Below are 144,179 nucleotides of genomic sequence, written 5' to 3'. Positions count from 1 at the left end.
TGATCTTCCAGGTCACTCTAGGTGCAAGAAGAGAGCATACTCAAGAAACTATTAAACCAATAGCTTTCTCTTTTCTGATCCTCCAGATCACACTAAGTGCAAGAGGAGAGCATACTTTGAGAGGTTATCAATTTTCCTTCCTTGAATTTTTTTTTTTTTTTTTTTTTAAGAAATTGGCTACCTAGTTTCACTTCCCCGGCAACGGCGCCAAAATGTTTGGTCAATTTAGTGTGTCCTAAATTGCTATTTAAAATGTCAATTCGGAATTCGTAAACTGATGAAGTGAAGTGCACTATATGTACAAGATAACCGTTTTCTTAGTCTTTTGTCGTTTTTGAGCGTTTTTAGTTTCTTTTTGGGTTTATCTTCTATGGATTCCCTAGTGTGTGATGGCGAAATTGAAAGTTAAGTATGGATGGTAATGGTGATTTCTATAGTGATTTTCAAAAAAAGTTTTCAAAAAGAAAGTTTCAAACTGACTTTAATGAAATCAATTCTCAAAAGGAAGTAAATGTACCAAAATAGTGAACTAGTGACAATGGCCCAGTATCCTTACTGCTGTATGAAAAAGAAAGTAAAAACTGAACTTAAAGAAACTCAAGGACTAAAAGCAAAGCAAACTAAATCACACTACTTCAACCCCCGTTCTGACCCTTCAACCTTCGACTCACTCCGTCTATAGGAAGTAATCATAAACAAGCTGAGTAATATGATATCTAAATTGCAGGAAATTAAATTGCATAAAAGGAAACTAAGATTTAACTACTCATCCATATTTAAACTCTTGAAAATGACATAAGTAATCCAATCTCTAACTTGCAGGAAAGCTAACTAAATCATACTACAACAAGTAATATTCTGATTCCTTACTAATTGAGTCGCTTGACTATAGAAAGGAAATCATAAACAGATGAGTAATATGATGTCTAAGTAGTAGAAAAGTAAATAAGCAAAACAAAACTTAAAAAATGACAGTGCTGGAATTAAACTCAGGAAATGAAAATCAGCAGAAAGGACAAGATGATCTCATGTCAGTAGTTATCAAAAATATGTAAATTTTCCCGGGCTACCTACAAAAACCTATAAAAGAAGCACTGATCATCTAACAGTTATAAAGGAAAACATAAAGGAAATATGGACAACAATGAACATCAGAACAACGCAATATATATACAAGCAATGATTATAAAAAACAGTAAATGAAAGCAAGAAACTATACAAAGCTTTGGTGTACAGGGTCCCTCTGCAACCTCGGCCAGTCAATCACTTAGTCACAAATCAAATTCAGGAATGCTGTCTTCTCATGTATTTAAAGTGCAGTAATAAAACAAAGTGAAGCACAGTATAGTGGGCTGATAACAACAGTCAAAATTACATTTCAAAAACTAACTATCCAGCATATATCAACGCGTTATTTATAAGTAAAGGTGCTGCAACTAATTCCTAGATTTTATGCTGCCAAGAGACACGTAAATCTCCTTGACCTGAGATCTAGCATGATGGTCATTATGATAGTTGAATCCATGGAGTGGTGGCTGCTAGATCCAGTTCACGGGCTGCTCTATAGGTGTTCCAGTACCTCCGGAAACTGAGGATCGTGCCACGCAAACCTTCACGTGGGCAAAACAGAGGCATGCCACCACAAAACTCCTCATTTGGCCCTTCCTTTGACCGTCGTTGAACACGACCGTTTATGAGTGATTTGGCTGAACTGAGGAGACACACTCCATGTACACGTCACTTGCAGCTTATCCATGTGGCTGGTTTCTCCATTGGACACCTGTAGCATAGCCTTTAACAAAATGGCTGCGGAAACTTGGGCTGGCTGCGGAAAGTGACAAGTTTCCGCAGCTGCTTGAACAAAAATCTAAATCAAACAACAGTCATAAACATAGTTAGGAAACCATTTCATAAGCTCTTTTTAGACTAATATGCAATGATTTGACAGCTTGGTGGATGAAGTAAATGGAAAAAGAAGGCTGAAAGGGTATATAGGGAAGTGCAGGTTTGGGACTCAACAGCTTCCTTTTGTAGAAAGATTCATTCCTAGAAACTGTTCAAGAGAGGGAGATAACCATAAACTTCTATCATCATTTCTATGATCCAATAGATGAATATATGGCATCTTTCTTTGTTCAGCATAATTTTCAAGAAAATGAGGCAGCTGCAATTTTCTATTGTTGATTCTATGACCTTGTAGCTGACTACATGACAACATTCTTAGGTCAGCAACAAATGTTGTTTCTGGGGAATGTATCAAGTTTTTTGATTGAATATTTTTCATGGTGCATGGTTGTTTCGATTTTTAAATTTGAGCAACATGGATGCATTAGGTCCAAAAACCAAATGCTGACCTTGTACCATTGGAAGGTTGACCTCACTAGGGTGAATTGAGCCCTATGCCTAAAAAAAGGTTGTATATAAATAAGCTCACTAGTAAAGCATTTAATTTCCAATTGTTAGAGTATATATATTTTCATTTCAGTATTGTGAGGAAAGGACTCCCAACATATAAAGTTGCATGGATATTTTCTAGTTTTATAGGTTCAATATATTTTTGACTCCATTCCCAATGGTGAAGGCTACTATTCTACAGGTTCTCAGCACCTTTCTAGCAAGGAAGTGTCCCCAGTTGGAGCCAATGTTGTCACTTACTGCAAAATGTGTTTTCAGCTGTCTAAAGAGTAAATGGCCAGAGAAGTTTGCAGTCATGTTACAACCCTCAAAAGGACTAAAAGTCTAAATCAAACCCTCTCCATTAGAAAGTTCTCTGAAAAATCTTTCGAATGATATGTAGAAGTCAAAAAATGGACTCTTGGATCAAAATATATGGTCTTTTGAAGTTTCAAGGATTCGAGCCGTAGGAAAGAAGGAATATCAGAGGTCCGATATCTGAGATTGCATACTAGAGGTCCAATGACATTTGAGATTGACAATCACACATCAGAACATCATGACATATCAACGCATCACATATCAGAGGTCTGATATATCGAAAATAGGATATCGGTGATCACATATCGGAGCTTAGAGGAGATCAGTGCATCACAATATCACAACATCAAAAAATTTGAAGGTCACAACCTTTTAAGATTTGCAACATGGGTAATGTGTCGATAGTGTAAAAACTACCGAGTGACTCAAATAAATATTAACAAAGGATTCCATCGCAAAGCCAAAGGTGCATGGGCTCTTTTCTCTCTCCTCTAGGAGGACATGCGGTAGCATAGGATTGCCTCTGATAATGACACATGGAAATATAGGATTTCTTTCGATAATGAAGTGTGGTGACATATGATTGGTTTCAATAATCTACGATGGCATCTAACATCAGCATAGCATGGCAGTACTGAAGGACACATGGCAGTCCGTTATGGCATTTTGAGGGGGCGTAAGGGGGCAATTCTAGGTGACACATGTCAACAATCATGAGGTGCCACGTGGAAGTGATGACACCATATCGACAATCGGGGAATTGAAATATCCCAACTCCCATGTTATTTCCCTAAGGGATCCGATATTGGGCTAGCGCATGGTCTAGAAGAACTTAAAGGAGGAGGGGTGCAAAGCACTTTACAAAGGAAAAATTACCCCTGATAGGAACATAATTCCCTAGCGCCTTAAGGCTAAGCCTCCGGTCACAACCTTCAGTCCTATGGAGGAAACTTGGAAAGGATAAAAAAAAGGGGATAAGGGCATCATAACTCATTGTTTCGTAATGTATTTTAATAATAAGGTTATGATAAGGAAAATCTCTTATATAACACTCTGATAGTATAATAAAGAGAGGAATGAGATGGATGAGTCAGTAACTATGATTCCTGAAGACCACTAAGGCCATCCCAAGTGATCACTTCCAACTTCAGAGAGTGGGAAATTCAAGCAGTTAAGGGGAAAGCAACAGGTGACCTGACTGATTAGCTAAATAAGGGCATCATGACAGGGACGTGGCTTGATCATAGGCCATCACAGAAATGGCAAGGAGATATTTTCCTCTATCATCATTTAGTTCTCCTTTTGTCTTTTATTCTGTAATTTCTGCATTTTCAAGAAAGGAATCGTATCCTTTGTAATCATTTAGGCAGTCCAGACATTACATGCCAAGACATCTAGTCAATCATACAAATAGAGCTCGGCTAATATATTTTGTAATTTTTTTTTAAGCTTCCCCTCTCCTTATAAATAGAGGGAAGAAAGACTTAACAATGGTTCCATAATTCTGCACCCAAGAGGCCATAATTTTGTGGTTCCAATTTGGTTCAATTTTCTTGTTCATGAGGGACTTGAGCTATACAATTGCTAAATGTAATGGACTAGTGATTTGGACTCCATCTTGAAGGTTAATGAAACTATTTTGTTGATTCCTATCAGACCAATGTGCAGTATGTTTTCTCCTCTGTATATCATTTCGTGTATGTCTTTCCTCTTAAATTGTGTATTGAAGTTGCTGGTTTCACTGTGATTTATGGATGCATCTATGATACTAAGTAGTGAACAATACCTGTGAAAATGACAAATTTACTTGTCTTAGTTTATAGCTTGTAGTACTTGTGTGTAAATAGATTTATTAATTGTTGTTTGGTGATAAATGTGTCCATGAGGCATAGAGCATGAGACCTTAATTTGTGCTCCACTATTTCTGAGTTTTCACCTCCTCATTCTTCTATACGTTTGCTGGAACTTGTTGCTTAGGATTCTGTGTTGTATCCAGCCCTCTACATCAAATTCCCTACTTTCTTTACTCTTCATTTTTAATACAACGACAATACTAAGCTACCTATTGTTGTGTTTCGGTTACCACAACCAAGACATTTATCTTTGAGATTATTCATATTCACCCCATGAGTATTTATATCTATCTGTTTTCTTGAGTTTACCTTGATGAAGGACTATTGAACCAAGCCCCTGAATTATCTCTTTTCAAACTACGTGACATATGGAGTGCAACATAAATTCCTCAGATAATCTTCAAAAGAACTCCTCTCAGATGACCTAGGAACTGGTTTCCTATCAACCCAAAGGTTGTCTCTAGGAGGTTTCTATATCTTTTGAAGAAATGTTGTGACAGGAGATAGAAAAAGCTACAACACCAGGAACATTGAAGTTCATCAAATCCCATCCAGACTATTTTCCCACCTTTACAATCACTCCATTTTATCAAGCATAGGGATTTGAGTTGAAAAGTGCTTGGATTGGTTTAATAGATGTTCTTATTTATTTATGGCTATCCATTCCTCTGGTTTTGGAATGTACATTGCTATTTGGCACTTGCAAAAGTGATTGTTGTTTCGATCTCAAAAATTCACTGCAAAAGGACTTGTACATTGTTAAAATTACTCCACTTTTTGAGATCGTCTTTGTTAAAATTACTCCACTTTCAAAGATTGTTTCGTACAATATCCATTTTAATGTGAATTTGAGTCTTAAATAATAGATGTGTCCTTTTACTATGCTTGCAACTATGAAGCATCACAAAGACAACAATCTAGAATGGGACCCATATAGAACATAGGCCTAATTTTGCACCATGTGAATTTCTGTTTGGATATGTTGATTTGAATTATTCATTTCCATTTTGATTATATGTTTTTTTCTATAATAATTTCTTCAATTTCAAGAAAAACATAACTTCAGGAGTATTTTGATGTAGTTTCGCTCGATTTATGTTGATATTGACTAGTTTTAACTTTTGAACCATAGTTTCATGTTGGCCATGTTTACATTTTGATTTGGTTCTGATTCAGAAATGGACTACGGTGCTCCAAGGCCAAAGAAAAATATAACACTGAAAGTTGTAACAATAGTATCTCTAACTGTACTATTCATGATTATGCTACAATATTTCTCCCACATGATTTCTACCACCCAACATGAGGTAAGGGATATCCACCTCTCTTGATTTTAGTTTATCTCCATACATGGTCATTTACTTCTAAGCTGATCATAGCATCAAATTGTATCATGAATGTTCATAATAACACAGCTGAACTAGTCCGTGATGTATGATGATATGGACATGCCTAGAGGGGATTGGAACCTTGGTAGCATGCTTGGCATGCTAGTGTCCTTGCATTTTCTCCACAATCCCATTGGATAAATCTCTATATTATGTGAAACCTGCACAAATTTTCAAAATCCAGGGCTTGTATATGTTTGATTTTCCAGAATCTCTGTCTTATTGTTTGCAACATACACAAACTTGTATTAAGTGAGATTTTTGTTGTTTGTGAATAGTGTGGATGAGAATACATTGTATCCATATGTTTTTTGTTCATTTCATAATAAGTTCTTACATGAGTCGAATGCGTACTAATATGTCACATCCACTGTTCAACATAAAGTGACGGATCCTCAATTAGTTTATTGTGGTTTGTTTTGATCAGTTGGGGACATTCTAACATATTTTAGCATGTATTTGAAAAGGGTTGAGACAAAATTCGTGTTAATGGAATGATTCCTCGGATTCTCGACGATAATAAATCTAGAGCTGATAGTTATATGGAAGGTATTCTTAGGCATTCTCATTGCAAGTGGTGAATAATTAAGATATAATGCCTAGATTTTTTCTTTTTAAAACATAAATGGCTATCTTGTCTATTAAAAATGGGTTGTAGTTCAACTGTATGGAAAGAGTTTACATAGAAACTTTAGCAAGCTCTAGAAGCTTGTCGACGAAGTGTTTCTAGAGCACTTTCGATTCCTAACTTCATAAAATACACACCCAAATATTCTTATTATATAGTTCCATCAAAAACCACAAGAAAGTTTTTCCTTGAAGTATTGCATAAGGAAATATTAGTTCTCTATTGTTGTTCAAATTTCAGTATTTTAGGACTATTATTCAACCATAATTAGTGTTGTTCATGATATGTACCTCTACCCAACAAATATTAGTGCTCTATTAGTGTTCAAATTTGAGTATTTTATGAATGCCATCATGACCAGATCATTTCTTCACAATCCTACACAATCCTTCCAGGAAGGTTCAAGCAATGATAGCATCATGTCAAGTTGGCTAGAGCATTCATAAGACAATGGCTTTCTATGCACCTTCAAAAAAGACCAAAACAAGATTATATTCTTATATCCAAATATTTACTTTGGTTTACTTTTACTTGCAAATAATTGCAAATCATAATTAGTGCTATTTTTTTCCCTACCTTCAAAGTTTTTAATATAATTTTAAGTTGTTCTATATTTAAAGAAAGGGTATGATTTGAGCGAGGAGCTTCGAACAAATGCTTCATAGCAAGACCCTCTTACAACATTGATATTCACTAGGGTAGGGACTCTCACAACTGCGTCATAGCAAGACTCTCTCACAAAATTTACATTCACTAGGGTAGGGACTCTCATAGACATTCACTAGGGCAGGGACTTGTTTCTTGGGAAGACTTCGTGTTTCAATTGTTAACTTTTTTTGGATACATGTTTAGTTCTTTTTTTTCTTGTTGAGTAATGTTATTTCATGTGTGAGTTTATTTTTATATTAATACTTAGTGAGAGTTTTTATTGTTATTTTTATTTTTTATTCTAATATGCAGTTTAATTATTTAATATATATATATATATATATATATATATATATATATATATATATATATATATATATATATATATATAGATATATATATATATATATATATATATATATATATATATATATATATATATATAGATGTTAGAATTAATGGAGATTAGGTAATTATTGTTACGTAGTTATGATTGTGCTTTACTTGGACATTCAGTTCCTATAGTTCAGGTATTTGATTTACTATCCCTAACTAAGTGTATCTATTTATTATGGGAGTTTAATGTGAAGCCTAAGCGGCGTATTTGCTTGTAGGAGCTCCTGGTGATCCACACCTGTGAGCTCCTCCTGTGTTGTTTTCCAATTCATGTATTCCATATGCAACTGTTGACATGGCATCAAAGATGCAAGAAGAAGAGGCCTGTATGCTGAGTTGAGGAACACGACATCGTCGCGTGTGGAGCTGAAGAGTAATCGTGCCATCATCGCAGGGGGACTGAAGAGTAATCGTGCCTATACTCTTGGAGACTACGCTCATTTTTATTTTCTACATCGTTGCAGGATTTTGGTGTACCTCGGCGACTAGTCGCGACTGCATTGTCCCAAGATTTTGGTGAACCTAGCGACTAGTCGTGGATCTTAGGAAAATAGCTACGAAGATTGTGTTGGCTACGTTTTGTCTAGCTGCGTGTGCGTGGAAGCTACGTGGAAAATGTTGACTACATTTTCTTGTTAAGGAAAGAGTCTGTCAGAGCTACGTGGTGGATGACTTTTGGTTGATCTCTGAAGAGGAGAGTGATAAACACAAAAAAATTGCGTGTTGTGTAGTATTCCTGGGTGAAAGGAGCTCACACCAGGAGGCCTACGTCAAGAAGAAGGAAGGAGTCTGTGTAGCAGCGTGGCTACGTAGTTGCGTGGAGGCCGAATCTCCCAATTGCAGCGTGAGAGGATTGTGTGGTGGTGAAGCCAAGGAGGTTGCGTGGAGGTCAATACAATGCCAACAGAGATGCAAGGAATATTAAGCTACAGTAGCATTCGGAAGGCCGCGAGGTAGAGAGGAGTTCACCAAGCATCGCTGCGTGGGATGGACCAATCATTCAGACAGTTGCTATGTTGAAAGGGCTATGGGTGGAGACTGCGGGTGCTCTACCGTTTGCACAGAGGAAGTGTATTGACTGAGAAAAGCTCGGTGACTGTGGTAGCGTCGAGTGAGAGGTTTTATGTTCCTCCTCCTCCCCATGGTGGTGCAGAAATAATCATCCCTCAGACAACTAATTTTTTTTTAATTGAATTTTTTTTTTCAAATCTTTAATTAAAAAAAAAAAATTGTGGATTACTTTTTAATTGGAGGGCTCCTTAATTTTAATAAAATGAAGGGGGGTGCATATTTCTTATGATAATTTGGAGTGATCTTTGAAAAAAAAAAATGGAATTGAAATTTGAGGAATTAGTATTAATCAAGGCTACTTTTTTGTGAAGGAAATTCTCACTGATCAGGGTATTTTTTAACATTCAAGGGCTTTTAAACTGTTGAATATTTTTATTCATTCAAGATGAATAATGAAATCGCTGAAGCTTATCTCAATGAGAGTAATAAGCTTGATGGTTCAAATTACAAAAATTGGAAATTTAAGCTCCAGACTCTACTTGAGGGACAGAATGCCTATGGCATTGCCATTGGTGATGAAGTCAAGCCGACTACTGCAACTGGTGGATCAAATACAAGAATTCAAGACTGGGAAAAAAGGGAGATGAAGGCAAAGGTGCTACTCAAGTTATCAGTCAAATATTGCATCATCCCTCACATTCGGGATTGCAAGACAATGAATGACATCTGGACAATTCTCAAAGAGATGTATGAGTTCAAGAACTCTAGTCGAACCTTTTACCTTGGGAAGAAGATTCTCTCAATCAAGATGGAGGAGAATGAGTTTGTTTCTTTATTCATATACCGGATAAAGGAAGTTAAAGATAAACTAACTGATATTAGTAAGACCATGGCAAATGATGATCTCGTGACAATTACCATGAACGGCATGATGGATGATTATCAGATGTTTATAACCAGATTGAATGCAAGAGAAAATCCTCTAGGATTTGAATAGCTCACTAGGATTTTTCTACAAGAAGAGGAAAGGAGGTTGTCTCTCAAACCTCAAAATCCAGATCTTGCATTGATGACAAAGTTCAATCCAAAGGGGAAAGGAGTGGTTGATCACAAGAGAGGCATCGCGTCAAGAAAAAGGACACCACAAGGTATGACCTCGCATAAACATGACTCTGCTCCTAAATGCTTTTATTGTTGTAAGATAGGCCATATTGCTAAATTTGCCATAAGAGAAAGGCAGATGGGGAGAGGTACAAGCAGAGAAGGCATGAAGGTCATTTGGTTGATGTAGATGCAGATCAGAATCAGGATTTGAGATTGTTTATGGCTAAGGCTGAGACTGCTTTAGCTACTGAGGAGGATGAATAAGATATTTGGTTCGTAGATTTTGGAGCCTCCTCACATATGATAGGTAAAAAGAAATGGTTCAGAAATTTTAGAGAATCCAACACTGGAGTAAAAGTATACCTTGGAGATAATAGATGGTATGAGATCAAGGGATTTGGAGATGTCCTTGTTACTCTACCTGATGGAAAAATCATGAATATATCTGATGTTTGCTATGTTCCTGGTATTAAGAAGAATCTGATTTCTGTATCAAAGATTACAGATCAAGATCTCAAGGTAGAATTATTTAAATCTCATTGTATTATTAAAGACTTGTTGGACCAAATGAATCCTATTGCTACAGGTATTCGCATAGAAGGACTCTAAAAATTGGATGTGAAAGGTATGCCACAACAAGTCCTGCTGTCATCGAATAAGTCTGCTAAAAATTTGTGGCATCTGCAACTTGGGCACATCAATTTCAGCGACCTTCTCCTGTTGCAGAACAAAGGTATAGTAGATGGTCTTCCTGTTTTGAAAAAGTTGCATATTGATTGTGGAGCATGTGCATTCGGTAAACAACATAGAGATGAATTTCTTTCTATTAAAGATAGGAAATAGAGGGATATACTCGAACTTGTACACACTGATCTATGTGGCCCTATGTAGACAAGATTGTTAGGTGGGGCCTACTATTTTTTAATCTTTGTTGATTATTGCACAAGATTCACGTGGGTATATTTCCTTAAACAGAAGAGTCATTCTTTTGAGTATTTCAAGCAATTCAGAAACATGATTGAGAAGCAGATAGGAAAGTTCATCAAGATTCTTCGATCAGATCAAGGTAGAGAATTCAAGAAAGGGGTTTTCATCAAATACTAGAAAGAGAATGTGATACAACAGTAGTTTACAACACCTTACACTCCTCAGCAGAATGGAGTAGCTGAGAGGAAAAACAGAACACTGTGGAGTGTGCTTGTAGTATGTTGAAAGGTAAGAATCTAACTAATGGTTTTGGGTAGAAGCTGTTAATACTGCAGTGTATTTGAAGAATAGGAGTCCCACTAAAAGTCTTGAGTATAGAAGTCCATTTGAAGAATTGTTTGGCTTCAAGCTTGCAATAAGTCATCTTAGAGTATTTGGTTGTAAATATTTTGTGCATGTTCCCAAAGAGAATAGGAAGAAGTTAGATTCAAAGGCCATTAAATGTACCTTCATTGGGTACTACAATGAGTATAAGGCTTATAAAATGTTTGATCCTTCTACTGACAAGGTGTTTGTTAGTAGAGATATAGTATTCCATGAACAGGTTGATAATGGAAATCCTGTTCAAAACAATGAAGAATGGCATGTACCCTTACTTTTAGATGAGGATATTGAAATAGGGATCAGTCAACAACAACAACACTAACAGCAATAGCGACAGCAACGGGAATAGCAATAGCAGCAAGATAAAGAGGAAGAAATCGATTTTAGTTCACAAAGAGAAGAACACAACAGAATAGTTGAACCCCCACCGCTCAAGAGATCTAGCAGGTTGAAACAGTTACCATCTCGATATAGGGATTGTGCGCTCATGACTGGTATGTTAAACATTGCAGAACCTTCTAATTTTTATGAAGCTAGTAAGAGTTTTGAATGGAAGGAAGCAATGAAAGAGGAATATGAATCTATTATTAAGAACAATACTTGGGTTATAGTAAAGCTTCCTAATGGTAAAAATCCCACAGGTTGCAGATGGTTATTTAAGTTGAACTTTAAAGTAGATGGGTCTATTGATAAGCATAAAGCAAGGTTGGTTGCAAAGGGGTGTTCCCAGAAAGAAGGTATTGACTTTGAGAAAACATTTGCTCTTGTTGCAAAACTAAATACCATTAGACTAATTATTACTTTAGCCACTAAGCATCATTGGAAAATGCATCAATTAGATGTTAAATATGATTTCTTAAATGGATATTTAAAAGAAGAAGTATACTTAGTGGAACCTGAGGGGTTTGTTAAGAAGGGAGAAGAGCACTTAGTATGTAGATTAAAGAAAGCTTTATATGGTTTAAAGCAGGCTCCTAGATCCTGGTACGAAAAAATTGACTCAATTTTTTCTTAGGCATGGTTATAAACGGAGCAAAAATGATCCCAACTTGTATACTGTGTTTAATGATGAGGGATAGATAGTGTTGATTTCTTTATATGTAGATGATCTTATCATAACAAGGACTGTAGAAAATCTCATTGAAGAAATCAAGCAGCAGTTATCACAGAAATTTGAGATGAAGGACCTTGGAGAAATGCATTACTATTTGGGTGTAGAAGTTTAGAGAGATTCAAACCAAACTTTCTTGTCCCAAGGTAAGTATGCTAAGAGTTTGTTGACTAAATTTAAAATGGATGAGTGCAAGGCTGCATTTGTGCCTTTATAGCTTAACAACAAACTTCAGGTGGATGATGGCTTGAAATATGCAGCTGCAACATTGTACAGACAGTTGGTTGATTGTATTATCTATTTGACTACAACGAGACCATATCTAGCCTATGCCATGAGTGTTTTGAGTCAGTTCATGACTCGACCTCATGAGAACCATTGGATTGCAATGAAAGGAGTGCTGAGGTATATGCAAGGAACTTCTGACTCACATCCATTGGGGATTATAAGGCATAGTCGTTTGATGTTTGATCCCATGTTGGCAAAGATAGTTTTCAAATTCATTTGAAGTGTATTCTTTTCCCTTATCAGTGTGAATAGAGCGAATATGAGATTGTGCATCATTTTCAATCCATGTATGAAGGTTCTTGAATGTTTGAAAAGCATCAGATTTGTTCTTCAATAAATAAACCCAACACATTCTGATGTAGTCATAAATAAATGTGCTCGCATATTTATTTCCATTTGCAGAAGAAACAGGCATTGGACCACATAAATCTGAATGAATGAGTTCAAGTTTTATATGTTCTCTTGAATGTGAATCATGAAAAGACTGTTTTCTATGCTTTCCTAGAATGCAAGCATCACATTGCTTAAGTTTCCTAGGAATTGTAGGCAGACCAGTAACACCATTTTTTTTCAAGACCAGGAAATTTAAGCCTGATTGTGCCAAGCCCTGATGGCTTGAGTTTTGATTGTTCTGTAAAGTACACTGCTCCATCAACATTGTTAGTAAATTCTTCAAAAAAATATTTTCTATGAGTCATGTGACAAGTTGCTCCTAAATCAAGCAATCAATCATTTTTCTAAGAAGCAAGTGAAGCATTAAATAAGTTTTCATTTACTCCAATATTACATTGTGCCACAACATAATGAGCACATTCAGGTGCTGTACCTTTGTCTGTGTCATTAGTTTTACCTTTGGGTTGGTTTCTTTGCTGCTCAATTTTGTCCCAAGGTAACTTGCATCTGGAGGCATCATGTGATCCATTTATTTTGCAGTGTACGGAGTGCAAATCTGACTTTTTTCCTTGAGAGTGTCTGCCCCCCTGCCTCTGAAATATCTTCCTCTTCCTCTTCGACCACCTCTTCCTCTAGAAGAATCTTGGGCAAGATTCTTTTCTTTATAAGCAAGGCACAAAACCTCTTTAGAAGATTCGGGGGCTTTCTTCTTTCCAATAGCTTTCTCTCTTTCAGCAGATTTTTTCACAAGAGAGTCAAAGGTAATGTCTTTGAGATTTCCATTTGCTTACAATGACTCAAGATAATTAGAGTAATTAGGATAAAGTTCCTTGAGAAAAACGATAAGAGGAATATCCAATTCAACCTTAGTGGCTTTGATATCATGCATTATAGATTTTACTTCAGATGCAAGAGCAAGAGGATCATTATTTTGTAATTCAAGAGTGAAGAGTTTAATCATGAGTTGAATAACTTCAAGTGCAGAGTGTGAGTCATAGAGTTCTTTCAGCTTTTTTGAGGCTTCGTAAGCATTTGAAAATGGAAAAATATGGTGACTCACCTCTTCACTTACAGATGTTGCAGTTAATGCATAGGCTTTGCTGTTCTTATTTTCCCAAACGACGAACTCTTTGTCTGAGGTAGGTTGTTCTGGCTCTTTGTCTCCGTCTGCAACACACACTCCTTTCCACAACTCATTGAAAATGAGGGTGTGTTTTATCTTCTGGGACCACTCAGGATACTTCTCCTTGCCAGTGAGAACTACTCGCACAATAGATATGATTGAATGCATTGTAAAATCTGAGTGTTGTAAAAATACTTCTTCTAGAAAAAAAAATGTGCTTTTGTGGAGAAAAAAAAACTTCTGCTGCTAAAAAATTGATTCTGATATATGGAGACAGAGGTATTATGTGGGGGAGGTGGTATATGGGGAGGGGTCAACGATTGACTAGGAGTCAACAATATGAAATAGCACGAAAACAATGAAACAAGGTAATGTATATCAACAGTGTTTATGTATATGAAACACTGTATATGAAAACAACGAAACAATATGTGCTAGACAACGTTCAACGTAATACAAAACTGTGTATTAACTAGACAATGGTGGCAACCAATGGCGAGTGCCCATATATATAACCTCCTCTCCCGAACCTTGCACAATTTTCATCACTCTCAGTGCTTGTACTTCTCAGCAGTCTTCTGTTCTCCTCCCCTTAGGCTCTCGCAACAGCGTTAGAGATCATCGCACTCCACTTCCTTTCATTTCAACTTTGTTCTTGCTCTCCGATTTTGGAACCACACTTCCACTTGATGGGGTTGCAGGTTTAACTTGCATTCCTATGCAGACTTATGGTGAGTGTTCTCTGTCATTTGTTCGATGACAAATGATATGAGCGCAAGAAGGAACCAAATATCGGCAGTGAATTCCCCAATTCCTTATCTAATGGCTGGAGTGGGTGTCATGCTCAATCTCATAGCCTTTGCTTTGATTGTTCTCCCGTGGTCTTCCTTTAATGAGTGCACTACAAAAGGACGAGAAAACAATAGTTTGGAGCATCATAATTTAGAGCTTGGCAATGGCAGAAAGAGTGAAATGTGAAAAATTGAGAGTGGGAGCGGGAGAGGATTCATATGCTGTGGATGGAGCTGAAAGTTCTAAACGCCATCTTCAAGCTCAGCGTCAACTTCAATTGTAGCACCGGGTTCTCCATTTCATGATGGGGTTATAATCCAGAAAATGCACTTAACAGCAGTGCAGGTGGCAGTCCAGATGAAGCAAACAATGAGGGTGTTAGGTTTGTATGGGTATGGCAACCGGTGGGGAGAGATGAGCATTTTGTATGCAAATGGAGTAGCGAAAGGAGCAATGTAGCAGAGAATAATGATGCGTTTGGGCCAGTGGAAGTGTCAGAGTTGCCAGGATAGCCAGTTTGCATAGGATTCAGAATACCATAGGCAAAATATGGAGCTACAAAGAAAATTGAAGCGAAAAATGGCACTGGATCTGATACCATGTCAGACGAAGAGGTAACTCCTTAAATGAATTCATTGATATTCATTTAGATTGGTCATTATTATATACATGAGGGAGAGACTGTTCTTTCATTTCCCAGTGACTATTCATATTTTCTATTATTTATTTACATAAATTTTAGTTATTCACCCAATCCTGATGATTAGGTGTCAATAGATTACTTGAGAGAATGCTCAATTCATTTTTGTCTGAATAGGTTTACTCTCCCCGTTTAAGAAATTCTTATCAAAGTTTATTGTTTTTATATATGTTTAATTATATTGATTACTTGATAGAATACTCAATTCATTTTTGTCTATGTAGTTTTACTCTGCCCGTTTAAAAAATTCTTATCAAAATGTCTGTGGAAGCAGCAGTGGAGAAAAAACTATAATGGGCAAACTAAGGTAAAATTGTCAGCTATGTGAATAAAACATAAAATACCAACTCTACGTGATAAAAACCAATAATCCTAAAATTAAGTACCATCACATATAAAACAAATAAAACATACCTACTTGTTATAGACATTTTTGGGCCCTACAACCCCAAGCATGAAATGTCCATAAATCAAGGGCTCCTAAGTCCCTAAAAGTGTTGTTCTAACACCTAAAAGAACAAGGTCAACAGATTACAGCTTCTCCCAGAATTTCTCCATGAGAAACTACTCAGAATTTGTCAAAACAGGATCATTTCAGTTGCTCCACTAGTTAGGTGCATTGCATTGCACCTAAATACACTTTGAGGGTGCATTGCATTTCAAAAGTCCATTCTGTGGGGTGCGATGGGAGAGAAATGACAAATGGTAGTGTCATTCCGCGAGGTGGAGAGACAATGGAAGCTTCCAGAATCTTCTCGTGTGACACTTGCCTCACTGAATTCGACCAAGGATGAGTAAGAGGCCTTTAGTCTCCAATTGGAAGCAAGAACTATTAGAGAGAAGACACTAATCAAATCACAAGCTGACTCATCCTCCTTATAGATATCTATATATGGATCCCTCATCCCAGAGATCCAGAGGCTGGAATTTTACATATTGTAAGGAATTGCTATTGGTTTTTTGAGACAAACATCAGAGTGTTGGGTGATCTATGCTTTGTTTGAGGTGAAGAGGGGCTTCTTTGCTGGGAGGTTGATGCTGGGTCAGGAACCACTGGTTGTAACTCCTCCTGGATCTTTTCTTGTTTATCAATAAAAGCTATTTGAGTTTTCCTCCATGCTTTTGTATCATTGATGCTTGTTACATTTGTATGGTTAACTTAAATCTGATCCTAAGTTGTTTATGAATATAGATCCATGTCTTTGTATAGTGTTCTTCTTCTATGATCTTACAGGTACTTTGTGAAGCTGGGAAAGTAAGGGAGTATTTGTATAGTGTTCTCCTTCTGTGGTCTTACAGGTACTTTGTGAAGCTGGGCAAGTAAGGGAGCAGGTAGCTGGAGACTATCAAAGAAGAGAGGGATTGGATCAAAGGATTAGCGCAAGACACAGGTTGGTTCTTTCTATTCCTCTCTATCTATAGTTCATAAAGGAAATACAAAAGTAGTTTTTCTCTGTTTGTTTCTAAGGCAGCTGTCACACCTTAGTGGGATAGAGCAGTTCTAAATAGACACTTTTCCCTGTAACAAAATGGCGACTCCACTGGGGACCTAATTAGTTTGTTTGTTTATCATTCTTTGTTTGTTTGTTTCATAAACTTATAAGTGGCATTCGAACTGCATTTGCCATAACAAATGCAAAGTAGACAATTACTGCTTCAATCCATTCACTGGATCTGTTTATGATTTAAACAACTGATTCACAAACTATCTGATTGCCCTTGTGATAGCTCTTAGATCCTCCTTAGATCTACCCTTGATTGTTGAATTACATATTGCTTTTTACTCGGCCAAAAACCAAGAACTGAACTGAAAACTGTGACCTGGAACCCGAACAGAGTCTCATTTCTGGCCCAGCGCAGGTACTGTTAAGAGATTCTGAATTTCAGTGCACTTCCCGAGTGGACAACCTGCGTTGCATTTCAGATTCTCTGTGTTACAGGTGCGCTGATCAGACTAACTCTGTGCAGTTGTGGCTTCTGTGGTTCATTCTTTCCAGTTCTATTCTTGAATTTTGCTGCCTGTGATCAATATATGTCTGTTTGAAACCCCTTTTCCTTGTTGTTATTCCGCCTCCTTTGTACAAAAGAACTGTAGATGTTTTTGTGTGTTTTTTGAGTCGTTTACAGTTTTCCTTTACAAAAGTAGCATAGTCGTACTGTCGTCCTTTGATTTGAATCTGTCGCAAGTGTCGATTTCGATCATAGGAGAAAGTTTGATTGCTGTTGATGGTCGATTATCTTGTTACTATTGCCTTTGGTCTAAATTTGTAATTTTCTAGTGTCAAGAACAAGTGTTCATTTCAAAATCGTAAGGTGTCGTAATCATCTCTGTTTTTTGATTTCGAAAAAGAGCTTGTTTATATTTGTCGCTTGAAAAGAAATTCAGATTTGTACGTCAACTTTATTTTTAGCATCAATACTAAGAAAGTCGAAAACAAATACATGCATGTCCATTTGCATATAGACAGTCTATTTGGCTTGATTTAGGAAAGTGCATTTACAGTGTGCTCTTTGCTCTTTGTGAAAAGATTCTGTCTTTCTTTTCCCGTAGTAGCTAGGATTTTCATTGCACAAAAGAGATAAAAGTTTGTTTATCATCTTTAGATTGCATTTTAGGAATTACATCTACATCTCGTGGTGAACCCGAAAGGCAAACTTCATAAACAAGATCAACTTAAAATAAATTCAATGAATCTAACAACGCTTTGGAACTTAACGCACAACATTTAGAGGTCTAGGCTAGAGACGTATTCCGGCGTTGTAAAGCCTGGTAACTGTTGTTCTCACTGATGGTTGGGTGATTCCTCCACTTTGAGACGATAAGTGCCAGTACGGACTTGTGCTCCCACGTACCGTCGAGTATATTTTGGGAGACCCCTATAGGCTTAAATCCCTTATCCATAGGAAGCCGTGTCTACCACCCTATCGATCGCAATGCACTGAACACAGCATTCGGGAAGATTGACTGTCGTACCATAAAAATTATTCTGCAGTTTTGCGATTGGTTTGGTACTCCCTCTACCTAGACTTCCAGAGCAGTCCCTTTCGTTCCTTTTCAGACTCCTTAACAGAAAAGGTCCATCTGAGCACTTGTCACTTCAGGCTCATTAAAAATCGAAGGAGACTAGAGTCATCTTTTGTTTTTTCTCGACTCTTAAAAACTGAAAAAACAAGTTGTGTCGAAGCGTCTAAAATTCATTTAATTCGGAAACATACTTCCCCTTTATTTTAGTTGATCGAGTAATACGCAATCATGGAAGAAAGTCAATTGAAACCCCGTCAGTCGCGGAGGCTTACGAGTCAACCGTCTTTGTCTCCGGAATCAAAGCCAGTACGGACAAAGCGAACTCATTTAATCGGTTCCAAATCTCCTATTAAAGTTAGAACAAGTGTTCCAACGACATCAGAGACTCCGGTTACTCCAAACATTTCTGGAATCCCTGCCTCTACAGAAGAAGTTCAACAGCCACAGAAGGACACTGATACTGATCCCAGTTTGAGAGTAAACACTTGTGTTACCGAACCAGTTCCATCTACAACCGGTTCGGAGAGTCTTGCTCTTCAAACATCTGTCGCTACCGATTCCATACCTGCTTCGGCACCAGAAATATTCTACAGACCTGACGGTCTTCCCCTTCCACCTGGTCTGATTGCCATAGACGAAATTGTAGAAGATCCTCCAACAACTACTCCAACGCAATTTGGAGTCGGGATCACTCTTTATCCTTCTTCATCAGAAGTTAGTCTACTACCAGCGGAAGCTCTTGTAGAATCGCTAGGTAATCTTTTGGATAGACTACAAATGTCTGAACAACCGTCAACATCTACGACCGTGTCGTTTGACACAGCGACGGCAGAACTCCCTGCTATCACTCCGAAAATGTTCGCCGGTATACCATCTGTCCCGACTAGCTCTCAACCGCTAGAATGAGCCCACTGACGGGTTACTTCGATAGTGTGGTCTGTTCCTGTTTGTTCATCCGGAATAATATCCGGAAACTCTTATGTTGAGTCTCAACAAATTGATCCATTTGGAGGTCAATTTGGGCAGTCCAGCCCCCAAGGGAAAATCATTCCCTTGAGTTCTGGATTACCACCATATGGGGGGCAGTATACCCTTTCACTATCCCCTCTGGGAGGATATCCATACGGGAGTTCACAACAACATTCAGGTTATACTGGAATTACCTCAAGCGGCTGGGTACCAATACTACCTCAACAACTAAGAGTTGTATATTCGATGCAACAATGCTTACCTATGTCAAACATACCGACTACGCCAGCTATTGTGACAGTGTCGCAGGTTCAAGCGCTGCCTATTGTATGCCAACCTTAGGTTTCTCAAGTTGTAATGCAACAGCCCCTTGACCCTATGACTCAACCACAGTCACCGACTGGTGGAATGACACAGGTTCAGACGGGTACAATTACCCCTCATCTTGGTCAAACTGTTAGTATCGGTCAACAACACATGGCTTCACAACCATGGATAGTACAATACCAACAACCGCAATTCCAACAAGTATACCAAGGTTTTGAGCAACAAATCTTTGCTAATAGTGGGAAACCGTACATTCAAAACGGTCAAAATCAACCATTTTACAATGGTCATGTCCATCAACCTTACCAAACATACCAGCATCAGATGCATTATGCCGGTATGCAAAGACCAACTGCTCAGGCAATCCCATCTTATCCTGGGTATGCTTCACCTGACCTGAATCAACAGTTACCCTTTGTGGCAACTTTAGAGTTACCTGATTTAAATCGGTTAACAAACGATCCAATCGCTTACGCCCCTTGGTGGCCAGCGATTCCGCATAAACTTCCATCAGATATTGCTAAATTTAATGGAAATCCGGGTGAAGACCCGTCGAATCATGTGATGACATTTCACCTGTGGTGTTCATCAAACACCCTAAACGATGATTCGATTAGGCTTCGCCTTTTTTAGAGGACGTTAACTGGTCTGGCGGAAAAATGGTATATCGAATTTCCCAGAGCTTCATTTGACAACTTCAGTACCCTAGCCACAACCTTTTTAACCCATTTTCAGTTACCAATAAGGTACGAAACAGGAACAGAGCTTCTTACCAATTTCAAATAGGCAACGGCCACTCACATATCTGATCATATACATGAGTGGCAACGTCGTCGTAGAATGGTGAAAACGTATGTTCCCGATCAGCTTTTAGTTGAATGGTTTATTAAGTCAATATTGCCTTCCATCACGAAAGATGTGGCAAAAGGGGGAGTCGTCACCGAAGAGCAGGTTATCGCTCGTGCGCAATATTTGGACTTGATTTACACTCAGTCCAGCACGCTCTATGATAAAATACCTGACACCCCTAGACCGGAATTCTCAGTTCCTCCTCCTCCTAAATCAAACAATGACTCTCATGCCGGCGATGGCGTGATTGGTGCAACAGACATGAAATCGACAAAGGCTACATCCAAAAAGGCCCGTAAGATTTCTAGTCAAAATGCAAATGAGGAACTTCTTGCCTTGGAAGTAAATGCCGTGTCGACCGACAAGGGCAAACAACTGAAGCAACCAGGGGGCAAGAAGAAAAACAAAGGGAGAAAAAAGAAGCAGGATGAGTCATCTCCTGAAAAACCTTCTACAAACCCTTCTGGGCAAAGGAAACCCCCTGCAGGGTGTCATATATGCGATGAGGATCATTGGACGAGATATTTTCCACATAAAGCTGAAGTTAAGAAACTCTTTAAGAGTTCAAAAACCTCAGCAGTATTGACTGATCCGTTTCCAAACCCAAGAACCAAACTGGTTGCTAATCAAAATTCTTCCCGATCCCAAGTGCTTATGTTGTCTATCTCAAAGCAGCAAATTGATGCTTTGACAAGGAATAAAGATTATGGGAGTCCACAGCTGTCGAATAACAAGGCTAATGAACAACCTAGTAGTTCGACAACGACTTTGACCGAAGTTGCGCCATCCATCATTCCTGAACAAATGATAAAGTCGCCAAAGGGAGTAGTACACAAATCGACATTTAATCCTCGTGCAAAAATAGCAGAGAATTATAATATAATAGAGGACCTGGCCCAATCGTCGTCCGCTATGTCGACACTTGAGGTACCGCAAAATTGCCTCTCCCAAGAGTAAGCTTTATTATCAACAATAGGTGGGATTGACCCAATGGATTCCAATCTTGTGGCCTTTGATCATAAAGGATATGACCCTCAGTTACCAGCTCAACTAGCTTTCCTTATTCAAGTGAAAGCCCTCAACAAAACTGTTCATCGAACAATTATTGATGAGGGGGCATCTGCATGTATTATGTCGATGAGTTGCTGGAAAAATTTAGGCTCACCACCATTGTTGAGATCGTCAACGACATTAAAAGAATTTGATGGACGATCATACACTCCATACGGGATTTTAAGTAACTTGCAAGTTGAACTGTGGGGAAAAACAGTAGAAATTGATGTTGAGGTTATCCATGAAAACCTCGATTACAACATCCTACTGGGAAGGCCCTGGATATATCCCATGGTCGCAGTTGTGTCGACCTACTTCAGGAAGATTGCATTTCCCTTTCAAGGAAGAATTACAATCATCGACCAACAAACATTTCTCCCCAACAGTTCACAAGTTATGGGAAGCATACCAATGATCCATGGAAGCAATCATTCGCTTCAAAATATTGGAGTAGGCCTCCTAAAAGACCCTGCCTTAATGGGTACTTTTGCTCTACCGCCTTCAAACAATTTGGCGGAAGTGGCCACAGTGGAAACCTGCAATATGAAATCTTCTATATCTAATGGATTCGGAAGATTCCTAAACATTTTGTCAGCATGGATCATCGCCATTTTATAAACATTGTAGCAATTAATTTTCTTGGCTTGGGGGGAAAACCCAAATCAATGCTCATCGAGTGTTTGGATAAATAGGTCTACGGAATATGGCACCTCTTCAGATCCTTGGTCGCATGTACATTCTAAAGACGAAGGAATCAGTCAATCATTGATGATAGGAGAGGCACCATGGGAAGATTACCACCATCGCTCCCATCTTCCGGATTACCACGAAGATTATTCCAGCAACCTTAATCATCCATCAGTTTTTGATTTTCTATCAAATACTATAAATACGGTGGACTTCGAGAATGGTTCTTATCTCATGTCGACCTCGTTAAAAATTGAAACAAGGAGTCACGAGGATAGTTCTTTTACTATGTCAACCTCATTAAAAAATGAAGCAAATCCCCTTTTCAAATCTCAAAGGTAAACCTTCATTCCAACCACCAAGTTGAATGCAATGAAGCTTGAGGGGGCATGCACCTCGATTTGCGTTATTATGCTGGGGGCATGAAAACTTATCATGAGCAGTTTTACTGCAGGGTTCAAGCTCGTAAAAAATAAACCCGCCACGAGCAGTGTTACAGCGGGGTTCAAGCTCGTTAAAAAATAAACCCGCATCGAGCAGTTTTAGCACATAGTTCAAGCTCGTTAAAAAATAAACATAAGACATGAGAAAATGTTTCCACTCGTGTTTAAGCTCATTAAAAAATGAACTATTCCCCGGTAAATAGCCATCGTGAATGTAGTACTTCAGCCATTAAAGCCTTGGTCGTGTTTGCACCGTCACCTCCACTTTTTCATTGGCCGATCATTCACCTCCATTTGATTGTTTACCCATTTTGAGGAACAGCTGCGAAGACTGATCTCACTAGCCATCCTTGTGACACTGCCGTGATTGGAAAATTCCAAACCTTACCTAGAATCAGTTGCTACCCATGTTATCACTTGTTCCTCAAAAGAAGAGTCTCCTTTAAGCTCTTTTCAATTGACTCGTAAAATATGAAAAGATTGCCGAGTCCTTGGCCTTTCCAGCTCGTTAAAGGGACAGGAAGTGCTATCCCTCCTCTAGATTTTAATCTTTTTGGACCTGAGGGATTATTACACAAAAAGATCGAGCGCTTGTTTTGTTCGGCTCGTTAAAAGTATCGAAAATTCATCCCTTCTGTATTGTTTTATACTTTTTCGGACTTAAGGGATTAGATGACGAAAAGGGAATTTTGGAGTTTCCTTTACGTTCTTTTTCAGACTCTCTAAAATTGAAAAGGACCGAGTTATCTTTGTCATTAAACTCGTTAAAAAGATTAATAGCGACAAACTTGTCTATAGACGAGAACGAGTTTCACTATCGCTAGGCTCGTTAAAACATAGCGATGGGTTTGCCCGAAGGGAAAATTATAGAACAAGCATATGTTATCCTCCTCAAGCTTGACAATGTTGGAAATAATACTGAGAGGGGGGGTGAATCAGTATTATCAGATCAATCAAACTTTTTCAATGCTCAGAAACATATATGCTACTTCAGTTAGGTGAACCGGCGTGTACACGCTACTGTGACTAAATAAAACAGCGTATAAGAAGAAAACTCATAATTTAGTTAGCTTATTCTTCAATTCAGTTCATCAGGACATTATTCACCACATTAACAGTAAACAGGTGCAGTATAATAGAACAGATCAAAATCCACACACATGAACACCAAGATGTAAGGTGGAAACCCAATGTGGGTGAAAACCACCTGCTGCAAGTTGTTTCTATCTTTCTTTAATATGAAACTTCAGTTTACAATCTTTTGTACTGGTGCAGCCTTATACCAGTACGCAGGCTACAACCTGCAGAAGGCTACAACCTTCTCTCGTTCTCCAAACTTCCTTGGAAGGGAGCTCCAACCCCCTTTGCTCCTGTACTAGCCAAGATACTAGTACGTAGGTGCTGACCTACAATCTTCTTTCCTTCAGGTACCACCTTTCATACATTTTCAGACTGGATATTCCTGAAGCACAACATTACAATCTGTAGACCCCAATTCATTCAACTTTCACAACAGATCATTGAAGCATAAAACAACCAATACTAGTATTATCAAACTTTGAATCACTGAACCACTGAACCCTGTCAATCACCAGATACCAGAACACAGAGCAGTCTACAGAACTCTGTAATAACAGACAGATCCAACTGCAAACCCAAAAAATCAAGCTTTAAGAGATATACGCTACTTCAATGAGTGAAACCCGCGTATACACGCGTTTTTACCTAAGCCAACCTGCGTACAGATCTAAAAATAGATTCTCTCAACTTGCAGCTGTACCAGACATCAGTTAGATCCAGAACATAATATTGCGACAGTATGCAGATCTAGAAATACGCATAATCAACCATATCATAATAGTGCATTTCAAACCATTAGATCCCGAGTTATCCCTAGATCTAGTCTTCCATCCACCGATGTGATTTCTCCTTAGCTCATATCAAGCAACCCAGACCCTGCATATCAGATCTCTTTCTCTCTTAGATATTCAAGCCTTATCGAAAGATGATTTTGCCTAATGATCTTCTTCTCCTTATATAGCCTTAGGCCTTGCTCAATACCAAGAGCCAAAACCATAGTAACACAATACCATCAACTTCAAAACTAGGGATCGACACGCCCGTCGAGACACAATGGTCCGAAATCATAGGCACAACTTCCAAGGACTAACCACCATGGACCAAAGGTACTTTTCCACATACACGCGCTTTTTCTGAATCCAACTAGCGTGTACACGCGACTTGTGCTAAACGAACCTGCGTATATGAACTTCCTTGGCATGCTGTACTAAGATCTGTCTTCTGATTAAGTTGCCATCACCTGTACCAACCTCTGAGCACCTGTACCAACCTCTGAGTGAGTTGCCATCAAGGACAACACTTGAATCATAATGCCAACAATCTCCCCCTTTGGACTTGATGGCAACCACCACACCAAGTCACTCTCCCCCTTTGACATCAAGGGCAAAGGGCTGTGCTCCCCCTGAGGACATGCTGATACCTCTGCTTGGCTGTGCTGACTCATGCTCCCCCAGATCTGCAAAAGATGTTTTTCAACAAGAACCAAGACTTATACACCATAAGGGACCTTCCTATCACCAAAAGACTCAATACATACATCCATACTCCCTACCAAGAGGGGACATATCAGAAACAACCAATTATATTACAGCATTCATCCCAGGCATAGTGGGGAAACCAACATAGGCCGTTACATGACCTTGACACCATAAAAGAGATATGACAAGAGAGATACATGACATAGAGACAACAGATCTAGACCAAGACTTATGAAAGTCACCAGCAGCAAATGATAAACATCTTTTTAGATCAGCAACCAGGATTTCTTTCCGAGCTCCTTTTCCTGAAATTAACAACCAAAACATCTGAATGCCAACAATACTTTATGAGACTTTTAAGCTGCTCCCCCTGAACCTGTGCCTGCTGCACCCCCTGAAACCGTGCCTGAAGAATTCTGACATACCCATTGCTGTTCAGAACTCCAGAGTTTTCCCTTGCTATTCAGAACTTCATATACGCGATTTCTCCTGCATGAAACGACGTATGGACGCGGATATAATTTCTGCAACATGCGTACACCATACACGCGACTTTCCCAGCATAAACCCGCGTGTATACGCGTATATACCTTTCGTAACTTGCGTATACCAACTTTTCTGTAGAACAGACAAGCTTCAACAGCAGGATGAAGCATCAACTACTCCCAGCTTTTGTCTGAGATATTCAAAAGTTTCCCTGGGCAGTGGTTTTGTGAGAATATCAGCAACTTGTTCCTTAGAAGGAACATACTCCAACTTGACCTTCTGCTCAAGCACTTGTTCCCGAAGAAAATGGTACTTGATTGGTATGTGCTTGGTCTTTGAGTGCATGACTGGATTCTTTGAAATGCTGATTGCACTTGTATTATCACATAAGATAGAGACGGGTGGAGTGCAAGTGATTTGAAAGTCCTGCAAGGTCTGCATCATCCAAAGAAGTTGTGTGCAACAAGATGCTGCAGCCACATATTCTGCTTCAGCTGTAGATAAGGCAATCGAACTCTGTTTCTTGCTGAACCAAGATACTAATCTGGAACCCATGAAGAAAGCACCACCACTTGTGCTTTTCCTATCATCCACACTTCCAGCCCAATCTGCATCTGTGTAAGCATGAAGAGTGAGATCTGTATTTCTAGGATACCATAAGCCATAGTTTTGGGTCCCTTGAAGATATTTGAAGATTCTTTTGACTGCCTGAAGATGAGTTTCCTTTGGGTTGGCTTGAAATCTTCCAACCATTCCTACTGCATGTGTAATATCTGGTCGAGTACCTGTCAAATAAAGCAAACTCCCAATCATGGATCTATAAGTGGGTTGGTGAACTGCTGCTGATTCATCATTTGCACTGAGGCTGCATCCTGTAACCATGGGTGTACATACTGGCTTTGACTCTTCCATGCCATACTTCTTCAAGATCTGCTTGAGGTATTTGGTTTGAGACAAGAAGATACCTCCTTCATTTTGTTGGATTTGCAATCCAAGAAAATATGTCAATTCTCCAAGAAGTGACATTTCGAATTCTTTCTGCATAACCAAGGCAAAGTTTTGACTCATAGTCTCTTCATTGCTGCCAAAAATAATATCATCTACATAAACAACAAGAATTAGCAATTTGTTATTTTCAACTTTTATATAGAGATTGCTATCTGCTGATCCTTTTGAAAAGCCTTGTTGGTGAAGATATTTGTCCAACCGATAGTACCAAGCCCTTGGAGCTTGTTTGAGTCCATAGAGTGCCTTTTTCAATCTGCATACAAGGTTTGGATCATTCCCAAGAATGAAACCATCTGGCTGCTCAATATATACTTCTTCTTCTAAGTCTCCATTCAGGAAGGCTGATTTCACGTCCATTTGAAATACCTTGAAGTTTTGAAAGCTTGAGAGAGCAAGGAACATTCGGATGGCCTCAAGTCTTGCCACAGGAGCAAAGGTCTCTTCAAAATCTATTCCTTCTTGCTGTGCATACCCTTTACAAACAAGTCTGGCCTTGTTTCTAATTACTTCTCCATTTTCATTTAATTTATTCTTGAAGACCCATTTTGTTCCTATTACATTCTTATCTTTTGGTCTAGGAACTAATTCCCAAGTGTTGTTCTTTTCGATTTGCTCAAGTTCTTCATCCATTGCTTTGACCCAACATTCATCTTTGCATGCCTCTTTCACATTTTGTGGTTCAGTGGAGGAGAGTAGTGCCAAGTAGCTTGAAGCTTCTGCAAGTGTCCTTCTTGTTTGTACTCCTGCTTCTTTCTGCCCCACAATCTGAGTTTCTGGATGATTCTTTTGAACATATCTGGATGGAGTCTTCTCTTCTATTCTTGTCTGCTCCTCTGGTTCTTCTTGAGATTCTTCTTCTTCTTGAGGTTCTTCTTCTTCATCATTTCGCCTTTGAGAGTAACCTTCATCTTCTTCAATGTCTTCATGATGAACTTGCCTAGGAATATATCCCTTCTCATCAACCACTATATCAATACTGTCAACAATTCTGCCAAGTCTTTTATTGTAGCACTTGTATGCTTTGCTATGTGGAGAATAACCAAGAAGAATGCCCTCATCTGCTCTAGGTTCAAGTTTGCCAAGTTGCTCATCAGTATTCTTAATATAACATTTGCTCCCAAAGATTTTGAAATGCTTCACGGAAGGAGTTTTACCACTCCAAAGCTCATGAGGTGTTTGAGTGCTGTTTACTCGGACATTTGTTTTGTTAAGAATAATAACAGCAGCATGTGCAGCTTCACCCCAGAAGGTTGCAGGAGTACCTGATTCATCGAGCATAGCACGAGCCATTTGTTGGATAGTTCTGTTCATTCTTTCCACAACCCCATTTTGCTGAGGAGTTCTAGCTGTAGAGAATTCTCTTCTTATCCCATGTTCATCGCAGAAATCGAAAAATTCATTTGATGTGAACTCCCCACCTCTGTCAGATCTGAGGCACTTAATTTTGTGTCCTGATTCATTTTCAGCCAATGCTTTGAAGGATTTGAATTTTTCGAATGCTTCATCTTTGTGCTTCATAAGCCCTAACCAAACAAACCTTGAGAAATCATCAATGAATAATATCAGATATTCTTCTCCTCGAGGTGTCCTTTTCCTAAATGGACCACATACATCTGTATGGACTAGCTCAAGAGGCAAGCTAGCTGATCCTTCCTTCTCTGGAAAGTTAGTTCTGGTTTGCTTTCCAAACTGACAAGATTTGCATATGGTGTTGTCTGGAATTTTGATATCTGGAAGATCGCGAACTGCCTGATATTTGCATGCTTTCCTTATTTGTGAGAAGCTTAGATGTCCCAACCTTCGATGCCATAACCAGTGCTCTTCATCCTTGCTAAGATAGCATTGTTGTTGTCCTTCTTCAAATATGTACAGATTATTTGGAGTTCTTTTGCCTTTGAGAACTGTTTTACCTGTATCAAGATCACGAACAAGACATCCATTCGATCTGAAAATAACCTCGGTTTTTTGATCACACATCTGGCTGACACTTAGTAGATTATGCTTCAATCCATCAACATACAAAACATTTCCAGCCTTGACCTTTTCTTTCAAAGGAGCAATACCTTTTCCTTTTATAGTTGCAGGAGTATCATTTCCAAAAGAAACTTTCTTTCCCTTTTCTAAAGTAGAATAAGATTCAAGTTTTTCTTTATCACCTGTCATATGTTTCGAACATCCACTGTCAATGTACCATAGATTTTCCTGTCCTTCTGCATAAAAAGCTATCCCACATCTTTCTGTTTGAGGTTCCTTTATTCTCCATTTTTTGGTGCTCGTGGCTTGTTCCTTTTTCTCCTGAAACCTGCTCCTGCATTCAGAGTCTTTATGACCAAAATTATTGCAAATAGAACATTCAACTTCATTTTCAAGAACCGAAAAGTTGTTATAGGTCCTCTTTGTAATCCCTGTCATACTTCTTTGTTTTTGAGCTTCCCTAGTCATGATTGTTTTATATGCAACACACTGAGCTGCTTTGTGACCAAAGTTATGGCAAGAAAAGCATTGTCCATTGAAGAAGCTTCTGCGGTTATTGAATCTACCAGCCAACTGATTGTAATTTCTATTTTCATCTATTCTTGAGCCAAACTGAGAAGATTTTACCTGTGGTTGGTTGTAGCTTTTGTTCACCCTTAAGAAGGATTGTCCCTGATAGTTTCTGTTTGTAATTCGTCCCTGCTTTACCTGATTATCTTCATTGTTCTTCTTCTCATTTCTTCTTGCTGCATCAAGATAACTTTTTGAGGTGGATGCTTGAGAGGTTTCTCCATTATAGCCCAAACCTGTCTTGTTTAGAGGAGACCGCTGCACATTGATAATCTCATCCAAAGTTTCAGATCCTTTGACAAACTTAAGATTAATAGCTTTTGTTTTCTCAATTTCTTTTCTGAGACCAACAATTTCACCTTCTAGTTTTTCAAGATGTTTTTCCTTTTCATCAATTTGAAATTGCAAAGTATCAATGATCACACTCTTTTCTTCTATGCATCTCTTGAGTCTAGTAATTTCATTATAGAGATTATCCACATCTACAGCATCCTCATAATCATCATCTTCAAATGCCATTAACAGCTTATATTTATTACCTTGTTCATCTTCATCACTGTTTGATAAGCCATCACTATCTTCATGGGTGTAGTAGCTTTTCTTATTTGCACTTTGTTTCTTGTTCCATCTAGCAGGTTCTTTTCCTTTATCCTTATAAGGACATTTTGCAGCATAATGACCTACTCTTCCACAAGCAAAGCATTTGAAAGGTAGCTTACCTCTGAACCTTCCAGAACCCCTTTGAAGATTTCTGACAAAATTTGATTCTTCTTCCTCTTCTTCTGGAACATGGCTTGCTTCATAGTAATCTTCTTTTCCTGATGCCTTAAAAGCAGCTTCCCTTCTGTCAGATGGACCTCCCTTTCTCATTTCATAAGCAGTTAGAATTCCATGTAGCTGAGACATAGTGAGAACACGGAGATTTTCTTTTTCTTCTATTGCAGATACTTTAGATTCAAACTTGGGGGATAATGATCTTAGAATCTTTTGAACTACTATAGTCTCTTTTATTTCTTCACCCAAATTTTTCATGCAATTAACAATCTCATCTACCCGAAGAAAATAATTAGCCACACTTTCATCATTATACATCTTGAGAGTCTCATATTGAATCCTGAGAGTTTGAAGTTTAGCTTGCTTTACCTGTTCATCTCCTTCATAGCTAGTGATCATTTTGTCCCATATCTCTTTTGCTGATTTGAAGTGCATGACCTTCATGAATTCTGTTTGGGATATACTTCCTAATAGAGTACTGACTGCTTTTGCATTTGTTTCATACTGCTTTTTCTCAGCTGGATCTGTAGGAGTAGCTGAAGGAAAAGCATAGCCTGTTTCTACAATGTTCCAAACTTCTGTACCAAGAGATTGAAGATATGCAGTAACTCTTACCTTCCAATAATTGAAATTTGTCCCATCAAAAATCGGTGGCCTGATTGATGCTTCTTTCTCGTAGTTGCTCATGATGAATGATCTACCTTCAAGCGATCAAGCTTCTCTGAAGGACCTGCTCTGATACCAATTGTTGGAAATAATACTGAGAGGGGGGGTGAATCAGTATTATCAGATCAATCAAACTTTTTCAATGCTCAGAAACATATACGCTACTTCAGTTAGGTGAACCAGCGTGTACACGCTACTGTGACTAAATAAAACAGCGTATAAGAAGAAAACTCATAACTTAGTTAGCTTATTCTTCAGTTCAGTTCATCAGGACATTATTCACCACATTAATAGTAAACAGGTGCAGTATAATAGAACAGATCAAAAGCCACACACATGAACACCAAGATGTAAGGTGGAAACCCAATGTGGGTGAAAACCACCTGCTGCAAGTTGTCTCCATCTTTCTTTAATATGAAACTTCAGTTTACAATCTTTTGTACTGGTGCAGCCTTATACCAGTACGCAGGCTACAACTTGCAGAAGGCTACAACCTTCTCTCGTTCTCCAAACTTCCTTGGAAGGGAGCTCCAACCCCCTTTGCTCTTGTACTAGCCAAGATACTAGTACGTAGGTGCAGACGTACAATCTTCTTTCCTTCAGGTACCACCTCTCATACATTTTCAGACTGGATATTCCTGAAGCACAACATTACAATCTGTAGACCCCAATTCATTCAACTTTCACAACAGATCATTGAAGCATAAAACAACCAATACTAGTATTATCAAACTTTGAATCACTGAACCACTGAACCCTGTCAATCACCAGATACCAGAACACAGAGCAGTCTACAGAACTCTGTAATAACAGACAGATCCAACTGCAAACCCAAAAAATCAAGCTTTAAGAGATATACGCTACTTCAATGAGCGAAACCCGCGTATACACGCGCTTTTACCTAAGCCAACCTGCGTACAGATCTAAAAATAGATTCTCTCAACTTGCAGCTGTACCAGACATCAGTTAGATCCAGAACATAATATTGCGACAGTATGCAGATCTAGAAATACGCATAATCAACCATATCATAATAGTGCATTTCAAACCATTAGATCCCGAGTTATCCTTAGATCTAGTCTTCCATCCACCGATGTGATTTCTCCTTAGCTCATATCAAGCAACCCAGACCCTGCATATCAGATCTCTTTCTCTCTTAGATATTCAAGCCTTATCGAAAGATGATTTTGCCTAATGATCTTCTTCTCCTTATATAGCCTTAGGCCTTGCTCAATACCAAGAGCCAAAACCATAGTAACACAATACCATCAACTTCAAAACTAGGGATCGACACGCCCGTCGAGACACAATGGTCCGAAATCATAGGCACAACTTCCAAGGACTAACCACCATGGACCAAAGGTACTTTTCCACATACACGCGCTTTTTCTGAATCCAACTAGCGTGTACACGCGACTTGGGCTTAACGAACCTGCGTATATGAACTTCCTTGGCATGCTGTACTAAGATCTGTCTTCTGATTAAGTTGCCATCACCTGTACCAACCTCTGAGCACCTGTACCAACCTCTGAGTGAGTTGCCATCAAGGACAACACTTGAATCATAATGCCAACAGACAAAAATAAAGAGGTACTGGTCAGCAATGACTGGGGAAAATTGGGAAGAAAACTTAAAGAAACTTTGTTGGTAGCAAGTCGCTCTTGAACATGACACTTCCACTCCATGTCCGAGTCGGGTTGGGTTGTTTCATTCACCGGTCACATCACCATGGTCACGCCATACCATCCACATTTGGGGTTAATGCTACCAATCCATCACAGTAGTGTGGCCGATATGTTCAAGAGAAGTCATTCAGAGAATTCACCTGTGTCTCACCCACTACCACACATTATACTCCATTCTTTCATGACCGCCACCCTGAACCTTACATCACCAGATCGTTTTCACCTCCATTAAAATCATTTGCTCTGTTCCATGTCATTGATGTGGGATTCATTAAGGCCCTCCTGTGACGAATCACTTGTCGACATCAGCTCATTATCCAAGAAGTTGATTTAGGAACAACCCATTCAGTACTTTGAAGCTTGCATGCCTTAATGGCAAGTTTCTCACTTCTGGCGACAGGTTTACATCAATGGCCTTTGATCGAAAGATTTTGCGTGGTGTTCGATGCCATGTCCTTTATTCACACCACGTGAATTGTATTGCAGTACCTTGAGGGTCAGTATCATTATCGGTGATTCCTCTCGCGCTTTTTAACAGTTTAAATCATTGACTGGTAATCAAGTGATGTCTTTCCATGTTCGACTTCAAAACATTTCTCACATGGATCGACTTGTACTTCGAGTGAAGATCAGACGAGATTGAAGACCCCGGATCTAGTTTCATCCATCCGGGCTGCGATATATATTCAGTGAAATAAAGACATTAAATGTACATAATTGCTGCACAGATAATCGTCCACTCAAAAGGATGATGGCTCTACCAGAATCATTAATCTACACTCAGACGATTGTCTGTCCTATGTACATGAAAATGAATTCATAAAGCTAAGCATGGGAATGCCCGCCTCAGCTAGATCATGAAAATAGTATGAAGATAATGTATTGTATTGTATCTTATTACAGGTCTCCTCCCAGCATTGAAAGAACTTCGGATCCTCATAATAAAGCATTTCACCCGACACCAAAAGGTTAGCGGCCTCATACTTTAGGGGGCAACTGTTATAGACATTTTTGGGCCCTACAACCCAAAGGATGAAATGTCCATAAATCAAGAGCTCCTAAGTCCCTAAAAGTGTTGTTCTAACCCCTAAAATAACAAGGTCAACAGATTACAACTTCTCCCAGAAGTTCTCCATGAGAAACTGCTCAGAATTGGTCAAAACAGGATCATTTCAGCTGCTCCACTGGCTAGGTGCGTTGCATTGCACCTAAATACACTGTGAGGGTGTGTTGCATTTCAAAAGTCCCTTCTGTGGGGTGCGATGGGCGAGAAATGACAAATGGCAGTGTCATTCCGCGAGGTGGAGAGACAATGGAAGCTTCCAGAATCTTCTCCTGTGACACTTGCCTCACTGAATTCGACCAAGGATGAGTAAGAGGCCTTCAGTCTCCAAGTGGAAGCAAGAACTATAAGAGAGAAGACACTAATCAAATCACAAGCTGACTCATCCCCCTTACAGATATCTATATATGGATCCCTCATCCCAGAGATCCAGAGGCTGGAATTTTACATATTGTAAGGAATTGTTGTTGGTTTTTTGAGACAAACATCAGAGTGTTGGGTGATCTATGCTTTGCTTGAGGTGAAGAGGGGCTTCTTTGCTGGGAGGTTGATGCTAGGTCAGGAACCACTGGTTGTAACTCCTCCTGGATCTTTTCTTGTTTATCAATAAAAGCTATTTGAGTTTTCCTCCGTGCTTTTGTATCATTGATGCTTGTTACATTTGTATGGTTAACTTAAATCTGATCCTAAGTTGTTTATGAATGTAGATCCATGTCTTTATATAGTGTTCTTCTTCTGTGATCTTACAGGTACTTTGTGAAGCTGGGCAAGTAAGGGAGTCTTTGTATAGTGTTCTCCTTCTCTGATCTTACAGGTACTTTGTGAAGCTGGGCAAGTAAGGGAGCAGGTAGCTGGAGACTATCAAAGAGGAGAGGGATTGGTCAAAGGATTAGCGCAAGACACAGGTTGGTTCTTTCTATTCCTCTCTATCTATAGTTCATAAAGGAAATACAAAAGTAGTTTTTCTCTGTTTGTTTCTAAGGCAGCTGTCACACCTTAGTGGGATAGAGCAGTTCTAAATAGACACTTTTCCCTGTAACACTACTCCAACAATTCAGAGAAATTATTAAGTGTCTGCAAGCCAAAACATATTATTAAATAAACTCATTCTTAAAGTACATAAAAAATTATTATATTAAAATTCAATTATGCATACAAAATTCCATATGTAGCTTGTCTTCTGAGTTATAAATTCAGCCATAATATTAATTCTTGCATTGATGAGTAGATACATCTAAATAAAAGAATTTTTCTCATAACCTGTGGCACCAACAAGAGCATCTAATACAAAAATATCAAGCTGCATATGTATTGCCAAGCGTTAGCAATAGCTACAAGAATATGTAGCACACTCGAGATGATATTGCTCCTAACAAGAAAACAAGTAAAATCTATTCCTTGTATTCCTAACCATTGTTCTTTTTCCTGAAAGTTTAGAGATGGTTGATTTCAAGCCCGCAGAAGTGCTTATAAGCATAGTTACCAAATTCGGCCGTAATGCCGAAAAAAATTCGTAAATTCGATGGTTCGATTCTATTTGCGAATTAAAACGGTGATTCAAGTTCGGCTTATGTAAAATGCACTCGATATTCGAGTTCACGATACTAGGTTCTTCGCAGATTTTTAATCATAGTTACAAATGAGCATCCCATTTACTGTGAATGGCATACGGTTAACGTTAATAAATGATAATAGTGGATTTAGTTTTATGCAATAAGAAATTTACAGGAAATGATTTACTTAAAAATCTATGATAATTATGGTTTTTTAAACTAAAGTAAAAAAATATAATTTATAATTTGTAGATTTATCAAATTTCATTTATAATTTGTAGTTTTACCAAATTTAAATTGAGGAGAAAAATTTATAAATTCTCAGTAAATAGAAAATTTTGTTTTTTCAAAATAGATTTTTTTATTAAGATTTAGAAATTAATAACCTAAGTATCTATTTTTAAAGAATTTTTATAAATACTTAATATACCATTTTATTATGAATCTAAAATATTTGATAATGTGGAATTTAAATGGTTTATCGTAATGTGGAATATTTTGGGAATTCACTTTATATTAAGTATCATATAATTTATGTTGTAGGTGGGTGAATGGATCAATACAAAAAAAATTAAAACCTATTATCATATTTGCTATTTTAAATGTAAAACTAAGCTAATTGGTCCAATATATAATTTTATGTGCAATATTTATAATTCAAGTAATTTTAAAACATTTTTTTATCATTTTCAATATTATAAATTATACATTTCAATGATTTAAGATATTGGGAAAATGATATATTTGAATATATGTAAGAGGTATATTGCCTAATTTTTTTCCCTATTGAATTTTAAGCGATCGCATTTTTCCCGTACCAAATCGAATTGGAAAATACGAATTTAAACTCGAATTGGTAACTATGATTCAAACACTATCTGTATAAAAAATTTTGAAAAATTTTTCGACCGATTTCAACAATGCTGACAATTCCTCCACAGATAAACAACTCTGAATTTAATTTCCCCACTCGACTTGGTTCATCTAGACGCAACTAAAAGTTTAATGCGTCATTGATATCGTCTGAGCTCTGAATCTATGTCGGAAGCCAACTTAGAGTCAGCGTATGGACTTGATAGGGTTTGAATTTGGAAACCCATGCACACGGCCTAATACGTTCCAGGGGGTTGGAATTTGGAAATCCCATTTTCTTGCTAATTTGATGGCGTTAACGGTATTTGAAAAGCCACCGCATATACCTTTGATGGTTTTTGTTTCTATGATGGCTTTAACGCTTTCTGAAAAGCCATTCCTATGTCAAGTGGAGGACTTTTGTCAATTTGACACTGCTTTTGAGCCATCCTCACACTGCAATTTGATGTTCTGTTGCAATGGTACCGGTGCCAGCTTACACTACTCTATTCTAAACTTTTCTAACATGACTTTGACATGCTTTTTTTGGGACATAAATGTTTGACCTGAATCTCTCCAGATTTGAAGACCTAAATAGTATCAGAGTTCACCAAGGTGCTTCATCTCAAACATCTGTGACATCTGTTGCTTGATTTCATCAATTAGATGTGTAGCATCACCTGTAATTATCAAATCATCTACATATAATGAAATCAACACTATGCACCCTTGTTCATCTTTCATGGTGTAAAGATTAGGGTCATTCTTACTTCTATTATAGCCAGCTTGTAGAAAAAATGAATCAATTTTCTCATACCATGATGTGGGAGCTTGTTTTAGTCCATAAAGTGCCTTATTCAATCTACAGACTAAATGTTCTTTTCCTTTCTCGACAAACCCTTCCGGTTGCTCTAGATAAACCTCTTCTTTTAGTTCTCCATTAAAAAATGCAGACTTTACATCTAGTTGGTGCATCATCCAATGTTTCTTAGTAGCTAAAGTAATTAACATTCTGATAGTGTTCAATTTAGCTACAGGGATGAAGGTTTCTTAATAGTTTATCCCTTCTTTTTGTGAGTACCCCTTTACAACCAACCTAGATTTTAGTTTTTCTATAGTTCCATCTGCATTAATTTTTGGCTTATATAACCATTTACAACCTATTGTATGTTTTCCTCTAGGAAGTTCAACCAATTCCCAAGTGTTATTTCTGATTATTGAATCATATTCCTATTCCATGGTTGTTTTCCATTCATTACATTCATTTTTTTCTTTATAGCTAGACAGTTCAACCACATTCATCATACTAGTTATAAAAGCATTTTCCCTATATCTTGTAGACATTTGAGCTTTCCTACCTGATCTTCTGAGTGGTGGGGTGGTGGTTTCAAACCTTATTCGATCATCATTTATTTCTTCCTACTACTGTTGTTGTTGTTTTTGCTATTGCTGTTGTTGTTGTTGTTATTGTTGTTGCTGCTATTGTTGTTGTTGTTGTTGTTCATCCTCTGCCTCTGTCTGCTGTTGACCCTGATTGTTCTCTGCTTCTTCTTCCACAATGTATGGAATGTCCCATTCCTCATAGTGCTCATCAGGTTCTTCATGATCCTGCTCATGGAATTTAACATCTCTACTAACAAAAATCTTGTGAGTAAAAGGATTAAATAATCTGTATGCTTTATATGACAAATAATACCCTATAAAAGTACATCTGATGGCTTTTAAATCTAATTTTCTTCTACCATCCTTTGGAATGTGGGAAAATGCTTTAGATCCAAATATTCTTAAGTGTTTTACTGCAAGCTTATATCCATATAATGCTTCAAAAGGAGTTTTAGACTCAAGACTTCTTGTAGGACTCCTATTTTTCAAATAAACTACAGTATTCACTACTTTAGCCCAAAAACCATTGGAAAGATTCTTACCTTTCAGCATACTTCTAGCACATTCCACCAGTGTTCTGTTCTTTCTCTCTGTTACTCCATTTTGCTGTGGAGTATGGGGTACTGTAAACTACTGCAAAATTCCATGATCTTCACAATATCTGATGAGCTCATCCTTCCTGTATTCTCCCCCTTGATTAGAGCGTAGAATTTTTATCTGTTTCCTTGTTTGTCTTTCAATCATATTTTTAATCTGCTTAAAGTATTCGAATGTATGGCTCTCCTTACTTAAGAAATAAACCCAAGAAAACTTCATACAGTCATTAATAAACAGTAGAAAATACAGTGCACCTCCTAATGATTTTGTCTGCATGGGTCCACATAGATCTATGTGCACTAATTCAAGTACATCCCTCCGTTTCTTTTCTATACGAACAGGGAATTCTTCTCTATGCATTTTTCCTAATGTGCAGGCATCACAATCATTATGTACTTGCTTTAGCATAGGAAGATCTCTTACCATTTCTTTCTTTTGTAGTAACAACAAATCATTGTAGTTGATGTGGCTGAATCTTTGATGCCAAAGCTCTTCTGTAGTCAGGCTCGTTGCTGTCAATGCTCGAACTGATGTAGGTCTCACATCCAACTTGTACAGACCTCCAGTTTGGATTCGTGTAGCAATTATCTTCATGCCATCTAGCAGATATTTAATGTAGCAGTTAGATTTTAAAAAATAAACTTTCAAATATTGACCTATAATCATAGATACAAAAATCAAGTTCTTTGTTATATCGGGCACATACATTACATTATAAATTTGTCTGATATTACCATTAGGTAGAATGACAGAAACTTTCCCACACCCTTTGATTTGATGACTTCTATCATCACCTAGGTAAATCTGTGCGCCTTCATTGATTTCTTTAAAATCTTCAAGCGAGTGCTTATTCCCTGTCATATGTGTTGACGCTCCCGAATCTACATACCAGATGTCTGCATCAACATTTTCATCACGATATGCCATGAACAATCTGAAATTTTGCACCTGATCACCATTCGCGAGATGACCTACATGTCTTTTCAGCTTCTACTATTCTTCATAATATTTCTTTTTCCTACACTCCTTGGCAATATGAACCAATTTTCTGCAATAAAAACATTTAGTTTCAGAGTAGTTTTTATTGGGATCCATACCTTGAGTCTGATTTTCCCGTTTCTATGAACTTGCTCTGTTTTGTCATTGTGGACTCCCTTTCCCTTTGTAGAAGTTCTTCTTCACCATCAATGCAAGATCGACACTCTGGGGCTTTAGAGACGATCTCCTCTCTTCTCCCTGCATCAACATACCTGTCAGCTCTTCAAAATGCAGGATCTTCTCTCTGGCATTTATCCCAGTGATGAACATTTGATAATCATCAATGACACCATTCATTGTAATGGTTACAAGATCTGTATCGTCAACTGTATGACCAATGCCTGATAAATTGTTTTTTAGATCCTTGAGCCTTGCTACAAATGAAGCAATTGTTTCATTCCCCTCCATCTTCAGGGATAAGATCTTACTCTTGAGGAACATAAGACGATTTGAATTCCTGATCTTGTACAATTCCTTCAGAATTCTCCAGATCTCGTTCACTGACTTACCTTCTCTGATGTGCAGTATAATGCAGTCTTTCACTGACATCTTTAACATTGTTCTTGCTCTACTTTCTCATTTTTCCCAATCTGGGATTGATGCTGATCCAGCCGCGGGCTTCATCTCATCCCCATTCACAATCATCTAAGCACTCTGCGCTTCTAGTAGATTCTACATATTGAACTTCAAATTTGCATAATTTGAACCATCGAGATTGTTATGCTCGTTCATGCATGCTTCAAATATATTATTATTCATCTTGGCAATTTAGAAAAAAAAAATCAACAGGTAAAAGATTTTAAATTTACCCCAGATCTGTGACAGAGACAGATCATTGTTCTTCAATGTTGTTTGATCTCGTAGCACACCCGCTGATCACTGTGGCTTCCTTCTCAGCCTGCAGACAGCCTTCTGTTGTCAGCTAAAACCTTGTTCTTAGCTTCCACATGCAACCGCAACCTTGTTGTTGGCTTCCACGATCGTCGCAGATATGCCTGTCTTTTCTGCGACGTCGTCGCAGCTATGCACATCTTTCCTATGACGAAAAAGATTAAAAATATGCGCAAATGAGCTATAGTGCACTCATCGCAGAGGTACAATCATAACCAGCGATGATTTTGGATTCGTCGTAGTTATCCTCCTCACAAATGTGATGATCTCGGTTCAAAAAAACCACCCACCAGCCAGGTTCCTTAGCCCTAATGCTCTCATACCATGATAAAAATGGCAATGTTTGTATTAAAATAAAACCCACTGGTTAGCGCTACAAAAGAGAGTCTGAACCAAGAGAGTCTGGCTCTGCAGAATGCTCTACATTGTTCATGCACATAACACATTAAATAGAAAACATGGTTTTAGGGAAGTTAGAACATCATCCTAAGAAATAGAAACTAATTCCTATCCTGAGGTTACGTGAACCAACTCTACCTATTCTAGGATATTCTCCATTATCTTCAACAGTTACCTGCACCTCTTTCTTGATAGAATGCTTTCTTTTCTGAACAATACTTCTTTCAAGATTTAGTCACAATGAAGTCCTTACTTGATTCACCTATGACTAAACTTTTCTTAGATTCCACTGATGGTCAGTGCTAACAAAGTGCTCAAAACAATGGTGAGGATTCCAGCCATTGCGAGCGAGTTTCTTGGAGTCTCTAAGCAGAACAAATGTAAGAACTATGGCCGAGAATGAATGATGTGGATACGTTTGGTGGGGAGGTATCGAACTCCTGGGCTTTCAATTGTTTGGATCTCCAAACAGAACAAATGGAAGAACTATGTTGAAGAATGAACAATGGGGCTATGTTTAGTTGGGAGCCTTGGAATCTTTACGTTCTCTTTATATAATGGCAGAATGTAGAGGTTTCCATATTCCATGAACCATGTGAGATTGTTGGTAAATTTATTAAACAATTTAAAAAAAATGTGGAGCAGAAAATAAGGCCGAACCCGTTCCATGAATTACTTCATTTATTCGAAACAAATAATGTACATACAAAAATAATGCAGTATTTCTTGATTTGAACATGATGAGGCTTTGAAATAAATTAAAATCATGTGCTCCACAACATTTAAATAACATTTATTCATTTAATGATAAAATTATTATTAGCTAAAATTTTGAGGGATTGTAGAGAGGACCAATAGAATTGACATTATCTCATGCAAATGTGTGGATGAATAACTAATGTCATAAATATATAAGTTAAAAGTTTGATAATGTTAATATGGTTATTTGTTTTTTGTTAACATTTATTTATAAAATAACAATATATTATAAAATACATTTACTTATATATTTTCTTATAAAACATAATTAATCATATATCTCTTTAAATATCTTTGTGTTTTAGGGAAAATTCATTATATAATTTAACTAATCTTAAAATTGATCATGTAACATTTTTTTTTAACAAACAGTTTGAAACAAACATATTTTTATTACCTACAAAATTTTATTACTAAAATAACATTTCTATTGCTAAAATTTTATCATTTATCATTTATATTTTTTTCAAAAAAACATATTTTTTATTAACAATAAAGTTGGTAAAACTACATTTATACTTTTAAATTGTTAAACATAATAAATTTTTTCATATTTCTTGCACCGTAATCGAATCAATAAAAATTAAAAAGAAAAAACATAACACCCTCACCTTGTTGATTTGCTCGATTAACTTTTAAATATCTTCAAATTATTTCTATATTATAGAAAATGATAACCAAAACAACTATACTACATTGTTTAGTAAATTAAATTTTTAATTTTCTATATTCACAATTTTGACCCCAATTTCTAAATATATAATCAAATTATTATCTTTTATAAAAAACCTTGACAAATACATTTATCTTACACCCACATTTATCTCACACCCTCTTTTTTCATTTATCTCACACCCTCTTTTTTCATATATCCATTCACAACCTTATTCCTTCTTCCTTCAGTATACTCGTTCACACTCTATTCTTTCAATATACCCTATTCCTTCAATATCTCTTTACACCTTTAAAAATAATTAAAATTACAATATCCATTTTAAACAAGAAACATCTGCACATCATCAGCCCTCCACATACAACGCTTTTCAATTATCCTTTTTTAAATAGACAAATTGAAATAAGTATTTTAATTATTTTATATATGTTTTTATCGATATAATAGAGTTTAATTAAACAATGTTAAATGAGTAAGAATATGAAAAACATAATATAATAAAGTTTATAGAAGAAAGGAAAATTTTAATGTGTTTTTAAATATTAATATAATTAAAATGATAATTAAAATTTTTAATATATATGAATAAATTTTTAATTATTTATAAAATTAAAATATAAAAATAATTATTATAATTTTATATAATTATAAAATATAAAATATAAAATAAATCTATATTAATAAAAAAATCTATATTAATTTATATTTTATATTATTATAAATATATATAATTTTATAAATAATAAAAAATTATTAATTCCAAATTTTACTTCTCATTAAAATGTAAAGAAGTATACAAATCAATACATATAATAACCTATTACTATTATCTTTAACTATTTCTAAAGAATCTTGTCAAAAAACAAGAATGTTGTCAAAACATTAAAGTGACATGTTTTCTATTCAATGCTTTGTACATTTACAATGTTACGTAGTGAATAAATCTATTATCATTTGTGGGAGTGAAATTTATTATTATAAGGTAATTATGGTATCTCTAATTTTTAAGGAATTATGTCAAAATATTAAAATACTATTTTTTTTATTTAAAATTTTATATATTAATGCAAAATCATATTGGGAGTTATGGGTTGTTGATTAAAACATTTATTAAAGAACATTATTGGCCCTAAGAAAATATGGTTTGTGGAAGGAAGGCAAAGCATGGTTGACATCATGATCTATGAAATTTCTCATTCATTGCAAACTTCTCAGAAGCCAGGTATGATCATCAAACTAGATATATTTGAAGCTTATGATTGTCTTAACTGGAATTATTTTCTCAATGTATTGGACGCTTTTGTATTTTCAGCCAAATGGGTTAAATGGATTCGATCCTTAATCAAAACCTATTTTACTCCATTTTGGTGAATGGCTCCCCCACCCGCACCTTTCGAGGTTCCAAGGGCCTTAGACAAGGTGACCCAATCATGATGACATCATCACAACCCATGAAATTGCTCATTCATTGCAAAATTCCCACAAGTCAGGTATGATCATCAAACTAGACCTATCTAAAGCTTATGATCGTCTTAACTGGAATTATTTGCTCAATGTATTTGATGCTTTTGGATTTTTGGCTAAATGGGTTAAATGGATTCAATCCTTGATCAAAACCCATTTTACTCCATTTTGGTGAATGGCTCCCCCACCCACACCTTTCGAGGTTCCAGGGGCCTTAGACAAGGTGACCCAATCTCTCCTTTCCTTTTCATCATTTCTACGGAGGGGCTAAGTCAATATATAAAAGATGCGACAAGCACAAGGGAACTCAGAGGCATCAAATTGGGAACCCATGCCCCCCTCCTGACTAATCAACAATTTTTTGGTGACAATATGTTGTTTGGGAAACCCACTCTTATGGGGGCTCAGAAATTTCATAGTATCCTCGAAGACTTCCAAGATGCGTTAGGAACTAACATCAACCAGGATAAATCAGACATTTACTTCTTCAAAACCAATGTTTGTGTCCAAGCTCATCTGACTTGCACTCTAGGATTTTGGATTAGCTCCCTCCCAAGTTAATGTCTTGGAGTTCCTCTCACCAATAAATCTCTCTGAGTGGTTTGATGGAGGGATTTACTAGATAGGATAGATCAGAGGCTTGCTAACTAGACATTCAAGGAATTACACTTGGCAGGAAAAGTTATTCTATTAAATTATGTCTTACAAGCTCTTCCAGTGTAGCAGTTGTCAGTACTCCTAGCCCCCTAGAGCATTCTTAAAGATCTAGCCTCAAAATTTCTAAACATTCTTTGGGAAGGACTTCAAACACGGAATAAATGATCTTTGGTTGCATGGGATAATGTTTTCTTCCCCAAACTACAAGGAGGCGTGGGGTTATGACATCCAACAATCTTAAATTAGGCCATGGGCGAAAAATTGTGGTGGAGGTTGTTGCAAGGTGGTTCGAAAGTATGGAAACATATATGGTCTCACAAGTATGCCTCGAATATTAATGCAACAACGTTTCTAAGGGGGAAACACCTTCCAAATGGGTCCTCTATATGGAATATGGCACAAAGAAACAATTACCTCATCCAAGACCACAAATTGTGGGAAGTTAGGAATGACCAAACGACTCTCTTCTGGGAGGAATATTGGATGCAAATTCCACAGTTGCATAAAAAATAGGAGCTTAGGAAAATCTAGGCATTCATGATGGATAGTAGGGCCTCTACAGTAGAAAAATTATGTACAGACCAAAATCCCACGTTAGAATGGTGTGCATGGAAATAACTCGAGCATTGGTTGGTGTACCAGTAGTCACTCCCATGGGATTCATTGCTTTAGCTGATCCAGATCTCTTCAGCTACCGGAATTAACCAAGATCTTTTAATTTTGTGATGTTCACAGAATTTCATGTGAAAGAGTATAAAACAACCACATATGCATATTGTAAAAAGATGAAACATAATGACAACCATAAAATCCAAGAACAAACACACATTGATAATGGAGTTCACCCAGTGTGGGTTACTACTCCAGGCCCGATGTCGAGAGTGGAGAGGCTGCTTCATTAATGTTGTAAATGATTATGATGATGTACATGGTATATTCTTTGTCATTACAAGGATAAATATCCTCAACCAGAGTGGCATGTCTCTCCACAAGATGTTCTCCCTATTAGAACTTTCACTCCAATGGGCCTTCCTTCAGCATGACAAACTAATAAATTCTGACATGACGTGGCATGCAAGCATCCTTAAACATAATGGTATCAAGGATCTCAATAGTAAAAACGTCGTCTCAACAAATCAAAATAAAGACATGGCATCGCTGCATCATTTACCTCAACTTTTGGGGATGACTTAAAAATGTGAAGCTCAACTCGTGAAATGGACCGCACAGTTAGATTACTAGCACAAAAACTTGCAAAATCAAATATAAACTTGTCAAATTTTGATACTCACACCTCTGGCCCTTTAAGGGAATCATTTTAGCATCTCAAAAAATCCCTCGCTCATGGTTCCAACACCCCTAGGCAATCAGGGTTTCGCTCTCCGTCGGTCCCCATTGAAATGAGCAGTGAAAGATTTAAGTAGTTCTAGGAGGCAAAACGACCAACATCTGACCCATTGGCCCGTTGGTTGGCAACGTTGTGCTAAGGTAGTCGAGTTCTGGAAGTCCTGGGATCCAAACCCCATGTGACCCAGTTATAGCACACGAGATGTTAATTTTTAACAGCGGTTCTGCGGATAATACAAATCCGGCGGTCAATGTATGTGGTTCCACTAGGTTGGTTATATTTTGTATATTAATGTGGTTCGTGGTTGGGCAGATCTATCGGGGGTGGCCCGCCCACCCCATTTTAAATACATATTATATCAAACTTGTAATTTTTTTTTCTTCTTTTAGCCACAATAATTAATATTTTTCTGAGAAAATAAGGGATATTATAAAAATTAAAGAGGCAACAAATTCGCCTGTTTCAGTGGTTGGATTCTATGTGCAGGGAGTCTACCAAATTGTTGCCTCATTAGTGCCTACCACTTGGCTTAGTTTGACCCGAACTTTTACCAGCTATAACTTTAGCATATGAACATCGATTTGAGTTTAGTTTGCACTGTTGGAATCATGAATAGGAGCATTACGATCTAGTCCTAGTTGGGGTGAAATCTGGGAACTTTTATTTTTGATCTTTTCCATAGCCATTGCTGAATTCTAAGCGTATCTAGAGCCACCTGGATCACACACCCTCATCACATAGTACTTTGATGGAATCTATTATAGGGAATTTTATGCTTAATACCTCATTAGGGCTCTTGTTGTAAATATAGGACTTGATATGGTCAAGATCCAGTGAAGCAGATGTGGGTTGCTCTGAATCAGGTTCCCTATTTAGTACAATTACTCCATTTTCCACCAACCTTACAAAACTCTACTCAAACCAGAAAAATTCATACTCCAAAACAATTCAATTCTTTATTATAGCCATCAACAAATACAATGTGGGTCTTCATCTTAATATATGTCAAGAGAGTGCTTGGAACTAATTGAAATAAAAAATGGTTCTCTAAGAGTATTTACTAGATGAGTATTTGGTCATATATTCATAGCTCATGAAGCATCGAAATATAAATTTCCATGGCCAAAGGATTCAATCAAATTTTTCCAAATGTATGGATTTGCTTCATGTGAATAAAATATGTAAATTCAAACATGGGAGAAACTATCCAATCATTATTAATGAATGTATACAATTGGGAACATGAGGTAACCCATTTATGATGATAATGGGCACCAAGATACATAAACAAATCTAACAAGTGTGAATAGATGTACTGACATCAAACACATGTATAAATCTATCAATTAGAATTCATTAATCTATACCCATGATCAATAGTGAGGGAATTTTCCACTAATCATTGCAAGCCCCAATGTAATATAAATATATCTAAATCTCATTCATAGAGTAAATGAGTCAATGTTTATAGGAAGAGATTCTTAAAGTAATTCATCATGGCATCTCTCATAAATCAACATGTGCATGTATCAAGAAAATGATATGAGTTGAAGTTATTGGACAATGAATGACAAAAAAACACCACCAAATACACCTTCAAAATGCATCAAACTTAAATAGAACATGAGAAAGACCCATTATGTAGTTATCAATAATTAAAAATCATATTTATAGGTGAGGCACTCCAGCAATAAGGAAAATGGAATCTAAGTTATACTGTGAAACCTGCTACATGAATATAGGTTTTTTCATCGAACACAAAATATTCAACCATCGAATCATAGGTTTTTCTTCTTTTATCTTATCCTTGGTAGTTTTACTTTGTAACCATCTACTTTTAGGTTTAAGTTTCTTATGTTCCCTTCTCTTTGTCATTTATATACCTTAAGTCATTATGTATTTATATGTATCTTATTGGCTATTTATATCTAATTAATTACCCTCTTCCCCTATGTGAATATTTCACCTTCATTTATAACATGCTCGTGAATTTTCCTTATGAAACTCATGGGTTTCCCATGGCTTGTCTTAAGAAAACATGAAATTTTTCAATTAACAAAAATAAATTCAAACTCTTGAGTGGAAGACGTAACTTTTTCCCATAGCATCTTCACCAAATTTTATTGATACAAATAAGGTTTAAATTGGTTAGAAGAATAGGTAAGAGTCCATTGAAAATAATGTCATGTTGGACTAATTCATAAAGGAATAATTTTAGATTTTTGTTGTTTTCCCGTATTCAAATCCCGTTGGTTTTAAGTTTAATTTGACCTGGAGTATTATTGAAATATCTCAAATGTTTTCATAACCATAATAACATTGAAGAATATAAGTGAAGTACATTATGCAGATATGTAGCATACCTAGGGGGAATAGTATGGGCTACAGAGGGAGGTACCCAAGGGAATAATGTAATAATGGGATGGACCATAGTCAATAAATAAAGTGTTTAACTCGCATCATGTAAGGAACCACAAGTAGTTAGCAATAATGTGATAAGCCCATTTTATTAGATATATGGTATTGAGAGACCCATGGTATTATATATATGAATAATATATAGAGAGGCTAGAGACTCCCCATTGAGAGGTCAAGGCTTATTGTATTGGCAGGCATATGGCTTGTGGAGTGCTCTCCTTTCTTAAGGAGTGATTGTATGGTGTTACCCTACCTTAAGGGTTTTAACTAATAAAGAGAAGAAATCCTATATTTAGATCTATTACAAGTGCACTTATAATAGATCTGACCAGCAAATATATGAAAATAGAAATTAAATTCAAGAGCCAATATAAGAGAAGAATAGATAAACTTCAGATATTTATTAATATCAAAACCCTTAAGGTAGGGTAACACCATACAATCACTCCTTAAGGAAGGAGAACACTCCACAAGCCATATGCTTGCCAATACAATAATCCTTGACATCTCTCCATGGGGAGTCTCTAGCCTCTATATATATTCTTCATACATACAATACCATTGGTCATTACCATGGGTCTCTCAATACCATATATCTAATACAATGGGCTTATCACATTATTGCTAACTACTTGTGGTCCCTTACATGATGCGGGTTAACCACTCTATTTATTAACTATGGCCCATCCCATTATTACATTATTCCCTTGGGTACCTCCCTCTGTACCTGATATTATCCCCCCTAGGTATAATACAGTCTCAGAGAATCCTCTTTATATATTCTTGCCCAACAAACAAGTTGTAATTGTCTACCTACTTGTCATGCAGTACCATGTGTAGGAGGTTTGTCATCTTCCTGTGAGTTGCAATTGAGTGAATGAAATAGAGTCGTCTCTTGCTCCATTTCCCTAGATCAGGAAACCAATTTTTATTTCCCTTGCATACAACTTCTAAATCCGAATGGTACTAGCGTTCCCCAAATTCTTATGCTTCAAGAGTGCGAATTTCCTTTTGGACTTCAAAAGGCACTGAGTTGAATAAATTTGATGTTGATTGCCAACCAAAGAGACGAAACTAAATGCAAGTAGATGCCCTTGGCATGCCACCTCGCCAATTGATCATTCGTTGATGTGGAGCCATATACAAGGCAAACTGGCAAAGAGCATTAACGTAAACAAACTTTGACAATCGATTGACCTTACTGAATGGAACTATAGGCCGAACTCGAGATAATTTGACTTGAAGAACCCCGTTATGAGTGGTGTGCAGGTGGGTAAGGTGAAATTGAAATGAAAATTGATATCGTCATTGCACCTGCTCCCAACTAAGCCCAAGATGCAATAGGAGACACAATGACCATAGACCAGAGTAACTAAAAGAAAAAATGTTTGGCAGCCAAATTGTCACTTGATTGATAGAGATTGGAAGCTTTTTAAAACCAAACCAAAAAGGTGCTAGTATACCAGACTCCTACAAGCAACATGGGATAGTTGAAGAAAATACTAGATGGCTCGGAAGTTTGAAGGTCTTCAAAGGGTAAAATAACCACCAACTTAAAATATGGACTAGAGCGGGAGGTATGTAAGAATCATGCAAAGTACATTTGTGACCAACACTAATACCTTGCAAACTGTTGAAGCAATAACCACTAATTGTATAATATTGTAGGGACCAATAATTATAAAACCCACCACCTTCACATTTTCCTAAATGTTCACTTAGAAACAGTAAGTACCAAAACCAAAATAAACAATGATACAATCCAGAGATGACCATCACATATGCAGAAAGATGTTGTAGCTTAAAGAACCCTTGTGTACAGAGATATAGTAAGGAGGGGACGCAAATGTAGGTAGAGAATGATCCAGGGATGACCAACACAGACCTAGAACAAGATTGAAACTTAGAATGCCACCTCAAATCTTTAAGGTGGGTCCACCACCCTGACCTTACAGAGAACCAAAATGTTAAAATAACTAACTAGCAATTAAGTAAATGGAGCATGAATTCATGTTGAGGTTCAATGCCCTGATAAAAATAATGATTTTCTCACTTCCGAGGATCCTCCATCCCAATGCAGGGAATGATGGAGTCAATAATACTTATTTTAATTTATATATTTGAAAAAGGATAATTAAAAGTGGTTGTATTTGGAGACCCGACGTGCAGATATTTGTTATCTAAAATTGGAAAATTCACACAACTAAATAAATTTATATTTTTTTTAAATATAAGTGTTCCAAAATATTGTACAAGTGTGTAACTGAAGAAATAGAATTTTTTCAAAGCATGAAATTTTTTTATCACTCGCCCAAATATTTTACATATTAATCATTATTTTACACATTAAAAGTTTTTTAATTAATTAATAAATATATATTTTTTATTTATATAAATTTTATTTTAAATATTATATATTAATTTTTTATATTCATATTAGTTGTAGAATAGAATAAAGTCATAAAATAGTTTCGTGATTTGATGATTATAGGATGAGATAACTATATTTAGTAATAATTTATTTAAAAATGTAATTTTGTAAAAAAAAAAACCATAAAATGGGACTTAAATATCTTTATAGTAAAGAAATTAATCTAATATTAATGTAGAAAAAGATTCATATTAATATCATTTTCAATTTCAATATATTAAAAAATATTTAAATTCATACAAATTTATTTGCTAAAAACTATGTTTGAAGTTCTTTTCAAAATTTTAACATACATTCAAATAAATTTCTCAAATTTTTTATCTTCATATATTACAATAAATTCCATGTTATATAACGTATCCATGTTTGTCTTCGATATGAAGTAAATGTTCTATTGAACATTTGAAGGTGATCACATTTGTTTTTGATACTATGAAAAAAGGGGAATATCACTGGAATAGTTTCTTTTCGCATTCTCTATAAGCTTTTTATCAAGATATGATTTGATTGATTCTTATGAATTGAATATACTTCACTGTTCATCCACTAATAATGCATTTTATCCATCATAATTATCTCAATATCATGACCACATATCACTTAATCGTTTCTCATAAAGTTGTGTTGTAGGTCTTCCACTTAGATTGTTGTTTGCAAGCATAGTGGCCCATGATCCATGTGAATTGAATTTCCCCTATATGAATAACAGATTTTGCAAGTACGTTTTAACAGCACTTATTAAAATCTATAATATCTCTATCAAAACATCAAATTTTTAAGAAATTTTTTAATATTCCCAATTGAAAATGCTTAAAAAAATATGACTTATCAGCAAACTCCCAAACCATTTTTCTTCAAACATTATAATATGGATAGTTTTCGTTGTATGATGACAAGAAGATTCATTCATTTACAATTTGTTTTTAATATATATATATATATATATATATAGTGTGATGATCTGTCTAGTGGAATAACTATGATAGTTTATGGATTAATTTCTCAATAGTACACTAAAAGTGAGATTTTTCAAGGAAAGAAGAAAATTATCTCTAAGGCCCTTATAAAAAGGTTAGTCCCTTTTTTTAATGAAAAATTTCCAATGACAAGGTGAATCACTAATAAAGAGACAAGGAGATAACAAAATTCAATCCAAAATTAGTTACTTACACAACATAGCTACCTACGATAAGAGGAAAGATGAAAAACATGTGATCGGGTAGTTGGTTGCTTTATGTTCTTTATATGTAATTACATTCCTCTTTTCATATTTGCATGTGATAAAAACAACCAACCTTCCTCAAATACAAATACATACTTAATTGTAAATCATGATAAGTGGTTTAAATGAGGGCATGAATCCATAGAAAAATGATTCTAGTTACTAGGCAAATATTTTAGCCTCAAATAAAGAATTAAAAACAAATCATTGTAATTATCTGCAATATGATTTGGAGGGGGAAAGAAGAGAGATCTTCATAATTTTTTAAACCATGGATCAAAAATACACAATACACCTAATAATTTTTGTCAATTCCCTCATCACTTGAGTCTAGGTTTCTCTCGCCTCGACAACTTATATTGTAGTATACCTAGCGGGATGGTATGGACTATAGAGGGAGGTACCCAAGGGAATAATGTAATAATGGGATAGACCATAGTTAATAAATAAAGTGGTTAAGCTGCATCATGTAAGGGACCACAAGTAGTTAGCAATAATGTGCTAATCTCATAATATTAGATATATGGTATTGGGAGACCCATGGTAATGACCCTTGGTATTGTATGTATGAAGAATATATAGAGAGGCTAGAGACTCCCCATTGAGAGGTCAAGGATTATTGTATTGGAAAGAATATGACTTATGGAGTGTTCTTCTTCCTTAAGGAATGATTGTATGGTGTTACCCTACCTTAAGGGTTTTGACTAATAAAGAGAAGCAATCCTATATTTTGGGTTTGTCATTCTCTTGAGATTATTTACAGTTATTGACATACTAGTATCATTTCACATATTTACAGGTCATATCCATTACAAGTGGTATTAGAGCACTTTCTTGGGCAAAGCAAAAATATTTGTATTATTTTTTTTTTAGGAATTTTTTTGGGCGGCGAGTTGGCAGATCAGATCTAAAACTTCTGGTGCAAAATTTACAAAAACAAATTGCATATTTGAATTCTTTGCTAAAAAATATCCAAATTCAAAAAGAAATAGTCCAGATGAGGGAGATATCGCTGATTTAAAAATTAGCTATGTGCAGAATTTTTTCTAACGAAAATTCATGGACGTAGAATCTACAATATTTTTTTGCAGTTTTTGGTGGGGAATTTTGAGAAAGTAATTACAGATCTAGGATCCTCTTGAAAAATTTCTCAATTTGAAAAAAATAAATCGGTTGAATCAGAGTTCAGATGAGGGAGATAACGCTGATTTAAAATCAACTCCTTTTTTTCAAATTTTTTTGTGACGGCGGGATAGTTGGAATGCAAATCTGAAATTCCAGAGTGCCTGGATCAGGATTTATATCACATGGGAAGATGCAAAATGGTTGTTCCATTTCCAAAAATAGGATATAATAAGGATCATGAGAAATATTGATCGAGTTGTGTCCATTTTAAATTTTTGCCAAAGTGATTTTTTTCAAAACCCTCTTCATGGCTTCTAGCAATAATTTTTTTACAGGGAACGATAAGGGCCCTACTATTGAAGAATTCATAAAAATACAAAAGTCATTATGGCCAAAACATTGGAAATGTGTATGGCATATTTTTGAAGACGAGACTGCCATATGGTGGTGCTCAATTAACAATAAGAAGTTGTTAAACCTTACTGATGAAGAATTTGAAAATTCCTTTTAGAAAAATGGTCTCATGCTGGAAAACAAGATAATGAGAAACATGTGGGGTTATTTTCTACTGGTATCTCCTTATTACAGGTTCATGGATGTATTCAGAAGGAGAAGATCATTGTGTCTATAAATTCTAGTTGCAAGCAAAATCTTATAGATGTTAATTTGGAAAAAAAATTGCAAGTTCTAGAAAAACACATTGAAAACACACAGATTGATAATGAGGATGTTCAAGTTTATAAATATTTGAATATTGTTATGGACAAGTATGTATTGCATTCAGATTTTTATCCTTCAGATATGGCTAATGTGTATATTTCTTTGGGATACCCTTGGATGGACTCTGTTGGTACTATTAATATTAATGTGCAGAAGAAATTCCTAAAGCTCCGGGATTAAAAAAAAAGAAAAAAAAATTACATTATAGGATATTTCTATTAATAAATAGGTAGAGTCTAAGGAGGCTGAAGCAGAAGATGTTCCAGGGACTGACACATCAGATGAGGAATCCATGGTTGAAGTAATACTGGAAGATAAGAAACAACAGCAGGTGACACAACATGTACCAGATACCAATCAGGCTCAATTAGGTGGTGAATTAAAGAAAGATACACATTAGTTAAAACTTCAGCATATCACCACCCACATCACCCAGCAAGAAAACAATGAACAAGATGGCAACGAATTAGCAACAAGGACAACAACCCCTGCATGACAGATAAAGAAGTGCGACAATCCACCCACAGCACATCAACACAGAGAAACTGCCAAGATCAACTCCCATCTCAAGCAAGCGAGGCATCAAATAGATCGAGTAATCACCTGTCTCTCGAATGGCTAGATGCACGTGCATGATACCAATGGATTACTCTTTTGAGTAGATCTTATTATTTGTGTTATTCTTATGTTTCAGGGATGAAACATGTTTAACGGGGGTGGAATGTAGTATACCTGGGGGGATAGTATGGAGTACAGAGGGAGGTACCCAAGGGAATAATGTAATAATGGGATGAGCCATAGTTAATAAATAAAGTGGTTAATCCGCATCATGTAAGGGACCACAAGTAGTTAGCAATAATGTGATAAGCCCATTGTATTAGATATATGGTATTGAGAGACCCATGGTATTGTATGTATGAAGAATATATAGAGAGGCTAGAGACTCCCCATTTAGAGGTCAAGGATTATTGTGTTGGCAAGAATATGGCTTGTGGAGTGTTCTCCTTCCTTAAGGAGTGATTGTATGGTGTTACCCTACCTTAAGGGTTTTGACTAATAAAGAGAAGAAATCCTATATTTTGTGTTTGTAATTCTCTTGAGATTATTTACAGTTATTGGTATACTGGCATCATTTCATATATTTACAGGTCAAATCCAATAGAGAGACATTCGTTATGATATGACTGAAATTGTAGTGAGGCTCAACAAAATGGAACGCTACATTGTTTCAGATTCCAATACTAATACGAAGGAACCCCATAATGGTGAAGCAGTCATCAATGCAGCACCACTCTATGTGGTTCATGAACCTCCTTCCTTAGTTCCTTTAGTGATTATATTGGATGACTAAATTTACCTATGTTTTCTAGTTTTGGTTTGGTTAATTGTCTATCAAGCATTCTCACCACTCCCTATATAACTATGATTGTTTTACTACATCGCTATTATGTCCTTTTCTGTGTTACTGTTACGTCCTCTTTCTAATTGTCTACTAGTAGAGTTTCAACTTACATGTTAAAAATGAATTAATGATTTTTTCAACCTAACTAATTTTGGAAAATATCAAACATCTATGTTATTATTCACTTTTTAAACTTTAATTCTAATTATGGTCAGTGAAATATTGGTTATGGTCTCATTGTATAACCCAAAAAAATCATAACTTTCAAGAAAGATCATATATAAATTACTCTTCTTTTTAGTATATAAATAGAAATCCTAACAATTACGCAACAAAAAACAAACCTATTACTATGTTCTTTAACCATTTCTAAGGAACATTAAAGTAACATGTTATGTATTCAAAACTTAGTACATTTATAATGTTACATAGTGAATAAATCTATTATCTCTCGATGGGAGTGAAACCTATAATCTACATTGTTATCTTTAACGATTTTCAAGTAACCATGTCAAAATATTAAAATGATATGTTTTTTTATTCAAAACTTTGCATATTTAGAATAATACACCATCAATAAATTTACTTATTTACTTTTTGGATGGAAGAAAATTTATTACTATTTCAAAATAAGTTAATTTTTTTATTTTTAAATAAGGAAAAAATTATTTTTTACTTTATTTTGTAAAATATCATTTATAAAAAAATTCAATCCAAACTTTTCTTTCTAAAAAATATTTTTATAATACACTTATTCATCATTAATCCAAAATAAACATATTACTTAATATTATAAAAAATGAAAATAAACAAACATCTATCACTCTAACATCCCAACAAAATTTCTTAACTAATTACTATTCACTTATATTAAATTGTATATATATTACTCATTATATTATTATACAACTACCATTGTCATGAAAGATGTCTCATAATTCTCTATTAGATCTTTCTAAGAATTAACTTGTGTTAAAAACAAAACTAAAAACTTTTCACTATTACATCATATCCTCTTTATATATTTATATATAAATAAATGAATGAATGTACAATAATAACTCCATTGATTGTGATTATAAAGTTCATCCTTCTATGAGTGAGGATCCTCACTCAGTGTATTGTGTGGGCAAGAGCTAACGAGCTTGCCATAGGGGTCATAGGGCATTAAATGTCGGCTTAGCTGCATGCTTTATAACGCGATAACACACGCGTGTGGTGAGTAGATAAATAAAAAATAATAACGGTGTGTTATCGCATTATGGAGCATGCAGCTAAGCTGACATTTAATGCCCTATAACAAGCTCATTAGCTCTTGCGGTATTGTGTGGTATACATATTGTCGCTATAATCGTACAAACACTAAAATAATATTTTTTTCTTGCATATAGTGATCAGTGATCAAATTTGAACACATCAGAGCCCTTCAAAGGGCCTCTGGCACGTCACAGAAGTAGGGAGAAAATTTTACTAGTCAAAAAAAAATTAAAATTTGAATTTTTCCATTTTAAAAAGAAATTGGAATAATATTATAAATTTTTTTAAGAAGGGCTGTTAAGTTGTCAACTCGTCTATTTTTTTTTTAAATTTCATTTTTTCTGAAATCCAGACTTTGAGAATTTCAATTTCCAACTGATGTGCCTCTATCACAAATTACAATAGTTAAACTTGTAAATTTCCTTACAATAGTTAAACTTCTAAATTTCCTTTCTCAACTGATGTTAAATCCCATTTCAGAAACAACAGTTTCCAAGTTGCTCCCATTTCAAAAACAGCAGTTTCCTTTTGAATTGCATTTTCTAATTTGGGCCTAAAGCTTTCCATGCTAGCTTCAAATGAAATAAAGCTAGATTCAAATGGAATAAAGCTTTCCATGCTAGCTTTTATAGAAAGTCAGTGACGATCGAGATTAGGGCCAACCAGTGCAGAACGAAGAGGAAAACATTTCGGAAACAAAAGTATTTCAATGAAACACATTAGGTTGTTCCTATGTTGAATGGATGGATGAATTAGCTCGTTTCTCTGTTGAATGGATGCATAAGGTACGAGAGATCTGAACTTTCTTCATATTAATATGAACAGCAATTGGAATCTCTAATTTTTCTGGTTTCTGTTTCAGTAATTCATTTGTTATTTGTAGGTGTTTCTGGATTAACATTTCTTTGTCAATTTGTTTTTAATTTCTTTATTCCAGCGTCGAGGGCAGAGCATTGGGTGAAAAGCACCTAGTGAATAGTAACAATACTACTGTAATTTCTTGATTCCAGCGTCTAGGGCAGAGAATTGGGTGCAAAGCGCCTAGTGAATAGTAAGAATACTACTACAGAGTCATACTTTTTTAAGGTATTATATAGTGTGGTGTTTATGGATTTGATTTCTTTGTGAACAATAATTCATCTAATTATTTTCAAAATTGGTAAGGTGATTTGTTTGTTCATTTATTGTTTTCAGTGACTTTGTTAAGTGTGTAGGGTGGAGAGTTTCCTGTACAAAGGTTCCGGTGAGCACTGTTTCTCTCAAGCAATATCATTCTAAGGTACCTTCCCAACTTGTCTAGACTTTTCTCTAGACTTCTGCTCCTATTCTTCGTGATTCTGCTAGTGTTGGTGCAGTCTGTTCAATTAGAAATTATCTCACGAGAGAGCTGCATTTTTTTCAAATTCTGTCATTATTATTTTTTATCTATTACTGATAAAAACCATTAAGGCTTAATAGCTTTCTATTTCATAATGGTAAAAATCACCGCGGCTTAATAGCTTTTCATTTATAAGTCTATGTGCTCAGCAATAGCAAGGTGTGGTTATACTATGTTTTAGAGTTTTTAATTGAGATTTGGTAAAACAATTTTTGTTGGATTATGTTATTTCAATGATCCATGTTGTTATATCATGTTTTGGAATTTTTAGTTAGAATTTAGCAAAATCATTTTTATTAGATTATATTATATATATATATATATATATTCAATGAAAAATCAAACTATGATTCTAATAAATTTCTGCCAAACAAATTTGATAGAAAATATCATAAAAACCCTGATAACATAGAATAGTTACACCAGCGCTTCACAATCAATAGTTGCAAGTGTGAGATGTTACAACAGATTCGATTTTGACAATTTTACTTGTATGGAATTGGAAGAACTGAGGTATTGAATTAAACATTGTACTAAATACTGATATAGTGAAGTTATAAAAGAAACTTTGGTATGCACAGGAGAAACAATCTATCATAAACATCTTACAAGCCAGAATGAAAGTTTTCCATACAACATTGTTGGAATTGGAGGTATTGTATTGAACAATGTACTACATACACACACACACAAATATATATATATACACACGGTGTGCTCAGTGGAAAGATTCTATCATTAAGTAAAACTGTTAATCTCGCAAAGTCTCAAACAAAAAATCCATAAACAATACACATTAACCTCACAAATTCTCAAACAACATATAAGAAACGACATGCTAAGCATTGGAGAATTATTACATTCGAACTTGGAACTGTTGTATAAAAGAAAAGTACAATATATAAAAAATTGAAGCCTTTCAAATGCTGGCAATTGAATATTTATAGAAGATCAAAAAGCATGCCTTGAGTTTAGATTAATTACCATATGCAACAATTATATATTCTATTGTAAATGCAGATCAATAGGTCTTCAAGCTATTCTTGTTGGAAGGGAAGTCTAGTGAGAGGAAACACCAATTCCTACTCCAAATAGATTAGTACAAGTTCCTTCTCTAGGTGAATTAGTACAAAGACCAGGAAGTAATGATACAACAAGATAAATGTCAAACCACAAAAGCAAAGGCAGCAAGACATTACAAAATATGAATGATAGAAATTAGTTGTGGTAAGGGAATTCCTGGCCCGCAAGAGTGGAATTGTAAGTTGTTGAAATGAAACAGATAAAGAAGGGCAGAACTGCTGTTTGCATGAAGTCCAAACAACAGAGAATGCAACAAACATGTTAAAAAGGGGCCATTCTTGATGTTGTAAGGCAAGGGAGAAGAGTTTCTTTTATCAAAGAAAAAAATGCTTTGATGTGGTAAGCATGTTTTTCTTAACTTTGTGAGTATTATCATAAAGTTTAGTTTAGTTGGGTAACATTTAAGGAATAACTCTTCAGCTAAGGTGCTGAGTGTGGGTGAAGGTATTTATTCCACCCAAGATACTCAGTTAATCCCAGAAACCATTGGAAACCTCTATATATGAGCAAAATGGCCCTGTTACTCTTAGAAACTTGAAGAAATCTGGCTATCTGAGCAAAATGGCCCATAGATGGCAAACATGTCCTATTGGGGAAGTTGAATTGATGTAAAATATAACCATTCCTTAGAGCAACAAGGAGTTCCATCTCCTTAGATACTTTATTCAAATGCCACATTTGTTTTACTCATAGCTCAAAAACTACCAAAAGCACTCTTTTTGTCTAATGTAGCATGTTTGTAATTACAAATCCCATTAACCATAGTTTGATCATGCATCGAAAGAATTTCCTTTTACTGTTTGGATAACATTGTATTTCTTACACATATTTTCTTCACTACTCATATCAATTTAATATGGCAATTTCCCATACCACATCAAATGACTCTTGGCATAGTGGAATTTGTACTGTGAAATCATCTTATTGAGGCTCTTCTGCCCCATGTTTTCTTCAACTGCATGTTGAGATGTAAAGTTTTTCTTTCATCTCAAACTAATTCTTTTTTGGATGTTCTTACACCAATCTCTGCGTAATATAACAGTAATTCAAAGACAGAAAACATAACATTTGGTGAACATAAATGTTATGAACACAGTTGCCCTATCACTTGTTAGTTACAATGCGTATGAATTGTATGATGAATATTAGACTTGCAGATGTGTTGGAAGGGGTTATTGTTCTTGATAAACTGAGGAATATCTTGTAGCTTGCAACATTGTCAAGGCATCGGAAACCAATAGTATGTTGTCTTCGAACTCAATATTAGTTCCAAACTATTACCGATTCACCATGTGTTAAAAAAAGAAATTTGAAGATAATTTACTGTTGTCAATTGAATTGTTTCTTTCTTTTATGCTTTTCATTATGGAAAGGCTACCTGAATGTGCACCCTTCTAAATAAAATTAAGACTTGCCCTTCAAATTTGATCACTGATAGCGATATCATCATTTACCATGTTCCAATTGTGGTTAGCTTTCCCGGTAACGATATGTATCCTTTTCCATAAGTTAACTCTACTTTGGAAGGTTTGCATCGGTCGACAGCATTCAATTGTTTAAAGAGATCCCAAAAAAACACACAACACTCGAATCATGGCCGCGGTATTCCTTGATTTTTGATCGAATGAAAATAGAGTATATGAAAGTATTTGTATCTTCAAAGAGTTGCAATATGAATGAGGATATTGCAGAGCTGCTCAGGCTGTGAGAAAAAGGGAGAATGGTCGCTGGCATGCATTTTGAATACCTTCTCTGGAGGATTCTGTTCTATGGTGTACTCCTGGTGCTCTGGAGGGAACAATCTGTCCTTCATTAACATGATGTAAAATCTTCTGATACTCCCATACTTCTCCTCTGATAGCTTCACGATTTCCACCGAAATCGGGAATGGCGTTGAACTTAGAAGAGATTGTGCCAGGCTTGCGTCCTATGGTGTCAAGTAACACGGACAAGAAACAAAAAAATTCCTCGGTTAAAATTAGTCAACAGCAACTTTTAATGTCGCAGAAACAAATACACACACCATGGACATATTGCAATTTTTACTCTCACACACCCACATCACACAGCGCTGCGCTGGAATCCAATAGAGGGAAAATCAATGCCTAAATACCTCATCAGGGCTCTTGTTGTAAAGATAGGACTTGACATGGTGAAGTGCCAGTGAAGCAGATGTGGTTTGCTCTGAAACAGCTTCCCTATGTAGTACAATTACTCCATTTTCCACCAGCCTTGCAAAGCTCTGCACAAACCAGAGAAATCCATACTCCAAAAATAATTCAGTTCTTCATTCAAAGGGGCTGAGCGCCCCAAGTAATCTGCAGCATAATTGCATCCAACTTTTACTAATATAGTATCAGGTTTGAATGAAAGGAAATCCGCAACACACCTTTGGGTTAGTAGAGGTAATTGTTACGAGGCGTAAATGCAGATACGAAGATTGCCTCGGAGATCTTTGTTGGATACATCTCCATCGCATATGATAATGGGCATCCACCCAAGCTGTGACCCACAAGAGTCAGCTGCCATACATTTTATTCAAAGATTGTCAGTGCCCTTCAGAAGCCATAATAAAATCAAGAATGAGAGCATGATGAAGGTCAGTGATCTCCAAAAGTTAATTTATGTGTAGTAGAGGGTTTCAAACTATTCTTGCAATCTCATGAAGCATGTCTAAAAGGTTTTATCTATGGTCATCTATCCCAAACCTTCTAAGAGGTAAGCATCAACCCTTTTAGCCCATGTCTAGTAGTTATAAAATTATTGTTCTTGATCCTACAAATGATAGGTTATGTTACAGAGAATCCAACTACCTTCTCATCATTCTTGAGGTTACTGATATAATCGAGCAGTGGCTTTGCATAGTGTGCAATTGAATTGACTTTATTTGTGGGGGCTAACCTGTTTATCCCATTGGAGGTGAGATCCAGGGCAGCCACTCTGTGCCCCTTTTGCTTAAGCAGAGTAACAATTTTATACCAACACCATGCTCCATGCCCAAGTCCGTGAATCAACACAAAGTGCTGTTGGCTTCCTTCGCCTTCTTGACCAATTTCACCAAAAGCGTTTACACTCAGATCAACTCATCACGGGGCTCCAGTATTGTTTTCCTGCAAATGGGAAACCCTAAAACAAAACAAAAAAGACGAAGCCGATAAAGTTTAGAGATTCGAATACCTGTAAATGAAAAGCAAGGAGAAGAATAACACCAAAAGCACCAACAGTCCTACTCAATTGCAGCAACATCTTAACTGTAAAGTTGGTAGCTCCTTTCTGAAAATCTACGAGAATTAGATGGGTATGCTCAACAAGGGAGTATTAGATTCTCTAATATAGGTGGTAAAGGAAAGAAGGGCCAAGAGTGCTGTACATGGAATATCTCAAAACGAGTAGGGAAAAGTAAGTCAAAGTCGGTGGGGTAGAAAGTCATGGGAGGATGTGAGAAGCAATATGACGCGTGAGTAAATTGTAACAGTCCATTGGCCAACTTCATTAAAGGAACCAAAGATGCCCTTAATGAGATCAGAAAACCCCAATGGTCGGAGTCGGACGAATCGACAAAAGCGTTTCTACACCTTCCCAATATAGTTGGATTTACATTTTATTCATAATTTAAACTTCTTAATAAGAGAGATACAAGTAGGGAGATTTCAATTGGGAATGCTTTGGTGTATAATATTTCATTTTCATTTTTCACTGTGCTGTCCAAGGACTAAATTTTTTTTTATATCAAAAATAAGAATTTGAATCATTGAAAATTATATAGTTGATAAATATGTATTATAAAAAATATTTTATATATAATTGAAATAGAAATTTGTATTCAATAGAAATAATGTTAAAACTATGTATATTTTTAAAGTGGTAATAATGACCCGGAACAACTCTTTTAAATATGCGTTTTATATATTTATATTTTTATTAGTGATTTAACATTTTAAAATAAAATACAACAATAAGAAAGAACATTCAAACTTAGTGAAAAATGGACATTACCTTGTTCTTTCTACCCATAACTTGAATGAGGGAGCTTGGAATTTTAATTTGCATAAGGTCTTGATTTTTGATAAATTATTTCATCTTCTATTAATGTTGCCTAAGTAACTTCTTGGTGTTGTGGTTATTAAAGGCAAAAGAGAATGATTCTATATGCTAAGAGAGAACCAAAGAATGAAATTTTTGGCACTCAACCTCTAATGAACCAATCCATTCGTTTTTATAAACAAGGAGAGTCATAATATTAGGATTGTGTCTGGTGTTGGCATACTCAAACTCAATGATTTTGGAGGACAGCAACATTACTACAGGATTGTTGGCCTAGTTTATATATTCATGTTTGTAGAAACGTTATTTAGCTTCTTTAATGTCATTAGTGTCCACAACTAACATAAATCTTCATGTTTGTAGAAACCTTATTTAACTTCTTTAATGTCATTATTGTCCACAACTAACTTTGTTAGTGCTTCCACGTTCCCACCCAACCCCTTGGACATTCTAAGTTGAATGGGAGGTGTTACTTTTAATTAATATTCGCACCCACCCCCTTGGACTTTCTAAGTTGAATGGGAGGTGTTAACTTTATTTAAATCGACATCAATCGTATCATTATGAAGATGGGGTTATAAAAATCGTTCTTTCCAAAAGTTAGTGAAATTAACTTTGGACAACGCCATCACTTTTAGCTTGTCAAGAGCTTTCCAATGATATAAATTTTATCCCAAGCTTATGTCCAAATCAAAAGTTATGCACATTTAAAGTTTGATCATTTAATTGTTGCTACATAGGCAAGGACCTATCACATAGCACCCATTTCCCAACCCAACCTCACCCAGGTGGATCCATGTCATTGGTCATCGATGTGGTCATCACTAAATCCACATGGCACCTTCAAAATCACCTAAACCGTGGGCCCCACGAGTCCATCCATTTGCTTGTAATTCCATTGTTCCCTTTATATCCAATTTTGGTGCAATCTGAGTCTACCGAAAATTATCATATAACAAAACGTTTGAATCTCTGCATTCCCTGATCCATTCAAATCATTGTCAATCCACTCATCCAAGCGTGGCCGACATGTTGAATTTTTGTAACTATGTTTGGTCTTCATAATGTATATTGATTTTTGTAAAGCATCTTCTTCATGCTAGAGTCAAAAGAAAATTATATTTTTGAGTCATGCCCATTTGGAATTTTAGAAGAGAAAATTTTGAATTTATGAAAGTTAATATTTTTTTTGCTTCAAAGAATGAATTCAACCTCCTCCTAGTCAAGCTGACCCAACCTCTAAGAGGCACCTATTCGACCCATTGGATCACTATAAATAAAAGGGACTCGTCTCCCTCAAAAGGCAATTCACATATCTTTTGTCTAAGAGAAATTTTAGATCTATTATCTTCTGTGGTTCTTCCTATTATGAGGTAACAAGGAAACTCATTTCCGAGCTTGGTGAATGGCATATTTTGAGGCTCGGGAAGGGCCTATTATGAAGCTAGTACAGTGCCACTTCTCAGGCATATTATTATGTTTGGGCATGCCAATAAGCGAAGAAACAAGGAAATCCTAAGGAAATATTATGAGACAAATAGGCTAAATTTCTAAGGTGCAATGGAATTGCAGGGAAGAAATTGTGAATGAGGAAGAAGGACAAAATTCTTGGGCAAAACAAATAATATTTCCTGGGCTAGTTGACTTGACTAGGAAGATGGACCAGCTTTGACCTAGTTGTTAACTAAGATGTATCTTTGTTTGAATTGAAGAATTTATTTATTAATTTTTTTTTTGATTTTCTTCCCCATGTGGGTTTCCCCAGGGTAAAATAATGTATTCTTGTGTGGTTGTCTTTGTATGATATTCAGGCATATTTTTATTGTTGAAGTTCTCTGTGTAATAATTTTATGATACATAATGAATGTAGGATAGTATTTATCTAAGAAAGAATAATAAGAAATATTTATCACACTAGATAACTCCTTAAAAGTGAACTTTTATTAGAGCGTTGGGTGAAAGAGCGGTCCTAATCTGGGAACCCATTATGGAAAGTTCCCTTGTTTCACTGCTAGAAATAAAATCATGTTTTGCTAAAAGGATCAAATTTTTCATCTTGCATAAAAGACCTCGGGATTTGAATAAGCCTCATAACTTGTAGAACCTTATCATGAACGATATTTGTGTTGTTTGCACAACTTGATACAGTTGGGCAATGGAACATGAAAGGAGAAATTTTACATTTCAATGGATTTCTACAAGTATAGAGTTTTGGAAGACTAAAAGTCTTGGATATGAAATATTATAGGGTTTTAAACATTTGGATATCTAGGGTTTGTAAACCCTAATAGGAAAAAATGACTTGAATAAGAAATTTCCAGGGTCTATGATCAAAACCCTAGGATTGAACCTAGACAAATGTTTTCACTTAAAGAAGAAACCCTAACCCTAGCAAGGAAGGAATGTCGTCATGATGATGATTTGGATGAAGTTGTCAAAGTTGTAGATGCATGCAAGAAGACTAAAGATCAAGAGGGAGATGAAATTATTATCAAAGATAAGTATTATTATTACTTTTGTTTTACTATTAGTTAGTCTCTTGTCTTTGAACTTTTGCTTGGTTGTAATTGTTCTTCCTTGGCCTCCTAGTGAGGATTAGAGGTATATATTGAAGGCTGTGAAATCTTTGGTAGTAGGTGGAAGAACAAAGAAAATTTGTAACAAGAGGAATCTCCCATAAATAGGGATTTGTGATGAGAGATATGGTAATGGATGAGATTTGGACTCAAAGGCAGTAGAAAAATCAATAAGATTAAAGTATACCTCGATATATAATAGAAATAAGTGAATGTTAACTTCCAAGACAAAATATGATTTATGGAAAGAAGTAAAACATGAAGGTTTACCTTAGTGAGAGGGAAGAAGACTATGGGGTTAAGTACATGTCTATTAAAATGTTATTATATTTATGATTTATGTTTAAAACTACATCATATGGATGTAGAGATCGTCTTCCTCAATAAAATAAGAAGTGTGCATAAGATCTACCTCAATCCAGTGAGGTCCATGAAGAAGTCTTATACTTGTAGGAAGAAAGAAGGCTTTGTATATGCTCCTCATATTTGATACAATTGGTTCGAGGTTGATCATATATATATATATATATATATATGTGATGTATTTTCTAATGATAGTAGAAGAATCCATGTGTCAGAGACAACAACATTAATTGAAAAGAGGAAGCAATGAAGGCTTTCTCAAGAACCCTTGCCTAAGCTTTAGAGGGATTTTATATTTGGATTGAAAGTGAAGGATTTTGACCACCTAACCAATGCACTTTATTAAGCATTGTTGAGCCTCAAAATTACTCTTTCCTTAGCAACTCTTCTCATTCCTTTTCTTTGTTTTTCCATAAGAAAGATGCATTCTCATCACTAATAACTGGTATATACTGTCTTGAGGAGGACATTTAGTGATTTACATGTTATGCTTTTTATGTTTTTCTATTTGAATAAATTTTTGTATATTAGCTGTAGAACGCAACCTATTTTGTAGCTAACCAACTCTTCCGCAGCTACCTCCATGCTCTAACAGGTTCCATGTGTCAGAAGGAGAAACTAGCCACATGGTCAGCTTTGAAATCATCATGAAATGGACCCTATCTTATTCATTCAACCCAGTTCAACAAAGAAGATGGCATAAGACTACGGTCAATGGATAAGTCAAACATAAAGAGACCGAGGGTAACAGGACTCTATTTCGTGGTTAATTAATGTGTTTCACAGTGATGGGAAGCGTTATCCAGAGCAACTACTTGTACCTACGAACTCCAACAGCCACCTGTACAAACGAATCCAACAACCACCATGTCTTGGATTTATTTCTCCAGCAGCCGATGTTGTAGGGAAAAGTATCCGACTCGGATGACCCTATCCCAATCTAAGGGTGACAGTTCCTTAGCAACAACTGTAAAACAAACTACTTAAGGTTTACTTCTTTATGAAAACAAAAGAGAATGGAGAAAGCACTAACCGTTGCCTTGCGCTTAATGTCGAATCCAAACTCTTCTCTTTGGCCACTTGCTCCTAGCTCTTTGTTCTTCTGCTCGCCCAGCTACGATGAGATCCTGCAAAATAACAAAGAAGGAAACTACAAGAGGCATGCAATCATAACTGGTTCATGGATTAGTGTAAACCAAACATGCAATCATCGCAATATATAATTGAAACAAGAGCACATAGAAGAACCTCAATAGCTTTTATTAATGAAGAAATAAAGGTTCTGAGAGTATTACAACCATTGAAGGCTCCAACCCAGCAACACCTCCCAGCAGAAAGAATTGCTCTTCTTCACCTCTCTCAAACAATCACCCAATAACTCAATAGTGAAACCAACAGCATATCATTACTTTGCACAAAATTCCAGCCTCCTGAGCTCATAGGAGAGAGCTCAATATATAGATGAATTGAGAAAGGATGAGTCAGCTTGCAACTGATGTGTAGCTGCCTTGTGTCCTCTCTCTCTTCAGTTAATCTTTAGTTGATCTTCAGTTCTTGAGTCCACTTGGAGAACTTTGCTTCCACTTGGAGAAACAGAGCCTCTGACTCATCACAAGGCAAAATACCTGATCCAAGTGTCATTTTTGGAAGATTCCAAAGCAATGACTAACTGTGCCACTTGTCCCTTCTCGCTCAGCGCAGGTGGCCTTTGTCCCACTTGCTTTGCAACGCAGGTACACCATGGAGCAACTGAGTTTCAGCGCAGAAACCTAGTGGAGCACCTGCTTCGATTTCAGGATTGCTTGTTTTGAGTGTTTTCAGGTGGAGAACTGATCTGAGAGCTGTTGGTTTGCTGACCTTCTTCCTCTAGGGGTAGGAACATCATGTTTAGGGAACTTTGGATCCCTTGGATTATTGACAATTCATGCTTGTTGCTGTAAGGCACAAAATTGTCTATAACAGATGCCCCCTAAAGTATGAGGTCGTTTATTGGGTGAAATGCTTTATTGAGAGGATCCGAAGTTCATTCAATCTGCTGAGAAGTGTCCTGTAATAAGATACAATACAATACATTATTTTTCATACATTTTTCATGATCTAGCTGAGGTGGGCATTCCCATGCTCAGCTTTATAAATACATTTTGGTACATAGAACAGACGATCGTCTGATTGTAGACTGATAATTCTCTGCTGAAATTATCATCCTTTGAGAAGGATGATCATCTGCTGTAATGGTGTACATATCAAATGTCTTTATGTTCTGAATATATATCGCAGCCCGGATGGATGAAACTAGATCCGGGGTCTTCAATCTCTTCCGATCTTCACTCGATGTACAAGTCGATCCATGTGAGAATTTCTTGAAGTCGAACATGGAAAGACATCGCTTGATTACCGGTCAATGATGTAAACTGTTAACAAGCGCGAGAGGAGTCACCGATAAGGATGATGACTCTCAAGGTACGGCAGTACAATCCACATGGTGGAAATAAAGGACTTGGCGTCGACCACCATGCAAAATCTTCTGGTCGAAGGTCATTGATGTATACCTGTCGCCGGAAGTGAGAAACTTGCCATTGAGGCATGCAAGCTTCAAAGTACTGAGGGGGGTGTTCCTAGATCAACTCCTTGGATAATGAGCTGATGTCGACAAGGAGCGATCCGTCAAAGGAGGGCCTTAATGAATCCCACATCAGTGACACGGAACGGAGCTAGTGATTGTGATGAGGTGAAAACAAACTGTGATGTATGATTCAGGGTGGCGGTCATGAAGTGGATGAAGGATAATGTATGGCAGTGGGTGGAACACGGTTGACTCTTTACAGAACCACATCTCTTGAACATATAACGACACTGATGTGATGGATTGGTAGCATTACCCCAATTGTGGATGGTGTGGCGAAGACCATGGTTATGAGACCGGTGAATGAAACAACCCAACCCGATGTGATACGGAGGAAAAAGTGTCATGTTCAAGAGCGACTTGCTACCATTAATGCTGTGAGGTTCTCCCAATTTTTCCCCAGTCATTGCTGACCAGTACCTCTTTATTTTTGTCAAGCTTGAGGAGGATAACATATGCTTGTTCTATAACCTGCCCTTCGGGCAAGCCCATCGCTATGTTTTAACGAGCCTAGCGATAGGGAAACTCGTTCTCGTCTAAAGACAAGTTTGTCGCTATTTAATCATTTTAACGAGTCTAACGACAAAGAAAACTCGGTCCTTTTCATTTTTAGAGAGTCTGAAAAGGTACGAAAAGTTAACTCCAAAATTCCTTTTTCGTCTTCTAATCCCTTAAGTCCGAAAAAGTATAAAACAATACAGAAGGGATGAATTTTCGATTGCTTTAACGAGCCGAACAAAACAAGCGCTCGATCTTTTTGTGCAATAATCCCTCAGGTCCAAAAAGATTAAAATCTAGAGGAGGGATAGCTCTTCCAATCGTTTAACGAGCTGGAAGGCCAAAACTCGGCAAACTTTTCATATTTTACGAGTCAAGAGAAAAGAGCTCAAAGAAGACTCGTCTTTTGAGGAACGAGTGATAAACGGGGATAGCAGCAGATTCCAGGTACAGGTTGGAATTTTCCAATCACGGCAGTGTCACAAGGATGGCTAAGTGAAATCACTCTTCGCAGCTGTTCCTCAAAATGGGTAAACAAACATATGGAGATGAATGATTGGCCAAATGAACGGATGGAGGTGAGATTGCAAGAACACGACCAAGGGCTTTAATATGGCTGTCAAAGGTTACATTTACCAAGGTTATTTACCGGTTCATTTTTTCTGGGTGAGCTTGAACTCTAGGGAAAGATTGCTCACAACTTATGTTTATTTTTTAACGAGCATGAACTATGTGCTAAAACTGCTCGGATCTTCCGTTTATTTTTTAACGAGCATGAACTGTGTGCTAAAACTGCTCGATTATGGGTGCCCCCAGCATAATGATGCAGCCGAGGCATATGCCCCCCTAAACTTTAAGGGGCAGTTCATTTTTTAACGAGGTTGACATCGTAAAGAACTATCCTCTTAACTTCTTATTTCATTTTTTAACGAGGTTGACATGATATAAGAACTATCCTCGTCTCTTTAGATCCATTAAAAATAGAAGGCTTCATATTCCACTGCACCCATTTCCGCTAGATTACTCGGCGGTGGTGGGGCAAAAGTACCCATTGAAGTAGGGCCTTTTAAGAAAATTACTCCGATGTTTCGGAGAGAATGATTGCCTTCATGGATCATTGGAATGCTTCCCGTGGTGAATAGCGGCCTAACTTCTGTCGAAGTTGTCATCGAACTGCCTGATCGATCTTTTTCTTGGCTATTCAGCAATTGCGGATTCCCGTAATTTTTGTTCATTGTTGAAGTTAAAGCATTGTTTGGTTGCTTAGCACTTGACAACATTAGAACTTGGCACCCGGAAGTGTTTCCACTATCAACCAGATTTTGACTTGGATCGGGAAATGGATCAGTTAACACAGCTGGAGTATGCGAATTCTTCAAGAATCTTTTAAACTCAGCTTTGTACGGACAATCTGTTGTCCAGTGATCCTCGTCACATATGTGACACCCAGAAGGGGTTTCCCTTCTCCGAAGGGAGTTCTTCGGGGAGATGACTCTCCTCGTTCTTTCTTCTTCCCTTTGTTTTGTTTCTTCTTGCTTCCTGGTTGATTGGTTTCTTTGCCCTTATCTGTCGATATGGCATTTACTTCCGAAGCAAGAACTTCTTCATGCGAATTTTGGTTCGAATCCTTACGGGCCTTCTTTTGATGGGTCCTTTTCGGATTCGTGTTTGCCGTGCCAATCACGCCATCGCCGGCATGAGAGTCACTATTTGATTTAGGAGGAGGAGGGATTGAAAATTCTGGTCTAGGGGCGTCTGGTATTTTGTCATAGAGCGTGCCGGACTGAGTATATACTAAGTCCAAATATTGTGCACGAGCAATAACCTGCTCTTCTGTTACGACTCCCCCCTTCGCCACATCTTCCGTTATGGCCGGAAGTAACGACTTTATAAACCACTCAGCTAAAAGCTGATCAGGAACGTATGTTTTAACCATTCTTCGTCGACGTCGCCACTCATGTATATGATCTGATATATGAGTTGCGGTTGTCTGTTTGAAGTTAGTCAATATTTCTGTTCCCGTTTCATACCTTATTGGTAATTGAAAGTGGGTTAAGAATGTCGTGGCAAGGGAGCTAAAATTGTCGAACGAAGCTCTTGGCAATTCTATATACCATTTTGCCGCTGGACCTGTCAATGTCCTCTGAAAGAGGCGAAGCCTTATCGAATCATCATTTAGAGTGTTCGACGAACACCACAGATGAAATGTCATCACATGATTTGACGGGTCTTCACCTGGATTTCCATTGAATTTAGGAATGTCGGATGGAAGTTTGTGTGGGATCACTGGCCACCATGGGGCGTAAGCAATTGGATCATTGGTTAACCGATGTAAATCAGGTAACTCTAAAGTCGCCACAAATGGTAACTGTTGATTCAAGTTAGGTGAAGCGTAACCAGGGTACGATGGAATCGCCTGAACAGTTGGTCTTTGCATACCAGCATAATGGAGTTGATGTTGGTATGACAGATACGGTTGATGGACTTGACCACTATAAAGTGGTTGATTTTGACCATTTTGGATATATGGTTGTCCAGTATTCGCAAAGATTTGCTGTTCAGAACCTTGGTACACTTGCTGGAATTGTGGCTGTTGGTATTGCACTATCCATGGTTGCGATACCATGGGTTGTTGTGCTACACTAACCATTGGACCAAGATGTGGGGTACTTGTACCCGATTGTACTTGTGTTGCCCCACCAGTAGGCGATTGTGGTTGGGTCGCAGGGTCAAGGGGTTGTTGCATGAGAACCTGAGAAATCTGAGGTTGACATACAACAGGCATCGTTTGAACTTGCGACACGGTTACAATAGCCGGTGTAGTTGGGATGTTCGTCACAGGTACACACTGTTGCATAGAATATACAACTCTTGGTGGCTGGGATAGCATAGGTACCCAACTACTCGTTGCAATTCCACCATAACTTGAGTAAGGTTGAGAACTCCCGTATGGGTACCCTCCCAGAGGGGGTAATGAAAAGGCATACTGCCCCCCATACGGTGGTAATCCAGAACTCAAGGCAATTGATTGTCCTGGAGGACTGGATGGCCTAAATTGATTTCCAAAAGGGTTAATTTGATGAGTCTCACCATAAGAGTTACCAGACATTACTCCGGAACAGACAGGAACAGACCATACTGTCGAGATAGTCCCTTGGTGGACTCCTTCTAGCGATTGAGAGCTAGTTGGGACAGATGGTATGCCAGCGAACATTGTTGGATTCGCAGCAGGTAATTCTGCTGTCGCCGTGTCATTTGACACAGTCCTAGATGTCGACGGTTGTTCAGACATTTTGAGTCTATCCAATTGATTGCCTAGTGATTCTACAGGAACTTCCACTGGTGATGGACAAACTTCTGTTGTAGCAGGAAATAGAGTGACCTCTACTCCAAAATGAATTGGAGTGGATACTTGCGGTTCCTCTATAATTTCCTCTATCGCAATCAGACCAGGTGGAAGAGGAAGACCGTCAGGTCCGTAAAAGATTTCCGGTGCCGAAGAAGGGGTTGTATCAACAGCGACAGATGTTTGAGGAACAAAACTCTCTGGACCAGTTACAGATGGAACTGGTTCAGTTATACAAGTATTTGCCCCCAGACTAGGATCAGTACTACTGTCCTTCTGTGGCGGTTGAACTTCTTCTATAGAGGCAGGATTTCCGGAAATGTTTGGAGTAACCAGAATCTCAGATGTTGTCGGAACACTTGTTCTAACTTTTAAAGGAGATTTTGAACTGGTTCGACGAGCTCGCTTTGTCCGGATTGTTTTCGATTCCGGAGACAAAGATGGTTGACTCGCAAGCCTCCGAGAACGACGGATATTCAATTGACTTTCTTCCACGATTGCAGATTACTCGATCAACTAAAATATAAAGGGGGAAATTTGTGTTTCCGATTTGAATAAATTTTATTAGACGCTTTTAAACATAACTTTGCTTTTTCATGTTTTAAGAGTCGAGAAAAAGCTAAAGATGACTCTAGTCTCCTTCGATGTATTAACGAGCCCGAAGTGACAAATGCTCGGTTGGACCTTTTCAGTTATAGAGTTTGAAAAGGGCCAAAAGAAACTGCTCTGAAGATCTAGGCAGAGGGTGTGCCAAACCTTTCGCGAAACCACAGAATACGTTTTACGGTACGGGTGGTCGATCTTCGTGAATGCTGTGTTCACTGCATCGCGATCAGTAGGGCGGCCGACACGGCTTCCTAAGGATAAAGGATAAATGCCTATAGGGGTCTCCCAATATATACGCGACGGTACGTGGGAGCACAAGTCCGTATTAGTGCCACCGACTCTCAGGAGGAATCACCCACCTTCGTAGAGATCGACAGTCACTATGTTTAACGACGCCGGAACACGTCTCTACCTAGACCTCTATGTGTTTGCGTTATGTTTCAAATGCGTTGTTAGGTTCATTCAGTATATTTTAAGTTGATCTTTTTTAAAGTTTGCCTTTTGAGGTTCACCACGAGATGTATATGAACAATTCCTAAATGCAGCCTAAGATGAGAAGCAAGCTTTTTCAAATCTTTTTGACTGATGAAAATCTTAACTACTGAGGGAGAAGAAAGGCAAATCCTTTGACACAGTTCATACAGCACAAACTAATGCACTTTCTCCTAAATCATCATGCAAACTTTTTCAAATGCAAAATGCACAATGCATGTATTTTCTTTTCCCTTTCTTAATGTTGATGTATTACAAAAAGAAAGTTGTTATATAACTTTGATTTCGATTTAAAGCGAAAACAAACAAGCTTGTCCAAAATCAAAAGACACCTTAAGATTCACTTGCTTAATCACTGGAAATGCATGAAATCAAACCATAATGACGAAAGTAAAATGACTAATCAGCTATGGACAGCAAACAAGCTAACTCTTTAGACCAGCAAAATGCCTAACACAGGTTCAGATCTAAGAGGCCAAAAGCAAGACTAGTTTACTCTTCGTTATGGGAGATTGTAAATGAGTAAGAAATACAAAAGAACAAGTACAATTTCGTTATATAACAGAGACGGAATGATGGCAAGTAATATTGGTTTCAGAACAGGTGCAAGACTGGTAACTGGCAGCCAAATCAATAGTGAAAACAGGCAAGAGAAAGGGAGGAAACCCCAAATGCACTAGGAAAATTTGGGCCAACGCAGGTGCTGCACAGCCAATCTGGCCCTCAGCGCAGGTAGCCCCTTCGGGACCTGCGTTGCAAAGCAGGTAGCCTGTGTACTACCTGCTTTGGAAAACGAAAGTTGCGTTTTCTCAGTTTCCGGGTCACAATTTTCTCAAAAATGCACAGTTTTTGCTCAAATCAGAAACAATCAGTCAAGCACACTCAAAGGGATGATTAGGAAGGTGAAAAGCTATCACTAAGAGCTTACAAGGATCCTTGTAGATCAGCTCTTCAAATCATGAATTTGCTCAGAAAATGAGCAAGAGTAGCTGCCCTCTACTTCGCTTTTGATATAGTCAAAAGCTTTTCGATTTGGTACTCTTTTGTTCAGGAAATGAATAGCAAAATACTACAAACACAATCAAACGGATACGTTCCCCAGCGGAGTCGCCAATTTGTTGTAGGGAAAAGTATCCGACTCGGATGACCCTATCCCACTCTAAGGGTGACAGTTCCTTAGCAACAACTGTAAAACAAACTACTTAAGGTTTACTTCTTTATGAAAACAAAAGAGAATGGAGAAAGCACTAACCATTGCCTTGCGCTTAATGTCGAATCCAAACTCTTCTCTTTGGCCGCTTGCTCCTAGCTCTTTGTTCTTCTGCTCGCCCAGCTACGATGAGATCCTGCAAAATAACAAAGAAGGAAACTACAAGAGGCATGCAATCATAACTGGTTCATGGATTAGTGTAAACCAAACATGCAATCATCACAATATATAATTGAAACAAGAGCACATAGAAGAACCTCAATAGCTTTTATTAATGAAGAAATAAAGGTTCTGAGAGTATTACAACCATTAAAGGCTCCAACCCAGCAACACCTCCCAGCAGAAAGAATTGCTCTTCTTCACCTCTCTCAAACAATCACCCAATAACTCAATAGTGAAACCAACAACATATCATTACTTTGCACAAAATTCCAGCCTCCTGAGCTCATAGGAGAGAGCTCAATATATAGATGAATTGAGAAAGGATGAGTCAGCTTGCAACTAATGTGTAGCTGCCTTGTGTCCTCTCTCTCTTCAGTTAATCTTTAGTTGATCTTCAGTTCTTGAGTCCACTTGGAGAACTTTGCTTCCACTTGGAGAAACAGAGCCTCTGACTCATCACAAGGCGAAATACCTGATCCAAGTGTCATTTTTGGAAGATTCCAAAGCAATGACTCACTGTGCCACTTGTCCCTTCTCGCTCAGCGCAGGTGGCCTTTGTCCCACTTTCTTTGCAACGCAGGTACACCATGGAGCAACTGAGTTTCAGCGCAGAAACCTAGTGGAGCACCTGCTTTGATTTCAGGATTGCTTGTTTTGAGTGTTTTCAGGTGGAGAACTGATCTGAGAGCTATTGGTTTGCTGACCTTGTTCCTCTAGGGGTAGGAACATCATGTTTAGGGAACTTTGGATCCCTTGGATTATTGACAATTCATGCTTGTTGCTGTAAGGCACAAAATTGTCTATAACAGCCGAGGAAGAAATTCCGCATATATGTCTTCTATGTGTTTGGCTATAGCATGCTTTTCTCCACAAATAGTTATATGATTTTTCTTATAAATAACAATGTAAGGAACCGAAGAAGTTAGTAATAGTAATAGTTTTAATGTGGAAACAAAATTTTAGACTCTATAATTTTTGGGTGTTTTGTGTCCCTGTTTTAATATGAGAAGACTACATGTTTTTATGAACTTGTGAAGGAGTTTTCTTGGAGTTGATTGAGCAAGCGTAGCCTAATCAGTTGCAGAGTGCCCCTGCACTGAAGGAGGTTTCATTTTATTTATTTTTCTTCTTCTTGTTAACTGTAAATTCATCATTTTCTTTCTAAAACAATGTTTATAATCATTTTCTTACTAACAATGTTTATAATTTAGAGCAGTTTCCATTAGCTTGATTTCTTTTCAGTTCTTATCAGTAGTTTAGAAGATAGAACTCAATTGTGTAATCTTGTTTCTTCAATTAAAAACTAACCTTGTTTCAGGATGAGAGTAGGATTGAAGAATGATAAGGATACATTGTTGGATAGTTTACTTCATTCACTATTTTGCTAGTTTAAATTCTCAATTAAACTGATCAGTGTCATTTATTGTCTTTGCCATTTCATTTTTAGTTTAAAATACTAACTCATGGTGTTAATGAATGTTTATGGAAAACCATTCAAGTTGATAATTCATCCTTAAATAAGTGGTTGAACATTTCATCTATGCAATGAGTTATTTCTGCATCTTTGTATTTGGCTTCTCTTAGATTAATGAAGTACATAATTACTTAAATGTCATCCCGAGGACACTTTCTCCCAAAATTGAGAGGCAGAGTAACCAAGTACTTCATTTAGTTTTCTTTCCGTAATTAGTTAGACATCAATTGTAAATTTCACTTTCAGTTTTAATTCATGATTTGGAAATAATGTTAAAATAAGAATAGAAACTTTGTTTTCATTTAGTTCTTAGCTTTGTTTCCATATCTTTCTTAGCTCTGTTTTCATTTCTTTCTTAGCTCTATTTTCATTTTTAGATTTTGAGCAGTCTTGAAGAAAGTTGGGTTTAGTTTTGATAATTTACATTGTAAATCATTAGGAATTAAAAGACCAAAAACCCCCAAAACAACATAAAACGTAAAAACAATGAATTAAGAAGGGTTAGCTAGCACAAACAATGCACTACACTTCATCAGTTTACGATACCCGGATTGATAATTTATGTAGAGCAATTTAGGACACTAAATTGACCAAAAATTTTGGTGTCGTTTCCAGGGAAGTGTAACTATGTAACTTTATCTCTTACATTCAAAAATAAATAAAAAGTGATATGCACAGAGAAAGAGACTCTAGGGGTAGATTTATAGCTAGAGGCAGTAGTTCAATTCCTACAACACCACCTACTACACCGAGAACAAGAAAAGATATACCTCCATCCTGAACTCATACTCCTAGCCATAGAACTCCTAAAATTCCAGGGGCAGAAATCCAATCAAAAGAATCTCCTACTTCATCTATCAAGTCAATCCCAGGGGAGAAAAATCTTGAATCTCCAACAACAGGAGTATCTTTTTTCACCTCCACAAGGGAACATATTGTAGTTGAAGAATTAGGAATACCTGGTGAGGAAGAAGAAGTAGAAACTCTCTGCCATATCCCATTAATAGAAGAACGAGAGGAGGAGAAAGTAACATTACAGGTTGAACCCTATACTGACTCTGAAGAAACTATAATGGCAGAAGAAGAACAGGATGGAGAATTCTCACTGTTTAGAAGAGGGGGTAGAGAAAGAGGTAGAGGAAATAATGGAGGAGGTAGAGGAAATAATGGAGGAGGTAGAGGAAATAATGGAGAAGGCAGAAGAAATAGGGAAATAGATAATTCTTTTGGATTCCCTATAGTGGATGAAGAAACAAATGCCACAATGAAAAATATCTCACCTTCTGTCCTCCCAAACTTCCATGGGTTAAAAGGTGAGGATCCTAAAACATTTTTATTTAAGTTTGAAGTCTTGTGCAGAACCTATGATTATCTAGAAGACTCTTAAAAACTTAAGTTGTTCCCTTCAACAATGAAAGGAGCTGCTTTGAAGTGGTTCATGGGGTTAGTCACTCAGTCCATTAGAACATGGAATGACATGAAGAAAGTATTTTTGGATAGATATTTGGATTATTGCATGCCTACCAATCATAAAGATGAAGTGTTCAAAATGATGCAAAAAGAGGATGAAAACTTAGAGGATTTGATTGAGAGATTCAACTATAATTTGAAAAGAGCAAAGATGGACAATTTAGATGAAGATACCTTAAAAGCTCTTTTACTAAAAGCCATTAGGGATGAATGGATAGATATCCTTAACATGATGGGGAAGGGAGATATCTCTCAACTTCCATTAAATGATATAGGAGAATTATGTGTTCATCTCTCAATAGGGAAATCCAAAACTGGGAAAGATCCAAGAGATCCTTCTCTTGTTAGAGTAAATAAGTTTGCAACTGGATCAGTGAGTAGGGAAGGAATTGCTAATATGCTTGATGAATTCAAAATAGATATCCTAGGGAGTCTTACTGATCAAATAGACACCCTTAAGTTGCAAAACAAGCAGAAAACTGAGGTTGATTCTTTGGCTATTTTCTGTCCAAAATGTAGAAAAAAACATGCTCTAAGAGAATGCCCTTTAGATGCAAAAATTATAGAAACTTGTATGATTTGCTCAAAGAATCATGAAACCAAGGGTTGTCCTTTGATTCCAGACCTTAAGGCTGTTTTTCAAGAAGAAATAGTTCCAAATTCAGCAGAACCTCTTTGCTTTATCTCTAGAAAACCTTGGTAGGGGCCACAAAATCAGGGATTTAACAATCAAATGTAATTTCAGCCCCCACCAAATTGGAATTCTTGGCAGCAACCTTGGCCTCAACCTCAATCTTAATCTCAACCATGGGCACAAGGAGTACAAAATCCTTATGGGAGAATTTCTCAATATTACCAATATCCTCCATCATATCAGAATTATCCTCGCCCATCAATTCCACAACAAAATCAGTAGCCACAACTTCAAAATCAGAACCCTCAACTTTCATTACCATTTCCACAACAAAATCCACAACCAAACCAAAGTCTTCAACTCTTATTTCCATTTCAGCAGAGACCAAATCAACTACGTGCCCAACCATTACCAAACCCCAACAATAAAAATCCTCAGAATGCTTACATGGTAGAAGGACAACAATTTCCAACTTATATGATCACTCCTCTAGATCTTAATGATGTTCAACTGACATCTGGTAGGATATTGGAAAAGGAAAGACCTTTTGTAGTTATTCAAGAACAAGATAATTCTGAGGAAGATTCTCTAAAGGTCAATAAAAGTTTTGAGGGAACATCTCTCCAAAACCAAAATACTGAAAATGAAAAGCAGAAGGAACAAGTGAACACAACTCCTATCATTGAACAACCAACATCTACTTCTACACATCCTTTTCCCGAAAGACTACAAGTTGATAGAGGAGTAGAAAAGCAGATCATGTTGCCCAATTATGATTTCTAGATGAATTGTATCAAAATTCCCTTGTTACAAGCCATTAAATAGATTCCAATTGTAGCTAAAACAATAAAGGAGTTGAGCATAAAGAAACTAGGAAGAAAAACAAAGGAAACAAAAAGTATTCACCTAGTAGGAAAAATAACAGACATAATGATGGGAAAAATTGCCATACAAAAATATGTGGATCCAGGAAGTCCAATTGTGAAAACAAACATCAATGGAGTTGAAATTCCAAATACATTGATTGACTTAGGGGCAACAATAAACATCATAAGCAAACAAACTATGGATCAGCTCAAGCTTCCTAATCTTCTTTACACACCTACCTTACTGCAACTAGCAGATAGATCAGTAATCAAACCAGATGGAGTGTTAGCAGATATTTCAGTATCCTTAGATTCTTGGGAATATGTTGTTGATTTCATGATCTTAACTCCCAAGAACAATCTAGGAGGACATCCACTCATATTAGGAAGACCTTGGCTAGCCACAGCTAATGCTTTTATTAGTTGTAGATCTGGTGACATGTATATTTCTGATGGTAATTCAACAAAAAAACTTACTCTATATCCTCTAGCAAAAGAAATCACAGAAATAGATGAGAAAGAATGGATTGATGATGAAAATGATATTCATCCTTTCTTTACTATTTCAGATATTAGTGAAGACAGTCAAATTTTAAATACACTGGAAAATTTTGAATCATCTGCAGAATATGACCATGAGAAATTACAAAAAAAAATCTAATGTTTAATATTTGTCATCTAGGCAGACGTCTCTCTATTCTATGGAAGAGTTTGGTAGCTCTACAATTGAAATTATTTTAGGTAGGACAGTGAACATAAATAAAAACTTGGAGAAACTACAACAAGAAGAGCTAGTCAAAACATTACAAAAACATTCTGTTGCATTTGCATGGGAATACACCGACATGAAAGGCATTAATCCTAATACTAGTATCCATCACATCTACATTGAGGAAAATTGTAGACCTATCAGACAACCTCAGAGAAGGATGAATCCAAATCTTAGAGAGATTGTGAAAGAAGAGCTCCAAAAATTACTGAATGTAAACTTCATTTACCCAATTTTAGATAGCCAATGGGTTTCTCCTTTGGTAGTTGTGCCTAAAGAAAATGGTAAATGGAGGGTGTGCCTTGATTATCGAGAACTGAATAAATCTACCCTTAAAGATTATTTTCCTTTTCCCTTTATATATCAAGTGTTAGATACATTAGCAGGTAAGAAGTATTTCTCATTCTTGGATGGTTTTAGTGGTTATAATCAGATTTAGGTGGCACTTGAAGATCAAGATAAAACCACATTTACTTGTCCATGGGGAACTTATGCCTACCAAGTACTTCGTTTTGGGTTATTTAATGCACCTGCAACATTCCAAAGAGCAGTACTATGGATGTTTATTGTGTAGAGGTATATATGGATGATTTTACAGTCTATGGGAATACATTTGAAGAAGCTTTCCAATATTTGGAAAGAGTTCTTGAAATATGTAAGGAAGCAAACCTTTCACTAAGCCATGAAAAATGTTTTATGATGTTTACAAAAGGTATTGTTTTAGGACATCACATTTCAAGAGATGGGATGAAAGTTGACAAATCTTAAGTTGAAGTCATATCTAAATTATCAATTCCAAATTGACAAAAGGATGTTAGAAGTTTTCTAGGATTTACAGGATACTATAGAAGGTTTATAGAAAATTTCACTAAAATAGCATCCCCATTCTTCAAATTTCTTACCAAATATTGTGAATTCAATTGGAGTTTTGATTTCTAGTTGGCGTTTGAAACCTTAAAAGCAAAAATTTCTAAAGCACCCATCTTAAGAGGTCCAAATTGGAAACTCCCTTTCCATATTTCAACATATGCTTCAAATACAGCTCTAGGAGTTGTATTGGGACAAAAAGATTTGATTCCTTATGCCATTTACTATAGAAGTAAGAGTTTGACTCCCACTGAGTTAAATTATACTGTGATTGAAAAGGAATTTTTAGCTTCATGCAGTTAAAAAGTTCAGACACTATATAAAAGGCTATGAAACCTTTGTTCATACATATCACTCTACAATTAGATATTTAATGAATAAACCTATTACTAATGGCAGAGTTACAAGATAGCTTTTACTTTTGCAAGAATTCAACATTATTATGCTAGATAGACCTAGAAAAAAAACACAGTTGCTGATTTCTTATCCAAGATTCAAAATATCAAAGAAGATTCTCTGGTTGAAGATACATTTCTTGATGAATATCTTTTCGCAGTAACTACTCAAACTCCTTGGTTTGCAGATATTACTAACTATTTAGTCATAGGAAAGTTACCTTCACATTTTTTTCCTAGAGAGAAAAGAAAAATTATTTAGGTAAGTGCAAGATATTCATGGATCACTAACGAATTGTATAAAAAAAGGCATAGCTCTTATGATCAAAAGGTTTGTTAGGGAAGATGAAAGGCCTGAGATTGTTAAGGCATGTCATGATGAGCCATGTGGTGGACACTTTGCTGACAAGAGGACAACCTATAAAATCCTTTCTTTAGGATATTATTGGCCATCCATCTTCAAAGATGCTAAATAATATGTCAGGAGGTGTGATAGCTGCTAAAGGGTATGGAAACCTACTCCCTCAAATGAAATGCCATTACAAATTCAGGTACTCATCGAACCTTTTGAAAAGTGGGCCTTAGATTTTGTTGGGCCAATTAATCCTCCATCTAAGCAGAAGAAGTATATATTGGTATGCACTGATTATGTCACTAAATGGGTAGAGGCCAAAGCATTACCTTTTGCAAACAAAAAATCTATAGCTAATTTTCTTTTTGAGGACATCTTTACTTGTTTTGGTGTTCCAAGAGAAATTGTGTCAGATCAGGGATCTCAATTTACATCTAACATGGTGGAAGGGCTTGTGGAAGAATACAAAATCAAGCATAGGAAATCTACTCCTTATCATCCTCAAGTAAATGGTTAGGTGGAATCTACAAATAAAGTGATTGAAGGAATCCTCACCAAGACTGTGCATCTACATAGAAAAGATTGGGCGAAAAGGCTTCCTAAAGCCTTATGGGCCTATAGAATTGCATGGAGGAACACAACTGAACATACACCCTATGAACTTGTTTATGGGAAACAAGCCTTGTTCCCTATAGAGTTCCAAATCAGAACTTTCAAGATGGTAGTCCAACAGGGACTAGATTTATCAGAGGCACAAAAGCATAGGTTGGAGCAATTAAATGAACTTGATGAAATCAGGCAAGAGGCAGCTCAAAGGACTAGTATAGTCCAACAATAGAGGGCTAAATGGAATGAAAAATATATCAAAGACAATAGGTTTCAAGTGGGAGATTGGGTGCTATCGTTTGATTCAAAGTTTAAAGATTTTCGAGGGAAGTTTCAAACTCATTGGCTTGGGCCATATGATATTGAAAAAGTTTTTAGTAATGGAGCAGTGAGGATAAGAACAATAGATGACAGTAAAAATCCTCTTCTTGTGAATGGTCATAGATTAAAGATATATCAGAAACCAATTTCAAAAGAGGAGTTCATTAAGATTTTCCAAGACAATTCTGAAATGAAGCTAGTGAAGAAGAATTATTCTTCTCCACTAACTTAGTCTTTATTTTTCCTTAAAAAAAACCAAATAAAATAAATAAATAAATTGTATAAGGTTGAAAACCAATAATTAATTGACATACTTATATAGAAAATATAGGGTGAAAATTAGAGGTTTCTGACACCCGATATTTTCCATTTTCTTTCTTCAATAAGTAGTGAAAAAAAGCTACAGTAACTTTGCAGTTTATATTCTGAAAATTCATCATCTCATCTCACCTCACTCCATTTTATTTTTGCAGTTTGACTTCATCTCATTGTCATATTTCATCAATATTTTTTTCAATTTTTCCTTTTACAGCTTTCATTCTATTTTCATTTCATTTATCATCTTGTCTTACATCTCATTTCATTTCACTTACATAGCCAATTCCATTTCATTCATGTTCCATAAGCCATATTTCACTTTCCTTTTCACGTTTTGCAGTTGATTCTGTTCTGCAGCTACAATTTGTTTATCAGTTTAGGCACAAGTGTACAACTCATAATAAAATCATGTATGCAGGGAATTGAAAAAAAAAATCAATTTTTGAAGACCAACCATGCTCAAGGTACCTGGGGATCAACGTCAAAAAAATTAGCAAGCGAAAGGTAAAGGTTCCAAAGGTAAATGCAAAGATTTATTTCAAAAAGTAATTTGAAAACATAAGTTTGTATAGTAGGTATAATCACATGTCTCCTTAATCGACAATCATTTGATTTAACTGCCACTATATCTCCGCCATATCTTCCATCTTTAGTGACAATCGGTCTCAACGATTCTTTCATAACAAATCTCCGCTTCAAACTCCATAACCTGCACTCAAACAGTTCTCCACAACTCCACCTGTTAACGTTCAAGATGATGATGTGACCTACCCATTTACGACTCTCTAAACCCTTACTGTCTATTTATTACATGCAAACCCTTAAGTTTATCTCTCCTATAACATGCATTCATTTCATATACACAGTCTTTCCATTCTCTATATACACATTAATTCCATTTCCATACACAAAGTCATTCCATTTCTTAAATAGCACTCATTTTATAGACAGTAAAAGTAATTTCGAAGGTTAACCGAAAATAGGGGATATGGGGCTTATTGTCAAGACAGAGCCTGTAGGGTTAAAGTATATGGAGGGGTATCCACAGCTTAAAGGGATGCTACAGAAGGTCGGATGGTTAAATTTTATTGAGAAATTTGACGACTACCACAAGGAAATTACCAAGTCTTTTGCAAGGTCATTTGATGGCACATAAGTGGAGATAGGAGATATTAAATTTGCAGTCACAGAATCCTTCATAGAAGAAGCAACAAGGCCGCCGAGATAAGGAGAAAGACGGTGCAGAAACAAGGAATTTCATGGTGAATCTTGGAAAGTGATCCTTAGAAACCCAGGTATGGATGTTACAGTATTTAGGAAGGGAATTCCTATTTCAGCACTCAAGAACAAATGGGGTAATATGATGTTGATATTGCAAAAATTCATTACATGTGACAGAAGATTTGGGTTTATGTATGTTTACCATATACGCTTATTAATGAATTTCTTAGAAAATGGAACCATCAACCTTCCCTTATTCCTTATAAAATGTCTAAGAAGGATGGCTACAAATGTCCAAAAGAAAATTGAATCCATAGAAACAACTATGTATCATCATGGATTAGTGAAAATACTAGTTGAATTCCATTTGAAAAGTATAGGGGATACCTGGGAAGATTTCTTGGTAAGAAATTTTTTTCTAGGATGCTCCAGAGACACTTGAGGAGAGCCATGTTAAGAAAAGTAGGAGGAGAAAGATCAATATTAACATTCAAAACAAATCTGGAACCTCCTCAGAAAAGAATGATGCAGAGACAACTTCTAAACCAGAGGTTAGAAAGCAGACTAAACAGAAAGGAAAAATGAAAGAGAGAGCTGAAGAAATCAATGAAGACATTCCTGAACCTTCATCACCACAAGAAGATGAATAGTTACTCTCCGAAAGACTGACCAAGATTAGGGAGCAAATGAAGAAAAAGAATGAGATAGGGAAGAGGAAGAAGGACACAAGAGAAGAAACCATAAGCTTCCAAAACCTGAGAAGGAGCTCTAGACACCGAGGTAAAGTGAGGAAGGTAACATCAAAAGGAGCCCAGTTCATAAACTTAGAGGAAGAAACCAGTTAAATCTCCAAACAATATTCCACCTGAACACAGTCCATAAAACTCTCCTCCACAGAATTTTGAAGGTAGCCCAAGCAGAGCTTCTCTTTGCATAGATCCAATATAGCAGCAAATTTATGATTACATAGAATCACTAGAAACGAAAAGTGCCTCAATGGATCTAGGATCCTTAGCCAATCCAGAACAACTTGTCAATCCACAAGAACCTCTGATTGACTCTCTCAAATAGGAAATCTATGAGTTAGAGATATTGAACAGGCATATCAAGAAAGAAAATGAAACCTTAAGGGAACAGAACAATCTAGATAAAGCCATTCGTGACAACACAATGCTACACCTAGGATTATGGTACAAGAAAAATAGGAAGCTGAAGAGGAAAAATAGGAATTTGAGCAGAATGCTTATCAACCTCAAGTACAAACTTCTTATGAAGAAGCCCAGGATGGTAGTCAGTGTAAGGAGAAGTAAGAAAAGGAAGTCGGATGTGCTGGCAAGAGTGTCAGAATAGATGCAATAGGAGGAAGAAGTTCACATTTTTGAAACTTGCATGGGGACATGCAATGATTTTGCAGTGGGGGTATGTTGAGCCTCAGAATTACTCTTTCCTTAGCAACTCTTCTCATTCCTTTTCTTTGTTTTTCCATAAGAAAGATGCATTCTCATCACTAATAACTGGTATATATTTTCTTAAGGAGGACATTTAGTGATTTACATGTTTTGTTTTTTATGTTTTGTTGTTTGAATCATTTTTTTTATATTAGCTATGGAACGCAGCCTATTCTGTAGCTAACTGGTTGTTATGTAGCTACCTCCATGCTCTAATAGGTTCCAGGTGTCAGACGGAGAAACTAGCCACACGGGCAGCTTTGAAATCATCACGACATGGACCTTGTCCTATTCATTCAGCCCTGGTTGACAAAGAAGATGGCATAAGACTATGGTCAATGGGTAAGTCAAATACAAAGAGACCAAGGGTAAGAGGACTCTATTTCGTGGTTAATTAATGCGTTTCACAGTGATGTGAAGTGTTATCCGGAGAAACTACCTATACCTACGGACTCCAACAACCACTTGTACAAATGAATCCAACAGCCGCCATGTCTTGGATTTATTTCTCCAGCAGCCGAGGAAGAAATTCTCCATATCTGTCTTCTATGTGTTTGGTTGTAGCATGATTTTCTCCACAAACAACTATATGATTTTTCTTATAAATACCTGTGTAAGGAATCGAAGAAGTTAGTAATAATAACAGTTTTAATGTGAAATTGAAGTTCTAGACTCTGTAATTTTTGGGCGTTTTGTGTCCCTGTTTTAATATGATAAGAGCACATGTTTTTATGAACATGTGAAGGAGTTTTCTTGGAGTTGATTGAGAAAGCATAGCCTAAGAAATTGCATAGGGCCCCTGCACTAAAGAAGGTTTCATTTTATTTATTTTTCTTCTTCTTGTTAACTATAGATTCATCATTTTCTTTCTAAAACAATGTTTATAATCATTTTCTTACTAACAGTGTTTATAATGCAATTTCTATCATTTTCTTACTAGTAGTGTTTATAATTTACAGCAGTTTCCATTAGCTTGATTTCTTTTTAGTTCTTATCAGTAGTTTAGAAGAAAGAACTCAATAGTGTAATCTTGTTTCTTCAATTAAAAACTAACCTTGTTTTAGGATGAGAGTAGGATTGAAGAATAATAAGGATACATTGTTGGATAGTTTACTTCATTCACGGTTTTGCTAGTTTAAATTCTCAATTAAACTGATCAGTGTCATTTATTATCTTTGCCATTTCATTTTTAGTTTAAAATACTAACTCATGGTGTTAATGAATGTTTATGGAAAACCCTTCAAGTTGATAATTCATCCTTAACTAAATGGTTGAACATTTCATCTATGCAATGAGTTATTTCTGCATCTTTGTATTTGGTTTCTCTTAGATTAATGAAGTACAAAATTTCTTAAATGTCATCCTAAGGACACTTTCTCCCAAAATTGAGAGGCAGAGTAACCAAGTTCTTCATTTAGTTTTATTTCTGTAATTAGTTAGACATCAATTGTAAATTTCACTTTCAATTTTAATTCATGATTTGGAAATAATGGTAAAATAAGAATAGAAACTTTGTTTTCATTTCTTTCTTAGCTTTGTTTCCATATCTTTCTTAGCTCTGTTTTCATTTTTAGATTTTGAGAAATATTAAGAAAGTTAGATTTAGATTTGATAATTTACATTGTAAATCATTAGGAATTAAAATACCAAAAACCCCCAAAACAACATAAAACATAAAAAAAAGCGAAGTAAGAAGGGTTAGCTAGCACAAACAGTGTACTACACTTCATCAATTATGATACCCGGATTGATAATTTATGTAGAGCAATTTAGGACACTAGATTGACCAAACAGGCATCAATGGCATATGAGGAAACCATAATTTCCATGACATGATATGTTCTAGAAAGAACTCCCAATTAGGGTAACCTGAAAGTAGCCAAGATGATGGATCTAGAGAAGGAAGAAGATCAATATATGGTTAAGCCAGGGCATATAACTCATGTGTTTAAGTACCAACATGATACATTTGGTCATGGCATGGTTAGTTATGGTTTGAGAGATGACTCAAACAATGATGTATAACTACAAGGATATACATATTTTGACCATGGAAGGAGTGAAAATGACAAGAAGAGTACTTGAAGAAGATGTTTGAAATTGAGCTCTTCTATGATTTATTGAACAAGGGGGAGGCAAAAATATTTTTCACTAAGCACTACATAAGTAGAGTGTATCGTAACCTGTGAAGTTTGTACTAAACCAATGTGGCTTCAAAAGCTACTAGGATTCACAAATTCAAATTGGACAAGAAGTGTTGAAAACAAAATGAGCTTGTATATCACTCGAGTTTGGGATCCAATCTCATAGACAAGTGGGAATCATATATCTATTATGCTCAAAGGCCAAGTATGTTGTAGGTTGAATGATGAGTTGTGAAGTAGCATGGCTCCAATTGGCGGGATTGGTTGATGAAGTGCAGGTGACAACATAATGACAGGTGAAGGAACCTTGAGATCTAGTACCAAGATATGGTATAGGAAGAGACTAGTATGGCTAAAGTAGTATAAATCATATTATTCTAGGACAATATTGGAGTGATCAAGCATGTCTCTCTTAGAAAGAGGGAGTGATGAGACAACAACATCAAGAATGGTCCTATACCTCTCAATGAGGGACGTTGTTGATATGATAGCATTATAGATAGTCATTCTCCCTAGGTCAAAGAAGTTGACCAGGTGGGGATAGTGGTCCATAGAGGACAGTAATTTTCCATGTGTCAAATATTCTGACTATTTAGGGAGAGAAATCCTAGAAGCCCAGGAGAACTTAGTTGATTGTGTGGCTTCCAACATTAGGCTCAGTCTCTCCAATTTGGATGAGGAGCTCATTTAGCATCAAGCCAAGTTGCTTAAGTAGAGTGTGGCCTTTGGCGTTTCACCATAAATCAAAGAAATTGACTAGGATAGTGAACCAAGACAAGTCTAGGTCAGAAGCACTAACCAGTTGGGTCATTCAAACCAACCAGAGTGATGACGACTAGTCGATGCCTAATGTTATTCCACATGTTAGGAGTACCAACCAGGACTATGGGTCAGTGGTACTGACTAGTTTTGGCTACTAGTTGATGCTAATGAGTATGTTTATGTTTTCAACAATGCTAACTAAATGATATTTATGATGTGAGAGATGTTGGCTAGACGATGATGGTATCAAAGATGTTAACTAGATGACGTTGCTGATGTCAGAAATGCTAACTAAATGATGTTGATGATGTTAGATATGTTGGCTAGGTGATGATGATGACAACGATGTTGACTAAATGATGTTGATGATGTCAGATATGTTGAATCACCTTATGTTAGAGATCCTAAGAAGGTTATAACCTTTTCATAGAATAATTTTTTCAACGTGAGAACATCTAGATAGTCATTATGAATACCTCCCTAGTTAAGAGGGAGTGTTTAAATTTTTGTAACTATGGTATGTATTCATAATGTATATTTACTTTTACAAAAAATTCTTCATGCTAGAGTCAAAAGAAAATTATATTTTTGAGTGACCTTTGTGTTCTTTGTATAATCATGCAACTCAAAAAAATTATTCATCCCAAGCAACCACACCTCTGCATCTTCTGGTTTCTTCAACTCTCCATCAAACGTAGGTGGCTTGGATTTATTGAACTCATCCAACAAATATCCCCTATCATTCCTCCTGTAAGGATGATAAAGATGATGACAATGATACCTGTCTGAACTAGAACTAGAGTAGAACCCATGTCCACTGCCTCTCTTATCAGGTGTATCCAAGAACCTTCCGTATCTAACTTTGTCATATTTGACTGACCTATGTCTACCAAGAGAGCTGTTACCATATTCCCCATTAGTCACATCCTCCTATCCATAAATGATCCATGGTTGCCCATGTATCTACAAATATGATAAGATCTTAAGGATGATTGAACTAACCTCTGCCTGTTTCTCCTGTGCCTTGGAAAGTCTCTCTTGTGATTGAATGGTCTTATCATTATCGGCTTTACAAATTCTTATATCTACCTTCAAACTTATCGAATTTTCTGTTATTTCTGGATAGTACTCATCTCTTGGCTTCTCATCTGATCTGTAAGGGGAGTCTTGTGAACTGTAATCCATCATTTTTCTAGTCATCTTTGTTCTTCTTCATCCTACAATTATACCATCTAAGCTAAACCAAAATATAAACATACTTAACATACCTCAATGAAGTTCAGGGTAGGCTATCTCAACTGCAAAATCAGAAAACTACCATGCATGCATGACAAAAATATTCTGACCATCTAGTCCAAGCATTGAACCATGCTCTAATACCAATCTGTAACCACCCCTCCCACATCTACCCACTTTCATCGACCTACTAGGGTAAACATGAGTTGAGAGCTTCTATGATATGAATCAACCTCCTAAGTACAGTTAAGGAAGTGGAATTGATAATATGACACCTTAATGACTTCCCTCAGGCGCTACATGACCCCCAAGAAATAAACAAGCACTCCAGGTGCCCAAACCATGAGTCAACTTTCTTTTTTAGTGATTTTGACTCCTAGTAACTTCCATAACAAGGAAATATTTTTATTGTAACCCTCTATTCACATGGATAACCTTGCCTCCCATTGGCTGCAGTCTAGAATTCCTAGTTCTGTGCATGCAACCCTCAAATATGAGCCACTTTTTCAAGGCTAGTATGAAGAAGTCTATCCAGAAATTGATAGAACTTTCCAAAATAACGAATGACACAAACACAAATCCATTAATACAAAACTTAGTCAAGAACTTGACCTAACAAGGCCTAAACATGATAGAAAAAACAACCATGGCCTCCTTAGGCTTTGTTGTAATCCTGCCAAAACCGGTCAAGGGACTCCTAAGCCCAAAACCCTCAACTATACAACCAGGCCTTACCGCAATCCCACCATTACTGGTCAAGGGATTCCTTGGCTCAAACAAAGAAGCATACACTACCAGGCTTTACCGAAATCCCACCAAAATTCATTAAGGGGTCAATAGGCCCTAAATAAGCTTGGATGCCTCTATATTTGTTCACCAATACCTTGAGGAATTTATTAGTCTCCACCCTCTGGCTTTATAACAATCCCAACAAAACCAGTCAAGGGATTCCTAGGCCCCTGGTAATTTTTCTGAGACCACCTCACTCGGCTCCAAAACCGTCCAGAAATATGAAGCTCAACCAATGAAATAACCCCATCACACCATGGCTATCTAGAAACGGCAAGACAAAGTTAAAAACCATTATCACAACCCATGCCGCTGACAGCAAGTGAACCAAATATACACATGCATGTACTATGCATGTCAAAACTAGCAAGAAAAGCATACACGCAACTTGATAGCTGCAAGTAATCCTATTGTAGCCGCTTGATCCAACTCTTCCTTACTTGATCCTTGGTTTCCTTTGCTTACTTTTCCTTCCTTTTCCTTCCTTTTCTCTACTGCTAGAATGCTCCAATAATGCTCTAAGTCTGCAAGGGTATTAGAGAGAGAGCTCCAACATAAAACTATTGAAATGTTGTAAACTAATGCTCAAAATCCTTTTTATCATTGAGGCCTCTATTTTCTTCAATTTCATTTATTTTTCCTTCAATTTCCTCCTCACATGCAACCTGTGACCTTTCAGCTTCCTTTTCTCCTAATTTCCTTTATTTTCATAAATAAAATGCTAATTAATTCCTCTTTGTCTTTCCAAATGCCTTTGCCAATTTCCCTTAGCCATAATAATCCAAATTAACACCCACTAAGATGTTTTTCCTAACATTTAGCTTGGAATACATGACGCGACCTTGGTCTTATTTTTCCTTTATTAATTTTATTACATGAACTTTTAACCCGAGGTTGTTATAGTAAATAGACTCATTACACTTTATTTTTATGTTTATAGATGGAACAAGATCAACAAGACGGAAATAATCAATGTAATCAATAACAAAAATTCATCTAAATAACCCAATTCATGGAAGTAGCTCAAGCAGTGACAACGGTTCTAGCGAAGAATGATGATCTATTGGGATATCAATCCAACATGTTGTATATTTTTAAATAATTGTCTTTGAAAATCAAGCATTTTGTTAATGTAATGGACATAGTGTCCCAATTGAAAGATGAGGGGTTACCAATAACAATCCCATTTTGTATGGCAAAGAGCCTCTTATGATATATAATAAAATAAATTTTAATTTATCCTATTGTGTTATCCAATGTCATCATAAAATGTTACATCATTAATTAAATATATGGATGATTAAATATTATAATGAAGAGATGTGAAATTTGATAATATAACAAATTAATCCAAATATCTTATACAAATGCACTAATCAAAATTTAATTTATATCAGTACTGTTATAAGATATATATCAATTTTTCAATAAATAATGGATTTAAAAAATCATAATAATTGCACTATCACAGGTTAATGTTTCCAAAAAAGAGAAAATCTCATATAAAAAATTGGTGCATCCATAACATAAACACACATTGGTGTGTTATGTTACATAAAAGAACTGTTACGACATATTTTTTTCATGACCGATGCCTTTTCGAAAAATGACAACACTGGGAAGTTTAATTCTTCAAGCACCAATATTGTTTGAAATTAGCACCCTTGTCCATTATAATTCTTAAAGCACCTATGCTTTCATAGAACTAATTCCCCGGTGCTACAAAATATTATTTTCAGCCTCGGTGCATTAAAAATTAATAACACCTGTTATTTTATATTCGTAGCACACGAGTGAATTTATACAATTATACGTGTCAGTGATGCGAGTTTAAATAAAAGCACCACCGCGTCTGCAATAATTTTTTTCCTACCCTAGTGTCATTCTTGAAAAGAATGCCCCATGGAATTTTTGGATATATATGCATTTGAGCATTATACATTTCAGGCACTAGTGTTCTTTGCATCCAATGTCTCAGTGCTTTTAGTTATGGATGTAGCCCTAGTTCTTTTATATATGTATCCCACTGGTGATATTTTTCCATGAAGCACACCACTAAAAAAAATCCGCTAAAATATTTGCTACCACAAACAAATGTTTTAGTGGATGTTTTTTTGACAATTTTTGCCAATTTTATAATGCTAAAAACGTTTGTTATAACTTCCACTACAAGGTATTTTCCATGTAGTGTGAACATTCAGAGTCGTTTTGAGGCCCTAACTGATATTTTTTGGGGAACCAGACACTCGGTAGACATTGTCTACAAAGTGCAGTAGAAAATTTTAAGTTTCTCAGATAGATATTTCCAATAGGCTATCATGCATTCCAAATAGAGATAGTATACCAATGTCACGACCCTAGAAGTTGACATCCCAACTTATCCCATTAGGTTCCACAAGCCTTTTGGTGCTTAATTTCCTAGGGTTGGGTTTTTGGATGTTTATGGTTTTTTATTGCTTATTTATGATAATAATTCCTACGAGCCTCATTGCAAATGAATTTGGTGAAGGTGTGTAGCTTTCACATCTCTTCTCAGAGATAAACCATTGCCATTCATTCTGCATCTATACAGTTTTAGCATTTTCCATTTATTAATAGAATTCATTTTTCACTGTATCCATGTGTTTTGGTTATAAATCTATATATCAATTCATTCCCTTCATAAATTCATATCAATATTAGATTATGCATGAAATTCTATAGTCATGGTTATAAATACTAGTGTCGAATGTAAAATATTTTTAAAAATCTATTAGTTTTTGGTTGTGTTAAATTGATGTTGTTACGTATGGTATTAGAGGTCAAGACAACATACCTTAACCATGAAACTAGTATGCTTTCATATTTCATAGTATTTTAATTGTTAAACTTTTACTAACTTGAATTTGAAATGTTTTCTTATGAACTACTCAATTTTGTGTTTCTCATAATGCATTATCTAGAGTGAAAAGAGAATAAGTACAAAAAGAATACTTTAGTCAATATTAAATGGCATCGAGGATGAAACAAAACTTGGGACGTTCAATGATTGTGTGATAGATTTAAATGTCTACATAGCTAGAGTATCTCTATATGTGATAGTTATGGGATCTTACAATATCATTATTGGAATGGATTCGTTAGAAACACATGAAACAATATTTTATTGTAGACATAAAATACTATATTTTATAGATAATAAAGGACATAAAAGAAATTTAATTGGGAAAACTAAGGAAATATCATTGAGATTTATATCAACATTATAAATAATTTAGTATCTAGGAGGGATCCAATCTTTTTTCTATGAAATCATTGAATAATAAGAAGGATTTTGAAGCTTTGAAAAAACATTTGATACCATAAAAATTCAAGGTTGTATTTCTAGAAGACTTACCTGGATTACCTCCTAAAAGAGAGGTAGAGTTCACAATTGTACTCAAAAGGGGAATAGAATCCATCACAACGACTCCCTTATTGAATGACAACATCAAAACTAAAGGAATTATAGATAAAATTACAAGAACTTATGGAATTGGTTTATCACTTTGTTGATGGGAAAAATTTACCACTTATCAACAAGAGGAGACAAACCAAAATAAGGTTCTTTCAATAGCCCAAATTGTTTGAATAGCTCATTATAAAATACTATGTTACTATTTACAATCAGTTAAAGGTTAATGATTATATACAAATACGCAACTTATAAAACCACCAAAAGAAACTCAAACCACTGTAGAGAAAAAAGTTGTAAAGAATTTCACGAATAATTTAAATTCTACTTAGAAATAATAATTCTTAATTATAAAATAATTATAAAATAAAAGTGAGTTTTAATATGAGAATAAGTTGAGAAACAACGAGAAAGGTCACAACTATACTCGTTGAATCTTCTAAACAACCTAAAATAAATTTTAAATTGTTTTAATGAATTTGCAATAGAAAACATAAAGGAAAAGAAGAAAAAAAAACTAGTTATATACCTCGGCCAAAAACGAAGATATATTGGACGGGTTAATTCACTTTCTCATTAATAAAAATAATCACTCTTTAACTATAAACTAGAGACATATTTTAATAATTTAAAATAAAAGAATAACGGAATTCCCGAAATATACAAGCTTCCCTTTTGATTATGTGTGATTTGAGTTCATCTTGCTGCAACGAAGGAAGGTTTTTCTGTTCCCTTTCTCTTTGTTGTAATTTTTCCAATGTAATGCTTCAATGTCATTCGATGCCACAGAATTTGGGATTATATCTCTTTTTATCTCCAATTGAACCTTTAATAAAAGAACAAAACAAATCATTTGAGATCATCCATTTAATTCATCAAAATGTTCATTAATAAATCTAAGGAAATAGATAGCGATAATATTGAAAGAATGCCCTCAATTTCATCGATACTTGGCTCAACAGTAATAAAAAAATTGAAACATCTGCAACAAATTAAAAAACAAGATTTGTTACAGTATGTTTGTATTTTCTGGTGCTTTGTGGATTTATTGGTCACGTAGATATGCATAGTATATCTTATTTGGAAGTCGTAATAGTGTGGTGAAATCTGGGCAACATGAGGTACATGGAAATTTCTTGCTTGTTATGAGTGGCAACTCGATAGATGGTCCATAATGTCCATGGAAACTGTATCAACCTTTGCTCTTGCTTTGCATAATGGATGAACCTACTTCCTAGCTGTGGTGGTTAAAGTACCAGGAGGCTTTGATAAATAGTCGACCGAGTGTCTCGGCTATTCTATATTTTATTTGATTTATTCTTTGGCTCCCCATAATTATTGCGTTGACGTGGCAAGAGGAATCGATGGCACGAAAGCCGAGATAACATGTGGAATCGACATGCGTGGTGTGAGTGAGTTTAGGTATGCATGGCAGTTAACATGTGGAATCGACATGCGTGGTGTGAGTGAGTTTAGGTATGCATGGCAGTTTGGCATTGTGTGCTAAATTCACCCTTGAATATGTAATTTATTTACGTTAACCAATAGTTGGCATTGACGACCCCCTTCCCTAGCTTGATTTTCATAATATGATTGGCGTGAGATATTGTTTGTTTTAAAATAGAAAACCAACGATTATCCTTTACAAAACAGAGGATTTCGTGATGGATTGAGTTGTCTAAAGTGAGAACCCGCGGACGGAAAGAGGTTGGATTGGCTACTCTATGGAGCACAAGTTTGGTAATTGATCTGTCAATGCATAAGCTGTTCTTGGATTTCGTGTTGTTTACTTACTTAATACCCTAGATTATCATAAGGAGTATGATTCTTGGACTAAAATCGACTTGAACTTCCCATAATTGTTACATTGACATGGAAACATTTAGGATGAGCGGTGAGGCATGGTCTTTATTATTGTACATGGAGCTAGCAGTGTATAGGTGATGGAATGTCACTTGAAATTGTTTGAATGGTGCATTGATTAACGTAAGCTAGGGATAACTTGGTTCAATGTTTTTTCGTGTTCGCTCATATACTAAGACGTGATCTTCCTAAGAAATGGGTTACATAGAATTTCAATATTGAACGAGATTTATAGTTTAATTCCTAAGCCATGTCGAATGTTACAATTGTGGTAATTTATGGCACAAAGCATGAAGTTGCATATATGAGAGGACAAAGCTCACTCCTTAGAAGATACAATAAAGTATAGTAGCTTGACCTTTGATTGCAAGAAGAAATGTAGGAGCAAAGGAAGATGATTTTGTTTTTAGCGCTCTGTATCAAAGGAACTTGCTAAGTAAAGGAGGAAGAAAACCCTTTGTGATTTCCAGCTACAATAAGTGTAAGATTATGTTAAGAAAAGGGAGCAGAAGCCCGATTAATCCTCCTTTGACGACAAAGAAGAAAGTCAACAAAAAAAGGCCTAATTGAAGAAAAAAGAATTAAAGAAGGAGTGCTCTCTAGCCATGCACAACTAAGAAAAGTCCCAAACATGGGCAAAGGAGAAGTTGGATATTAATGATGCTGTTAGGACTCACCCAATGAAAGTTTGAAAGAAAAAGGAGGAGATATATTGAGGAGGAGTAAATCCTTTATTTCTCTTCATTGAAGGAAGAGAATGGCCTTAAGTGAGGTCAAATAAATTAGATGCAGGGGTTAGACATAATAATCAAAGAGGCGCATCTAAATGTTGAAGGCATGATCGAGTCTCCTTGTTGATTACAATAATAAATTGGTTATCTTTAATATATCAGTAGTGCAGGAGTAAGCCAAAGGAGAGTGAAACCAACATGGTTTCATGGCAAGTACAAAACAATACTTGATATTGTGGAAGAGGAGGAGTTGCAGCAGAAGTGTGGAATGACAAGAAGCCCAAAATTATGTTAGGTCCATAGGATCAGTCCCCATGCAGATGCAAGAAGACAGATGCAAGGAGATAAAAAAAGAGAAAGCATTAACTCAGGGGGAGCTACTTTAGTTGCAGTAGCGGGCAACAATTTTTACTCTAGGGAAGGAAGATTGTTTAGTAGATGAATGGTTTGCATCTTGGGTGAAATACCCTTATTTCATTTAAGTTGTGAATTTGATTAAGCTTAGAAATCTTACGTTCATGAAAACAATAGGTGCAATATTTGAATGTCCCTTAGATTTGAATTGGTATCGCTATGTCAATTGGTGGTCTAGGTTCATATAGAATAACCTTTTTCTGCGCATGGGAATTTCTTTCTGAGTAGGAGTTGTAAGAGTTTGCCCGATACATTGTCCAATTTGTATCAATCACTTGGTGTAATTGGTATTACTAAGTGTGAACTTCTAGTTGTCGTAGCATGATCTCAGGAGGAGAGAGTTTAGCATGCTCATAAGAAGTTACCATAGTCTTAGCAGCAACAATAAAAATAGTGAAGAGAAAGGTGAAATGCATCACTGATGGCTGGTATTTACGTGTAGCAGCAATGCCATGAGAAATTTTAATTTGTATCAGTTTCTTTTAATTGGTACAAATGATGCATTGGCAAAGAAAGTTTTCTTCTAACAGCCCTATGATGTTCAAACCTGGAGAAATTCAAAGAAAAGGAAATACATGTTGAGGGGGAGCATATCATACATGTTCATTTCCTAGAGAAGCAACAACAACTACAAGGAGATACGAAGACATGTTTTTACTAATGTTTGATTCTAGCATATGTCTTTGGTTATGATGTTTGTACATGAGCTTGGATGACAGATTTAAAGTGCCCCATCATGAAGATATCCGCCCTTGAAGAGAAGTCAGCAAAGAAGAATTCACATCAGTCGTCATACCGTCAGTGAGTAATTGAAATGGGAAGAAAAAAAATCTTGTATCCCTTTCCCATTGACGTCAAAGGGGAAGAGTAAGCGGTGATGTCCAATGTAGAGGAGAGAAAGCTATTGGTGGCTCATGAAAGGAGAAGTGTGGAAGCAACATGAGGATGGGCCATCAATGAGGAGAAGTGATCATGTGTTGCCATCAATTCCAAAGGGGGAGATTGTTGGACAACTAGAATTTTGTGAATGGCCAATGGAAGCAAGTGTGTTGGAATTGACATCAACCATATTAGCATTGATGTTGGTAGTAGTAGATGTGTTTCCATTTATTTCCACTAGGCTAGATGTGATGGCAACTAGGGCTAGAATTAATATGCATGGTGTGTCAAGATTAGGGGGAGTCTCATGCTTACTACAATCCCTGGTAGAGAATCATCATTATAGTAGGCTTATTGAAGAAGCCATAATATGATGACTATGATGGTTAGGGATTCCCAAGCTTTGAAGGAATTTCTACCTTAGGAGTTTAGCTCAGATGCTCTTGGAAGTGACTTAGTTGGATTGTGCTCAGAAACAACTTTCCAATGGTACTGAAGTCCTAAATGGCCTCCTAGATCAAGAGTTATTTCCAGTCAAAGATGAGGTGCCCCAAAATCAAAACGGTAGGGTTAAATGTGGCTTACGGTCATCGTGGTGATGAAGTTTGGAAGCTCGACAGAGTTGGAAGATCCTTTTTAGCAAAGTTGCTAAAGTTGAAGATAGGGATGGAAGCATCGAGCAGACGTGGACTTGGAAGAAATAGGGAGATTTATGATCAATCAACGATGGAGCTCTCTTTACATGCAAACCTGACAGGAGTCCCGAGAGGTTTTATTGAGCACACAAAGATGAAGGTCCAAATGGTAATCGTTAGGGAATGTGGAAACAATGCATTGGTGGAGCTGGTGGTTTAAATTACAAGTGAGTTCGTGGGTAGACTTGCCGCCATGCATCCACACCAGGGCATCGGTGTAACTGTGACAAGTTCTACCACTCGACAGTTAAAGTGAAAAGGGGTGACACATGTTATTTAGACAACGAATTATGTAATTTTGGGTAAAATGTAACTAGTTAGTTCTATACCGAAATAACAGTTATGTAACGGAGGCGGCTGGTATAAAACTAGTGAATGCCCGAGAAATGTAATTATGGAGAATCATTGTTGAATTAATAGAGATTCCAATCCCTTGCCCCATGGATGTTTCCTTGACACCCTGTCGACTTTTTACCACGTAAATCCTGTGTGTTTATGCGTGTGTTGGAATTCAGTTTTCAAATGTGTTATGTGCTTTTCTTAGTCAATTTTATAATTGAATGTATGTTTAATTTCTTTTCTCATTTTCCCCTATTCGAACAACAATTGGTATCAAAGCATTAGTTGAGTTTTTTGAAAGAGCTGAGAGTTATGAACGAGGGGCTGTGAGTGCTCTGCTCGACAAGGAGGAGACGGGGCTGTCAGTGCTCTACGTGATAAGGAGGAGACGCTGGCGTAAAGAGGAAGCGTTGTCCCTGCGTGCTGCTGTGTGAATAACCTATATGAATGCGTGAAGAGGAAGCACTATCCTTGCGTCCTGTGTGAATTGCCTGTGTGAAGGCAAGGAGGAGATGCTGGTGAAAATTCACTGCCCTGCACCATTGCTGTGTGGAGAAGCCCATTTAACTTCTAGGACGTGCTGCCTACGTGAATTGTGCTCGCTGCCAGGACATGCTGCCTACGTGAATTGAAGCGTGGACTAGTCAAGAAAAGAGAGTCTGCATGAATTGAAGCGTGTTGCCTGCGTGAATTGCGCTCGCTGCCAGGACCTGCAAACCTGTCGCGTACCAGTAAAGAAAAGGGAGCCAGTTGCGTCCACAGCGTGATAAAGCAGCTATGTTGAAGCGTGTTGCTTGCATGTGTAAGAAGAGTGCTACTATTGAGGATGAGGGTTCTAGGACCTGCGTATGAAAGAGCCCTGCGTGGCTATAAGAAGAGGGTTGCTGTCAAGGAAGAGGGTTCTAGACCTGCGTGTGTGTGAAGACCAACGTGCGTGTGCGTGAATAGTTTGAGAAAAAATTTCCAGAGCCGTGTGAAGAAGAAACCCATCAAGCTGTTGTTGTCTGTTGAACCCTGGAAAAACCCTAGTTCAAAGACTGAAGATTGAAACCCTAGAAAAATGGCCAAGATGTTGAATGCAAAATTAGAGGTGCAGAAATTCACCAGAAAGAGAAATTTTTCTCTTTGGAAACTAAAGGATAGGGATCTGCTTGTGCAACAAGGGTTGCATAAGGCGTTGGATGGGGCAACTAAGAAACCTGCAACCATGACTACTTTAGATTGGGAGGACTTGGATGCCCGAGCTCTCAGTACCATCCAGTTATGCCTGGCGGATGAAGTTCTCTTCAATATTGTTGAAGAGACTACAGCTTCAGGATTATGGGAAAGACTGGAAAAACTCTATATGACAAAGTCAAACGTTGCAAAACTTTTGAATGTTTCAATTAACAGATCTGGAAGTTAAAATACAGGAAGAAGATAAAGCCATAACCTTGTTGTTTTCTCTGCCTAAATCATGGGATCACTTCGTAACTTCAATTAGCTTGAGCACTACTGATTCTTTGAAGTTTGAATCAGTTGTGGGAGCTCTCTTGTCTAAAGAAGTATGAAGGAAATCTAGTACTGAAACAATTGCATCAGAAGCCATGGTAGCTAGAGGACGCTCAAAGGAAAGAGGAGAAAAACCAAGGGGGTCTTCCAGATCGAAATCGAAGGGAAAGAAGTGTAAGGAAAAATGTTGGCACTGCAATAAAATTGGAAACTTGAAGAAAGACTATTGGAAACGAAAGGAATCCGAAAACCCGAAGAAGGAAGCGAATCAGGTCGATTCAAGTATGATGGATGAGGTTTTATCTGCTGAAGAATTATGTATGATAGATGAAACTTCACCTGAATTTAATGTCTCTCAGGGTTTAGATAGCTGGTTGTTAGACTCGGGTGCTTCTCATCACATGTGCCCACATAGAAATTGGTTTACTTCGTATGAAAACGTAAACGGTAGTTATGTGTTTATGAGTAATAATGTGTCATGTCAGACTGTTGGGATGGGAGATATCAGGATTAAGATGTATGATAACACAGTTAGAACATTAACTAGTGTTAGACATGTACCTGATTTGAAGAAAATTTGATTTCTTTGGGAGTGTTGGATTCACATGGTTATAAGTTTACAGGTCAGGATGGCATCTTGAAATTCTTTAAAGGAGCCCTAGTGGTTATGAAAGAAGAAAAGGTCAGAAATCTTTACAGGTTAAGAGGAAATACTCAAGTCAGTGAAGCAGCGGTTGCGTCAGAAGAGGAAGAAGTAGGTACTCATCTATGGCATCAGTGATTGGGTCATATGAGCGAGAAAGGTCTTCAGATACTGATGAAACGTAAATCTCTTCCCTATCTGAAATCATTGAAGTTAGATTTCTGTAAACATTGTGTGTATGGAAAACAGTGTAAACAGAGATTTAATGTTGGAAATCATAATAGTAAAGATGTTTTAGACTATATTCATTCTGATCTGTGGGGACCATCCCCTGTTGTGTCATATGGAGGTGCTCTATATTTGTTAACATTTATTGATGATTTCTCCCGTAAAGTTTGGGTCTTTATTCTAAAAAAGAAGCTGATGTATTCAATGTATTTAAACAATTTAAAGCAATGGTAGAGAAAAGAACAGGAAAATCTATTAAATGTTTAAGAACTGACAATGGTGGTGAGTTCACTTCAATTGAATTTGAACAATACTGTAAGGATGAGGGAATTATTAGACACAAAACTGCTATTTATACTCCTCAACAAAATGGTGTTGCTGAGCATATGAATCAGACTCTTATGGAAAGAGCCAGAAGCATGATCAGCGATGCTAACGTGCAAAAGGATTTGTGGGAAGAAGCAGTCTACTGCTTGTTATTTAGTTAATAGATCACCTTCAGTAGCAATTAATTGTAAAATTCCTGAAGAAGTGTGGACAGGTCAGTCTTGTGATTATTCACATTTGAGGATATTTGGCTGTGATGTTTATTCTCTTATTCCGGAAAATCAACACTCAAAATTAGATCCAAAGTTGAAATGTTATGTCTTTGTTGGGTATGACTATGCAATGAAAGGATATAGGTTGTGGGATCCTACATTACAGAAGATAGTCATTAGTAGAGATGTAACATTTGATGAATCCTCTCTTCTAAAATCAAATGTTGAAAGAATTGAACAGGAACAGGTATCGCCAAATCAACGAGTTCAGTTGGAGGCTAGACCTTTCGGTGACAGTTGAAAGGAAGGAGAGACTTCTGGAGAAAAAGGTGTTGAAGACACAAAGGAAGCCGTTGAAGCTTCTGAAGCAGTTCAAGTTTCTGAACTAGTTCAGCAACCAGTTCCTCTAGGAAGGTCTACAAGGGAAAAGAAAACTCCCAAAAGGTATGAAGATTCTGCTTCATCTTTTGCTTTGATTACTAAAGATGGGGAACCTTCTTGTTATTAGGAAGCAGTAGATGATACAGATAGCAAAAAATGGAAAATGGCTATGGAAGAAGAAATGGATTCCTTAGCCAAGAACAAGACCTAGGATCTTGTAGAGCTTCCTAAAGGGAGAAGTGTTGTTGGATGAAAATGGGTCTTCAAACTGAAACGGAAAGTTGATGGAAGTATCGAAAGGTATAAGGCAAGACTGGTAGCAAAAGGGTATTCTCAGGTTGAAGGTATAGACTTTCATGAGATTTTTTCTCCAGTTGTAAAACTTGTTTCTATTCGTACTGTGTTGGCACTAACTGTGTTACTTAATCTTGAGTTAGAACAGTTAGATGTTAAAACAAATTTTCTACATGGTGATTTGAATGAAGAGATATATATGGAACAACTAGAAGGTTTTGCATAAGGTCACAATAGAAGATTAGTTTGCAAGCTCAAGAAATCATTGTATGGTCTGAGGCAGTCTCCCAGACAATGGTACAAGAAGTTTGATTCCTTCATGGTGAGCCAGAACTTTATAAGAAGTGAGTATGATCATTGTGTATACTTCAAAAGTTTCAATGTCATATTCATTATCTTAGCTTTGTATGTTGACGATATGCTTATTGCAAGCAAAAGCATGGAAGAGATCAACAGGTTAAAGGCTCAACTCTCTAGGACATTTGATATGAAGGATCTTGGAGCAGCAAAACATATCTTGGGCATAGAGATACACAGAAACAGGAAAAATGGTAAGCTCTGGTTATCACAGCAGAAGTATGTGGAGAAAGTACTTGAAAAGTTCTCTATGAACTATGTGAAACCTGTTAATGTTCCACTAGCTTCCCATTTTAAGCTTTCTTCGGTTTTGAGTCCTAGAGCTAATGAAGAAAAGTAGTATATGTCTCATGTACCATATGGAAATGTTGTAGGCAACTTAATGTATGCGATGGTATCTACAAGACCTGACATTTCACATGCAGTTGGAGTTGTCAACAGGTTCATGGCAAATCCAGGTAAAGAACATTGGAAAGTAGTGAAATGGGTGCTTCGATATCTAAGAGGCACAAGTGACCATTGCATCATCTTTAATGGTAGTGAAGGATCAGTCTACGGATATGTAGATGCTGACTATGCAGGTGATTTGGAAAAAAGAAGATCTACTACAAGTTATGTCTTTACTCTTGCAGGTGGAGCAATTAGTTGGATGTCAAAGCTTCAAGAAACAGTTGTGTTTCCACTACCGAAGCTGAATATATAGCTACTTCAGATGCCAGTAAAGAAGCAATCTAGTTAAAGGGTCTACTCGATGAGATTGGAAGGACACAGGAGAAAGTGAATGTACTTTGTGATAGTCAAAGTGCTATTCACTTGGCTACAAATCCTGCTTATCACAGCAGAACCAAGCACATTGATGTAAGGTATCATTTTTTGAGACATGTGATCGATGGCGGAAAAGTAGCTCTTCAAAAGGTCCATACATGAGAGAATTGTGCAGACATATTCACAAAGCTAGTTACAGTAGAGAAGCTACAATGGTGTTTAGCTTCTCTTGGCTTGCAGAAAAGATGATGAATGGGCATGGACAAGGGATTATGAAAATTGTTGTCAAAGTGGAGTTTGTTATTTTGACAATGAATTATGTAATTTTGGGTAAAATGTAACTAGTTAATTCTATACCAAAATAGTAGTTATGTAACGGAGGTAGCTCGTATAAAACTAGTGAATGCGTGAGAAATGTAATTGTGGAGAATCATTGTTGAATTAATATAGTTTCCAATCCCTTGCCCCATGGATGTTTCCTTGGCACCTTGTCGAGGTTTTACCACGTAGATGTTGTGCGTTTATGCGTGTGTTGGAATTCAGTTTTCAAATATGTTATGTGCTTTTCTTGGTTAATTTTATAACTAAATGTATGTTTAATTTCTTTCCTCATTTTCCCCTATTCGAACAACAACACAAACCTATTGATCACAATATCAATGACTGAGGTTGATTGGGCCACCTCCCTCCCTAAAACCACAAGCATCCATTAAGAGGGTGGCACAAAACCACAAGTTGGTTTCTCTAAGGATTGGGCAGACATGGAGCTAACAACAATGACAAAGAGAATTTTTTTTATTAGCGGTTGTCCCTAGAGCCATATCATCCCAATGGAGTTTTCCTGGAAGGTTCAAAGGGCACACCAGAAGTTGAAGGTAGGTATGATGTAAGTCATGGATGACATTAGCATGAGATGGCAATGCGAATGACACATGGCATGTATTTTCATCATTTTTGGGTGGCCTAATAGGCCAAATCCAGGTGACATGTGTCATCACTTAAGAGGAACTGTGTGGATTTAATGATGCAAGCATGATGTCATCCCTCAGGTCTGATCCTGGAAGGTTAAAGCGGTGAACAAAGAGGAGTCAGCAGGGTGACTTGGCAGCAGGATACATGGTGGCAGATTATTGGCTCGATTGTTTAAAGGGAGGACCCAATATGACAACTCTTCCTTCAAGGTTGACCCTGAAATATTTATTAAGGAACAAAGGAAAATGGCTAGGATACAAGCACTAGGACATGTGAAAAAGACAACACATATTCAAGCAACCAATGGGAGGAGGAACAGGGCAGCCCCATGACACATTTCATCCCTGAGGCTTGACCCCAGAGAAAAACAAATGCATGATAAGGTTTATGATGAGGTAATAGAGCCAAAAGACGCTGATTTTTCTAACATTTGACAATTCTCTCAAATTATGGTAAGTGTACCCATCACTTAGTTTTGTGAAGATTTCGTGTGTTGGGCAACTGTGGGCCTTGAGGCAAAAAATAAAGAAAAGGTCTCGGGAGAGGTAGGCATTGTAGTGGCAATACAAGTAAACCCGACAGGTTCTTGATTGGTTGGTAGCTACAATAGGTGGACCGACGGGATATGAAATTCCATAGATGAGACCTCGGAATGTTGTAAAGAGCACAATAGAAAAGTGTCAGGATAAAGGTGGTAGGGGCTATAGTAAAGCACCTAGAAATGGTTTCGTTGTGGCAGTGAGACAAAGGGCACAAAAAGTGAATGTGTGGTCCTTAAGCCCTTGTGGCTACAGTTCAAAAATGGGCCCAAGAGTTTTTTTGTGATGGTGTCATATATTAACGTTATCAAGGGCCTTTAGGCTATATATAAAGAGTTGTGTACATATTAGAAAAGGTTGAGTGTTATGGAGTTTGAACGGGTCAACAACTAGTTTGTTAGAGTTCCACCATATTAGGTAGTTATGCCAAATTAGCTAACAACCATAACTGGGCCATGCAGACATTGAACAGGTTGGCAGCTTTTGAAGGCTCCACCAAGTTTAGCAATGCATCAGAGGCATTACTAATTGGAGATATAGTTTATGCAAGGCAATAGGGACCTCCATTGTGAAGATTAATTAATGGAGTATGCCTTGAATAAAAACAAGCCCCCTCTAATATTTTTTGCACACTATGAAGAATTAAATGGAAAATATGGCTAAGTGCAAAATCTCTCATCACAGACCAGGAGAGCCATGCCTGAAGTACAATCTGAGCTCTGTGGGAAATTAAAAGGAATGGAGAACAATGTTATTTATGCAAACAAAATTCATGAGTGGTACTCCTTGAGTGTGTAGGTAAGTCTAAGATTTAATTCTCTATATGGAGAAACACTCAGTAGTTCATTCCCTATGATTAATTTTGTTGTAGTATCTAAGAAATATGAGTTAACAGTGGCATGGACAACCATGTGTTTGAGTACACTCTTAGGCAAAGTGGATGACAACAAATACAACATCATTATTTATATAATAGAGAAACAAAACCTTGGATTTTTGTAGTGCAATGTGGGGGGATGCATTATTGTTGAGACAACTGAAGGGAGAGCTCTGAGTGTGTGAAGTTGTTAGAGAGAGAGGCTAGGAGTGTGCATATATAGAAATGGAGGCCCGAAGTGTGCCTGAGCTTTTGTGAGTAGCCGAGAATGTCTGTGTAAAAGAAGAGGGTTAAGAGAAAAGGACAACATAGAGAGTATGTTGCAGAGATGTTGAAGGTCATGAACTGCTGCATATTGGACAAAAAGTGAAAAGAGGGCTGAGTATGAGTGGAGGTTTTTTATTAGAACAAAGGGTCGAATGTAGAAGAGAAAAAAGGGGTAAGTGGATGAAAACAGAGTTGAAAACAACCAGAGAGGTTGCCATATACAATAAGCATTAGATCCTTATTGAGTGTCAGTTAGAGCCTGCAAACCACAGAGTTGGTGCTTCAATCTTAGTGGATGTCTGAGTAGAGCTTGAGGATGGTTCCTCCTGCATGTTGGTGCTTGCATAAATTTAAGGACATGCAAGTTGGTGCTTGAAACAAATCCATGAAGTTGGTGCTTGTGGTAAGTTGATTAGGTGTCTACAAAAGTAGGGACTTGGTGCTTCCTGCTAGTGGGTGCTAGCAAACAATCAAAGGGAGTTGGTGCTTCCTGTGACTAGTGGCTCACAAACATTGATGTAATAGAGTATGAGCTTATATTTGCATCAAATAACAAACAACCTTTGGTGGTTTTTCACCCAGAAGGGTTTCCACATTAAACCTTGGTGTCTTATGCATATGTTTCTCTTGCTGTGAGTGTTTATGTGTTGATTCATTCATTCACTGCGCATGTTATGATAGTCATTTCTCACATTATGAATGCTAAGTATGAATGATAATGTAAACTGGTATAAAATTTAAAATTATCCTAAATATTGATTCACCCCAGTATTTAACATAGTTTCCAACAAAATATAAGGGATGATTAGAGAAAGAATTAAAAGAATACAAATATGTATCTTGATCTATAGTTAAATATTCTTCTATTATATCTCTAGAAGAAGATTAATTAGAAGAGAAATTGATTTGCTTGTCAATAGGGTTACGCTCAATTGATTTTGCCCTTTGTACTTGTTTCATGGAACTTGTAGAATGTATGAACAAAGGGTTCATCTCACTTTGTAAACAAGATTCATCTTGCAATTTGGTGTTACAATATTTATCTAATCTACCAAATTCAGTTGAATTGAATGAAAGGAGCATAAGCATCAAAAGTAAAACCTAATACAAAAGACAAATCATTAAGATGAAATTTAGCAAGAACATGATTTTCATTTGCTAACATATGTCTAAAGATAAATCATTCTTGGATATCAAGGCCCTTAACTCTTCACATATTTTATCATGATCATAAGTTTTAAAGGCATCTAAAAATTCATCCACAAATCAAAACCAATTGAAAATAAAATTAGGTTGGAAAGTTTCAAAGTAGCCTTTGATTCAATCCCTGAAAGTGAAAGAAAACAACCTGTATAAAAAATTCAAATCAGTGATTTTATAATTGATGTATTTACAAAAAAACTTATCAAGATATTTCATTGCAAATATACTCCCTTCACCCTCAAATTGGAGTCTTGACAAGAGATGAATTGTCTTGTGAGGATTTTTGGTAATGAGAAACTAAAAGCATCCTCACATACATTGATTTGGGAAGGAGCCATTCTTTAGATGTGACAATAAGAACTCAACTCCAACTAGACTATGTTGTCATCTAACTTTCCTTACAATGTGTTTAAATGACATAAAGATGAAGGATTAAATCTATAAATATTAGAGGCTGAGGGATAAGTCATTTAGTCAATGAATTTACCTCATGCCTGTTAGGATATTCCGACACATAGGATATAGTTAAGTTTAACTTGGTCTAGTGTAGAGTTAGGTAAAGTGTGTTTCTTTACCATTGTACATTTTGTAACTTACAATCCGACGGTCACGATATGTAGTGATCTGACGGTTCATTCTCTCCTCGGTATTACCGACACTTGATCCGTGGCTTGACACCCGATTGGTCCATGAGTTCTATTTAAAGCGCATGGAGGGTCATTGTTCGGGTAATCCGTGCATGAGAGAAGCTTATGTAAATTTTCATTCTTTGATTAATAAATTGCCTGTAGTACCCACGTTGGGACAGGTCGTGGACTGTTTCCCTCTTTGAGGGTTTTAACCACGTCAAAAATACTGGTGTATTGATCTGTGATCTGGTTGTGAGCGGTGTCCTTTTGGTGTTCTTTCTGAGGAACTTACCCTGTAAATTCCTACATGGTATTAGAGCTATTTGAGGGCCGCGTCCGTTGGTGATCCAAATCTGAAGCCGGTAAAACTGCATGCGGCTGTCGTTTCCTAGATCTGCTGTTTCTGACTGCTTTCGGGCCGAGAGGACTGCTCTGTTGCGTTCGGAGCATCTGTTCCAGTGAGGAACCCCTTTCGTTTCACGCGAAAAGGTTTCTGGTAGCCCCAGCTGCGTCATTTTTCAGATCGGGAGGTATACAGTGTTTTTTGCAGTTTACTGTTATTTTCTCTCTGCTTATTTCGGTTTCGGTTTATTTAGCCCTTTTTTTTTAACCGGATCTATACCTTTCATTTCTGCATATGCTCTTTGCCCTGTGACTCTGTGCGATCTGGGAAAATCAGAAACAGAAAGGAAGGATTTTTCTCATGTGTATGCTCTTTTCCCTGCACCTTAGTGTGATCTCGGAAAATCAGAAACATTGAGAAAAATATTTAGTTTTTCGGCTAAAGGTAACTTTGAGATTTTTTTTAAAAATTTGTAGTTTTTTGGCTAAAGCTAACTTCGAGCCACAAGGTTCATTTTTCTTTGCATATTCGTGTTGGGTTTTGTGTTTTGTGTTTTGTAGGGAAAAAGAGCTTTCTCAAGGCAAGCACGCAAACCAAGGCCCCCCCCCCTCCTCTCTCTCTCTCTCAAATTTTTTGTATAGATCAATTGGTTCAAAGCTATTTTAAGAGAGTAGAGGTCTTGGGTTCAAGTCTCCATTTTGTGGGGGCAGATTTTTTCATTCCCGCACATTCGCGCACTTTGCCGGCAACGTCAACAATTTTTTTTCAAAAAGCCATAACTTCTTCATCCGGAAGCCTTTTTCAGAGCCGTTTTTTTTTAAATCGCCTATTTTTTCGAGATCTATCCATTGGAACACTTACTTTCAGCATCTTCAGCTTCAGTTTTTTTTTTTTTAAATGGAAAGTCCATGCCAAGTCATTCTTGACAGCACTAACTACTTCCAATGGGTAGCCTACATGGAAGATTTACTTAGAAGTAAAGGTCTCTTCAGAATAGCCACAGACCAAGAGAAGAAACCAAAAGATGAAGACAAGGCTTCAAAATGGGAAAATAGACAAGATCAAGCACGTGGTTTGATAGGGATGTCTATTTCTCCTGATCTTAGATTCCACATTGCAGAACTTGAGACTCCTCATGAAGCATTAGAAAAACTCGCTAAAGTTTTTGGGATTAAAAATGAAATTAGAGCCCATCAACTTGAAAATGAGTTGCTTACTTTGGATCCTAATAATTTTTCTTGCATTGAAGATTTCTTGTCCAAATTCAAGACCCTTAGATATCTCTTGGAAGGTGTTAAAGTTAAGAAAGAAGATGGTAACCTTATTTATTCCATCCTTACTAAGTTGGGACCAGCCTACTCTGTATTTGTTTCCACTTTCCATTCTACAAGGGAAGCTTTCATTTGTCAAGGAAAAGACTACAAGGCCCCTTCCTTTGACTCCTTTTGTGATTCCTTAATAAGAGAACAAGAAAAACTCTTACACCTTGGTCTTCTTAATCTTGGAAACTCTTCCATGAAAGCGTTAGCCGCCCAGCAGCAACCAAATTCAAAGAATCCTAAGAAGTCATATCCTCAAAAGAATGGTCCTAAACCAACTCAGCCTCAAAATGAAAGATCATTTCAGCAAAATGATAAGACCAATAAAAACAAATGGAAGAAGACTGATAGACATTGTAACTTTTGTAATCGAGATGGCCACTTAGAATCTAAATGCTTTAAGAAGATGGAAGCCTTGGAAGCCGCAATGAAGAAACATAACATCCATGTGGAGCCTACTTCAACTTCAACTTCCGGAATGGCACTTTCTGCATGTTGTTGTCAATCATCTCAGTCTGGTTATGCATTAAATGTATCTTCTTCTTCTCCTTCTCATGAGTGGCTCATTGATTCTGGAGCCTCTTATCACATGGCCAAAAACCAAGCCATGTTTTCTTCTTTAAATGATTGTAACACCAAAAATATATATGTTGGTGATGATAGATCTCTTAATGTTGTAGGGACTGGAACTGTTCATCTAGACAATGGTCAGTTTAATGATGTATTATGTGTTCCAACCTTATCCTGCAACCTTCTATCTGTATATCAGATAACTCATTCAGGTGAAGGTAAAATTGTTGAATTTTCACCTCATGATGTTGTAATCAAGGATCTAAGAGATCCTAAACAGATTCTAGCTACTGGTATTGCTGATGATTCCACAAGGTTGTATAAGTTTCACAACTTTGGGTCATCCAATCTTCCCTCAGTATTTGTTGCTCATAATGATGAAGTGAGCAAACTTTGGCATGAGCGATTTGGTCACTTAAACTATCGCTCCCTTCAGCATCTATGTAAAGAAAATATGGTGACAGGTCTTCCTATGGTATCTTGCAGAGATGGTGTTTGTTCCGGATGTGTACTCGGAAAACATCATCGGGACAGTTTTGACAAACGTGCCTCTTGGCACGCCTCAGCCCCTTTACAGCTTGTGCACAGTGATTTATGTGGTCCACTTCCTGTTGCTTCATTCTCTGGCTGCAAGTATTTCTTAACTTTCATTGATGATTTCTCCAGACGCACTTGGGTATACTTCTTAAAACTCAAGAGCGAAGTATTTAACACATTTTTGGCCTTCAAAGCCTTTGTTGAAAAACAATCTGGACATCAAATTCTTAAGCTAAGAACTGATAATGGTGGAGAATATGTTAAAAACACATTCATCAACTTTTGCACCGAAAATGGAATTCAAATGCAACATACTGTTCCATACACTCCACAACAAAATGGTGTAGCTGAAAGGAAAAATCGCACCTTAAAGGAAATGGCTAATTGTATGCTGCAATCTAAAGGACTCAGTCTTAGTTTTTGGGCCGAAGCAATTAATTGTGCAAATTATATAATCAATCGCACTCCTACTAAGGTTCTAGAGAATATCACTCCAGAAGAAGCTTGGAGTTCCATTAAACCAGATGTAAGTCACTTTCGTGTTTTTGGAAGTGAAGCATGGGCCCATATTCCAGATGAAAAGCATAAAGCTTTAGAACCTAAGAGTGAGAAATGTACTTTTGTTGGATATTCTGAAGATGTAAAAGGTTATAGACTTATTCCATTTAAGTCCAAAAATGTTATCATTAGAAGAGATGTAAAATTTGATGAAAATAAATCGGCCTGCGAGCCTAGTCCGGCGGATGTGCCACCTCTTCCTATCTCTTCTACTTTTGAAAATATTTCTTCTTCAGATGATGAAAGTGAGGATGACAATCCTCCCCCACCTTCTCAGGATCCTCAACTTCCAAGATGGGTCCGTGCTACTCGGGATGCAGCAGGTGATCTTGCCGGTGATCCTACAGATCAGCGACGTACACGTTCTCAGTTTGAAAGAGCCTCTTCTTTACTGGCTCAAGCTCCAGTAAATCATGATCCTGACACTTTTGCAGAAGCTTCAGGCCATCCACATTGGGAAGCAGCTATGAATGAAGAATATCATTCATTGTTGACAAATGATACATGGGATCTTGTTCCTCTACCAAAGGGACGCAAACTTGTTAGATGTAAATGGGTTTACAGAACCAAGTATGGACCAGATGGGAAAGTTGATAAACATAAAGCTCGTCTTGTTGCTAAGGGCTTTTCACAGGTTGAAGGCATTGACTACACTGAAACCTTCTCCCCTGTTGCCAAAATGAACTCTATCCGCCTTGTTCTTTCCCTTGCTGCCTCTTTAAAATGGGAAGTCCATCAGATGGATGTTAAATCTGCCTTCTTGCATGGGGACTTGCAGGAAGAAATCTATATGGAACAACCCATTGGCTTCATACAAACAGACTCCAGCCTTGTTTGTCGACTTAAGAAATCCCTTTATGGTCTCAAGCAAGCTCCTCGGGCTTGGTATGCCAAAATGGATAGCTTTCTTTTAGAATCTGGCTTTTCTAGGTGTCATTCTGACAATACTGTCTACACCAAGAAAGTGGGCAACTCTCTTATCATCCTTGTTCTTTATGTTGATGATCTTATTCTTACTGGCAGTGATCCCAACCTTATAAACCATGTGAAGTCCAGCCTTAAAAAGAAATTTGAAATGACAGACTTAGGACACTTACACTATTTTCTCGGTCTTCAAGTCTTGCAATCCAAGGAGGGTATTTTCCTTTCCCAGTCCAAGTATGCTTGTGATATTCTTCGTCATTTTCACATGGAAGACTGTAAGCCAGCCCCTTCTCCCTTTCAGTCTGGAGTCAAACTTTCAGTCTCTTGTACTTCTCCTGAAGTTGATGCTACCTTATACCGTCAACTTGTAGGAAAACTCTTGTATTTAACCCATACTCGTCCTGACCTTTCCTTTGTTGTTGGCCTTGTTGCTCGTTTTATGCAAAACCCCCGTGAAAGTCATTGGAAAGCAGCTAAAAGAATACTTCGTTATGTTTGAGGTACAGTACAGTTTGGGATTCATTACAGTGCCAAAGCAGCTCCTCTATTAGTTGGTTTCACTGATTCTGATTGGGCTGGTGACCCTGATGATCGGAAGTCTACTGCCGGTTATGTCTTCACTCTTGGTTCAGGACCTATTACATGGGATTGTAAGAAACAGGCTGCCATTTCTCTTTCGTCAGCAGAAGCAGAGTATCGTGGTGCCGTGGAAGCTAGTAAGGAAGCCTTGTGGCTTCGTCAGATCCTATCAGAGTTTGGCTTTGAGCAGCAGCATCCAACCACACTTTGGTGTGATAATCAAAGTGCCATTCAGCTATGCAAAGATCCAGTCTAGCATCAACGCAGCAAACACATTGAACTACACATGCACTTCATCAGAAAGCTCATTCATGACCATGTTCTTGAAGTGCAATATTGTCCAACAGATGATCAGGTTGCAGACATCTTCACAAAGGCTCTCACAGAGGCGAAGTTCACTAAACTTCAATATATGCTTGGAGTTCAGGAAGTTGTCACTAAGGGGGGATGGGCTCTAGTGCCTCCTTCCTTCTCCTATTGTGTCATATTTGTAAATCCTTCAATCCTATCCCAAGTTGTTCTTAAGGGGGGATGTTAGGATATTCCGACACATAGGATATAGTTAAGTTCAACTTGGTCTAGTGTAGAGTTAGGTAAAGTGTGTTTCTTTACCGTTGTACATTTTGTAACTTACAATCCGACGGTCACGATATGTAGTGATCCGACGGTTCATTCTCTCCTCGGTATTACCGACACTTGATCCGTGGCTTGACACCCGATTGGTCCATGAGTTCTATTTAAAGCGCATGGAGGGTCATTGTTTGGGTAATCCGTGCATGAGAGAAGCTTATGTAAATTTTCATTCTTTGATTAATAAATTGCCTGTAGTACCCATGTTGGGACAGGTCGTGGACTGTTTCCCTCTTTGAGGGTTTTAACCACGTCAAAAATACTGGTGTATTGATCTGTGACCTGGTTTTGAGCGGTGTCCTTTTGGTGTTCTTTCTGAGGAACTTACCCTGTAAATTCCTACAATGCCCTCCTCCTAGTCCCATTTGTTGACGGTCCCTTTGGACCATATGTCAAGAAGGGGATGCGACCCAATCTGAAGTTCTTTACATAACCTGACTTGTTTAAATAACTGCTCCCAATAGGTTTTGATGCTCTATTAGCCCACAAATATCTTCTTTTTGCGAAAAAAAAAGAGTGTGGAAATCCTAATATAATCCAAAAGTTATATATACATGAACTAAAAATCAATGTTTTATGTTGATGTATCTAAATAACAGGGTAGACTAACTAGTTTGATATGGTACAATAAAAGAGTTAAACATTATGCTACTAAGGTATAATGCTAAAGTACAATAAAAAATATTATAAAAAAACAATTTACACATAATACAAAAGAAAGTAACCAAACTTATATAGCTAGAAAAATAATATAAAATAATTCTTTATATTATGTCCCTATAATACAATATATTTCATATATAATTAATTTATATAAAATAATGTTTTATATTATGTTCCTATAATGCAATATATTTCACGTATAAACTAATTTAAAGTATAAATGAAATCTAGTTTAAATTCAATTATTTTTTAATGCAACTTTTAATAAAAAACAAAAAAAAATTACAATAATATAATTACCTTGTATTTTAAAAAGATGTAGAGAAATATGAATTTGTCTTTGATATATCAGGTCAAGAATCAACGCAAATACAAATGTAAATGATTATCTAAAAACTAAATGGCCATAATAATTCCTCTTAAAAAATAATCTTTCAACATTTAAAAGTGGGAAATCGTTCAACAAATAAGAAACAAAATATTATATAAAACATAGAAATTATTATAGTCAAAGTATTAAACATGTTTACATACAAACTACATACTTACATAACCTAAATCACCAAAAAAAAATGTTTAACAAATAAGAAACAAAATATTATATAAAACATAGAAACTATTATAGTCAAAGTATTAATCCTGTTTACATACAAACTACATACTTAGATAACCTAAATCCCTAAAAACAATTCTAAGAATTCATTAGTCATACAGAGATCAAGATTATACAGAATCTAGATTATATTTTAAGATAATAGTTTTCTCAACATTAATATGATAAAATATATTTAAAAGAGAATCAATAGAGTAAGGAATGATATAAATACATTGTTGTTTTATTTCCAAAGCATCGTTTGAAAATAATAGAGTTAAACCTTTATAATCAAGACACAATCCAAAAACTCAGAAAGGATTCACTAGCAACTATGGATAACATATGCGATTAAGTTTTTATCAATTAAAATTGTTCGAACAAAATCAAAGATTTATAGTAACCAAAATTTTTATAAGATCTCACAGTCACCAAAGTTGAATGATAATCACCATATTTCCTTCTCCTCTCTCCTACATGTTGCAGCATTCAGGTGTGCCCTCACTTTGCATTTACAAATCACGTCCTTTTATAATGATATATCAAGGTTTGTTAAACCAAATTTAGGAAAACTTTGTTCAAATATGATCTGAAGGTCTCATTGATTGCTTGGAAAGGCCAATTCTGGAATTCTTTCAACTGAATTTGCTTACTTCTGCTATAGAAAAATATCTATTGTATGTGGTTATAACTTATCCTATAATCTAGGTCAGTTCTTCACCTTCTTTCTCGATTTAGAAATTGTGAGAGACCATCCTACTGCTTAGGATCACGTCAATTTTTCATACTGGTAGCTATGAACACAGGCCAAGATAGGCAATAAAGAACAACCGATGAATCAAACTTTTCGATATTGAACGTTGCTTCAATTATGTAATTTTAACAAACTATTGCTATGTTTTATCATGTTATCAAGGCTCTGGATTAAACCAATGAAATTGACATGTATCTATATACATTTTTAACCAAAAAAAAATGGAATCTCGTGTGGCCATGCATAAGGTTAGATCCTTGTAAACTCGAACATCATGCCTACGAATAGTGCAGCATGATAAATCGAAGGCAAGAGATATGGCAAGGTCATCGCTCCTTTCACAGAGAGAATAATCCACCTTTTAACCATCGATTAACTTACACGATATGGAGTTGCGTTCGTTGATGGCGTGGTTAAACAATTCGTCAAAGCATCCATATAGGCAATGAGTCAAAACTTTGTTCTATGCAATAAAATATAATGTTTTGCACCCATAATTAAAAGTCGCAGTTTTATGGTCATATTTAGAAAAAAATCTGGCAAGGATTTTTGTAAATCTAAGTTATAATTGTTAAACTTCATAATTTTAGGTGTTCTAGACGTTTTTGATGGTGCTGAATTCATTTCCACCATCAAAAACACAATTCAAATACTGCCTCTACAAGATTTTTTGAAAAAATTTTGCCTGAATTTGAACCACTTTTAACCGCAATTCCTCCACCTCCATAAACGACTCCTAATAAAAATGATCGTTAAAAACATATTATTATTATTCATTAATTTTTTTTATAATTTTCTTAAAATGTATATATCAGTTCGAACCTCCAGAAACATCAAAGTCATGTGGTTTACCTTCTCAACATAAACAAGCGCGAAGGCAATGGTAGTAAAGTCATGTTGTTTACCTTCTCAACATAAACAAGCGCGAAGGCAATGGTAGTCCCTGTGGGGCAAGTCAAAGGAGAAATTGGCAGCAGTAATAATGCATTGATGGCAGCAGTAGTCCCTCGCCCAAATTCTGCTGGTAGAAAGCTAAATTGTTCAGGATGAGCAACCTTTTTTTATAAAAAGTCCTAATCATCTTGAAAGTAAATTAACTTATTGAATTTTCCTTGCAAAAATATATACATATATAAACAGAAGGACTACAATTCAAGTCGATCACCGCAAAATTAATTTATTGATCGATGAATTATCCTCTTATGTTGTTTTGGAAACTAGTATCTCCGAATAAATACATTTGCAAAAGAGAATGGAGGCGGGCACTGCTGCTTCCAATATAATATTGGATCCATCCATATGTATACTATAAGATATGTGGCAATTGCTAATTGCTGCTTCCAATATAATATTGGATCCATCCATGTGTATAATATAAGATATGTGGCAATTGCTTGCGTTGAACTTGTGGATGAAAATTGTCCTAGTTTTCTGGTGTGCATTATGGGTTTTCCCCTTTGAGAACGAGTGATAATAAGGGTAAAAATAAAAGCTTACCTAACACTTTACCCTATAGTTGTATTGCTTAAATACCATGTCAGTGTTGATAGAAATATTTGACTCCGATGATTTAAATACTACGATAGTGTGAATGAATGGGTTAGCAAAATTGTCTGTTACTAAAGATTTTAATCGTCAAATACAACTTAAGCATTTCTTTGATTGTCCACTCAACATCATTCCAAAACCTTCAAATGAAGAGGCTGAAACTGTTTACAATTTCTAATTTGGATTGCTTCCAAATTCCCACTATTATTGAAAGATCTACGAAGCTCTTCACTTTCATTTGAATGTAACTTTTGATAGTGAGGTCTATCTTTCATATTGAATCCAAACATACTACTCATTTCCAAGTTCATTATCATCCTAACTATTACCTGCAATATTTGTGTTTCATACTACTCATTGCCAAGTTCATTATTCTTCTAGTTGTTACCTACAATATTAGTGTTTCAACTGTGTTTCTTGATGTGTCACTTCACTTTAATACATCTCCCCACACACGATCTTTCATATCTTTCAAAATAAATGTGTGTTGGTGTTCAGATATGAATCATGCAATTCACCCAATTCCACATTAATTGTCAACCTAGGGCTCTACGAGTTATTTCAAGGCTATCATGCAAAGTATATGTAGGCCACAATTTCCCTACCAAGTATTGAACATTCAATTATAAAATTAACAATATGTAACAGCAAGTGATAATTGTAACATCAAATAAGAGTAACAACAATATTCACTGTAACAACAACAAGAGTAATAGAAAAGCAGATTCATAGCAACACTGATAATCATTCACAATGATAAATAAATTAACTGGAATAAACCTATGCACACATCTATCCAACAATGCCTAGTCATGAGAGTGGGCCCAACTCCCTAATTAGGGTTGTGGCAAGATCAATAAGTCACGAAATGCTTAGAAGATCAGAATTTTCTTAATCAAAAGGATAATACATGTCTGTTGTTATAGACTCAAAGTTAACGTAATTCTTTTTGGTCGTAACTATGGGCTTTCACAGCCCCGTAACTCTAGTTATACAATTTGTTAACACTAACAACTTCTATAATTATGGTAGTTTTCTGCCTACAATTACATAGTAGTTTCTTAAGGAAAACATAATATAAATATAACAGTGCGTTGATTGAAATATCGTTCCATCGTTGCAGCTGATGTCTCAAGATAACGCTTCTAGCTAGATGGTCACCATTTTTTGAACCACGACCTTGATCATACTTCCTCCAAATCTACAAGAATAATCGAATTAGTGAGCCACTTAGGCAACAATCCCCTATGACTATGCTTCATTGATTAATGATTCATAATGACATGACAAGAGGTATACCTGTGTGGTTTATAATGTAAATTGACCAATATGGTGTAAAATAGATACAAGAAACAAGGTAAAAAGGTGGGTAAAAACATGCAAATTTAGCCACCAACATCTCCCCCCAACTAGTCTTTCTACATGTCCTCATGTAGCCCGTCGCCTGCGCAGATCTGGGTTGGAGTTGCGATGATCAGCATGAAGCTGTGCGAGATCATATTTTGTAGCCATTTCTATTCTTGAAGGCTTATATCCATCTGTCTTGAGGACTTCCTTCAACCAATCCTCTCCTACCTTGCAAACTGAAGTGTATTGATCGGCTGGCAGCCAGATAATAGGGAACCAAAACCTCAAACCCACCCATCGAATCCCAGGACACTGCATGCATTCAATATACTGAGGTAACCTATTTAACGCCTAAGAAAAATTAGAAGCCCCAAAAAGTTCATGTATCCTGACGGATGATGATTATAGCGTCCACAATTTCTGGCAAATGTCTTGGGCCTCCTGTTGACAAGTAAAAATTTGTTTTGTTCATATGGGAATGCACCATTTTTGGGTTGCCAACATCTATCCTTTTTGTCCCCCAACCTCTAAGAAGTTTTGGTGTTTGTTATAAACGTTCATAGACTGACAATTCTCCATCTGAAGGACAAGTCACCTGTTTGCTTGATTCTCTTCGAACGTGTTGAAAGCCTTCTTCCATTTAACATGATTAACTGTGTAGGAGGTAAAGGATCTTAATTGAGTATCTCCCACATATGAAACTGGGTTGAATAATTGAACATTTCCTAGAAATTAATCATGCATGTAGAGTTCGCATACCAAGTGTTGATTCATAATATTGTGGCTTCTCGAGATGCGTCGAAACTATATTGGGTCTTCTATCACATGGTTGATTTTCTGACAGATGCTTTCTAAACAAAAGAATATATATTTTTTGTAGAAGAACAAAGCATAGTTGTGGGCTGGGGGTTGGCAAGCCATTACCTATTGTGCCAGAGCAAACATTTCTTCCTTATCAACCATCTATAGTTGCACCTACCCTTCCAGTTCCTCGATTTTCTTCTGCTGCTTGTCATGTTTTCATTTCCCTTTCTCTATTTGCTCCATGTAATCGGTAACTATTTTCATGGCTTGCTCATGAACTCCCTTCACTCCTTCCCGGTGGGCTTCTAAAGGAATGCTCCCCCTTGAAGGCAAGCTGCAACAGCTTGTGACTTTAGAATTTGTGCAGTCATGAAAATTCTCGTGCCTTGATCACATGCAAAATGACTCGGTTTGTGTAGCCACGGAGGTTGTGGTCTTGTCTTCGGTATGCACTACTACTAAAATGGTTTCAGCCCTAGGTTTTGCAACATTCTTCTTATGCCTCCTCACTTTCCTTCGTAAGTGCCATACCTACTTCCTTAGCTTGAAAATTCCCATTTTTAGCTGCATTTGTTTCCTAAACTATGAATGGTACCTCTCTTTAAGAGGAGGCCTTATTTTTTCATATTTCTTAACAAATTATTGTTTGACAACAACCTCAATTGGTCTCACAACTAGTGTGGGGTTTGGTGGATTGATGTCGACAAATTTGTCAACAGACTCTTTCTTTATCCTGACCGCCTCTGTTTGTTCCTCAACTCGAGGAATAGTCCCAATGTCTTGCCCTTCAGGTCTCGGAATCTCCATATATTCCCTTGGTGTTTCTGGAGTCACTGCAGGCCCTTGTGGGGTAGTTTCTTCAACACCCTTTTCTTGTGACTACTCCACTTCCCGACCATTTTTTCCTTCGGGTCCTGAATCCTTCACGCCTTACTTTGGTGGCTTTATAGCCATTGCATATCCCTGTGGGGTAGTGTCAACAACAACATCCTCCTCTAATGGCCCTCTGGAGATAGTATCGGCCATAATCTCTTCAGTTTGTTCTTTGGTCGACACTGGTTCTTGTGTGACAGTGTTGATCACCAATCCCTCAATTTGTGCAATTTGTTCACCAGTCGAAATTGGTTCTTGTGTAACAGTGTTAATGATGGTTCCTTTAACTACCCTAACAAATTTTAAGATTAGGGGAGAGGCTTTTTCCTTCACTAGGCACCTAGGGGAATGAAACTGACTTGCCCCTCTTGGTATTGACGCAAGAAGCAGAGAATGAAAAATGCTTTCTTCAGTGTCCATTCTATCAGTGCTTGTTGCCTCAGGTCCTCCTTCCCTTGTTCTCACTGGTTGGGTTGTGCTCCCTTTTTCTTTTTCTTCCTATGCTTCATCTAGGTTGTCCTCCTGTTCAATAGTCAACACTGGTTCTTGTGAAGCAGTGTTGACTGCGGCCCTTGCTTCTTTCAAGGGTTCCTTAATCGCTTAAGCAGGTGATGCTAGTACTTGTGTATTAGCGCCACTTGTAGCCTCATCCAAAGGTTCCTCATTTTCTTCAAATGGTAATGTTGGCTCTTATGTGTTAGCACCACGTGCGATTTCATCCAAGGGTGGCGATTCTTTCCTCGGAGTGGAAGTCATCGCTGGTTCCTAGAGAACCTAATGAGAACTCTGGGCGTGCTTTAGGCATTGGGACCTATTCACATAGCAATCAACCCATAAGGGGTAGAATACTTCTTTTCCATCAAAGACCTTGCCATTGCAGCAGCGAAATTCCAATATCAGGCTTCTAATCCAAACATCCAAAACAAGGAACCATTTAACTATGAGATTTAAGCTAGCTGCTGACCGCTTGGGTATCTATGGTGACCTCATTTTGAGAGAAGGTCCATCTTGGTTAGGTTGTAGGTTTCGAAGTCCGGTCATTTGGCACCCTACACTAGGATATCAAGCCTTATATGAAATTCCTAAAGGTCAAACAGGACATCTTTTTTAAAACCTAGCTAGGCATCATGGCTATAGACCACCTCATGAGATCCCTTCTCCAGCCTATTCCCTCACTTCCTTGCATGTCAATTACAATTTTTTCATGAGGGCATGAAAAAGGGTAAGCAGGGGGGTGTGTTGAGCACTAGAGAAGGTATGTAATTACCACTTATTTTGTCATCCTTTCCTTAAATTCATAACTTCTTTACATTATGAAATAGGTATATGGTGAAAGATTATGATAAAGTTTAGAAGATTTGTGTGCAACGTAAAATGACTAATAATTACCCTTTTCTATGCAAAAAAAGAGGAAAATAGAAAATTTCCATTCTAAAGGAAATGACAAGATGAAATCAATTGATTTCCCTTTGATAAGGAACCACATCCAAACAAGGAAATCCAGATTGGAGTGTACAAGCCAAGAAAAGGAAGAGGAGATACCAAATCGGTGCAAGATAACGAGAAGATAACTGAGAGCTAATAGTATGGCGAATCCCTCAGGATCCTTTGATCTTGAGGGATCACTACCTTAACGATTCCCTGTATCGTTGATATCTTTGCTTGGCTGCTATAAGAAGGGACAACATTGCTAAGCCGAAGGGACAAACTATTGTTGTTTTTATGAAATTCACTATTGTACTTCAAACTTTGATCATCGACTCTCACTAAAAGAGCAATTTACTGTAACTCTGTTTTGATGATTAATATATAAACTCTGTTGCCGTTCCATCTTTCATTCTGGAGTAATTATAAGTAGTGTGTCCCTGGAGGCTAAGGGTCTGGCCCTGGTGGATCACTTGCTTCCTGTACCATTAATTCTCGATTCCAAGTCGTGTGTGGTTTGATTTCTCTTATCTACTTTGTTCAGTAATTTGTTGTCCCTTATTTCATGTATTAGCTCTATTATATTTCGATTCCCATTTGAATAGTAAGGTTATTCTTTGCATAGGAATGTTATGCTACTCATTACGAAGTTATATTATATTGATGTTGCTTTGACAAACTGATATTATTATATAACATTGTTGTTCCTTAACAGATTACTGTTACTGTTCGATTACTCAGTAACAATGCTGTGTATTTATAAATCGGTATTACTGTTTATTTATCTACGGTTTACTTCCAGGTGTGATTGCTATTCATTGGGATTGTTGTTCCACTGCCATTGCAATTGTTGTTTCTTCACAACTGGGATTAACCATTGTTATGCCGAAACGCAGATTATTGTTCCTTTAACAGAACAGTGTTGCGTGTAACATTTGATTTGGTTTGTTGTGCATTTACATTTGGTTTAAGTTGTTGTTCAATATTTCATAGCTTCCTTTAAGTTTTTTGTCCCATTTCTGTTTTCTATTCAAATCATTTTTGGGTGAAGATTGCAATTACTGCTTCATTTTCATAGGTTAAAGCTTTGTTGTTCAATTGAGTTAAATAGGTCAGTCACTGTTCCATTTCCTGTCAATTGAATTATCATTGCTTTGATGTGCACAAAACGATCTAAAACTTTAGTGAACATTGACAGTTGTTGTCCAGTTCCCAGGTTGATGATCTTTCCCTTAAATTGCTTCTCAATTACATCAGTTTACAAAGGGATGAGTTATTATTACTACAACCTTGACTGATAAGTTGTTGTAGTTTTCTAAGTGAATGATTTAAATCTCAGAGTGCTAAAGTTTCTTTTTGAGAGTAGATTTTATTCCAAGCATCCGTTTACTCTTGTATTTAAAATCACTATACTACTAGCATTACTCTGACAAATGACCGCCTCAGACTAAGTACACTCTTTGAGATAACAAATCGTGCCTAGATTGACAATTAATGTAGGGTAAATAGAGGTGAAAAAGACCCTTTTTACTGCTCGACAACTGAGTAGGGAAAATATCGCCTGCATATACTTTGCATGATAGCCTTGAAATAACTCGTAGAGCCCTGGGTTGTGAATTAATGTGGAATTGGGTGAATTGCATCATTCATATCTGAACACCAACAATTTGGCATCATTTTTGGGGAGGCTACTGAAGGTGCAAAAGTACAACCAATATTTACCATAGTATTGATCTCTCATCCCGAGGAAGGGATTTTTGACCTTGCTCGAGGTCTTGAGCATTAGATCATTTTTTGTTGTTGCTTTGGTTGTTCGTTTCCTTTTTCATAGGAACTTCTCTCTTGTCCTATATATAGAAAGTAGGTCTTGTCATTTGTATAATCTAAGAATTGTTCATTTGTGTCATGTAAAGGAGGTTTCCCCCTCAAATAGGTTGAATTCTAAGGCATTGATCTTTCTTTTCTATCTTTTTTTGAGATGGTTTCATAATTTAATCATAGACGATATAACAATAATAATGTAAGGGCATAATAACAATAGTGGGCTTCTATGGGGCACAATAATAACAATATGGGGACTACATGGGTACAACAATATAATAAGGGGGTTTGCACTAATAACAATAAGGGGTTACACTAGTAGTATAGGGACGTAACATGCCCCTCTCCTTCAAAAAGTGTTGTCCTCAACACTTGAGTAGTTCTGGATGCATATGTATAAAATTCTCATCCTCCCATGTGGAATAATCAATGGGTAAGTTCTTCCACTTGATGAGATACTCTGAAATTGATCGATTTCGTAGCTATTGATTTCTTGGTTCTGTGACTGCTTCAGGTTCCAATATGATTCTTTTCTTCCTTATCAAGTTACGGAAATATTGTTTGAATTGGGATCTTCTACAACTTTTGAATGAGTTCCCACCCTACTTCATCATTCTTCCATTCATCCCTTGCTTCGTTTATTGAATTTGGTTGGATAATTATACCAACCTCTAACATTTCTGCAACCATACATTCAATTTCACTCCTTTGGGCATATGGATATCTGTAAGGCCTAATTTTTGGAGGAGCACTTCCTGGAATCAAATGAATAGTATGATCATGATCACGAATAGGTGGGAGGCGTTTGGGAGTCTTAAAGACCTTGGAATGATTGTCCAATACTTTTTGGAGATATGGAGAGATAGATGACTTCGATGTGGGAACCTCTAGCAAACATAATTATGCAATTACGCCTCTTTGTTCTTTCTTTAGAAGCTTTGTCATTTCGTTAAAGTAGATTATATTTCTCAGTTTCCCTGTGATATCCCTTAATTCAACTTCCTTTCCTTCCAAATAAAATTTCATGAAAAGTTCTTGAAAATTAAAAGCTATTGTACGCAAGGATTGTAGCCATTAGACTCCTAGTACAACATTAGCACCACCCATTATAATGGAAAGCATTGGGCTATTCAATAAATACTCTCCCATGGATAGCTTGATATTATGGCACTTTCTAGAGCAATTTATGGTTCCTCCACTTGCAACCATCACTTGACACTCTGGTGCTAGATATAGGAAGAAATTCAATTCCTTGGCTATCTTATGATGAATAAAATTATGGGTACTGCCCGAATCAATCAACACTAATACATTTTTACTCTTGATATCTCCTTCTATCTTGATAGTTTGAGGAGTGGTAATTTCGACCAATTCATTACAAGATATGGTCAGATTCATTTCTTATTTCTCTAGGGTTTGTTCCTAGTGTATATCCTCTTCCTTTGATGTTTCTTGTTCCTTTTCTTCCTCCTCTTCAAAATCTATGTAAATTAATTTCTTCTCATCAAACTTATTACCTTTAGTGTATTTTCTATCACAACTGTAACAAAGCCCTTTTCTCTTTTTTCTTCCAATTCTTGTGGTGTCAATCTTGTAGGTTATGGAAGGCTAGGGACAACAACACTTCAATATTTATAGTTGTGAGTGGTAGGTTTCATTGTTTCCAAAATTTTTCTTTCCATTTTTCTTGCCAACCTAAATGCCTTCTCCAATTAATCAGGTTCCCAAAAGAAAACCTCATGTTGGATTTTATACTTTAAAGTCCCTATGAACACATTGATCCTATGCTCCTCTAGAATATCTTTTACCCTTATATTAAATTTTTGGAAGTCCTCAATGTGCTCCATCATTAAACCGTTTTGTTTGAGGTTTATTAATTTGCTAAAAAATGTGTTTCTTTTTGTATCCTCATAATGTGCTATCATTTCTTCAATAAAAATTTCCCAAGAGACAATTTGTTTATGAGAGCAAAGCCATTGATACCATACAAACTGATTTGGTTCCAAATATAAAGTTGCAATGCGTAACTTTTGTGTGTTTTTCACATTATGGAAACCGAAAAATTGCTCCATCTGTAGTATCCATGTTGCAGGATCCATGCCATCAAACTTCCTCATATTGATCTTTGGGAAATGGTGGGTATTCAATCCAATGTTAGAGTCTATGAAATCATGATTAACATTTCCTTTGTTTTCATCAAGATTTTCCTTTAGTACCCTTTCACCATTGGTAAGCATTTATTGTAGCAACTTAGTCAAATCTATGTTCAAATCTTCCATGTTTCCTTTAAGTTTTTGTTCTATACCATCCATCTTAGTGTTCACACCAGTCATCTTAGCTTCCATGACATCCATCTTAGCTTCCATGCCATCCATCTTAACTTGCACACCATTAATATCATCTTCCACACCATTCATCTTAGCTTCCACGCTTTTCCTTAAACCATCAATCTTAGCTTTTGTTACCTTTTGCGAGAGTAAAATTTGTTGCACTTAGTCTCATAATTTCGATATATCATGTTCCATTTCTTTCTCTTCATCATGAGTCATGCTAGATATTTCAAGTTGCTTACTTGGTGTTTCCATTTTATTTCTTCGGGGCATCAATTAATGATAATTATGCTTCATTATGCCCTTTGAACTTCAAACCTTTTTTTCAACCCAAACTTATGCAAAATTTTAAGAAAACTACACACCTTTTTTTTGCTTTGTATAAGATTGATATTGAATCTATTGTATATATGTATTTTCAGATCTCCAAGGTCTAACATTGCTTCTTGCCATAGCCCTCTGAGTCCTCTTTCCAATGCCCCTAGTTGGATCAAAATTGGATTCTGCAAGAAAGAGTTATGTGAAATCTCCTAAGATGCCTTGATTATATAATGTTTTAGTAGATCGAATGTGTATGACATGCCACATGTCACTATTTCGATATTCGGATCTGAAAAATATACACAGAAAACTACAATCTTTCCTCTTTCTGTAACTTCTTATGAAATTTCAATCTGATGCTCAAAGAGAAAGTTATGACAATTTTCCTAAGGTCACCTGTTTAGAATGTAATTCAGAAGTCTGAAAAAACCCTAACTTCCTCAGATTATATCCCCAAAAATATAGCAAGAAAATAGATGAAATTCCGACTTCATATTCACCAAGATTTCGGCTCAAAAGGGTTTTAATTTCAGAGTCTGAACCTTCGTAGAAAAAAAATTATAGTGAAAACTCCACGACGACCTGTTTGAGATGAAATTCTAGAGATTGCAAAAACCCTAACTTCCTCAGATCATATATCCAAAAATATAGCGAGACATGATCTGAAATTCAGACCCGAGGTTCATACCGATTTCTTCTCAAATGGTTTTTTTATCTTCTGAAACTTTGTAGTGAAAATATTATAGTGAAAATTCCACGATGACCTATTTGTAGTAGCAAAACCCTAAAATCCAAAGCTCTGAAATGTTATGAAACCATCTCACAAAAAGATACAAAAGAAAGATCAACGCCTTCGAATTTAGCCTCTTCGAGGGGGAAACCTCCTTTACATTACAGAAATGAACAATTCTTAGATGATACAAATGACAAGACCTTCTTTCTATATATAGGAGCCTAAGGGGTCATTATGTAATCAGAGTCGACATAATAATAATAATGTAAGGGCACAACAATAATAATAATGGGCTTCTATGGGGCACAATAATAACAATATGGGGACTAGATGGGCACAACAATATAATAAGGGGGTTACACTCATAACAATAATGGGTTACATTAGTAGTATAGGGACATAATAGAGGTCCTGAGCATTAGATCCTTTTTTGTTATTGCTTTGGTTGTCTGTTTCCTTTTTCATATGAACTACTCTCTTGTCTTGGGAAGGGAAGTTTTTATGGTCCCATTAGGCCAACAGGTGACGTGGGTTCTTGTGGAGGAGCGTCAGTTGTGGCCTCTTCTATCTCCATTTCTTCTACTCTCGTTGAGCTAGTAGGCGATGTTGGTTCTTGTGGAGCAGTGTCGTATGCAGCTTCTTCTTCTTCTTCTTCTACCATTAATTCTTCCTCATCCTCCCTTGAAAGAATCATAACCGCAAGTTCTTCCTCTGCTAGCTCGGTGAATTGTGGCCAAGCCACAAAAGTTCAAGATAGAGCATGGACCAGTCACAGTCTCACCAACCCATGATTTGTAAGGACCACTAATGCTTTTCAAGAGCGATGAGCAGACTGCACTATTAGCTGAAGATTGTTCCATAGAAAAGATGGCATGTCTAGAGAATGAATTTGTGCATGCCAAAATGAAAGGAATGCAAGAAGCTTAAAATTATACTTAAACAAAGTAGAAAACCGACCTTCACAAGTAATGTACCTCATGAAAAAACATGTAATCTCGGCACATGGGTGTGGCAAAGACTTTCGATCATATCCCCTACCCTTCTGGACCACTGTTTCTTGAACCTGCAAGAACAATTCCAGGAACTTTTGCAAAAGATATTTCTTTGAAAATCATTTATTCCCTCCTTGCAGAAATCCGCTGACAGTCAAATTTACTTCCTATGTGATGGGAATATCTAATCCACGAAATTTGGAATGATTTGCATCCAAAATCAATGCAAATTCCACTCTGATGGCTTTGTCAAATCCCTGTAGCCTCTCAAAATACACATGCCAACCTGCACCTAAAAAGACCTACCATACGTCTAGATTTCTTTGGACATGCACTGTATTATATGGTTCGTGCCTAACGGCTTGCTTGCCCATTCTATAGTTTCTCTTTAATAGTAATTGGAGTAACAAAAAGATCATTGAGGAGGAGTGTCAGCAAGTAAACTTGCAGTGACAGGGTTGTGTTGGTGATAGGGTGTGATGATAGTGAAATCCACGAAGATAATCGTAAAATATGGAAAATCGATGACAGATTATGGTAATAATGAGTGATAATTATGGTAATCATTTCATAGCATTGGAAAGGATTCTTCATTAACACAATCACACTTATTCAAGTCCCAATGTATATGGATAACCGTGTGTAGTATGGTGGGGATCGTGGAGTGTACACAGATAGCACAGGGTGCAATAGTGATATGACAAGTCATTACTTCATTTTAATAATGGTATCTTCTTATTTATTATAGTACCCCCGCCCTAACTAAGGGGATGATTGTATATGGTCATATCGAGTCATGTAAAATGATTTATCTATCAAATCCACAAATTCGATCAGGGACATACCTGGTGACTTACCATGATAGAGTAATATCAGCGGAGGAGTAACAACATCGGAGGGAATAACAACACCTGAGGATTAACAACATCAAGGGAGTAACAATGCCCGATGAGTAACAACATCACTTGAACGTTTCTAAGATCGCAACAGAGTAACAAAACCAGTGGAGTAACTGGTGGGCTCCAGTATTGTAGCAATAATGCTACAACTCCTGGAACTCCCTTCTTTAATTTTATCAACCCGGTAGTTCGTAACAAACTTGGAAGTGACGGTGCTGTATGCACAAGTACTAGCTCTTGCTGCAGCTGTCACTTGGTCAGCTGGCACAAGTCCGCTAGGGGCTCAAGCCAACTTCTATGAACTCTTAGAAGAAGCTTTTTAACTGATGGACGAAAGCTAACTCAAAGGAAGCTAATCTACTTGCGGAAAGAAACTGAAAGCCAAAAAGAAACACAAACCCTAGCAAACCCTAATTCTACCAACTAGTCCTACCGATGCAAAGGAGAGCATGCAAACTACCGAAAGAGATGCCATTACTTCTAAGAAGGTAAAATGCATGTGTCTAAGTTATCACTATCTGAATAAAACATCTTTTTGTATTTTTGTTTAAGTTATTAGAATTATCATGCATGTGCTTTTAACTGGATTTTCACTGTGCAGGGGTGGATCAAGGAGGAGAAATGCTTGGAAAAGGTTGGGAAGACTCGGAGAGGGTCTAAGGGATCCCTATCATCCTTTCAGAGAGTTTCACAAAGTCAGGATGCCATGCAACCGTGTTTATGAACTTCTACAGGAAGTCTGCAGGGGTTTCTACAGGAAGTTCTGTAATTCTTCTACAGGATGTTTCGTGATTGGGTTTTTGACTGATAGGTGAGTGGAAGAGAATGCATGAATGGGTAGGGAGGTAGGGTAGGGGCCTGGAATGACCCAATGACTGAGGGATGAGGTGATGAAGGTGCCCTGCATAGTGTTTACCTGATCAAACCAACTACATCTTGCATACAATCAAAATATTAGATGATCTATCTAACAGTTTAATGAGATCAGTGAACAACAACCTTATTCATGACAAGAATCACGTACAGCATGTGAACAAAACATTATCAAAGAGATATAAACGCATGACTAACTCCTACCAATCCATCCTAAACATAAAAAGCTACTTCAACCATCAAAAGCAACCTAAGTAACAAAGCACGAATTAAATCTAAAGAGCATATTTTATTTTAAGAATGCAGCGAACACACATAAAGATAAACAAGGGAGGTACTGGGCGCTTGAGATGGGCCCAACCCCAAGAGCTACAGCCTCCCAAGAGAGATTTAGAGCTGGTGCAAAGCTGGATTCATCTTTATTAATCAAGAATGAAGAGTTACATCAAAACTGTCCACAAGGAGAGCTTGAGAATGAGCTGAAAGCAAAGCTAATCCATGGCCTACAAATCGAATTACAAAATGACTACAACAAGGCTATGAAATGACTAACTACTAGCTACTATCTACTGGCTAACTAGCTAACATCCACTGGCTAACCAAAATGAGGCCCTAAGCCTTCTTATTTATACAAATTGAGGACCCAACAGTCCTCCTAAACTTTAGGGACTCGGCTGCCCAAAACTTGGAGTTAACAGCAGTCCTACTTGACTTGCTTGGCTGCCCTTGTGCTGATTGATTCGGTGGCCCTTGAACTCCAAGCTGATGGTGGGGAATTCAAGGTAAGGGCCCATAAATGAAGGGGACACCTTCCTACAAAACCTCTAGCTTGCTCTCCCACGAATTTGGCTGCCAAGTGCTCATTAAGACCTTCAATTTTGTCTCCAAGTTGACCAAAAAGGCTACACAAAGCACCCATTAGACTTGTTGGCATAATGAATAACCAAATTCACTCTATTAACATAAATATAATAAAAAACATGCAATAAACTAATGAGAATGGTGGATTAAGTCAAATTAGGAGGTTGAATGAGCCCAAATAATTGTCCATTTTTGGGGCTCATCATCACCCCCTACTGAAAGTGTTGCTCATCCTCTGAGCAACCAATCTCTCTCCTCATCTTTGATGGCCCTGGTGGCCTCCTTGGCTAAAATCTCGGCCGATTTCTCCTTTGGCTTCCCTCTTTTCAAACTTCCTGTAGAAACAGTTCGTTGGCTTCCTGTAGAAACAGTCCTCTGTCTTCCTGTAGAAATAGTCTGCTAACTTCCTGTAGAACCAATTTTCGCTGATTTTGCTTGCCTGGCTGGGGGTGCCTTCTCCTTGAACTGTGCTATGGCTGCCTTGGGTGTGTCCCTACTTGTTTGGCCTTTTTCAGTCTTCTCTGCTCGTGCTTGCAACTGCTTCTCCCTTGGCATTTGTGTTGTTTTACCACCCCCTGCTTTGGCCTCAATAGCTTGTGCTTTTCCCTCATTCATCTTCCTGTTCCTTCTGTGGTGGTCTTTCTTGTGTTTGTTACATCATCATTGAGACCCTCACTATTGCTTCTTTATCATATCCATGAATTCTACCTGAAGGTTAGATCTCCATGTGTGTCTAAACTGTGATTGCAACCGTGGAATTTTATTTCAAATACCCATTGAGAGATATCAAATTACAGTTCACACTGAGGTATGCAGGCCAATATAAATTGTATGCTGAGATCCTTGATCATAGGACAGATCCTTCAACTTCATCTCTTTGATGAAAACACTTGCAGGTTGACAAGATGATGTTCATATATATTCCTAGGTTTATACCTCCATAGATATTTCTTAATCATAGGTATACTGAGTATCACATATATTCATTGTGATATGTCTAGACAGATCTGAATATAGAGCCGAGATGTAACCCTTGTTATTTCTGCAATATATATACACAGTCTTCTTTGTCCATCCAGGATACTGCGTTTCAGGTATGCCGAGCTTGTAATTGCTTCAGTGTTTTCTTCTCTGTAGATATGTGAGGAACTGCTGTCATTAGCCATCCTTATTGCAATAGGCACCCAACTTGAGAGGTACTAACTGATGATGAAAAGAAACATACAACTCTGCCTCTATTGTTTGACCTGGACCAAGACAGGGAATCTCTTGCATAGGAATAACTTTTGGTGGTTCTGATGAAACCACAGGTTGATCATGTATTCTGCTGTTGGTGCTCCAGATTCAACAGGAGACTCGATTGACTCATCAGCTTTGACAACAATGTTAAAAATTGCATCTGCTGAACGATTATAAAAAAAACGAGCACAGACCATCATTGGTGAATAACATGACTGTTCATTAGAGAATGCATACATGACATTCATACCATCCCCATTTGTAAAATCTAAAAGCGTATATTTCTTGGGCTCTCTATCCACAGTTCCTATTGACAGGTTGGCATAGCCAGATAGTATAGATTCTTTTGCAGATGAAAAAGGGCCAGGAACAGGCAGGACTGGCCATAGCCATGACTCCAATGCATCATGGCGCATCAGCGGTATACTGTCAGAAATTGTAGACAGATCATAGTGATCAACTTCTTTGTCTTTTCCATGCTCACCATCCGATAAAGAGATTATTGGTTCGACATGTTTTTTTCCCAACTTTGCTCTTTCCTTCTACATCTTTACTCATTTTATCATTTGACTCAGAAGCTTTCAACTTCACACAAGAGTTTCCAGTCAAGCTACTTGGTGAATGTCTTGACCTATCCTTGCACATAATTTCAAGGTCTGAGCCTTCACTTAACATGTGATTGATCAATTTCTTGGTCAGATCCACTTTCAGGGCCCTGCAAACTTCCTTCACTAAAGGAACAATCAGAAGACAAAGATGTATTGGCATTTATATCAGCGGAACTTTGAATCTGACACAGACTACCTGGTTTTGGTAAAGATCTATAACCTGGAGTTGTGTGCTGGACAATGTGAGAAAGGGAACCAGGCAAGAAAACTCGAACATTGCTTCCTGGATGCAACAACGTAGCCAGCTTGGGTGAAAAAAAAAGAACATGTTTTGCAAGTGCAAGTTGGATAACAGCCTATGAATTTCAGCTGAGCGCTCATTAATTTCTGCGTGATTGTTGGTGGAGTGAGGTGGCAAAGACGTGTGCTGGCCCATGCAACTGTTGTGCTATCATGAACTGCAGTGGTTAACTATGTGTTCTCTGCCTGTGATCTCATCCATCAATTGCACTGGAGTTTAAACTACACACACTATCTGTGTTTTTTTAATTTCACGTGCATGATTGACCCATGCATGCTGCATGACTTTCTCATGAGTGCTAGAGAACTGGGTATCTTGCTACATTCATGCCTTAATTTCACCATTCCATTCGTTCATGCATTTCTTGAATTAGATTCATGCAATAGAGGAATAGGTTTTAGTCACGTACCTGAAGTCAAACGGCTGCTTGTGAAGCTTTTTGCTGCTGCATGCTCATGTTCTGCTGCTGCATGCTTGGATCCTTTGGTTGCATGAGGGCTTGGCTGATTATTTTTGATTGCTTTTCCTTGTGCAGGTGTCCTCTGACCAGATCTAAGCTCCAGGCAATTGTTTCCACGTTCAAATCTGCACGTTTAAGTTGCTGCTGCTGCATTGTCACAGAACCAGAACTTGTTTTCGCCATTTCTCCCAAACGGTAAAGCGGATCGATCTAAAACTTGCTGAGAATGTTTCTATCATCACTATGCATCTTCCATAGCGAAATCGTGATCAATGGATGCACAGATTTCGAGAAAAATGGAAAATGGCTGAAGATTTCAGAGATCAATTTCTTGGAAACCTTGCATCGGAATCGGTTGAAACTGCTTGGGTAGGTTACAATCACTCATATGCATATCCCCATGAAACAAGTTTTGAAACGGATGCACGGATATGGAGAAAATGCAAAAATGGCTGATGGTGATGGAGGCTGATTTCTTGGAAACCGTGCACCGGAATTGGCTGAAACTGCTCAAGCATGTTGCCATCACCCTTGTACAATTCCCCATAAACTGGTTTTTCAAATGGATGCATGGTTTTCATGTTATGGCAAAAACAAATTTTGTTCTATGTATTTTTTCTTTAAGGCATTTTGCAAGTTTTTGCATGGAAGGAAAAACTGAGCTTGGGCTGTGATGCAGGTATGGAGATGATGGAGGAGGAGTTGGAAGATTGCATGAGGACTTCTGAACCCTTGAGGAAGCTACCATGTTCGCCAAACCACTTTTTGAAATCCATGTCTAGTTTCCCACAATTTCTACAGGAAGTTCCTGTAGAAGCACAATGAGAAGCACAATGAGGTGGAAAAAATGATGGAGAAAGGCAAGGGATGGACACACAAGTGCTTGTAGGCCTAATCAACAGATTCCCACCATCAGATTCCATTTTAAACTTGAATTTGGTTCGTCCAAAGGTTCTACAAGATGTTTCCTGTAGAAATACAGAGCTTCCTGTAGAAGGCACAAGAAAAATTCCTTTGACCTTGATTTGAGTGCTCCTCCTGTCATGAAACGTCCTTCTTGCAACCTGCAACTAGCCAATGGAAATTAGTTTTATTTTTTCTTTTTCTTTTTCTCTTTTTTTTTGAAAAACAACTAGGGCGCCTCATGGAGGTTTTCACCCTAATTGCCTGCCCTGGGCGCCTCCAAGGAAGGTTTTTACACAGGGATCTTATTCCATTTTTATTTTATTTTCTTTCCAACCCATTGACCGCCTCATGGAGGTTTTCAATCAATGAGCCAATCTAAGGCGCCTCCAAGGAGGTTTTCACCTTAGATTTTTATTTTCTTCTTATTTTCATTTTTTTCTTTTTTTTTTCTACCCTACCCTACTTGAAAAACAAAATCATTTTCAAGTATAAGAATACTTCCAATGGAGCCATGTGCACATCGAGATTAGAGACAAAATGATGTGAAGGCTCAAAATGCATGCTTTGACAGGTATCCGGATCTCAGAGACCAAATGATCTGGCTTTGAAGGGATCAAACATAACTGAGGAAGAAAGTACCGCTGCAACTTAGTGACCTTCTGAAACCATATCTCAATATAGCTTTGATATCCTTGGTCGTCTTGCTGATTTGGATCATTCTTCATGTCACCTTCTATCATGACCTTCTGATCTTCCCCTTTTTGTTGATATTTCTCTTGAGTACATGGAGGATTTGATGATAACCATGAGGGAACTCTCTCGATCTCTGATTCTGATCTCTTCTCTTCATCAAGTGCAGCCCATGGTTCTTTGATCTCCTCTTTGGAATCTTCTTTTTCCTTTGGTCGTTCAATGTTGTCAATATAATCTCTGTTTTACAACACTCTTCCTGAGCTTTGGTGAACATCATTGAGCTCAAAAGGAGTCATTTGCACATGTTGTGCCTCAGCTTTGCAATTGGGTTGAGCTACTCCATTGTATGGCTTTGGAAATGGTACGGGTAGTTGAGTGGAGGTGTGAAATTGAGATGGAGATGGATGGCATTGTGGTTGGGTAGGCATTTGGGGTTGCCTTGGTGGAGGAGGCGCTGGTTGTGGATGAGCAGGTGGTGGAGGAAAATGAGCGGGATGAGAGTTGTACTGGGGCCTCCACTCCTGATAAGGTGCATTCCACTGAGGCTGTGGCTGAGCATAAGAGTGAAATGAATGAGCAATTGGTAGGGCATAATATGGATCTGTGAAGGAACAAGGAGAATATGACCAAGGAGGAGGTGTAGACCAGGGAGGATGAGCAGGGGGACCCCAAGAAGGCATGAAAGTGGCTTGATAGGGGTCATAATAGGTCTCGGATGTCCCTTGCACTTCCTGCTGATAAGATCTAGGTTCATGTGGCTTCCTTTGGTTCATATGATAGAGTGATTGACTGGCTCCTTTGGCTCTCTGATATGCAACTTTAAGTCTAGGCAAGGAAGGGCACTGATTTGTAGGATGGTATTCTTCACAGATGAAACACACTTCTAGGGAGTGCATTGGACATTTGTTCCTAGGATGCTTTCTAGTGCACCTAGGACAAAAGATGACCAAAGCCCTCTTGGCTTCCTCTTGCTTCTTTTGGATCCACAGGGTATCCAATTACATGGCAAGAAACTGCCTCATATCACTCTTGAAATCTTCCATTTGAGTTGCAAACTCATTCTTGGACAAGGTATTGCTCCCAACATTTCTACTTGTAGCCATTTGCTCCAGAGGAATGTTTTCTTCTTCTTCTCCCCTAGAGGTTCTTTAAATATGCCTTGATGTCCATCCAAGGGTTCTTCTTAGTCACAGCCATTGAAGAAGAGAGAAGGTTGGCCGTGTGAAGCAATGGGGGGTGTTGTGAAATCATTTTTCTAACTTATCTCTACTCCTACAAGGCATGGAATGAAATCTTTTTGGTTGATTTTTGCTTTTTTCTACTTCTACCTGCAAAACTGAAATAGATTGAACTGCAACTAACTATCTTGCTAAAATGAAAATGCGGAATTGAAATGAAAGCATGAAAGGACTAATCTATTTTGCTCAAATGAAATTGCAGGAATGAAATGCTAGGCTACGCTTGCAGAATTGAAATGCTACTCTACGCTTGCAGAAATGAAATTACGGAATTGAAATGCTAATCTATGAAAGCAGGAAATGCTAATCTACTTTTGCATAAATGAAATTGCATAATGGAAATGAAATAAACTACTTAGCAGAAGGTTGTAGTAGAAAATAGAAGAATAGCAACAATCACCAATACTCTGACGCTTCCCCGGCAACGGTGCCAAAAAGATGGTGGGCTCCAGTATTGTAGCAATAATGCTACAACTCCTGGAACTCCCTTCTTTAATTTTATCAACCCGGTAGTTCGTAACAAACTTGGAAGCGACGGTGTTGTATGCACAAGTACTAGCTCTTGCCGCAGCTGTCACTTGGTCAGTTGGCACAAGTCCGCTAGGGGCTCAAGCCAACTTCTATGAGCTCTTAGAAGAAGCTTTTTAACTGATGGACGAAATCTAACTCAAAGAAAGCTAATCTACTTGCGGAAAGAAACTGAAAGCCAAAAAGAAACACAAACCCTAGCAAACCCTAATTCTACCAGCTAGTCCTACAGATGCAAAGGAGAGCATGCAAACTACCGAAAGAGATGCCATTACTTCTAAGAAGGTAAAATGCATGTGTCTAAGTTATCACTATCTGAATAAAACATCTTTTTGTATTTTTGTTTAATTTATTAGAATTATCATGCATGTGTTTTTAACTGGCTTTTCACTGTGCAGGGGTGGATCAAGGAGGAGAAATGCTTGGAAAAGGTTGGGAAGACTCGGAGAGGGTCTAAGGGATCCCTATCATCCTTTCAGAGAGTTTCACAAAGTCAGGATGCCATGCAACCATGTTTATGAACTTCTAGAGGAAGTCTGCAGGGGTTTCTACAGGAAGTTCTGTAATTCTTCTATAGGATGTTTCGTGATTGGGTTTTTGACTGATAGGTGAGTGGAAGAGAATGCATGAATGGGTAGGGAGGTAGGGTAGGGGCCTGGAATGACCCAATGACTGAGGGATGAGGTGATGAAGGTGCCCTGCATAGTGTTTACCTGATCAAACCAACTACGTCTTGCATACAATCAAAATATTAGATGATCTATCTAACAGTTTAATGAGATCAATGAACAATAACCTTATTCATGACAAGAATCACATACAGCATGTGAACAAAACATTATCAAAGAGATATAAACGCATGACTAACTCCTACCAATCCATCCTAAACATAAAAAGCTATTTCAACCATCAAAAGCAACCTAAGTAACAAAGCACGAATTAAATCTAAAGAGCAGATTTTATTTTAAGAATGCAGCGAACACACATAAAGATAAACAAGGGAGGTACTGGGCGCTTGAGATGGGCCCAACCCCAAGAGCTACAGCCTCCCAAGAGAGATTTAGAGCTGGTGCAAAGCTGGATTCATCTTTATTAATCAAGAATGAAGAGTTACATCAAAACTTTCCACAAGGAGAGCTTGAGAATGAGCTGAAAGCAAAGCTAATCCATGGCCTACAAATCGAATTACAAAATGACTACAACAAGGCTATGAAATGACTAACTACTAGCTATTATCTATTGGCTAACTAGCTAACATCCACTGGCTAACCAAAATGAGGCCCTAAGCCTTCTTATTTATACAAATTGAGGACCCAACAGTCCTCCTAAACTTTAGGGACTCGGCTGCCCAAAACTTGGAGTTAACAGCAGTCCTACTTGACTTGCTTGGATGCCCTTGTGCTGATTGATTCGGTGGCCCTTGAACTCCGAGCTGATGGTGGAGAATTCGAGGTAAGGGCCCGTAAATGAAGGGGACACCTTCCTACAAATCCTCTAGCTTGTTCTCCCACGAATTTGGCTGCCAAGTGCTCATTAAGACCTTCAATTTTGTCTCCTAGTTGACCAAAAAGGCTACACAAAGCACCCATTAGACTTGTTGGCATAATGACTAACCAAATTCACTCTATTAACATAAATATAATGAAAAACATGCAATAAACTAATGAGAATGGTGGATTAAGTCAAATTAGGAGGTTGAATGAGCCCAAATAATTGTCCATTTTTGGGGCTCATCAGTAACTCTACCGGACTGCTTAGATGAAATCACCATCACCATGGAGTAACAACATCGGAGAAGTAAAAACACTATAGGAGTAATAGCATCAGAGTATTTAGACAAAATTGGCATCACCATGGAGTAATAGCATCGAAGGAGTAATAGCACCAGAGTACTTAGATAAAATCGCCACGAAATAACAACATCAGAGGAGTAACGACACTAGTGTTGGGCGCGAGATCCCCCCAAGGCAAGTTTTGGGGCAGAAAGCCCAAGTTTTGACTAAGTCCATTATAAAGACTTCGTGATTTGTGGGCATGGAGTGCGAAGTTGTAATAAAGTCATAGGGTTGTCCGCCCTCATATTTGTAATGTAATTTCAGTTTGAGAGATCTACCCATGGTTCGCGGACCATGGGATTGTATAAATAGAGCGAGGCTCTAAGAGTAAACATATCAAAATAATATGGAATGATGATCATGGAATAGAAGCATAACAGAGTATCTGAAGTGTAAAGTCTAGTTTTGGGTCATAAAGTAGGAGAAGGTTCTGCAGCTAAGTGCGTAGATGCCTAGTAGTCCGCAGCTGAGTGCACGGACCCCTACAGCTGAGTTCGTAGGGAAGGTTGAGTCTATAATCGTTGGAAGCATTAATAAAGAGAATTTTGACCATATTTCTATGTATCTTTTCCTATTTTATGCTTTGAAGTATATTGGATATGAATTGCAAGTTTATTATTTATTTACTGCGCAAACTTATATAAATGTGTTGAGTAAGCGAATATAATATAAGGTATCTGTTTATGCGAAGATAACTAACTATTATAAGAAGATAAGTAAGATCCATGGTGTGACTTCGGTAAATATTGCAAATCGCTACTCTAATAGCGCGAAAGACCCACAACCCCTAGTTAGGGTTGTGTGAAGGCGAATATAAAAGGACGAGAAGGCCTCGCAAGTCAGGGAAGTGCACGAATTAACCTGCGGAAAGGTATTCACAGTTGGACTAAATCAACCCCTCAGACATCTCAAGGGTGCAGAAATCTGGTTCCAGCATCCCTCCATACTGCTTCGGGTGAGACCTCAGTCTGCGCTTCGTGGAATGTTGCCTAAAGGGCCAATAGTAAAGGGATTTGTTTGGCTAATTAACTCCAAACCTGGGTCATGCCCCAACAAGCTAGCAAATGGTTCCATTTTCGGGACCGAAATCTACATAGATATGTCTGATGTCATATCATTGGAATCCAACTCAGAAAGAAATTGAAGGTTAGTTGGACAAGAGAATTCACAAGTTCCTGACATAGGAGAACAGGAATACATTACTATCAAAAGAAGAGTGGTTAGATTGCTACCTATACACAAATATCCATGAAATTTTCTTCGCATCTTTCCCTACTGAGCTGTATGAGTGGATTGCGAAGTTAGCAGATAGCCAAGGCAGGTGCAAGCTTGACAGTCATATTGTGTGGAACCCAGAGTTGGTGCGCAGATTGGAAGCATCGGAGGATAAGATCGTGTGCATTGTTGATGATTGGATCGATCGAAATATAGGAGGATTCGTTACTGGGTTCACGTTAGATACTCTAGTTAGCTATAGTCAGGCAGAGCGACGCTTCCTCAAAGGGTTGCGAGGTAAGTACGTTAAGTCTCTAAACACTTGGATTAAAATGCTACAGTATGAAAAGTGGATTATGCAAATACATTGATGTTCGGGGCTACGCAAAGTGGGAGAATTTACAAAAAAGAAGGTAGTGCAGACCTAAAAACTAGCCCCTTGATTTCACCTGTGTGAGGGGATGAGGAGGAGCTCACAAAGGTCTCACCAAGAAGTACGATCAATTTGACAAGGCAAAGGATTCCGTGCATACCACCCCCACCCACACCACCACCAATTTGACCACCTTCACCCCCATCTTCGCTCGTACCACCTCCACCACCACTGCGAAGCAATATGGCAAGTGCAATAAAGTTGTCGATGTTCAAGTGAGTAGGAAATGAAGATCCGGACCAGTTTTGGTTCATGATAAAAGCTGAATGGGAAGTGCAGGGAGCTACAGATGACAAGATAAAAAAATCGACGTTGGTCAGCGCTCTACAGGATTGCGTGCTAACTTGGTATATTAAGCATTCTAATGAAAATTTGAATGCAGGGATCGTAGATATCCAAATTGTGTTGAATAGAGAATTTAGCAAGTTGAAGTCAGAGACGAAGTTGATCATTGAGTTCAAGGAGATCACGATGCTACTAGGTGAGACCCCCTGGGAATTAGATCAAATACTAAAGTGCAGAATTCGTGAAGCTAATATGACTTTGATGGATGGACAAAACCTTGAATGGTTTGTAGCATCGCTAACGCCGCATTTGAGGAACACGCTATCACAACAAAGGTTAACAATGTAGAATTTTTGTAGAATTTTTCTACAAATCAACTAGATCTGATACTATGTAGAACTTTTCTACAAATCAGCTAGCTCTGATACCATGTAGAAATTCCCACTGTAGATCACCTGGTAATGCAATGTACTAAAGCAAAACACTTTATCTACTTCTACAAACAATTTAGTGGAAGCTTAATCAACCATGAGCATCATCAATAAAAACACATATAACTGATAAGAAGGAATCAATCACACATAACACAAAAGAATTTACCCAGGGAAAGCACCGGCCTAAAACCCCATCTCTGTGTTATCATACAAGTGGAAATATAGTCCAGATTACACAAAGCCTTAACTCGGAAGTTATCCAGCTCTCAGTACAATCCCTCTATTACTCATAGACAGTCGAATGCTTCGTACAAACCTTCTCCTCTACCCTCCAAGCCTCCTATTTCCTTGTGTAGTTTCCTTGGGGTCCAGTGCTTCCACCTGTGTGAATTGTCCTCTTCACACACTCACTAACCTCTGATCTAACTACACAAACTTGAAGGAGTTAAATCCCCATCATGGATGAGCTTCCTTTATAGGAAAAATATTCATCCAGCCCATAGTACACTGTCCCTTCTCTGATCTCAACTGGGTCTTTGTTTGAACTGACATGCATCAGCTATCCATGAGACAATACTCAGTTATCTGAAATAATAGTTTTCACATGCATGCAAGCATCAACAAACTATATCTCATTAATTTAACAACAGTTAAATTAATCTAACTAAACTCAACTAAGTTAAACTAAGTCAACTAATCCTCTCAATATAGAAATCATCCTTAATTCCTCAATCAGTGGAGAAAATCAATGACACATTCCCCAATGAGTGGAAAAATAATTTCATGCTCTCACGAAGACTTCCAGTTTGCTTTTCCTTAACTAATTAACTCATGGAGAATTAATTAATTAATATTCCAAACTGCTGGTAAGATCAAATTCGAATTTACTTCCTATAGATAGACCAAGGACTGCTATAAATAGGAAGGGACCCAGAAATGCTATTTTTAGAAGTTTCACCTCTCACCCAAGGTGGCCAAAATGCTCATTGGCCAAACTATTATTTTTAGAAGTGCTATTTTTAGTAGTTCTATTTTTAGCACATTCTAAATTTAGCATTTCTTGTTGCACACTTTTCAACACTTCTTCTCAACAAGAAAGGCTTCCTCTCGAACCCGATCCTGTAACTCTGAAATGTTCTGCATGCAACATGTCTACCAAATTCCATTTCTCCAACAAAACTTGGAACAAAAGAACTCCCAATTGACCACTCTGTTGGGATAGAAACATACTCTGATGCTGAAGCTCTACCTTTTTTTGACAAGTTCTCCCTCTCTGACATTTGCGCTACTGCAACATCTCCATGCATCTCACACTATTGCACCCTTCTCTGTGCTACGCTACACTGTGCAACACACTTGTACCTCTCGCATTGGTGCAGCTTGCATGCTCTGCGTTGTCTTGGGATTCCCTATAATGTAGCTCCCTCTACCACTCCATCCGCATCTGTCTCTACCCAATCACTCAGTTTTGCTACTCCTCATTGGGGCTCCCATAGCAAAGTCGAATCAAAGAGGTTGGGTATCTCAAGGATCCTGCCCCCTCCTCCTTGGGATGATCACTCCACATCACCCTACCTCTTACCTGGAGGTATGACTGCATGTGATCCCTCTACCCACCTGGCTCGAAGTTCCCCCCTACTGGAGGTCTCTTCATGAGTAGACATCTCTACTTGATCTCCACTCAGCTTCCCCTATTGTGGCTGCTCCACAACCTCCGGAAGCTGTTGCACCAATCGTAGCTCCTCCACAATCGTCTGGGACTTCTTCTAGCGCTGCATGTTGAGAGGTAATTTACTCCCTCAACCACCAAGTATTTAACCTTTGCCTTGCTCCTCAAGGCTTTGCATGCATCTTGTACCTCAAGTGCATAGAGATTCTTGGCCAGCACACCAATATATTTCCACTTTCCCGTCATCACGAAATTTTCTAGAAATAGAGCTGATTTTAAATCAGCAATATCTCCCTCATCTAAACTTCGATTCAACAGATTTGTTTTTTATTTTGGGTATTTTTCTACAAGGAATCCAAATATACTATTTATTTCTAAAAAAAATTTACAAAAATTTTCAGATATTCTCTGCAAACTCTCGGCCCAAAACTCAAAACTTTAAAATCTCCTCTCAGTATATTGTTCTCTCCTTGATCACCTGTGTTGTGATACCATGTAGAATTTTTGTAGAGTTTTTATACAAATCAGCTAGCTCTGATACCATGTAGAAATTTTTCTACAAATCAGCTAGCTCCGATACCATGTAGAAATTCCCACTGTAGATCACCTGGTAATGCAATGTACTAAAGCAAAACACTTGATCTACTTTTACAAAAAAATTAGCGGAAGCTTAGTCAAACATGATCAACATAAATAAGAACACATGTAACTGATATGGAGAATTCAATCACACATAACATATAAGAATTTACCCGGGGAAAGCACCTACCTAAAACCCCATCTCTATATTATCATACAAGTGGAAATATAGTCTAGATTACACAAAGCCTTAGCTTGGAATTTATCCAGCTCTCAGTACAATCCCTCTGTTGCTCATAGACAGTCAAAGGATTCTCACAAACATTCTCCTCTGCCCTCCAAGCCTCCTATTTCCTTGTGCATTTTCCTTGGGGTCCAGTGCTGCCACCTATGTGAATTGGCCTCTTCACACACTTGCTAGGCTATGATCTAACTGCACAGACTTGAAGGAGTTAAATCCTCATCATGGATGAGCTTCCTTTATAGGAAAAATATTCATCCAACTGATAATACACTGTCCCTTCTCTAATCTCAACTAGGTCTTTGTCTGAACTGACATGCATTAGTTATCCATGAGAAAATACTCTGTTATCTAAAATAATAGCTGTCACATGCATGCAAGCATCAACAAACTATATCTCATTAATTTAGCAACTTGTTAACTTAATCTAACTAAACTTGACTAAGTTAAACTAAGTCAACTTATCCTCTCAATATAGAACTCATCCTTAATTCCTCAATTAGTGGAACAAATCAAGGACACATTCCCCAATCAGTGGAGAAATAATTTCATGTTCTCACAAAGACTTCAAGTTTTATTTCCCTTAACTAATTAACTCATGGAGAATTAATTAATTAATATTCCAAACTGTTGGTAAGACCAAATTTGAATTTACTTCCTATAGATAGAACAGGGACTACTATAAATATGAGGGACCCAGAAATGATATTTTTAGAAGATTCTATTTTTAGCAGTTTCACCTCTTACCCAAGGTGGCCAAAATGCTCATTGGCTAAATTGCTATTTTTAGCACATTCTAAATTTAACATTCCTTGTGGCACACTTTTCAACAAACAACTCAAGCAGAGGCCTTGGAGATTACGAAGAGGCTGCATGAGACCCCAATACTGGATCCTAACCTAGGAGTTTAGTAGATCCATGCGTAGTTGTAAAACTTATGCCTTGAGATGCAGAGTCTGAAACAGGACAAGACAGCTCGCCCAGAAGTGCGCAAAGAGGTATGGTGTGTTAAATGTAAGGGTCAGGGTCATGACAAGGACCACTGCACTATGTTCAAAAATTATCTCGTGGGAGGAGGAACGATGCCGTTAAAACTAGAGGCACAAGCAGGACCTAGCGTGGCACCTACTTTGTGGTGCGCGATTTGTCAAATAAGTGGAAAGCATGTTACAGACAACTACCATTTGTTGCAGAAGTACATGCACAATTCGCAACAGTTCTTCTGTAAGTTTTGTATATCGGTTGGACACGATGAGCGCACTTGTAGAAGATATGAGCTGATGATGGATAGGACTCCCACTTATAAAAATCAGGTCGAAACATGGCCCCTTGACCAAAATGTAGGAGTGGCATGAACCGGATTTCAGGGGCGCGGACGAGGCCGAGGTGGGGGAGGAATTGGAATAGGTCGCGGAAAATTGATATGTTACACTTGCGGGGGGCCACGACATTATTCCCATGATTGTATGAATCCTACATGTCCATCATGTCTGTATTGTACCTTGTTTGATCATGAGACGGAGGATTGTCCCACACTGATAGCAAGGCTACATGACAAGGGAGCACTCTAACCTCCCCCGACTCATAACCTGCAAATGATGAGGTCTAAGCTGCACGAGGAAGACCCTAATGTGAAAATTGTGCTCCGAAGTGGAATTACGACAGGGGATGATAAAGGCAAGCAGCCGGAAGATAATACTTGGGTTCACAAGGCTCCGACGAAAGAACCAGAGTTTGATTTAGTTTGCACTAAGGAAACCTTCATGGAAGCTAGGAAGAGCTTCACTGATGCCTCCACTTCAGGAAGCAAAGACATACCAGAGCCAGAAATTGACCCATC

The 144,179-nt window shown here is 37.1% G+C and overlaps 1 pseudogene across 1 annotated transcript; it reads right to left on the bottom strand.

The window, feature by feature from the left end:
- Positions 1-59,821: 59,821 nt before the first annotated feature.
- On the bottom strand, positions 59,822-131,330 carry LOC149160072 (methylesterase 3-like; annotated as a pseudogene). Its single transcript, XR_016261349.1, has 5 exons — positions 131,165-131,330; positions 61,062-61,330; positions 60,638-60,770; positions 60,362-60,490; positions 59,822-60,175 (listed from the first exon to the last, which is right to left on the bottom strand). The product of XR_016261349.1 is annotated as a methylesterase 3-like (transcript).
- Positions 131,331-144,179: the final 12,849 nt, after the last annotated feature.

Source organism: Pinus tabuliformis, chromosome 5_2, assembly GCF_031772625.1.
Source record: "Pinus tabuliformis cultivar Carrire ecotype Pingquan chromosome 5_2, CPIR1, whole genome shotgun sequence".
NCBI classification, from domain to species: domain Eukaryota; kingdom Viridiplantae; phylum Streptophyta; class Pinopsida; order Pinales; family Pinaceae; genus Pinus; species Pinus tabuliformis.
The sequence above is the reverse complement of the archived record's forward strand: the minus strand, read 5'-3'. Positions and strand labels throughout refer to the sequence as shown.